The sequence below is a fragment of the Pyrgilauda ruficollis genome, unplaced genomic scaffold, assembly GCF_017590135.1.
Source record: "Pyrgilauda ruficollis isolate IOZ18807 unplaced genomic scaffold, ASM1759013v1 scaffold9, whole genome shotgun sequence".
Lineage (NCBI taxonomy): Eukaryota > Metazoa > Chordata > Aves > Passeriformes > Passeridae > Pyrgilauda > Pyrgilauda ruficollis.
In genome coordinates, this window is record NW_024531043.1 from 9714867 (window position 1) to 9850804 (window position 135938).

At 50.6% G+C, this 135938-nt stretch overlaps 9 protein-coding genes across 17 annotated transcripts; 4 read left to right on the forward strand and 5 right to left on the reverse strand.

The window, feature by feature from the left end:
* Positions 1-16520: 16520 nt before the first annotated feature.
* FOXN4 (forkhead box N4) lies at positions 16521-23278 on the forward strand (the record flags this gene model as incomplete). The annotated part of the gene is made up of 8 exons (XM_041489162.1): positions 16521-16701; positions 17477-17586; positions 17675-17812; positions 17962-18089; positions 18829-18925; positions 19006-19213; positions 20215-20574; positions 21238-23278. Coding segments are annotated over 8 exons (1473 nt in total), but the record flags the coding sequence as incomplete, so codon positions are not given.
* A 145-nt stretch (positions 23279-23423) lies between these two features.
* On the reverse strand, positions 23424-45377 carry ACACB (acetyl-CoA carboxylase beta). Of its 2 annotated transcripts, XM_041488403.1 has the most exons (53): positions 45223-45377; positions 44326-44777; positions 43515-43641; positions 42984-43122; positions 42638-42747; positions 42396-42477; positions 41882-41980; positions 41502-41611; positions 41140-41250; positions 40788-40997; positions 40299-40469; positions 39903-40064; positions 39559-39722; positions 38873-39023; positions 38693-38796; positions 38032-38113; positions 37344-37489; positions 37116-37266; positions 36905-37039; positions 36356-36502; positions 36091-36279; positions 35667-35767; positions 35499-35587; positions 35296-35420; positions 34903-35016; positions 34707-34820; positions 34261-34350; positions 34058-34176; positions 33696-33833; positions 33191-33290; positions 32995-33102; positions 32748-32804; positions 32128-32169; positions 31844-32059; positions 31605-31760; positions 31096-31302; positions 30472-30627; positions 30087-30209; positions 29494-29763; positions 29079-29176; positions 28814-28934; positions 28541-28651; positions 28174-28317; positions 27973-28093; positions 27731-27827; positions 27468-27564; positions 27127-27262; positions 26638-26815; positions 26413-26525; positions 25738-25892; positions 25420-25590; positions 24801-24937; positions 23424-24678 (listed from the first exon to the last, which is right to left on the reverse strand). In XM_041488403.1, the coding sequence occupies exons 2-53, from the start codon at positions 44766-44768 to the stop codon at positions 24552-24554; spliced, it is 7164 nt and encodes a 2387-aa protein (XP_041344337.1). In that variant the 5' UTR covers positions 44769-44777; positions 45223-45377; the 3' UTR covers positions 23424-24551. The 2 variants fall into 2 exon arrangements, with proteins under 2 accessions (XP_041344337.1, XP_041344336.1); XM_041488402.1 differs by having other exon boundaries at positions 35296-35587.
* A 266-nt stretch (positions 45378-45643) lies between these two features.
* On the reverse strand, positions 45644-50932 carry UNG (uracil DNA glycosylase). 2 transcript variants are annotated; one of them, XM_041488409.1, is made up of 7 exons: positions 50787-50932; positions 49921-50115; positions 49752-49847; positions 48915-49012; positions 48477-48565; positions 47990-48168; positions 45644-46915 (listed from the first exon to the last, which is right to left on the reverse strand). In XM_041488409.1, exons 1-7 carry the CDS (start codon positions 50874-50876, stop codon positions 46775-46777), a joined length of 888 nt encoding a protein of 295 aa, XP_041344343.1. In that variant the 5' UTR covers positions 50877-50932; the 3' UTR covers positions 45644-46774. The 2 variants fall into 2 exon arrangements, with proteins under 2 accessions (XP_041344343.1, XP_041344342.1); XM_041488408.1 differs by lacking the exon at positions 50787-50932 and having other exon boundaries at positions 49921-50341.
* A 68-nt stretch (positions 50933-51000) lies between these two features.
* On the forward strand, positions 51001-54963 carry ALKBH2 (alkB homolog 2, alpha-ketoglutarate dependent dioxygenase). 2 transcript variants are annotated; one of them, XM_041488413.1, is made up of 3 exons: positions 51001-51289; positions 52250-52448; positions 54219-54963. In XM_041488413.1, exons 1-3 carry the CDS (start codon positions 51076-51078, stop codon positions 54640-54642), a joined length of 837 nt encoding a protein of 278 aa, XP_041344347.1. In that variant the 5' UTR covers positions 51001-51075; the 3' UTR covers positions 54643-54963. The 2 variants fall into 2 exon arrangements, with proteins under 2 accessions (XP_041344347.1, XP_041344348.1); XM_041488414.1 differs by having other exon boundaries at positions 54247-54963.
* A 1838-nt stretch (positions 54964-56801) lies between these two features.
* Positions 56802-59920, reverse strand: LOC121364820 (tetra-peptide repeat homeobox protein 1-like). The gene is made up of 2 exons (XM_041488410.1): positions 59488-59920; positions 56802-58814 (listed from the first exon to the last, which is right to left on the reverse strand). The coding sequence occupies exons 1-2, from the start codon at positions 59918-59920 to the stop codon at positions 58273-58275; spliced, it is 975 nt and encodes a 324-aa protein (XP_041344344.1). The 3' UTR covers positions 56802-58272.
* A 15-nt stretch (positions 59921-59935) lies between these two features.
* On the reverse strand, positions 59936-69041 carry USP30 (ubiquitin specific peptidase 30). The gene is made up of 11 exons (XM_041488407.1): positions 68847-69041; positions 67603-67706; positions 66533-66631; positions 65806-65848; positions 65458-65552; positions 64318-64377; positions 63256-63342; positions 62696-62776; positions 61711-61930; positions 61038-61161; positions 59936-60173 (listed from the first exon to the last, which is right to left on the reverse strand). Exons 1-11 carry the CDS (start codon positions 68977-68979, stop codon positions 59936-59938), a joined length of 1284 nt encoding a protein of 427 aa, XP_041344341.1. The 5' UTR covers positions 68980-69041.
* A 2484-nt stretch (positions 69042-71525) lies between these two features.
* LOC121364816 (SV2 related protein) lies at positions 71526-90178 on the forward strand. Of its 3 annotated transcripts, none has more exons than XM_041488406.1 (16): positions 71526-71752; positions 73887-74047; positions 75244-75329; positions 76262-76360; positions 77644-77715; positions 78068-78192; positions 79962-80025; positions 80568-80693; positions 81673-81801; positions 82134-82207; positions 82492-82568; positions 83759-83866; positions 85159-85270; positions 85516-85597; positions 85826-85915; positions 86366-90178. In XM_041488406.1, the coding sequence occupies exons 1-16, from the start codon at positions 71718-71720 to the stop codon at positions 86552-86554; spliced, it is 1629 nt and encodes a 542-aa protein (XP_041344340.1). In that variant the 5' UTR covers positions 71526-71717; the 3' UTR covers positions 86555-90178. The 3 variants fall into 3 exon arrangements, with proteins under 3 accessions (XP_041344340.1, XP_041344339.1, XP_041344338.1); XM_041488405.1 differs by having other exon boundaries at positions 71644-71752; positions 75244-75333; XM_041488404.1 differs by lacking the exon at positions 71526-71752 and having other exon boundaries at positions 73666-74047.
* A 2148-nt stretch (positions 90179-92326) lies between these two features.
* Positions 92327-96863, reverse strand: DAO (D-amino acid oxidase). The gene is made up of 10 exons (XM_041488411.1): positions 96662-96863; positions 96430-96544; positions 96009-96085; positions 95536-95601; positions 95140-95194; positions 94580-94684; positions 94019-94101; positions 93385-93502; positions 92793-92891; positions 92327-92461 (listed from the first exon to the last, which is right to left on the reverse strand). Exons 1-10 carry the CDS (start codon positions 96853-96855, stop codon positions 92327-92329), a joined length of 1047 nt encoding a protein of 348 aa, XP_041344345.1. The 5' UTR covers positions 96856-96863.
* A 2542-nt stretch (positions 96864-99405) lies between these two features.
* On the forward strand, positions 99406-133246 carry SSH1 (slingshot protein phosphatase 1). Of its 4 annotated transcripts, XM_041488518.1 has the most exons (15): positions 99406-99522; positions 103895-103935; positions 116729-116832; positions 118533-118597; positions 119328-119449; positions 120747-120815; positions 121205-121270; positions 122463-122657; positions 122950-123043; positions 124086-124214; positions 124844-124890; positions 126090-126236; positions 126831-127031; positions 127765-128359; positions 128791-133246. In XM_041488518.1, exons 1-15 carry the CDS (start codon positions 99457-99459, stop codon positions 130060-130062), a joined length of 3213 nt encoding a protein of 1070 aa, XP_041344452.1. In that variant the 5' UTR covers positions 99406-99456; the 3' UTR covers positions 130063-133246. The 4 variants fall into 4 exon arrangements, with proteins under 4 accessions (XP_041344452.1, XP_041344453.1, XP_041344454.1 ...); XM_041488519.1 differs by lacking the exons at positions 99406-99522; positions 103895-103935 and adding an exon at positions 113916-114236; XM_041488520.1 differs by lacking the exons at positions 99406-99522; positions 103895-103935; positions 116729-116832; positions 118533-118597 and having other exon boundaries at positions 119449-119913.
* The last annotated feature ends 2692 nt before the right edge of the window (positions 133247-135938 follow it).

Here is a 135938-nt window from a genome sequence, read left to right on the forward strand (position 1 = left end):
GACTGAGATGTTGCTATCACTTAAATCTGAAGACTGTCACCACCACAAGAATCAGACGTTTATCTTACGCCACCAGTTTGCAGAGAATTCCAAATACAAAGAAACCCAGCAGGCAGCCAAGGAATCCCCACCCCCGGGGCTGCTCTGATTAAAAAAGAACCTTATGGGGAGGAAGAGAAAGAGACACACAATTCATCCTGAAGATGCCAGGGGTTTTTTTTTCCTGCTAAGTGGCCCTGGTTTTGCCCAGGAGCCCAGGGAAGCACCAAGGTCGTTCAGCCGCCCCTTGGTCACTTGTTACTGTAGCAGAAAAATCAGTTTATTCTCTTGTGACAGTAACCCAGGGAACAAATCCATGATGACACCCTTCCATGCATTGGTGAACTTCGTGGCCTCGTAGGTCACTGGACAAATCTCTCTAAACTGAACTGTTGACAGTTCTTTGCAGGGTTCCCCCCAGGAAACTGAAGGTTAATTGACCATTCTTTCAAACCATGAAATGCTTTTGAAAATGTTAGTTTTAAGTCTCGTAGCCTAAAAGCTGATGAAGCAGCGTGTTCTGTACTGGGGTGTCTTCTAATTACTGGAACGAAGAGTTGTGGCCAGGGAAGGTGCAGAAATGGTTTAATTAGACTTGTGTGCCATGGAAGCAGGAAAGAATATTCACTAAATCATGGGCTTGGTGAGGGCAGAGCTGCTGAGGGAGCAGGAGAGGCTGCTCATAATGGAGCTGATGATTCCTTGGGTATGTTGATTTGGTGATGGCCTCATTAAGAGAAGGGATCTTAACTTTTCACTCTTTAAAAAGCTTAGGAAAATACTCACAGGCTTCTGTTGGCTCACTGGCTCCAAAGGAATGGTCACTGCTGGATTTTGATGGATGCTTCCACCCAGGAATAGTTACACAAATCCTCAGAAACTGGAATCCCTGGAAGCACCCAACACTCTGGAGCACCTGGCAGGGAAGTAGGGCTGATATCCCTCATTTCTGAGGGATGATGCATGGGTAGAATCAATATTCACCAAAGATTTTACAGACACCAGGAAGAAAATAGAAATCAAACCTTCTGTGCCTTCTGAAAGGATTGATCAGACTGAATTCGGGCTGTGCACACTTGGATGTTACTCTGACATCCTGTGGGTTCTATTTTTCATTTGAGATGAAATGCGTCTGTGATACACTGAAAACATTGAAGAAATAAAAACAAAGGAACAAAAAAAAAAAAAAAAAAAATGCTCTACTTGAGCATCTCCAGTCGTGGCTGATAAACCTGATGCCATCAGGAGTTTTCAGCTCTGCAACATTTCCAGTCCCAAACCAGACTTTGGCATTCTCTGTGGTTTTGTGCAAGAAATATCAATTTAACCGTGGCCAGAGTGGGATGCTCAGACCCTCCCTGTCCCTGTGCCAGTGGAATTCCCTGGCTGGGAAGCAGAATGGGCTCTCTGAGAGCTGGGCTCCAGCTCTGGCTGCAGCTGCTGGTCGGGTTTTCCATGAGCTGTGCCTGAGCCCTCAGGGATGAATTTCCCAAAATATTCCTGTAGCCACTCAATATTCATTGCTCCTACAACCAAAAGTTGTGTGTTTGCCCAAAGATGGAAGCAAAGAGCTCCAAAATCTCATTTCTTTCTTCTTTCCTTTTCACCTACCAAGACAAAAAACTTCATGTGAGCACAGAGAACAGAAAAAACACTGATTGCCATTATCTGCATGACACAAGCCATGGGGATTTGCTGAAAAAATGAGGGATATTAATTAAGGAAAAGTTAATTACTATGATGAAGGAATAGGTGAGACCTACACAGGATTCTCTGCACGGTTCCTCAGCTGTAAATAAACCACAGGCTACAAAAGAGCAATAAAGGGATCAAAAGAGACAATTTTGTGTGCTCTGGGGCTGAAGTTGTCTCTTCCAATGACAAACTAAATTAGAAATTACATCCATCAGCCAACAGCATATTGATAGCCCTCTGGTTTTGGTAAAAAATATAATTTCAGAAGTATTTCTTTTCATCCCCTAAACGCAAAATAAAAGTGCTAACTCTAACAGATTTGTTCTAATTTCATTGCTTCATATCATTGTACACAATAACCACTGCATAATTACAGCACCTATAAACTCATTTTGCCCCAGACTAGACATAAATCAGTGCAAAATATTCTTGTAGAGCACTCACAGATGTAAAAATTGCGCTAAGCTTAGGTTTAACTGGCGAAATAATAAATATATTGTCAGGCTTTGTGTGTCTTTGTGGGTTGGGTTTGGGGTTCTGCCAGCTCTTAAAACACAAACAACCCTGCCTCTGCAGGATTTCTGTTGCAGGGGCATTTAGAAGCCCATTTTTCCAGGCAAATCATGGAATGCCAGAGAGGTTTGTGTTGGAAGAGACTTAAATCTCCTCTTGTTCCACTCCTGCCATGGGCAGGGACACTTTCCACCATCCCAGGCTGCTGAGAGCCCCACCCAGCCTGGCCTTGGGCACTGCCAGGGATCCAGGGGCATTGCACTCACACCTGAATTCCCACCAGGAACAAGCAGCACAACGGATTCTGTTCCTAAATTTCACATTAAAATCAGAGAGCAGCTCAGCTGGCAGTTGGAATTTCAGGGCTGTGCAGGGCAGCAATGTCATTTCACAAGGATAAAGATTAATTTCTACCAGGCCAGACTTCCAGCACTTCACAATCAGGACATTTTCCCTGTGGGATAGACAGAATTAATTTTGGGAACAAGAAGCTGCCAGCCTCTGAAAGGAATCCCCATTTGTTGGTGTTTGCCACACAAAGATGCAATAAAACCAAACAACAAGGTAAAAAAAAAAAGGAATAAGAAAAGGAGCAACAGCATTAGGAAGTAAAAATGGAATTTTAAAGGGAATCAGAGCAGGCTTCCCTTTGTTTGGGAGACACTGCAAAACTTTTCCAGGGCAGATTTTCCAGGACAGCTCTCCCAGCAGGAGCCAGGCTCCAGGACCTCCGGTGCTTTCCTCACCTTGGCCACGAGGAAAAGCTTTCTGTCCGTTACATCCATGCATCTAATCAGGGATTGTGCCTTTTGTCACACTCCCAGCCACCATCTGTGTGCTCCCAAGTGGCCAGACTTGAGGGCTAAACCCCCAGCCCGGTGGGATTAATCTGCAATTTCACACCAAATGATTTTTAAGGATAATTTGTTAGGATACAGTATCCCGAAATAAAACAAACGGTCGGTGCTTTCGCGGGGGGATAAAAGGAGGGAGCTTGTAGAGTTTCCTGTTTCCAGTGGCTTGGACAGAATCCATTTGCACGTTTTTATTCCCATATGAATGCACAAATCCTGGGAAAAGAGCCTGTGGGTAATGGGAAGAGCTGCTTCTGATTTCTGGGGGTGAGGATACCACCCCAAATCTGGGCACTGGAAAGGGGATGGAATGTCACCAAATTCCCATCTCCATCAGGGGCTGACAATCTGAGTGATGGAGCTGCAGTTTAAAATGTGAATAGAATATTTCACTTCTGTAGGGAGGGGGCTGGAGGGATAAATTCAATTTGGTAAATAAAGGAGGAGCTCAAAAATGCAATCTTTCTCTTAAAACAAAGCTGGCTTGAAGTGTGCAAGGAAATTATTCCTAAGAAACACTAAATGCTTTCAGAGCTGAATTCACATCAGTATTTCTCCCACATGTTTTAGGTACTCAGGAGGAGAGGGATGAAAACCACAATCAGAAAAAAAAAAGCCAAGTGAGGAGCAGGAAGATCCAGGGTCAGGACACCCCGATGTCCTTTCACAAAAAACAACAAGGAATAAACATGAAGTTGCTTTTCAGCCATTCTGGGTTCACCACAAAAACCACAGGTCCCAGTCCAAACTGCCTGAGGTGGGGGAAATATTTTGATTTTCCAGCCTGGTCACCAAAATCTTCACAGAGTTCTCATCAGTCTCTGCTTTTGAAGGTTTCTCAGCTCTCTCTTGCTTTTTTAATTTTTTTTTTCCCCCCCTACTTTTCTCCTAAAGCAGTGGAGAGTGTGGAAAATAAACCAAACTTGTTTTATGATGACCTCAGCTGGTAGCAAAATGTATTCAGTTTGTCATCCAAAAATTTAAAAGAAACAGTTTAAAAGAAAATCAATAGAAATTAAAGATATTTCAGGAGAAATTCATACAAAAGAAAGTGAATGCCTTTGAAAAACAAATCCAAATTTTACTTCTGTTTTTGTATGGCATTATTTGTTTACTACAAAGATGTTAGTCCAAAGAAAGGAAGAAGTTAATTGCTGAACAATGTTAATTTAAAGGCTATATGTGATTTTTCATGCCACCAAATAAGTCAGCCAGAAATCGGATCAATAGAAAAACCTTACACATTTCTCTGCTAATATTCACTGTAAAATAAGTTCAATTGTGAGAGGTGAATTTGAACCCTTCCTTAACTGAGATAAGGATAAATACAAATACAACCAGAAATTATCCATATCTTGTGTTCTTGCATTTTAAATCACAGAAAGAAACAGAGCTGCTGGATACCAGGAGAAAATACACCCCAATATTCCTTTCCATGCCATTCCCATGGACAGCATCACTTCCCCAGCCTGACAGGCACTGGTGAGAAAACCCCAAAAACAAGGGGGAAAACACTTTTTTTTTAAAGTCCAACCACCAGCCTGCAGTTCTGCAGCTCCAGCTTGGAGCTGACCTGATGGAACATGGAACAGCTGGAGCTCCCTGGGCTGTGGAAGGGACTGAAACAAGATGAGTTTTTAAGGTCCCTCCCAACCCAAATTGTTCTGTGAACTCCTCAGAGTTTTGTCCTGTCCAATCCCAACAGCTCCAAGGGCAGGGACCCAAAAACCTCCCAGTGCCCATTGCACTGGACTTCCCCCATTGTGAAACAGCTCCTTGCACCAATAACTGGAATTTTCCTTGCTGGAACTTGCTCCTGCAGGTTTTGGAGAGCTAAGCCCTTGATCCCTCCCCGCTGCAGGTGAGCACACGGGGCAGGAGCCACCCCCTGCTCCTCGCCTGCTGCAGTCCTGCCCTCCCAAGGCTTGCAAATCACCTGAGAGGGGAAAGCAGCTCCGGCATGGAATGTGTTCCTGCAAGGAAAGCAGCCAGGGGGGAAGCTCAGCACAATGCCTTGAACAGGCTCCAAGGAGGTCTGGAAGGAACTTTTGTGTTTTATCCCCACCCCTCCTGCAAATATTCAGCCTCAGGAACTCATTCTTTAAAGTGTTTTTTGAGTTAGCAGGTAAGGATGGTAAGGACTCTTGAGACGACCTTTTAATAATTACAGCCCAACATTAATTAATGCAGCCTGTAATTAAGGGAACACTCACAACTGTGCAAACTCCATGCCTGAGGCTCTGCCAGTACTGGGACTGTTCCTCTTATTTCAGTTCTCCAGAGGTGCCTGATAAAGGCATTGATTCATAGAAGTATTGATTAATCTCCAGTTCTATTGACAGCAATTAACAGAGAGAGATTTGATGCTCATCAAAGTGAACAGATTCTCATTAAGAGCAGAAAAAAAGATCTGTCTTCACATTTCATCCCCTCCGTACTCTCTGGTAAACTGGCAAGCACAAGGAAATACATTTATCATGGATCTTGTGGGTTTTCATTGTGCAAGGATAATGGGAGCATTTCCACAGTTCAGCTTTGCTGTGCTGAGCCCAAAGGACCCAGTGTCCTCACAGACTTCAAACTCTGTCCTGACAGAGAAGGTTGGTCCCTCTTTTCATGATGGGTTTATAGGAAATAAAATCTGGTCTCAAGAAAAGACCTGGACAGTCCGAGCCAATATTTTCTGGGGCTGGATCTCTGCTGGTGTGGGATTTGACCTTGGCTCAGATGTTTCATCCATGTCTTTCTCATACTTGGAGGTAACATTGTCCCAAATTTCACCCTCTGATGGCTGAACCACGCTTTGAAAGCGTCTGGTGAAAGAGGAGGCGGAATTACAGAGCTCAGAATGAATGATTCTCTTTCCAGATTGCTCCAAACCCTGTCCAGCCTGGCCTTGGACACTTCCAGGGATCCAGGAGCAGCCAGAGCTTCTCCAGGCACCCTGTGCCAGGGCCTCACCACCTTCCCATCCTCATCCTTCCATCCTCATCCCTCTCATCCTCTCCATCCTCATCCCTCCCATCCTCATCCCCTCCATCCTCATCCTCATCCTCTCCATCCTCATCCTCATCCCCTCAATCCTCATCCCTCCATCCTCATCCTCATCCTCATCCCTCCCATCCTCATCCCCTCCATCCTCATCCCTCTCATCTTCATCCTCATCCCTCCATCCTCATCCTCTCCATCCTCATCCCTCACCTCCCGCAGCGTGAGGCTCAGGCCGGGCGCTGCCCCGGCTCCGTTCCCGTTCCCGCGCCCTTTCCCGCGGCCATCCCGGCACCGGCGGCGGGGACAAGCGGGGACAAGCGGGGACAAGCGGGGACAGCCGGGGACAGCCGGGGACAGGCGGCTCCGGCCGCTGCCTCCGCTCCGCTTCCCGCAGCGCCGAGCGGGGCACCGAGCACCGAGCATGGGCTGAGCATCGGGCACCGAGCACCGGTACCGAGCATCGTGTACCGGGCACCGAGCACCGGTACCGAGCACCGGGCGTTGAGCACCGGCTCCCCCGAGCCGCCCCCGCCCCGCTCCGCTCTCCTCCCGCCGCTGCCCGTTTGAGCGGGCGGATCCCTCCCCCTCCTCCCTGCGGAAAGTTGCACAAAGTTGGGTCAATCTGGGCTTTCCCCCCGTTTTTATTCGCCGCTCTCCGCCGGGACGCGCTGCCCGCTCGCGCTGCCCGGGCCGGAGCGGCGGGGCGGGGGCACCGGGGGCACCGGGGCCCGGGGCAGCGGGGATGGGGACCCCCGGGCTTCCTTCATCCCGGAGCAGCGGGGATGGGGACCCCCGGGCTCCCTCCGTGCCAGGGCAGCGGGGATGGGGACCCCCCCGGCTCGCTGCATCCATCCATCCCCGAGGCAGTGGGGCTGGGAATGCCGGGGCTCGCTCCATGCCAGGGCTGGGGACCCCCGGGCTCTTCCATCCCCGGGGGCAGCGGGTTTGGGGAGCTGCTCTCCCCCTGAGCCCCCGAGGCAGCAGGGCTGGGGTTTTTCCGGGCTCGCTCCATCCCCGCGGGTGCGGGACTGGGGATTCTCCCGGATTTGGGATTCCCCTTCCATCCGCGGTGCTGGGGACCACCAGGCTCCCTCCATCCCGGGGGCAGCGGTGCTGGGATTCCCCCGGGTTCCCCTTCCATTTCTGGGCGTCCAGGGCTGGGGTCTCCCGGTTCCCCTCATCCCCGCGCTCGGGCCGCTGCAGCTCCCGCAGCTTTTTCACCCAAAATGCGACGGATGCTGCTTGGGGGTAAGAGCAGCCCAAGGCTGGAGCGCCGGTGCTCCCGGTGCCCTCAGCCCTGCCGGTAGCTGTCCCTCCCTCAGGGGTCCCTCTCTGGGATGGGATCATCCCCCGTGAAGTGTTTTCCTGCCTTTCCCGGTGCCACCGGCGCACCTGGCGGTGCCCGGGCCGGGCTGTGCCGTGCCCCGGTGCCGGGGCTCGGGCGGGGTCGGTGGCTCCCGCCGCTGCTGAAGTGCTGGATAGCTACTGCTGCTGACCGCTGCCTTCTGCTGCTTCCCCAGGAGATGATAGAGAGCGATATCCCGTCCATAATGTCAGGGATCATTAGGAATTCAGGGCAAAGCCACCACCCCTCGCAGGAGTACAGGTGAGGTTTTATCCGTCTCAAAAACGTGCACTGCGCTGGCACAGCTGCCAACTCCTGCTGCTTCCTCCTTGCTTCCTAAAAAATCCTTTTAGCATGTAGAAATCCACTTTTCTTCTTCTGTATTTTTTTTAAGCTATCTGAATTATTCCTCCACTCTAAATAAGATTTCTAAGGCTGATGACCTGTTACAATGCATTCCTCATTTAGAAACATTCCTGTTTAAAGTATTCACAATGGTGGCATTTGGATGGAGGCTGGACTTGATAATCTTGGGGGTCTTTTACATCCATAATCATTCTGTAATTCTGTGGCTCTCTGATTTTGATACTAACCTGTATTTGATAAATACACCTCCAAAACTTTGGGCTGACCTCTCTGTAAGCTCTCTGTCTTGTGCAAGCGTTGCCACAGAAGGATATTCTCGTTAAAATATAATAATTCAAAAGTTCCCTTGCAGATCACTTTTTGCATTGTTATGGAGCAGTCATGGAGAGACTAAACAAGAGACACTGGAGGAGTTTTTAGCTGCAGAAAAAAAAAAAAAAGGCTTTTTGGGGGAGAAAGATAGGATTTCTCTTACTGCAGCAAAAAAAATCATAACTTTCTTCTTTTCCTCTTTTTAAAAACCTTTGGGCCCTCTGTGAAATGTTTTGAACTCAGTTCTCTAAAGTTTTTCACCCACTTGTGATTTCTTTACCACGGCTTTAAAACAAATTATTTGACCTCGTTTAATAGTGGCAAATTCTGATAAAAATGCATAAAATCTGAACTGCACCATAAATGCAGAGCAGTATTTGTCCTACTTCATGAGAAAACACTTTGGATTATGTAAAAGAAAATCTTTTAGACTGAATGATTTTAAGAAAAGAATAGACCTGTCAAATTCTATCAGCTCTGTTTACTCTCCTGCTGTCACCACAGTCCAAGACTGGAACCCACAGTCCTGAGTTCTCCATGGGGGAGCATCAAGGCTCCACAAAATGGGGAATGGCCTCCAATTAGCGAGTGGGAGGCTGGGGCTGTGCTGAGAATACTCCTCTGTCTCATTTGGAATCTTTCAATGGGACAGTTGGACTTGGAGGAGGAAAGGCTGGGAAGGGAGGGGATCAAACCCCCAGACACCCATCAGCTTGCAGGCAGATTATGCTTACAGCTGGAAAACTTGGGATTTTGGAATTTTTTTAAATTTTTTTTTTTTATTTTTTGGTAAAAGGGATGTGGGAAAAATCTGATTTTAACAGACCTTTGAATTGTGCGGCTCCAAAGCACCTGCAGTAAATTTGCTGTGGCTCGGGGTGGTGATGAGCTTTGGGCTGCTGTGTGAAATCCCGGGACTTTCTGCACCCCAGTAAAATGATTTTAGGCAAATATTTCTCCCAGCCGTGCAGCTGTGGGATATAAAACAGCACAGGGATGGTTAAGGGCCATCAGATCTCCTCCACTGCCTGTTTTTGTGGCGCTGTCACTGCCTGGCTGCAATGCAAAGAAATTCTTTATTTTAGGAGCTGCCTCTCTCAGTTTCCTACAGAAAATACCCCCATATTCAATATATTCACCCTTGTAGGGCTGACAAATATTTCTAATCATTCCATATCACATTTAAGGGAATGAAAGTAGAGAATTTTAGCACACCGAGATTTTTTAACCCTTAGCACTTCCTCCTTGTTAATCATAATTAATAATTTAACATGTCTTAGTGCCACTATTTTGATTTTAAATCACAGCACAGGCAGACCACACGTTTTCTATGCAGTGGTGGCTCGTGGTGGTTCAAGCACAAAGCTGTGCAAATTATAAGAGCCAGCTCCAGGCTTTTCCCATGGAATTTTTGGGCTGATTCCTGGGAATCCAGCTTCTTCAGCTCCTGGGTGCTGCAGCCTCCAAGCAATATTTTGAATTGAAATATGAAATCTGTCATTTTGATTTTAAGATCCGATTCAACAATATTTGGTGTAAGGACCACATTTCTATTTTTTGATGCTGTTATGGATTTCCAGTTGACAGAAGCCTTGTGGAGAACTTTGAAGGCCTTGCAATGCATTTCCTGTATGTTAAACAGGAATTAAGCTTTAAATTACCTATTTTTGATCAAAAAGTGTTAATCATTAATAATTCAATATATTAGTAGATTATATTGTCCTTTACCCCATTTTAATTATCTCTTTGATTCTTAAAAAAATTGTCTCATCAATTTTTTCCTTAATTATTTTATTTTGCCATGGTTTAGTGTAAAATCATATTAAGAAGCACAGGACTGCTGTACTCCCTAAATTCCAGACGTGACAGCATTCCAGCGTGGAAAAAGATGACAAATCTCTAATTTGAGCACATTTGTTGTGCTCTCACATCTGGGGTTTTTTTGCCCTGGGGTTGCTGGAGAGGAAGTGACACCTCTGTCCCCTGGGATGGATGGATGGATGGATGGATGGATGGATGGATGGATGGATGGATGGATGGGAGTGTGCACACAAAAGGTTACAAATGCATCACTAACAACACCCTAATTGTTCCTGGAGAAAATGCCAGTGTCCATTCCCGTGACATTCCCGTGCGTGTCTGACAGGCAGTGAGATAATGACTCCCAGTGCCCCAGGAATTCCAGCACCGGAGTGGCTTCATTCTTTCCCCAAAAAAAGAAAAAAAAAAAAAAAAAAAAGTGAGAAACCTCCAAGGAATCAGTCAAACTGGATTGATTTAAGTGGATTAGCACAACTGTTTCCTCGGCACTCCTGAAATGTGCTGATCTGGAGGAATAAATAAATTTGTGGCCTTTTGCTTCTCCCCAGGTCCCGCGGTGATGGCAGAGCTGGAGGGGCAGCACCTCAGGGTCCTGGGAGAGCAGAAGGGGCTCATCCCTCACCTCAGAAAGGCCAAAACAGGGAAAGAGAAAGGGAATTGGGGTTTTTCCAGCATTCCTGGGGATCTCAGGAAGCGGAGCTGCTGCAGGCCCAGAGACTGAGAGGGTTCTGAGAGCCCTGCCCAGGGACAGGTTGTAGAGCTGATGTTCCCTCTACACTGCTCTGACACCTACACAAGGCTCCAGTGCTAATGAACAGCAATTCCCAAAGAAAAAGTAGCTTCCCAGTCAGACCATGGTCCTGGTTTTAATATAAAGCATTCCTGGCGCTACGACACGTTCTGCTTGTTCTGACGTCGGTCAAAGGGCTGATTTTTGAGTTGTTTGGCTTGGGATTTTTTACCAAACAGGTTCCAGAGTCAGATCCCAGCTGTATTTGGCAAATCCCAGCCTGGGGATGGTTAGGGCAGAGCAGGGAATGAGTGGCTGAGGGTGCAGTGCTGCCATCACCTCTTGTTTCCTCTTGGGTTTAAGCAATACACATTTCACTGTGATCCAGTGTCCACTGATCCCACAGCAAAGTGCTGTAAGGGGGGTTGTGAAATGGGGAGCTGGGGTGGATAAAAGGCTCCAGGAGTGCAGCTGTGGCCTGTTCTTAGTGCCAAGTACCTCTGCAGGTGATTTTCAGAGTCCAGCATGGTGCAAGGAAAGGAGACCATCACCACCCGGCAGGTTAATGACGTTATTTTATTTTTCCTCACTAGTTTTTGTTCTGATAATGCAATGTTCCTTGAGTTGTAGATAAAGAGGGACCCTCTTTATCCCTGGAAAGATGCTTAATTTTTGTTCTGATTTCCAGCAAGGCCAGAAATAACTCAGAGATCTTGAAGACAGAGAGAGGGGTGGGATGATGGCTTGGGACTGGGTGTGTGTTGTGCCTTCAGGGAGGAATCACAGACCAAAGACTCTGGGAGCTGCTGAGTAAAGCAGGAGAGGAGCTGGGGCAGAAACAAGTTGGAAGGGACAGCTGGTTATGAGTGTGGAAACCAGAAAATAGTGGGGGAAAAGCACCTGGGAGGCAGGAAAATGGGAGGGGAAGGGCATAAAGGGAAGGAGCAGAGCAGCTGGAATGAGGAGCTGAAGGACATGAAATTAAATCCTTCAGTAAAACAGAGGACACTTCTCACCACGGACACAGCTGGAGGGTCACAATACAAATCTTTTCCTTGTCTTGCACATAAGAACTCTCTGTGCTTGGCCTGAGGATTTTGTGTAATCCCAGACAAAGAAAAACACCAGTTCTAGAAGAGGTTTTCTTTGGACTCTTCCTGTCCAATTGTCTGACTGGATAAAACATTGACCTGAGGATTTTCAGAGTCCAGCATGGTGCAAGGAAAGGAGACCATCACCACCCGGCAGGTTAATGACGTTATTTTATTTGACGTAATCCCAGACAAAGAAAAACACCAGTTCTAGAAGAGGTTTTCTTTGGACTCTTCCTGTCCAATTGTCTGACTGGATAAAACATTGCAAACAGCTAATTAAGAACCTATCACCCAATTGCTCCTGCCTGTTGAGCAGTTGTGTCACCTAAACCTGGGCTAAAAACTCAGGTGGCAGTGCTGAAAATGGGGAAAAACCCTGTCCATTGAGTGAGACTCAAACCTCTGGAATATCCCGAATGCAGCTGTGGGGTTTTGGCCTGGCTCTGTTTCAGGTGGAGGTTGATGAGATGAATCCTCGCAGTCTCCAGCCATGAGTTCACCATCCCATGCAATCTGGAGGTGGATAATTCATGGATAGTTCCCCTGGCAGTGGTTCCCAAGGTGAGGAACCACCTTGAGCTCAGCCTGAGGGAAGGGGGCAAAGCCCCACTGGTGAGTTCAGCTCAGATCCAGCTCTGGTGCTAAACTCCTGCAAGGCCAGGCCAGGAATGACTCCAATTCCACTTTGTGCCAGCAGGATGCTTTTGATGGTGGGGAGAAACAGGTAAAGATACCTTTAGGTAGCTGTGAGTGAGAATTTTGTGCTGCTGGCAGGCTGGCAGGCTCTGGTGAGCTTTGCCAGGATCACATCTGGAAAGGGGTCTCATGCCAAGGTGTTCCTGATCCAGTTACCCTGATGGGATAGATATTTTGGGCAGATAACTCCAGAGCAGATTGTAAAAACTAACAGTGCCAAGGAGCATTTCTGTATCAAACCCAGTTTTCCAGGCACTTTTCACAGGATCAGCATACACAGGAGAGAACTGAGCTCTAAACCCTCAGCACCCTCTGGATTCTCATCCTTGCAGGAGAGAAACAGAAACAGGGGGTGTTTTCCTGCAGAGAGTTGAAAGCAGGAGGGGTAAAAGTGGAGTTGCAGCATTTTACCTCACCCTGAAGAGCAACACCACGTTTGCAACACACCTGGTGGGACTGCAGCCTCCCCTCGCTGGGCTCAGTGGCTCCGTGGCTGTTCCAGGAGCCCTGGGAATGAGCAGGGGAGGCTCAGCAGAGCATTAATTACAGCCTATCACTATTTATCTCATTTACATGCACTGAAAGGCTGCTTTTACCACAGTGCCCCATTGTGCCAGGGGCTGTGAACCCCTAGCCAAAGGCAGGAGCTCTGACTCCTGGAGTTTGTCCTCCTGGAATTTATTCTCCTGGAGTTTGTCCTCCTGGAATTTATTCTCCTGGAGTTTGTCCTCCTGGAGTTTATTCTCCTGGAATTTATCCTCCTGGAGTTTGTCCTCCTGGAGTTTATCCTCCAAACTGAGATGAGCAGGGTGGTGGTGGGGAACTGAATGCAATCCCACCTGCTATTCCAACATGTATTTATGGATCTGTAGCTGTCTTGGCACAGGCAATTTTCAGGTCAGGAAGATTGAAGCCCAGGAGATGACAGTGTTGGTTATTCCTGTGCTTGGCTCTCTCTTTTTTTGCAGTTAAATTAGAATTTCTTCACTGGAAGCAGGGCACACATTGAGCCTGTGGCCTGGGAGATGTGCTGGGCTTATGCTACAGAATTATCCCCAGACTTTTAAAACTCCTCAGCCAGGCAGCAATGGGAATTCTTTAAAATGTCACCTTCTTTAAGACATGAGATATCTCAACATTGGTTTTGAAGGCAGCCTGAAGAATAATTTTTAAATTTGAAATCATAGAATCATAGTATTGTCAAATTATGGAAACACAGAATCATAAAATCATGGAAACAGAATCCCAGAATGGTTTGGGTTGGAAGGGACCTTAAATATCTTGTTTCAAGCTGCCACGGGCAAGGATGTAATTCTGATTGAATTTGCTTTTTCCTTCATTTTTTAACAGAACATTAATCTGATAACTGGCAAATCCATTTTAAAAAGAAGTGTAGTGAACAGGCTTAGGTGGTTTTAAAAGAACTGTAAACTCAAATTTAAACTGTGAAAGAACTGTAAACTCAAATAGGGAAGGGAAGGGAAGGGAAGGGAAGGGAAGGGAAGGGAAGGGAAGGGAAGACCATTGACTTGGAGAAAGAGCCCTTTTGCACACTTCTCTAGTTATTAAATACTATTGCATCTTCATATCCATTTAAAACAGAGCCTCATACAGTGACAGCAATTTCCCAGTCAATACCAGACCCTTTCCTCGCCCATATCCCTGTCCCTGGAGCGGATGCTGAGTGGGACACGCAGTCCCACCTTCCCACGGGCTGCCGGGGGCTGGGTGCATCCCGGGTGAGAGCGAGACGGGAGCCGCGGCTGGCCGGGAATGCGGCCCGGGAATGCTGATCCGGGCCGGGAATGCTGACCCGGGCCGGGAATACTGATCCGGGCCGGGATGGCTGATCCGGACCGGGAATACTGACCCGGGCCGGGAATACTGACCCGGGCCGGGAATACTGATCCGGGCCGGGAATACTGATCCGGGCCGGGAATACTGACCCGGGCCCAGAATACTGATCCGGGCCGGGAATGCCGATCCGGGCCGGGGAATACTGATCCGGGCCGGGAATACTGATCCGGGCCGGGAATGCTGACCCGGGCCGGGAATGCCGATCCGGGCCCTTAATGCCGATCCGGGCCGGGAATGCCGATCCGGGCCGGGAATGTTATCCGGGCCGGGAATGCCGACCCGGGCCGGGAATGCCGCTCCCCCAGGATGGTGATGCCGTGTTGCCGTGCCGCGGGCGCTGACCCCGTTCGTGCCGCCGGGGCGGGCAGCGCTGGCAGGGCGCGGGGTGCCAGATGGCGAGGGGACGTGTGTTGTGTGTCGCCTGTCACTCGGGGCAGATTAATGGGAGGTTTGTAAAAAGGAGCGGGTAAATTAAGCGGGGTCCCCAAAGACAAAGGGGCCACGTGCCGCGGGCGGCGGGCGTTGGGCGCACAAAGGGCCCGCGGCCCCCCCCCATGAACCAACTGTTGCAAACGACCCCCAGCCTGCCCAGTTTTCAAATCATTTCATGCCCCTGTTTTCTTCCAATCCAGCCAATCTCAGCGCCGGGAGAGCCGTCACCTGATGGTTTGGGTTTTTAAGTCCCCAAGCCTCGCGAAATAACGGCGTAACCATGGCAATGCTAATTATTGCCCTATAACTACAGTAGGAGAGAGAACACTGCGAGGGAGATTTGAAGAGGGTTTTTTTTTTTTTCCCTTTGGCTCTTGGTCCCGTGTTGATTTCTTCCCCCCCCTTTCTCCTTTACAAAATCTTTTTGCAAACAAGTGGCGTTTTGCCTTAAAGATCTCCCCGATAGTGGTTCAGGGAGCTTTGACAGGTGTTTCTGGAATTCCTGAATAGAGGAGCTGAAAGCTCCAGGGCAGGCAGGCACTGGAGTTCTGCCTTGCTCTTTTAAGCTGATTTAGAGTCGTGTAAAACATAAAAGATGCTTCAGCAAGAGACCAGATTTATTTAAGGTTTCTGCAGCATCACTTGGCAGCAAACACACATCAGCAGCCGACACCACTTTAACACATCTCCGAGAGCTCTTGAAAGCAAAAGGGTTTGAAAGCAAAATCAACTGCATCCAACTAAATTATGTTCTTCTGAGAGATAAAGATGTTTTCCTGGATCTGAATCCCTTTAGGTTTGCCCTGGGTGTCGAGTGACAACTTCCTGACATAATTACTGCTTTACTCCTCAAGGTACCAGTGACTCCTGTAATACTGTTGCACACAAATTAATTAATTTAGCCTTTCATTTGCAAGAGTTCTTTTATCAACTTTAACAGGGAGTTTGGACCACACAGGAATTTTTGAGTACTGAAAATACATTCCAATATTCCCGTTTTGTACCACATGCTCTGTCAGAAGCAAAGCAAAACAGGTGATCTGGAGCATGTAAAAGGTGTCAAAAGCAGAGCTTTAAACCAAAAGCAGCCTGTCACAGCTGTGCCTGATGTTGTTGCTGGTGCCTGGCAGATACGGTGCCTCCAGTCTCAAACCTTTCATTCTGGTCCTTTATTCTGTCAAAAACTGCCTAAAAATTGGTTCTTAAAGTATCAATAACTTCATGTATCTGAATGGAAGATATCAGCAGTTCAGTCTGTGAAGTTCTTTTTATGCAGCCGCTGATCTGTCACCACTGACAGGATCCAGGGGCTGGGAAAAGTTTTCCCAGGTGTTCCAGCAGCAGCAGCAGCACACATTCCCCAGGAGCTGAGCACAGAGCTCCTTCCAAGGCTCTGGATTGCAGGGTTAATACCAGGTTCTAAGTCCTGGTTCCTCCCCCATCAAAGCCAAACAAGTGCAAATTTCTGACAGATGTGACAACAAGGAATCAGTTTGGGTTTGTTTCCAGGAAGTTTCTCTGCTGGGTTCCTGGCCCTCCTTCCCCTACTTTTAAGAAAACCACAAGAGGTTTTCTTAACCAAAATGTTTCAGACTGGACAAAGGAACACAAAACCAGGTAAAGGGTGTCAGTACCAGCTGTGAAACCACAGGGCACATCTGGATTTGGATACAGAATTCCAGCCTGGTGGTTCTTTCCCCTGAGCTGCAGGAGCTCTGGCAGCCCATCCATCTCTTTCCAGGGACAATGCAGCAATTCCTGCTCCCTGTTAACTTTCCCTGCTGCTTTGCAGACTCCTGGCCTCAGACCCATCCCAGCTGAGTGAGGATGAGCTCCCAGGGGATTTGCAGTCCCTGTCCTGGCTGACATCCGTGGATGTGCCTCGGCTCCAACAGATGGCCAGTGGGAGAATGGATTTCAGCCTGGGGGCCCAGAATGCCATGCTCCAGCAGACAGGTACTGTGGGATGGGAAATGGGAATAGGGAATAACTGCTCCCTAAACAGCACAGCCTGCCCCTGCCACTCCCCCTCAGGCTCCCTTTCCCTATCTTTTTACATTTTGCTTCCTGTCCAAAGACCTGGAGCCTGTTGGCTTCTCATGAGGGCTCTGTTGGTGTCTTCCCCCCATTCCAAGAGGGAGAGAGCTTCAGCACTGAAAACACTCAGATCCCATGGGAATTTCTGCTCAGTCTGCTCAGTTCTGCAGCTGCTGGTGACTTGTTGGGCTGAGGTATTTTAAGTCCTGGGTCTCGGAGGTTTTCAACAGCTCTGAAATGAGATCATTAATCTTTCTGCTTTGTTTCAACACTGATAAAACAAAGGGCACCTCATTTACCTCACACCTCTCTGCTTCTTGCAGCCTTGCAGCGTGTGTTGCTTGAACTCCTTTCTTTCCCTTGTGAACATCCTTTAGGTAAACACACATCACAGAGCTCAGAGTGTCACCCTGCCTGCCTGAGAGCCCAAATCCAGCTAATGCTGAATGTGCTGTTTCTCTTTTGTAAGACACAGTGTCTGTGTCACCACCGTGGGCTGTTAAACAGCAGCTGCCTCTCATTCCCTGTCTAACGAGTTTTGGGAGCAGCTGATGTCATCTGGGCAAGCTGTGAAAAGCCAGAGAGGTTGGATTCTCCACTCCAGAGCTTCCCTGTGCTCAGCTGCATCTATTAACCCCCTTCCCTGAGCTGTGCTTCCATGGGAGCATCCCTTGCCTTCCTCTCTCCGCGCCAGGTGCTGTGGGGAACGCGATGCACTCGACGCCCGGAGCGATGATCCACGTCCAGGCCAGCCTCCCACAGGGAATCCTGGGCCTCAACTCCATTTCAGCACATGGAGCCAATGTAAGAGCAGGCCTTGGTGGCTTGTTATTGCCCCAGCTCCTGCGACAAGGTGGTGGGAATTCCTTGACTGTTGTGTTTCTCTCAGCAGATGAGCCCCTACGCCGTGGGTGGGCAGCTGTCCCCTGGTTTGCAAACACAGCAACAGCTCTTCCCTCCTCCTCATCCTCCTCATCCTCCTCCTCCTCACTCCCAGCAGGTGTTTGCCCTGGCCCAGAACCCCCAGCAGGTACTGGTATGTGCTTGTTGTCTGTCTTGAAGTACCTGCCAAGATCAAATCTAGATATCTTTTAAAAGAAAACCAAAATATCCCTAAACCCACACACCCACTGGACATTTTGCCATCTGTCATTTCCCTTCTTTTCCCTCTGCACGCAGTGTAACCCAGCAGCAATCTACAACACATCCTATGGGGCACAGCCACACTATTCCCAGCCACGCCTGGCTCCCCACTCTGCCCAGGAACTGCACCCAAAGCATTATCCCAAGCCCATCTATTCCTACAGGTGAGTGGGGAGCAGGAAGCACATTGCCTACAGCCTGTCCTGGGATGGCTGTGACACTGCAGGGGTGTCTGAGTCCTTTGGAAGGGAACAAAAATCCCCTCATCCATGCAGGAGTTCTGTGGAAGCTGCCTCTGAGGGGTAGCAGGAGTGAAAAAGGAAAGTAATTCCTGGAGAGCAGCACAGTGGGGAGAAACAACACAGAGGAGTAAAATCTTGAGGATCACAGGGAAATGGTCACAGCACCAGGCCTGGCAGAGCCCAAGAAGAAGGGTTTGGACAATCCTTTTGGGAATGTGGTGTGACTCTTGGGGATGGTGCTGTGCAGGGCCAGGAGCTGGACTCAGTGATCTTTGTGGGTCCCTTCTAAACCAGCTTATCCTGTGATTCTGAGACTTCTGAGCCCTTGGGAACAGAAACCCCAGGATCCCAGCTGTCTGTGTCTGAAGAGGTTGCTAGACCAGAAGAAGGTATGGAATGACAGGACAAGAGGAGTGATTTCCACTGCCAGAGGCAGGGTTAGATGGGATATTGGGAAGGAATTCCTCCCTGTGAGGGTGGCGAGGCCCTGGCACTGGCTGCCCAGAGAAGCTGTGGAAGTGCCCAAGGCCAGGTTGGACGTGGCTTGGAGCAACCTGGGCTGGTGGAAGGTGGCAGGGGGTGGAATTGGATGAGCTTTAAGGTCCCTTCCCACCCAAGCCATTCCATGATTCCAAGCCATTCCCGGGTTTCCTGCCCGCAGCTGTTTGATCGCCATGGCGCTGAAGAACAGCAAGACCGGGAGCCTGCCCGTGAGCGAGATCTACAGCTTCATGAAGGAGCACTTCCCCTACTTCAAGGTACCTGAGCATTCCCCAGCTTGGAAGCGCCACATCCCAGCGCCCTTTTCCCCCCGTTAACCCCTTCCTGCCCCCGGCAGACTGCCCCTGATGGGTGGAAGAATTCCGTGCGCCACAACCTGTCCCTGAACAAGTGCTTTGAGAAGGTGGAGAACAAACTGAGCGGGACCTCCCGCAAGGGCTGCCTGTGGGCCCTCAACCCCGCCAAGATCGACAAGATGGAGGAGGAGATGCAGAAGTGGAAGAGGAAGGATTTGGCTGCTATTCACAGGAGCATGGCTAACCCAGGTAGGGCTGGTGGCCCACATCCCCATCCTGCACATCCATGGCATTCCCTGCTGCCTCTGGGGTTACTGTTTGGGGGAATATTTTAATATCGAGTCATATTTAATGCACTTTTCATAGAGAAGCATTTTAATGCTGTTTCTTGCCTGTTCTTCTGTAAAACTCTCCCTTTCCTAAGACATTTTCTTATTTATAAAATAGAATGTAATGTTATTTATACTATAATTGGTACAACTATAATTGATATTTAATGTTATTTATACTATAATTGATAGTATATTTATACTAAAATAGATAGAACATTATAAATATTATGTAGCTATATCTACTATCTATATAATAGAATATATATCTATATAGATATATATACTATTATATCTATATATATCTATATAGACATATATCTATAATATTATATCTATATCTATACATATATAATATATATATTATAATATATAATATAATATTATCTATAATATATTTATTCTTTATATCTTATTTATTTATAATTTCCCCCCTTATTTATAAAATTTCTTATTTACAAAGAAACACGTTTTCAAAACTTTCAGGAGCTCGGTATTGACAAAACCAACTGGAATTTTTTTGCTACAAAATCAGTAACATGCAGTCAGAGACACATTATTTGTTTAAAAGCAAAAGGGCCACTACAACAGTCAGGAATTTTTTGTAGTGATTTGAGAGATAAGCAGAATTCTGAGTGTTTCTCTGACCACAGAGTTCTGCAGCTGGGGGTGAGCTGCCATCAGGGGTGGCTGGGCTGCTCTGCAGTTTCATGATAACTTCTTTAGCTCAGTCAGGGATAACCATGGAAGTGGGTTTGGGGAAGGAATTAAGTGGCATTTCTTTGCTCCCTGCACAGTCACAATCTGTGCTGGGTCACACACTGTGACAATCAGTTCATGCCATAAATGCAGTTGTGCTTTGGCCAGTCCCTGCTTGAACAAACGGGTTAAAGCATCTCTTTTCCTCCTTGGGGTGGGCAGAGGAGCTGGACAAGCTGATCACTGACAGACCCGAGAGCTGCAGGCGGCCCAACAAGCAGGCAGAGCCCGAGGGGCCCCCCCTGGGCCGCATCTCCGTGTCCCAGCTGCAGCCCCAGCCCATCATGACGCTGTCCCTGCAGTCCCTCCCGCTGCACCACCAGCTCCAGACCCAGGCTCGCCTCGCCCCCAACTCGCCAGCACCCGCACAAACTCCTCCTCTGCACACCCTGCCTGACATGAGCCACAGCCCCCTGCCCCACCATGCCATGGGACGTGCCCCAGACTTCCCAAATGTGGTGGTGGACATGAGCACGGAGGTGGATGCTCTGGATCCAAGCATTATGGATTTCGCACTGCAAGGTACGGGGGAAGGCACTGGGGGAGGGCTCAGCTGGGGTTTGTGGATGTGTTAACACTGAATATCCAACCAGGATCCTCAGTGGGATGTTCTGCGTGTTGGCATCTGCAGGGTGACTTCCCAGGTTACCCTCAGAAATGTCCCTGTGCCAGGTGGGACAGCAAAGCACCTTCCTGGCTCCAGTGCAGGCACTGCAGGGGGTGGAAGCAGGGGTGTCCAACCAGCTGGATCTGGGACACCACATCTCCCTGCCCCTGGGAAAACAGAGCTCTGCTCGTGCTTTGGGGCTCTCCTTCTGTGCAAGTAGAACTTCTCTGGTTTGTAGCAATGCCTGACATGGTCCTGGGTAGAGCACAGGTAGAGAGGCGCTGTCTGGAAAGGTCTGGAAGCAGAGGATTTGGGAGATAGACACTCTTGCTTCCCAGAAAGACCTGGAATCACAGGATTTGGGGGATCAGACTTGCTGCCCAGAAAGTCTGGAATCACATGATTTGGGGGATCAGACTTGCTGCCCAGAAAGTCTGGAATCACATGATTTGGGGGATCAGACTTGCTGCCCCTTGCACTGTGGTGCCACCCTCAAGCAGCAAATGAAGCCCTGTAGTCCCAGCCCCGGGGACCTGGGGATGGATGTGCTGCTGTGAGCAGGATTCCATCTTTTCCAGGGAACATTTGGGAGGAGATGAAGGACGACAGCTTCAGCCTGGACACCCTGGGTGCCTTCAGCAACTCCCCCCTGCATCTCTCCGACTGCGAGCTGGGCACGCCCGGCCTCACGCCCGTGTCCAGCGGCAGCGACCGCTCCTTCTCCGACCTGCAGGTCACTGGCCTTTACACCACCTACACCACCCTGGACAATGTGGCAGCTGCTCAGTACATGAACCCCCAAGGGAACAAACCCATCCCTCTGCTCTGAGCTTGGCACCGTTCCACGGATCCCAAGGGACGGTTCTTCCCCGTGGTTAAAATCCGACCGGGAAGCTCCAAGGGCTCGTCCTGCTTTGGGATGTGTTGGCTGCTTCCAGCGTGTGAGGCCAAAATAAATCAAGCTGGGACTTGTAAAACCACTTTCCCCCATGGCAAGGGCATGGACACTTGTGTTGTGGGACTGGGGAGCTCTCCAGAAGGACCTGGAAGGCAGCAGGAACTTTCACTGGAATGTAACTGAACTAAAAATCACCCAGTTAAGGGAATTAAATTTATTCCACGCTGTGGTGGAGCTGCTGTGTCATCACTGTCACAGAAGCCACCACAAGCCAAGGGGCTGGCCAGCCCCAAGTTGGTTGATTGTGCCCCTGGTGTGTCATTTTTTCTTATTTTGCCAAATCGGACAAAGACCTTCCCCAGTTCCTGGAGATATTTGCACCACTAACACTTTTCTGATGTAACTGTTGTTAATTTATTGTTAGGAGGTAGAAAAAAAGGAGCAAAACCACTAAAAAAGGAAAACTCACCTCCCTAGCAGACCACTGTTATATCTAGATTTGTAAAAGTCCAAACCCCTGAAGGAAGTGGTACTACTGAACTATTAAACTGATCACTGGCTAGAGGATTTTAGGAATTATGCCTATTTTTAGGATTTTTAAAAAAAAAATAGATTTATAGTCTTGTGTATTGTGCTTCTGTCCATTCTTGTGCTAGGCAGTATTACTATTTGTAAATTTATTTATATTTATTGTTATGAAAAGAAATTATGTGAACTGAGCACTGTTCAATTTGTATAATGCTGCAGTAACCTGTTTTACAGCCACTAAATTATTCATCATCAGAACCACAACCATCTTATCAGTTTTTACACTACATTTCTTTAATAAGCACTTTTGATACTGTGAAACTCATGCTTTTTAAAAAATTCAGAGACCAAATATTGTCACTGTACCTTTCATAATAGTCTTTGCTAATTAACTAAAAAACCTGATTCTAATGTAGCTTTTTTTAAAAAAAAAATTTCAAACCCTGCTTTGTACTTGTTAACATACATTGCAAATAATGTGATGAAACATCTGAAATATGTTGGAATTTAGCATTTAGTCTACTTATACCTCTGTGAGCAAAAAGTGATATTTATATCTTGGGTTTTGTCTGTTCCTGTGCATTCAGAGAATTTCCCGGTGCCGTATCCAGGTGCTCCCAGGCTTTTCTCTCCCACACCCATCCATGGATTAAAGCTGGAGGGTGCAGGATGCTGGAGTGGCCCCACAGGGCACTTTCTTCCTTGAAAATATGAAGATCAGGGGCTTGGAAACATCTGTGCCTGTATCCTCCCAGTGCATCCCTCCCTGGCAACCTCTTCCAAAGGGCACCATGATGCTCCACGTCATAATTTATTGTCCAAGGACAAATGTGATAAATGATCCTTTGCTGTGACTGGTGTCACCTATGATGTCTTTGCTTTTTTTAAATAAACATTTCTTAGCACTACACCTGGGGCATTCTGGATGTGCTGTGTGCTCTGGTGTCACTGTGGTGCCTGCTCTGGTGTCATGCTGGGCTTTCCAAGGCTTCATTCCCCGTACAGACCCTATGGCCAAGCTGAAGGTGGATCCTTGGCTCAAATCCTCCAGGAGAGTAAGAGTTTACAGGTATTTACTGTAAGAGTTCATAGATATTTACTGTAAAAGTTTATAGGTATTTACTCTAAGAGTTCTTCCTCTGTGGTGCCACCCTGTTCCTGAAACCCTCTGAAATGCCTGGAAAAGCTCTGGAACAGAGTGGGAACAGGAGATGAAAGGAGGGATGCTCAGAGCTGCCCCACCCCAAACAGGTCCTGTGCCACAGAAAAGAGACTGCCCAGTGCCAGACACACCAGGCCCTGCTCAGGACAATGACAGAAGACACAGAGGTCAGGGAGTTCCCTAGGAGCTGAGCTCACTTTATTGCCTGTCAGCAGTGACACCTTCCAGCCAGGAATTGACTCACAAGACCCTTCCCATCCCCACCCCAGGACAGGGAGACCTCCTACAGACTCTGTGGGATCCCCCAGCCCAGCCCCAGGAGGTGTCCAACACCTTCACCCCGGGGCAATACCAGCACTGCACTTGAGCCAGGTGTCCCACCTTCCATTGCCATCCCACCTCCTCCTTTTGAGCCCAAGGTAAATCTGTGCTCGGGAAATGACACAGCCAGAGGCACTGGAAAACTTCAAATTTCCCCTCCACGATGAAGATGATCAAAGGCTACCTGAGCAGCAGGTACAGGTCCCAGCAGGTGACAGCTTCCCCTGGCTCTGCTGCTTCCAAGGAGGAATTAGGTCACTGGGGCAGGAGAAGCTGGAGCCATCCTCCCTCCTCTCCATGCTCTTCAGGAGCCAGAAAAGACACAAGATGGGTGAGAGGCACAGCCAGGTCAGCCAAAGCCTGGTGGATCCTTGGACATTCCCACAGGAGTAGCTCCCAGATTAGCTCACTTAGGTCTTTCCTGGACCATCAGCTGCTCCTAGCCACATCTACTCTTTGCCCCACAGCAAGGGGAAGGATGACAGAAATTGCTCCTCACAGTTTATAAAGCATCACTTGGAGGCTGCTTCTCATTTCCTGGTCTTGGTGCCTGGTCAGCTTGAACCCAGCCAGCTGGACACTGGCCCTGACCAGGGGTCTGTGCCTCCAGCTCTGTTCCAGTCTCATGAGATGTGTCTGACCTGGTGCTTGTTTGAAAGACCAAGGGCTGGCAATTAAAACAGGAAAATATTTTGGATTCTTTTAAAAACCAAATTCTGCACCAGGTCCAGATTCCAGGCTTGGCTTGGGACAAGTTCATCTTCTGCCAAGCTGCCCCTCTGGCAGCACCCCCAGTGCCAGAGGGAATTCTGCATGGATGGCAAGACCATCTCCACAGCTTAAAATACTTAAAAGCACTGGTGTCCTTTATTTAGGCACATGAGCAAGAGTCCAAGGCTTCAGTTCAAGGGCTGAGGAACCAGGTGGCAGGTGAGGTCTGGCTGTGTCCTGGAGCTTCTCCTACCCCATGGTGATTGCCCAGCTCAGGAGGGGTCATCAGTGTCCACCCTGGACAGGAGATGGGCGACCTGGGCCTTCTGTGGCCCAGTGATGTGCTGAGCCATCTGCACGATGCAGTCCATGGTCAGCTCGGGGTTGGCCTGGAGCAAGCTGCAAAGCACAGGGCAGAGAGAGGTTTCCTGAGAGGCTAAAGTGAGAATTGCCTGGTCTCCACCACCTGCTGTTCCCATCCCAGGGACCTCCTTCTCATCCCAGCTCCCACAGGCACTCACCTCCGGATGTGCTTGAGGATGTAGTCCCGCTTCAGGTACTTGATGTTCTCCCTGATGGCTGACTGGGTGCCATCCTCCTCCTGCATGTGCTTCTCCAGCCACTCCACCACCACCTGGTTGTTGTCCCAGAGGTAGCCCTGAAGAAAGCAGCACTGTGAGCAAGGGGGTCCTGCTGCCTGCAGAGCCTGAGCCCCCCCTTCCTCCTGGAGCCTCAAATCCAGGCCATGGGATTTTTCTTCCCTGTTCTGCACCTATTTGCAAACAATTTAAAAATCAAAAAGGTAAAACATGCTTCCTTTGCATGTCCTGCTTCCTGAGGCAGGCACAGCAACACCTGTGTCATTTGAGAGCACCCCAAATGCTAAAAACCCCACTTTTGCCCCGGGAAGCCCTGTCATGGTAAAAAATGTTTATTTGGGGACCATTTTGCCATCGCTGAGCATGAGTACCCAACTGGAGTCAGCTGACTTGAAGAGCCAGCCCCAGCCCAGGGCTTTTTCACTGCCCATCCTCACACACTGCCATCACACACTGAAACACAACTGAAACCTCTGAATGGTGGGAGACCGAGGTGAGATCCCTCGGGATGCCCTCTCCAGGAAGCCGGGGCTGGGGGTACCTTCTCAGCTCCTTCCGTCTCCATGAACCAGCGCCGCAGCATGGACTGGATGTGGATGTGGCTGAGCTCGCTGTTGGCCTTCAGCACCTCCCCCTTCACCATCTCCTCCAGCAGCAGCCGCCGCAGCCTCCAGTAGAGGAAGGAGCGGGCGCTCTTCCACTCCAGGATGTCCTGCGGAAACCGGAGCACAGCCCGGGTTTGCCGGCGGCTGCTCGCTCCCAGCTCCGACGGGATGGAGGGCAGGGATGTCACAGGGAAGGGATTTCCCCCCCAGCCTTTGCCTGTCACCTCGGAGCCCCTCCCCGGTGCCCGGCTCACCGTGATGACCCCTTTCTCCTGCATGCGGCCCGGGGTGTCGTGCAGGTCTGCGAAGCGCACGGCCACCTGGTGGTACACGGGCAGCAGCAGCTCCTCCCGCGCCTTCTGCTGCTTCTCCAGCTGCTTGCGCTGCGCCTCCGACAGCTCGGGGGACCCTGCGGGACACAGCGGGCTGAGCAGCCCCCCGGTGGTGCCACCAGGGCGTCCTCTCTGTGCTCCCACATCAGCCATCACGCCCAGTGCCACAGCTCTTTCCTTGGCACACTGACACCAGAGCCACACATGACCACAAAGAGGTCACACCACACTCAGTGCCTGCTGCATGACAGGGGAGATGGCATTTGCAAGGACTTTGTGGGACCATGTTGTAGCAGGCTGGAGGGACATGGGGGAAAGGAACTCCCAATCCATCAGGAACCAATTCAATGTGGCCATGGCCATCCTTCATCTCAAAGCATGGGAGAAGACCCCAGCCCCATTTAACCCATTGACAGAGCCCCCAGGAGATACCAGGTGTTCTAAAGTACCACCACATCCTCTCAGCTCCACTAACAGAAAAGACATAAAAGTCTTCCCAGGACACTAAAGGACTCCTGGTGGTTGCCACCAAAGTGCTTGAGCTTCATGTTTAACTTACCACCAGCAATGTCCACAACCCAAACTCCCTTTCCTTACCCAACTGTTCAACAATCCCAGCATAAACTGTATCGATCCTTCTCATGGTCTTCACCAAATCCTTCTTTCTGAACTTAATCTCCACTGTTCCTCCAGGCTCCAAAATGCCTCCCCTGGAAAGGAAGTTTGGTGAAGCAAGGACTGGTGTTCAGGGGAGAATAAGTCCTAGGCAGCTGACACACCCAGGTATTTTGGATGACACACACAGGTGTTCAGGATGCTGACCTGCTCTCCTTGTCAGCGTAGAGCTCCACGTGCAGGGGGTTGATGGTGGAGTCGATGACCACCCAGGAGCCGCCGCGCAGCTCGGCGTGAGGGGGGATGTACACCAGGACAGGCTGCTTGAAGTCCCGCAGGCTGTCCACGATAAAGGCACCGAACTTCAGCATCTGGTCGTACATGTCTGAAAGCCAAAGGGACTCAGGGGCTGCGTGTCCCAATTGTCACTGCCCCAGCCTCCTCCCAGCTGCCCAAAGACACCTTCTCTTACTGGAGAGACAAAGCACCCTGCAAAACCAGCCAGCAGGAAGCCACCAACCCCTGGGATCTCTGCCCTGCGATGCCCCGTGACCTCGACAGCCCAACCCAACCCCACATCCCAGAGTGGTGCATACCCTGGTAGCCTGGGCCATCCCAGGACCCTGTGGGGTGGCAGGGGTGACAGAAGTTTGTCCCACCACGTTCCCATCGTGTGTGCATCCCAAGCACAGGTACCTTTCATGCCGCTGGAGAAGCCTCTCCAGTTGGCAAAGATCATCAGTGGGAGGTGTTCCCGGTTGAAGTCCCGAATGGCCTGGGCTGTTTTAAAAGCAGAGTCTGGGAACCAGACCTGTCCAGCCTGCTGGATTATCTGGAAAAGACAGTGAGCAGCTGAGACTGTGCCAGTTCTTCCTGGCATGCCGCATGAAACAGCTGGAAGAAAACAAACTACCCTGGCACCCTTGATTTCACCTGAATTAAGGAAAATTATGCCCAAGGATCATGCTGAACTATTGTTCCTCCCTTCCCTCCAGCTCCTCTCAGATGCCACCTGGCCCCAGCTGTACCCCACTCACCTTTGCCTCTGAGTCCAGGTTGGCAGGGTCAGCGGGTATTGTCACCTCCACAGTGCGGGTCTCAACAGCAATGACGCCCACGGGGAGACCTCCCAGCCTGTGGCAGGGCAGGCTGGGCTCAGCAAGGCCAGTTCTCCTCCACCCCAGCTCCACCAGAGAGCTGCTCCCTCCCCACCATCCCAAAAGCAGTGACACAGCCAGGGCTTGAAAGTGAGAGGCCACACATGCAGGATCCCAGCTCCATCCCCTGCTCCTGGCAGTACCTCGCTCTGCCGACCACCACGGTCTGAGCCCACGGCTTCATGATCTCCATGAAGCTGCCCTGGTCGAAGAAGCCACTCTGCCAGGTCCCTTTGAGAGCTGCAGAGCACAGGAAAACATGGAGTGGTGCACGGGCAAGCACTGAAGGGTTCCTGAGCACCAACCCACAGCCAAGAGCATCTTCTGCACCTACAGGATGCATTTGGGAGCAGAGCTGCACAGGCCTTAGGCTGTTCTCACTTACTTGGATGGGGTCTCCCTGCCAGCATCCACCTGGGGTCATAGGGGACTTTGGAAGGAACAAAATCAATTTCTCTTTCAACGGGGTCACTTATGGCAGTGACAGGTACTGGGCTCTGGTTATCCTGTAAGGCAGACCCCAAGGGCAGGTCACCAGCCAGGTATGGATGACATCCCCCACCTCCACCCTGCAGCACCCTCCTACCTTGGGTATGTATGAGAGCCACTGCAGGATGGTGTAGACCCCCTCAAAGTCATCTGGGACAGTGACATGGGAAACGCCATTGTTGTGCATGATCTGCACTCCTCCCAGCTGGTTGTTGGATGTGTAAACCTCCCGTCCCAGCACCTAGACAGAGTTCCCAAGGAAAACACACGGGGCTCTGCTGACACAGGAGCTGCTCCCTTGCTCTGTTTGTCAGCCCAAACCTCTGCACGGGCAAATTCCCTCTGGGCTTTGGCTGAATCTCCACCTCTGTCCAGGCTGATGTTCCACGGGACAGGGAAGGAGCCCACACAGGTAGTGGTGAGAAGGACAGTGCCATGGAGGACATGCAGCCAGAGCTTGGTACCTTGTTGAGAGCCGTGACACCCGTGAGGATGATGTGGGAGTTCTCCACCTGGATGACACGCTGGCCCAGCCTCACCAGGTAGGCACCGATCCCGATGGCACGACAGGTCACCTGGGCACACACAAAGGGACACGTGGGGTCACTGGGGCTGCAGCACAGACCTGGAGAAGGATGCTGTGAAGGGCTTGTTGCATCCTGTTACCCCTCCCATGGTGACTTTAAGAGTCAGCAGGAGAGAGGGAAGGAGCAGAGAGGGGAAGGGCCCCACTGTACCATGCTGATGGTCACTATTTCATCATAGGCACGGGAGGACTCCCCAGCAATGGTACCAGCAGCTCTCAGGTTTTCCACCCCAAATCCATTGTCCTTCCCAATGATGTCCAGCAGGACATACCTGCAGGGAAAGTGCAGCCGTGGTTTGGGAAGCACTCACCTGCATGATGTGCCTGGCAGGATGCTGAGGTGGGAGGTGCACCCTAGTGGGGTGTAGGGCAGAGCTTGGGGTGTCTCCATGTGTCTCATGGGATATGGGACTCACCTGGACTCTCCACCTTCCTCCACATGCTCACAGCGCACCGAGTTCATGGCGCTGATCCTCGTGTAGTCCTGGGGAGTCAGGTACAGGTACCTGAACCCCTGCAAGGAAAGAGGAGAAGGATGAGTTGTGGAGCGCCCCACACATATGCTCATGTGGGACATGGCCCTTTCCCAAACCATGCTGTGCAGCAGCTCAGGGACCAGAGCTGGACAGAACAGCCATGCCAGCACTGGAATCTTCACCTCCACCACCTGGGAGAAGCCAAAGGAACCAAACCCATGGTGCTGGGTGCAGGCACGGCCTCAATCCCTGCTCTAATCCTACAACTTGACATTCCAGTTTAGCTCTGCTCATCCCTTCCCCAGCTAGACCCTCTGCTGTTTCCTATGCTGCAGGAGGGGAGGTGCCCACACACCTTGTAGGGCTCAGCTGGGTCCAACCAGGCCACCTGGAACATGTGCTTGATCTCGTCAGCGAAGCCGATGCGGGCACCGCTGTTGGCAGCGATGTAGATGCGGGGGATGCCCTCAGCCCGTGCCAGCTCCGAGGCCCTCAGGAACACCAGGTCCTCCTCAGGCCCAAAGGAGCCAATCTTGTGTGTGATGTCGTTGCAGATGAGCACAATGTCCCGGCCTTTGGGGTACTCGGGGGTCTTCAGCTTCATTTTGAAAGCAACCATCCCCACCTGCCTCGAAACAGCACAAGGTTACAGGGAAGAATCTTCAGAGAATCACAGAGTCACAGAATCATTTACAGAATCACAGAATTAACCAGTTTGGAAAAGACCTCCAAGATCATTGAGTCCAATGCTTGACCGATCACCACCTTGTCAACTAGAACAAAGCACTGAGTGCCACATCCAAGAGACACCGGGGCTGAGCTGCCGGTGGCATTTAGCAACAGACAAAATGGTTGAGGAGCATCTTCCAAGCTTTAAACACAGCCAGACTAAGCCACCAGCCATTCCCACCTGCTTCCTCTGCCCAATTCTGAATCATTCCCTGCTACCTCATTCCCTCCAGGGACCCTGTTCATCTGCACAAGGTGCCCCTGAGAGTCCAGGACCAGCTCAGTGTAGGTCAAGATGTCCTTGGGATACAGGTCCGAGGAGCCCCACAGCTTGAAGAGAGCCTGTGGAGACACAGCACGTTGGTTGGAAGGGTTTGGCTTGGAAGAGACCTTAAAGACCATCTAATTTCAGGAATTCCAAGAGCTAGGAATTGATTTAGAAATGTCTCATATAACCAAAAATGTGGGAGCTTGGGCTCTTTTTGTTTTCTCATTTGACAACCCAAGGAGAGGGACCTTTTCCTTAGGTGGGAATATTTGGGGAGGGTGGGGGCGAAGACCAAATGTAGTAATTTGGAGCCTCTTTCTGCTCAGCCAGACTCACCTGCCTGATCATCTCTGGGAAGTCATATACGTAGGTGGTGCCCAAGGACTGTGCCTGGAACCGCTTGGCCTGAAGCAGGTCCTTGGTGACATAGGGGGTGTTGATGAGCATCCCATGCTGCGGCCCCTGCTTGTCCCCATACGACTGGAACATGATCTAGAAAGGAGAGCAGAGCATTGGTTGCCTTCCCTGGATGTCATGGTGACTTTTTCCAGAGCTCTGCTGAGCCCTGCTTGGTCAAGGTGATTTTCCACCAATTTTTTTACTATTGAGGGGACTGTCATACTGATGTGCTGCCAGTACTAGTGACACCCTAACACTGACCTTCACCTCCAGCGTTCAAAATTGCCCAGTTCCACACCAGCATCAACCCAAGGAACCCAGCTGGGATGCAGCTGAGCACATTTTGAATAAAGCACCACCCCAAGGAACCCAACTGGATACAGACAGATAGGATGAAAGCAACCCAGCTGTGGAATGCTGTTGGAAGTCTGGGGGCTCTGAGCAGACCAGCACTGCAGGTTCACAAGGAGTTTTGCAGAAGCCCCCACAAAGGTCTTCTGGAGCTGGCAGCACTCAGGCAGCCATGGCTGGGTTCCTGCAGTCACCACTGAGGTTACTCACGCTGCCAGTGCTGGGGTCCCTCACTTCCTTGTAGAGGCTGATGTCCAGGTAATATCCAGACTCATTGGTGAGGAAGAGGCGGATGGGGATGGCGGTGGTGGTAGTGGGTGTCAGGCGGATGTTGATCTTCACCTCAGCCTGCAGCACCCGCAGCTTCCAGAGGCGGCTGCCGTAGCGCATCACCATGGAGCGCACCGACTCCTCGATCTGCACAGGGGATGGCACACAGGAGAGCTGGTGACCCCAGGGACAACACTGAGCACAGGATGCCAAGGCTGGAGCAGCCCTATTGCATGTCCACCCCAAACAGCCATTTTGGATTTGCATTGGGTGAGCCCCTTCTGTCTCTCCATGCCTCCTGGCTGGGCCTGGTGCTGATATCCACCCTCTGCACTGGGGACAGGGAGGGACAGTGAGGGGTGGCTGCCCATCTGTGCAGTGGTCATGAGCATAGGAGATGACAGAGGAACTTTTCCAGGACAGAGGAAGCAGGACTCCAAGCAACACACCTTGGACGGGTCCATGATGACAGTGGGCACAAAGTTGAGGAAGATGTGGTTGCAGTCAGTGCGCACGATGGTGTTGTTGAAGGCCACCTCCAGCTCATCCATGGCCTCCAGGAGCAGCCGCTCGCCCTCGTTCTGCAGGTACTCGAAGGAAGCCTCCTGTGATGGAGCAAGTGGCTCAGCAGGGGCCAGGCCACCCCTGCACCCTCACTGTGCCCCAGGGCGCCCCGGCGCCACCGTGCCTTGGTGATGAGGTCGGAGTGGCGCACGATGGCGCGGATGAAGAAGCGGTAGTCGGTGGCCTCGGTGCCCGCCTGAACCTTGGCAGCCCCCAGGTACAGGTGCATCTTGTGGTTGGCACAGGGGATGGCCATCAGGTCGAAGTTGCGCATGCGGCTCAGCTCCAGCTGGAAGGCGAGCGCCGGCTCCAGGTGCCGGTAGATCCGATCCTCTGCGAACTGCCAGGCACAGCCGTGAGCCTCCGGATGGAAGGCACCGCACCAGCACTGCTCCCACGGGATCTTACCTCGTCCCTGGCTCTGAAGGTGAAGAACTTTGGGAATTCTCTCTGCAGCAAAAGGGAGAGAGAAGACAACATGAATAGACTTGGTCCACAGAGGATTGTTCTGATTCTCCATTAAAAAGAAAAAAAACTTGTAGACTTTGTTCTCCCCCAAAGAGAAAAGGGCTGGGAGGAATTGATTAGATTGGATTTTAGGAAGAAATTGTTCCCTGTGAGGGAGGTGAGCCCTTGGCACAGGCTGCTCAGAGAAGCTGCAGCTACCTCATCCCTGGAAATGTCCAAGACCACGTTGGAAAGGGCTTGGAGAAACCTGGGACAGTGGAGAGTTCCACCCCATAGCAGGGAGTGGAACAGGGAGGATGAACTTTAAGATCCCTTCCCATGCAAACCACTCTGGCCTTTACTCTGTGATGGCTTCTAAAGGCAGCTTAAAGCTATGGAGTGGCTCTGCAGGAACCACGTTACTGGAAACATGAGCAGGATAAAGGATGACACAGGAGATGAATCACTCATTGAATTGCTCATTAATTAATTGCCAGCTCCTAAAGCACAGTGGGTCCATCCATCACTCAGTGCTGTGTCTGTAAGCTATTTATAGATGTCAGAATCTCAGTTGCACTCACCTGCTGGGCAATGAGGAATGTGATTCTCCGGAGACCACGTTCAACGAGGATATTTTTCTACACAGAAACAGAAGATGCCACCAGTTAAGAGAGCTTAAACATCTTCACCAAGGCAGCAAAGGAAACCTGAACTGCAGCATTTTGGGGGGCACTGCATGGAGAGGAGGCAGTGTCTTGGGGTACAGTGCTCTTGGGTTTACAGTGCTTGCAGGGTTTACAAAAAGGGGGTCCAGCCCCAGTGACAGACCTTGGACTGGGCAAAGGCTCTGAAGATGGGCACCAGCTTCTCATCTTCCATGTGGTCAGCTGAGCAGAGCGCGATGTTGAGGATGTGGATTGGCTCCTCACGGATGTTCTAGCAACAAAACCCCACAGTCAACCCTGGCCAGCAGCATCAGTGCTGTCCCAGCACCACCTGGGGGTATCAGCAGGTTCATGCCCACCTTGGTGTCCTCCTCATCGTAGGTGGTGGCCTGTGCATCACTGAGGAGCCCGCTGTCCGACGAGGAGTTGGCAAAGCACGAGATCACTTCATCGAAGTTCCTGCCCAAACAGCAGGGATGGGGTCACAAGCCAGCACATTGTGCCCACCCCCTGCCTGAAGGGACAGTGCCAGGAACCCACTGTGACAGTCTGACAGGGACACAGGTACCAGCACAATGGCCCCACCATCCCATGGCAAACCCACAGCTGATGAAATGCAGCTCTGAGCTCTGCTGCGTTAATGTTCAGAGGGGTTTAACCTGCGCCATGTGAGCTTCTTCATGTCCCCACAAAGTAAGTGTCATACTGAGAATACCCAGTCTGCAGCTATGGTGGGAACTGGAGCTGCCTCTAGCACTGCCCAGCTGCCCCCAGCTGTGGCTCTTCCACCCCATTTTGCTCTCCAATGACTGCAGTGGCACCAAAATGCACAAACACTGGCCAGGCATGTCCCTGCACCCCCACCTTGTGAAGTCCTCAAATCTGCGGAAGGCCACCATGACTCCCATCCTCTGGCTCGTGGGGGAGAAGCCGCTGTCCATGAAGAGCTCAGTGCTGTGCCGGGCCAGGTCAGGGTTGGAGATGCTGATAGGGACGGACACCCTGCCATGGGGAGCAAGTGTCAGCCCTGTGGGAGGCACCATGTAGGACCACACAGCTCCCACAGGGGACCTTGACCTGCAGAGGGCTCATCCTGCTCCACTGGCAACAGGACAGCATGATGGCAGCTCCTGCTTTGCACAGAGAGGATGATACAAACCCCATAGCTTTGTGAAAAGAACCATGTCCAGGGGAGTGGGACAGGTGTGTGGGAGGGACCCCTGTACCTGTTGGGGTGGGAGGAGGGCAGCATGAACTGGAACTCCACGAGGCAGGTGCCATCAGAGAGCTGCTGGTGCTGCAGGCTGTGCAGCTCATAGGCGATGTACCCCCGCCGCACGTACACCTGTGAGGGGACACAGGAGGTACCACCTTGCCCCTGCCACCCCTGAGCCACCCTCAGGCCCCCTCTGTGCCCCCCAGGCCTCACCTCCAGCGCTGCCATGCGCACCACCTTGTTGGTGTGGTAGAAGAACACAGGAAGCACATCAAAAATGGAGGTTTCTGACAGGATCAGTTTCTGTGGGAAGAAAGCAAAATTTAGGGCAAGGATGAAGTGAGACCTCCCTGCTCCATTTAGGGGGTACCTCAATGTGGAGCTGTGCAGGACTGGTCACCAGGGTGCCATGGAACACTAAGCCCACCATGGGGAAACCACTAGAGCCAGACATGAGTCCACACATCTGTTCTCTGCTAAATGGAACATGGAGCAATAGACAGGAACTGGCAGCACTGGAGCGCACCCCCTCCCCTATTCCACACAGCCACTACAGCAGAGCTTTGAGTGATTTTTAGCTGTTTTAAGACTAAATCCCTTGCAGACCCCCCTCTCCAAAGCCACCCAAACTCCCTTTGGAAAAATGTGCAATTCCCAACCTTCAGGTTCTCAGGGCAGTACTCATGTCCATACATGTCAATAGCAGAGATGAAGATGGACTCAACCTGGTTGTGCCGCAGCTCATAGGAGGGCATGTGAGAGGCAATTAGCACCTGCCAGGGGAGAGAGGAGATGGGAGCATGGGGGACAGGGATGGGGACAGGAATGGGATGGCACTGCATGGTGCTGGCTGACCTGCCGGGCTCTCAGTGCCACTTTGGAGTGCTCGGTCTTGCTGAGCTGTGTCAGCTCATGGAGGATGGTCGTCAGCTCATCTGTCAGCGTGGGGTCACGGCTACACAGCTGGTCCTGCAATGTCACAACCACCATGGCTCAGCTCAGGCTCCTCACTCTGTGGGATGGCTTCATCCTGCACCCCAGCCCTATGCAGCCAAAGGGGACAAGACCCAAGGCACTAAAATGGGCTCTCTTTGACCCAAGCATAGTCACACAACACCACAGAGGGGAGATAATTAAAATAAAGCAATAATGAGGCAGGAATGGACACTTCAAGTGATGTGGAGCTGCCTTGACTCTTCCCTGCCACCAGCCTTTGCTCCTGGAGTCTCAGGCACAGGCTGTACTCACAATTAACATGATCACCAGCTGGTTCTTCTTGGCCACCTGGGCATGGGAGAAGATGCTCTCCAGCACGGGGGTCATGTTGGGTTTGCATTGCTCCCGCAGGCTGATGACACACTTGTCGTAGTGAGCTGTGGGGCAGGGTCTGGTGAGCCCTGCAGCTCCTCCAGAGAGCCCTGCAGCTCCCCCAGAGAGCCCCAAGCCCTCACCATGCTGGAACTGTGTCTCCACTTGCAGGTAGCGCCTGAGCAGGTCCAGCACCACTGCCTTCATGTAGCCCCGGATGCCGCTGCGGTACCTGGGGAGCAAAGAGGCCATCATGCTGTGAGGAGGTGGCTGTGGAGGAACAGGGGGGTGACAGACAGCACAGGACTCACCTCTGTACCAGCTGCACCAGGCTCTGTGTGTTCATGAAGAAGACCTCCCGCTCAGCCTTCCTCTGCAGCGTGGCTGCGTGGGTGTCCAGCACATTGGCAATCTGTGGGGAGAGGGGACAGGGTTCAGGGTGGCTCAGGGGCACCAGGCTGCCAGCTCCCCCTTTGCTTACTCCACCCAGAGCTTTTCCCTTGTTTGTTTTTTTTTTTTCCCAAAGTGAAAAATGCAAAGTGACAAGTGAATATCAAAAAGACAGGCACACATAGAAGCAAATACATGTATAAAACCAAGCACACAGAGAAAATATAAACCTCCACATATTTCCCTCACTCATTTCATTTGTTATAAAATCTTGGCAGCACAAATTGAGGCAGGAGCTCCGAGCTGGCTCCAGTGAAGAGGATGTGAGCCCCCTCTGCCACTCACCTGTTGGCTGGGGAAGCGGCAGAGCACGGAGGTGATGTTGCTGGCGTACTGCGCCATCACCTTCCGGATGGACTTCTCCACAGCCAGCGGGATTCGTCCCGAAATGCTCGTCATGATCTCCTGCAGCTCCAGCAGGGGAAGGGCAGGGTCCCGCAGGGTCTTCATCAGCTGTGCCACCCATTCCTTCACCTGCAGGAGCAGAAGGTGTTGCTGCTGGATTTTCCCTCATGGCAACTGGGTGGAACACCTGGTGCCTGGCACCCACCTTGGTCTTGAAGTAGGGCTCTGGCAGGCAGTAGCCGTTCATGACATTGGTCAGGTTGTCCAGAACGTTGCGTAGAACCTGGTGCTGCTTCTCACCAGTGATGGGGAGGGTCTGCTGGGCTGGGAGCTGCCCTGTGAATGGCTGTGCCTGGAGAGGGCAGAGGGAGGAGGGCTGAACTGTTGTTGACAGGGACAAAGCTCCTGAGAGCTGAAGGTGCCCCAGAGGAACCAGCACAACCCCTGCTTTGGGTCAGATACAGAGGAAGCACCTGACATTGAGCATAGTGGATCTGCCAGTGTCTCATCATGAAAATAACATGGAAAAACTGTGCTATAAATGCACTTTTTTAGTGCATGTGAGCTCCTGCACACCGAGGAAGCAGAGCAATCCATGTGGAGCAGTACTTGAACCCAGACAGCCCAAGGACATGGCATGACCTTCACTGTGCCGCCACATCAGGGCAGCTCCTCCATTTTGTGCCCTAGGGAGCATTCCTAGGATGCCAACTGGGAGCTGGCAGGAGGGGATGGCAGCCCCTAGGAGACTCACAGGCTTCACTTTGGAGGGATCATCGAGTTCGAGGCGGGCAATGACACAGCCGGCCTCCAGCAGCGCTCCCGGCCGCTTGACGTAGTGCAGCTGGCCCGCCTCCTCCACCGCCAGCGTCATGATGATCTTCATCACCTGGCGAGGAAGGGACACGGTCACTGAGCCAGCAGCACCAAAAATGTTGCTCCTTCAGCTCTTCTGCAAAGCTCACCTCGATCTCTGCATAAACCTTCCCCTCGTCCACGTGGCCACCATCCTCCACCATGTACTGCAGCAGCTTCCCCGCGCAGGGCGAGCGCAACACTGTTGGGTCCTTCTCCTTCTCGAAGGTGCACGTTTTGTTGCCGATGGTGATCCGGTACCTACGGGAGAGGGAAAGGTGTAACCAGCCAGCTGGTGGCCATTGCGGAAGGGGGATGGGGGCCCTGGCAGAGGGCACCTGTCGATCTCCTCTTTCATGTAGGTGGTGTAGCTGCAGCCATCGTAGGAGAGCAGCAGGCCCCCATCGTTGAGCCGGTGCACGTCGATCTCGATGTGCGTGCGGTTCATGATGACCACGTAGGTGGTCAGTGACTGGCGGGCCACCTGTGAGCAGGAGACACCCTCATTGCAACCCCAAAATACACTGAACAGCCAGGCTGGGGGCTGGGGGGGCACCTCCCCACGCTCAGTGCAATGGCTGCTGCCACGGGATGGGGCTGTGATGGGAAGGCAGGAGGCACAACCTCAGGCTGCACCAAGGAGCTGTTCAACTCTGCCCAGAGCTGGTTTAACTCACAGCCCAGAACTGGTTTAACTTAACTCACAGCCCAGAGCTGGTGCAACACATAGCTCACCTGCCACTTTCATCGTGAGTAAGGACTTTTGCATGAAGTCCAACTAATTTGGTTTAAAAGCAAGAAAATGAAGTCCCCTAATAAACTCAGAGCAACAGGGTGTATGAAAATGTCTGTCAGGTTAAAACAAGGTTATTAAGGTTATGAGGTTATTGACCTCATTTTTGTGTTGCCCATTTTTAAAGGACAGCTTTGTATCTATTTCAGTTTTCTCCCCTGGGACAGAAGCACGTCCCTGACCCCTTGAGAAGCACTGTGGCTGGTTTGGGGGGAGCACAGCCCTGCCCTCACCTGGAGAATGTACTTCACTCCCTCATAGAGGAGCTCCACATCGACAATGTTCAGCAAAGAGGCTGCTGGCAGCACCTGGCCCCTGAAACACAATGGAGGGATCAGGCCCCAGAGCATTCCCTGCCTCTCCAAGCATGTGGGATGTCAGCAGTGCTCCCAGTCCTGGTGGGAGGGCACGATGGTGACCAGAGGGGACAAGTGTCAGCTTTAAGTGACCCACATGAGTACCATGCACAGCCAGATCTGGAGGGAGGCCAGGCACTGGGAAAACACTCAGATAAGGCACATGGGAGAGCCCTGGGAGTCCTCCAACGCTGGAGGAATAACCTTGATATTCAACAACAAAAGCAAACTGCACAGCCAAGCCACTTCCCCTTGAAAGCTGTTTTCCCAGCCATGGGAAGCCTTTCCTGTCCAGACAAAGTGATAGCTGAGGATCCAGATACCCCTGTCCCTGCCTGTCACAGTATTACTGTCACTAAATTTGTAAAGCAAAACTGGGAGGAAGATGTCCCAGAAAAACAACACTCAGGTCTCCATTGTGGTTGCCCCAATCCTGGAACTGCTCAAGGCCAGGTTGGATGAGGCTTGGAGCAACCTGATCTGGTGGAAGGTGCCTCCCACATGACTGAACCCATCCTGGGCAGCCCCCACTCCGCACCTCTCCAGCGTGTGCAGGAAGTCAGTCATGCATGTTCTGAAAGCAGCATCTGCCACGTTCAGGGCACCACAGACAACCCCCAGCATCGTGTCTGGCTTCTCTGCCTGTGGGGGCAAAAATAACAGAGTTTGGGTCTTACCCCAAGGGAGGGGAGTGGTGACCCCAGGGCATCACCCCCACCTGCATTTTCTCAGCAATCAGGTCGTCCAGCCAGCCCGTGTGTATCTCGTTGTTCTGGAAGCTCTCTGTCTCCAGCAGCTTGATCAGGTACTCCACCGTGGTCCGGAAATCCCCACGGATAGACAGCTCCTTCAGGGCCACCACCATGTTCCTTTTAAGGAGAAAAGCCCTTCATTAATGACTGAGAAGATGGCACTTGGCTCCCAGCAGAGGGAACTGGGGAGCTTCAGGGCGTAGGGCAATGAGCTCCTGAGATGATTAGGTCCTGAGCCCCCAGCAACTTAATAGAGTAGAATCACTGCATGGTTTGGGTTGGAAGTGACCTTAAAAATTCTCTTGTTTCACCCCCTGCCATGGGCAGGGACACCTTCCACTAGATCAAGTTACTCCAAGCCCCATCTGCCTGTCCATGAAACTGCTGCTCAGCTCCTGATGGACACTGCTGCTCACGGGCACTAAGCAATGCTCAGCAGATGACTTCAACATGTCCTTGAGGATCAGGTGGGTGAACTGGAGCCACAGCACCACCACAGTCCAAAAAATTCTGGCTTTGTCCAAACAGCCAGGTGCTTAGCACAGCAGCACCTTTCTGGTCCTGTCAGATAAAAACCACTTTCCCCAGCTCACACACCAATTGTGACTCTTCCCAAGGACACACGCCCTCCAACTCATCCCGCCACACTCACGAGGTGGCCTCCTCCCGGTTCTCTCCCCATGAGAAGCAGTGTCCAAACTGGGAATCAGCAAATTCATGCAGTCCCCCAGCTGCTGCCACGCTGAAGTACCCCCAGACATTCTTGCTGCTGCGGAAGTTCAGCTCCTGCACCGTCCCCGAGCTGGGCTTGAAACCCTGAGCCAAAACAGAGCAGAGATGGAGGAACCAGGATTGAGACTCATGCAGCAAGACAGGGAAGGGGACCCCCCATGGATTGCACCGATCCCATGAACATTGTCTGGCTGGGGAGGACCATGCCCAGTTCAACGCCACAGGTGGCAGAGTCCCCTTGTCCCCACCCTGACCCCAGCTCACCTCCTCGGGGTTCTCGCTGGTGATCCGGGCAGCAATGACATGGCCCCTGGGCACGGGGGGGTTGGAGGGGCTGTGGAAGCAGATGGGGGTGTCCCCCCAGGGGCTCTCCCCATACAGCACCCGGATGTCTTTTATCCTGTGCAAGGGGATGCCCATTGCAATCTGCAGGAGAGACAAAAGGCCTGAGCTGCCAGGCAGACACCGACAGAGAGTCTGAACAGAGAGCTCCCAGTGGGAAACCAGAGTAGAAGGAAAGCTGCCACACCTCTGTCACCTGCACCCTCCATGCTGGGATATGGGGCAGCTTCCCTCTGCCAGGCTCCAGCCCAGTGCTCCTCCCTAAATGCCCAAACTGCCTCCTCTAACACCCCTGGAGTGAGCCGTGCGTGCAGGTACCTGCAGCTGGGCAGCTGGGAGGTTCACGTCCGCCACCATCTCCGTGCACGGGTGCTCCACCTGCAGCCGGGGGTTCAGCTCCAGGAAGTGGAAGCTCCCGTCCTCCCCGTACAGATACTCCACGGTGCCTGCGCTGACGTACCCAACCATCTGGGCCAGGCGGACAGCGCACTGCGGGAGAGGGAAACACCTGGGTCATGGAAGGACGGGGTATCCTGCCTTGGAAGGGACTCGCAGGATCGGCATCCAGCTCCTGCTTGTGCAGAGGACATCCCCAAAACTCCACCGTGTGCCTGAAAGTCCAAACGCTCCCTGGACTCTGGCACACTTAGAGCTGTGATTGCTTCCATGGGGAGGCTGTTCCTGTGCCCTACCACCCTGGACAGGGAGTCCTGCTCAGCTCAGGGGTCTCTCCCCTCCTTAAAACCCCAGTAAACCCAGCCCAGTTTTCCACTAAAACCTCGTGCTGTCCTAGATTAGGCCACCCACCTTCTCCATCATCTCGGTGACAGTGGGGGCAGCGATGGTGGCGGGTGCCTCCTCGATGATCTTCTGGTGGCGGCGCTGGATGGAGCAGTCCCGGCTGAAGAGGGAGATGGCGTTGCCGTACTCATCTGCCAGGACCTGCACCTCCATGTGCCTCGCATGCTGCGCCAGCTGCATCAGGAAAATGGGGGATCCGGGCGCCTCCGCCTGCACCTGCGGCGGGGGAGAGGGTCATGCTCTGGCATCGCCCCCCGAAATTCATCCCAGGATGGAGGAAGTGGGAGGTGCCCCGGGTGGGAGCAGGACCCTGCCGGGATGGGACGGAACAGGGATAGGGGTTCCAGGCACCTCTCACCTGCCGGAAACAGGCACTAAATTCCTCTGCTGTCTCCACTTTTCGGATGCCTTTTCCCCCGCCACCTTCTGCTGCCTTGATCATCAGGGGGTAGCCGATCCTTATGGCCACCTGAGAGGGTCAGGGCTGGGGTGACTGTAGTGTTTTGGACCCCAGCACACCACCTGACAGCCCACACAATTCCAGGCATCCCTGAGCAGGATTATCCCAAGTGACATTCATTCAGTGGGACAAACTGCTGCTGGCACAGCCTTGTGTGTGTGTGGTGTGTGCTGGGAGGCCAGAAGGGCCAGGGCAGGCAGGCTCTGAGGAGGAATCATGGTGGGCAGGAGATAAGCAGCTGCCTACAGGCTCAGCTTTACCTCCAGGCCTTCCTCCACGTCCTTCACGCAGCCCTGTGCATACGTCTCCAGGGGGATGCTGATGGCCTGCTGATGATTCTGGTCTTCCTCAGACCACTGAGCCACCAGACCTGCAGATATGGCCAGGGCTGTGGTCACCACCAGGGTGGCACAGCTGGGGTGGCATGCTGGGTGTGCCTAGGGAGCTGAGGATTCCATAATTTCCCTTGTTTCCAGGCACTCCATCTCCAAAATCCCCCTGCCCAAATCAGCTGCTGCAATGGAGTCCCCAATGTGTGTGGCCAGATGGACCAAGGACCCAATCCTGGTGCTTGTTTGGGGGGAAGGGGAGGCAGGAAGGAGGGAAGAGGAGAGCAGGGAGCATGTGAGGAGGCACTCACCACTCCCACTCCATGGCAATGTGGGGATCTCCAGGGTCTGAGCCACGATGGTGGAGGCGACTTTGTCCCCCAGCGCCCACATGGCATCACTGGGGGGACCTTTGGAGAGGGAGAGAAGGGCTGAGGGGGTGCCCAACCCACCAGCCCATCCCTACATCACTGAGTCAGCCCCATCAGCCTTCTCCAAAGACTGGGGATGCAGGAAAGAAACCTCCTCAAACCCAGTGCTCAGCTCAGGACTCCTCCAAGGGGAGCTCAGGCTGAGAATCCCACAAGGTCTGCTCCCACACAGTGTTCCTCTGTGAACACTGCATCAGCCTGAACATTACAGGGAAAACCCAAAAAACAGCAGGATTCACGGGAATGCCCCAGGAAACCAGCCTGAGGACTGCCATTCCATGGGCCAGGCATGCCAGAGGCACCAAAGGAGAATTCCCATTGCAGTGTCCCTGGAAGTGACTGTGAGTGCACACACCAGCCCAACACCCAGCATGGAGAAGCAGTGAGACCTTACCTAGGAAAGCTATCCCATTTTTCTGCAGCAGCTCTGGCAACTTGTGGTTCTCTGAGGCGTGTCCCCAGCCAGCCCACACCGCCTGGCACAAGGAGAAGGAGCAGTGGGAATGTTACCCCTATGCTGGCATCTCCCACCACGCCCAGCTCCTCAGCACACAGGGACATCACCCCCTTTTGGGGTGTCCCCTCTGCCCAGGAACTGCCCTTGGCAAGGAGGTGGGACACACAAATGGCCACTACCTGGACTGGGATCCGTTTGGAAATGTCCACGATCAGCTCCACGTTGGCGTAGTTGTTGTTGTTTGTCCCTCCAGGGACTGGCACGTAGTGATCTGCCATCTTGATGTACTCTGCAAGAGAGCACGGGGAGTGCTGGGAGCCAGATCCCTGAGTGGCACCCCTTCCCAAATCCTCCATCCCGGGGAAGTTGGAGCAGGGAAAAAATATTTACTTCTGGATTTGGCTGCACGGGAGTGAAGTGTGTTACTCCAGGCTGTGCAGAGCCCACACATGCCAGGCAGGAAAGGGCTGCCCCAGCTCATCCCCAGGTCAGGAACTTCCTTTTTTGGATATTTTCAGGAATTACCTGCGTTAGCCTTGAGGTCCTCGGGGGTGACCATGACCACGAAGCGAATGGCGCGCTCGTTGCGGAACATCTCGTAGGCCCAGCGGCGGATGGAGCGCATGCACTTCACAGCAGCAATGCCATTGTTGGCAATGAGGACCTGGGGGGACAGGGACAGGGGGTGGCAGGGTGAACCCTGTCCTTGCTACCCCGAGGGATGGCAGCGCAGGGGCGAGGGATGGGTGTGGAGAAAGGAGGGAGGATGAAGCTGGTTGTACATCCCAGCAGAGCATGAGACTCCTCAACAACATCGCCAATGTCTGGCACTGGGGATAACCAAGGATGGGATTTTGGCCATCGTTTGAGCAAAGCTGCTGCATGGGGTTCCCTCTCCCAGCCCATGAGAGCAAGTGAAGCCACGAAATGAACAGCTCTGGGCTGCTATTGCTCCAAGCCTGGCAGACACAGGACATTTGGGCAGCGCTCAAAGATGTCCCTGCAAAAAGCAGTGACCCCCTTGCCAGGCACAAGCAGAGGCGTGTGGGGACAGACCTTCTCGATGACACGGTTGCCCCCAAAGCGGGTGACGAACTCGGCTGGGGAGGCAACGGAAAAATCCCGCTGCAAGTCCATCTTCCTGTGGCTCCTCTTTGCCAGGCTCAGCCCCGACATGCTGGGCCTGTGGTGGGAATGTGGTGGCTGTCACTGAGCCCAGGGCCACCCAGAGAGCCCAGAGCCACTCCAATGAGCCCACCCCCAGCCCCAAACCCCCTGCAAAGCCTGTCCTGCAAAGGTCACCAACCATATCTACAATGTGACTCAGGCAGGACATAAGGAAATTCCTTATGGAAGGATGGAAGAGCAACAGGGATACTGCTGGCAGCACCACCTCAAACCCAGCGTGGCAAGAGCCACCGTCGGGCTGTCGAGTGTCACAACACGTCCCTGCAGCCAAAGGTTTGTTATTTTTAGCCAGAGCAGAGCAGCTGGAGGAGGCAGGCAGCAGCATTTGGCTTCCAAGTTGTTTCTTCTGGATATCAGCTGTGCTCCCATGGGAGCTGCCCGGTGCAGCCAGCAGGGAGTGAGCTGCCCCACATCCAAACTAGGGATTTTGGGGGGCACCCCCTGCCCTGGTTCTTGCCACTCTCATGCAGGTGGCACTGCTGTCACACAGCCAAGGACACTGGTTCTGCCCCTTCAAAGGGAGCACGACTGGGGGCATCACCTTGTGGTTCCGAGGAGCACCAGCACGTGTGCCCCCCAATTTTACCACCAGCAATGCACCCACCACAAGCACCCGCCCTCCCTAACCGGGACATCCCTTCCCCACCACGCTCCGGCCATCGGGGGTTGCCATCCCTACCTGATGCCGGCGCTGGGCTCCAGAAGGGCGCTCACGGTGGGGGGCTCGGGGACGGTACCCGCCACCCCGGCCAGGCTGCTGCGCCGCCGGCCCACCCTGAAGGCCGTGGCCATCAGCTCATCATCGGAGGAGTTGTCGTCGAAGGAGCCCAGCACGAACTTGGCGAGGGCCGGGCGGCGCAGCGCCGCGGGGTTGTACACGGCGAGCTGCTCCTGCTCCGCGCCCGCCCGCCCGGCCCGCGGCGGCGGCTGCCGGCCCGGGGGGCTCTGCCGGCCCGGGGGGCTCTGCCGGCCCGCGGGGCTCGGCTGAGCCGAGGGCCCGGCTGCGGGGGGCAGCCCCGCGGGGCTCTCCTCCGGCTCCTTCTCCTGCTCGCACCGAGAGTTGGACATTTTAGCCCAAACGAGCAGCAGCACAGCGAGCAGGAGCAGCGCAGCCGGCAGCATTCACGGGCCCTGGGGGACACGGAGCACCCACCCCGGTTACGGCTGTGCCGCTGAAACCACGGCCCCGTCCCCAGAGCTGCAGCACCGCAGCGCCCGGTGCCGGCCGCCCTCAGCCGGAGCTGTTTTCCCTGCTCCGCGAGGAGCCGGGGGGGTGACACGGCCTCGCCTGCCCGGCCCTCACAGCACCCTCAGGATGGCGGCCCCCAGCCCGGCCCTCATACCGCGGGGGGTTGAACGGGACCCCCGAACCGCGGTCGTTTATCCCCGACAGAGATGGGCATGGGGGTGAGGGAAAAGAGGCACGGCCTCCTCAGCTCCTCACCTTCCCCTCAGCCCCCGACTCTCCCCTCAGCTCCTCACCTTCCCCTCGGCCCTCGCCCCCTCAGCCCCTGACCCTCCCCTCGGCCCTCGCCCCCTCAGCCCCTGACCCTCCCCTCGGCCCTCGCCCCCTCACCATGGCTACCAGCCCCGTGCCCGACCCCGCCGGTCACGCCGGGCTCCCAGGTCACTCCGGTGTCAGCGGTCCCTCCGTGTGTCCATCTGTCCCTCCCCGCTCCCCGGGCCGGAGCCCGGGCGGTGCCAGGGCCGCCCCCAAGGGAAGCACGGGCCCCCCCCGGGCTGTTCCAGTCGGGTCTCACACGTGATGGTCACAAATATTTCTCTGCTAACGTGTCTGGAAAACTTCTGCGGGAGATGAGGGTGGAAGGAGGGAGGGGGACACCCGATCCTTGCGGGACAAAGGTGCCCTGGCCCTGTGCCTGGTCACAGGGACGAGGACAAGGACATGCTGCTGGGTTTGGCTCCCTGGGGGGAACAGGGACTCCCCATTCCACCCCCCCTCCCTCCCTGTGTTAAAATATCAATGCAAGAGCATGTAAACAAAGTAATTTTTATTTTAAAAAACAGACTGGGGAAAAAAAAAACCCAAGCAAACAACATATACAGCAAGGGCACAGACAGTGTAAACTCACTGGTGATAGTGTTAGCTCAGAGAGAACACCAGAGGAAGGGTTACAAGGATATTCTATAAAAACTGGTGTAATTTCAAAACAAAAAAAGGCATTTCCATTAAAGAAATTACAATGTCAAAGATGGGCTGGAAACCCAGGAGTATGAAGTCAACACCTCTTCCTCCTGGAAATCCTAACAGTTATTGCCAACAGTAAGTGGAAACTTTAATTTGCTCCCAAGGTGGCAAAGCACAAAGTTCCCTCTTTTAAGATCTTAAAAAGACCTGAAGTAATTTGCAACTATCAGTCCCTTATTTGAGAGGTGTCAATGAACAAACCTTCGCTGCTGCCATCAGCAAGTACCCCCAGATCCTTGGTCAGCACAGCTCACCTGTCATCCAGGTGATTTGCACACCCAGGAAGAACCCAAAACCTTTTGACTTTCCCGTCTAAATGCCAACAAAAAATTCAAAAGCGTTACCAAGGGTCTTGGCCACAGCCTCCCTGTGGCTGAAGGGAGGATTTATCCCAAAATCTTGCGATCATGGATACACCAAGCGACACTCCTGACCCTGTATTTTCTTTACAGCCTTGAGAAGCCATTTTTGTAATAAATCTGTAGCAAAAAGCTAAAACCAAAAGCCTTTTCCTCCCACGGAGACAGCTCCATTCCCCCCTAAATAGGCAAACTGGATTTTTTGGGAAGGAGGCAGCAGAGCATGCACAAAAGCTGAGCAGCTCGTAAGAACTGACATCCCTTCACCAGCGTCTGAAAATAAATTCCCACTGCCACAACAAGCACAAATTAATACAGAACTCTGGTGGTTGGGGTCTTTTTTTTTTGCTTCAAACCAGGCTAAGATCTGTTCCAGCAGCAGAGCTGTCCATCAAACATGCTGTCGAAAAAGAAACATTTAAAACAAAAATATAACCACCTCTGAAAGTTTGGTCATTTGTTCATTATCAACAACCAAAGAACAACTCTCAGGTCAGCAGGAGTTTCTCAGAAATGCCCCAAGCCCTGGCCCAGGGCTGCTCCCAAGCCTCAGCCCCAGCTCAGAGTGCTTTCCAGTCGATGGGCTTCTTCCCAGACTTCTTGAGGAACTCATTAGTCTTGGAGAAGTGCCGGCAGCCAAAAAACCCTCTGTTGACAGAGAGGGGTGAGGGATGAACCGTCTGCAGGACGTGGTGACGCTTCTGGGGACAGCAGAGGAAACCACTTGTTAGATTTGGAGGGTTTGGGCACCTCCTGCTCCAGGGCAGGTGGGATTTACCTCCAATTCCTGCTCCAGGGCAGGTGTGATTTACCTCCAATTCCTGCTCCAGGGCAGGTGTGATTTACCTCCAATTCCTGCTCCAGGGCATCCTCCTGCTCCAGGGCAGGTGTCATTTACCCCCAATTCCTGCTCCAGGGCAGGTGTGATTTACCCCCATTCCTCCTCCTTCTGCTCCAGGGCAGGTGATTTACCCCAACTCCTACCCCAGGGCAGGTGATTTACCCCCATTCCTCCTCCTCCTGCTCCAGGGCAGGTGATTTACCCCCGTTCTTCCTCCTCCTGCTCCACGGCAGGTGATTTGTTCCCATTCCTGCTCCTCCTGCTCCAGGGCAGGTGATTTGCCTCCATTCCTGCTCCAGGGCAGGTGATTTACCCCCGTTCTTCCTCCTCCTGCTCCACGGCAGGTGATTTGTTCCCATTCCTGCTCCTCCTGCTCCAGGGCAGGTGATTTACCCCCATTCCTGCTCCCCCTGCCCCAGGGCAGGTGTGATTTACCCCCATTCCTGCTCCTCCTGCTCCAGAGAAGGTTATTTACCCCCATTCTTTCTCCTCCTGCTCCAGGGCAGGTGATTTACCCCCGTTCTAGCTCCTCCTGCTCCAGGGCAGGTGTGATCTCCCCTTACACCCCCTCCTGCACCAGCCTGAGACCCAAAGAACCAGCCACAAGGACCAAGACTTCTGTCCCACTAAGCAAAGGCATAAATGCCCTGGCATTTCCCAATTGCTGTCATGCCACCAGCAGATTTCATATTGATTCATGAGCCCTCAGCTAGGAGAAACAGCTCTGTCCTTGCGAGACACTGCTGACAACAGGAGCTTACACTTGCTCCACTTTTCTTGCTTAATTCTGGCAAAGGCTAAGCTGGAGCAGAACTCAATCTGACAGAGTTCAGGCAGGGAAAATTCCCAATTCTGTAAGGGAAGTGCCCTCTAGTGTCCACCAGAACGAGGGAAAAACCAGGGAGAGGGAAGGGCTGAGGAGAAGGAGGTGTACCCTGTCGATGGAGCTGCCTTTCCTCTGGGCATAGGCTCCCCAGAGCATGAAGACAAGCCCGTGCAGGTTCTTGTTGAGCCAGGACACCACAGCATCTGTGAACTGCTCCCAGCCCCTCTCCTTGTGGGACGTGGCCTGGTGAGCCCGAACCGTCAGCACCGCGTTGAGCAGGAGCACCCCTGGCAAACAAAGCACATCCAGAGGGTGAAACAAGGGTTAATCCAGCCCGGGACTGCTCCTGGATGGAGCTCTGAGCAACCTGGGATAGTGGAAGGTGTCCCTTGGATAAGCTTTAAGCTCCTTTCCAACCCAAACCATTCTGGGATTTAAACTTCTTTTTTCGCTGTTGAAGCAGATTTTCATTTTAAGGCGCTCAGAAGTGATTTTCTCTCCTACAGGTGGATTATTTCCAACCACGGGGCTGGTTTTTACATCAGATTCTTTCCTGCTCCACGGGGGGCACATCACTGAGTGTCTCTGAGCTCACCTTGCTTGGCCCAGCCTGTCAGGTCCCCATGGCCAGGGTGGGTGAAGCCCTCAATGTCCTCAGAGAGCTCCTTGTAAATATTCTCCAAGCTGCAAACCAAACCAGCAGAAGGTTTTTAATACGACAAGAGCAAGCAGCACCACTTATTGCTCAAAGCAGACAAGAAAAGCATTGATTTTAATCTCATTATTTAAGACAATAAAGCCATTTGCAGAGGCGGGGCAGCAGGGACTCTGTGTCTGCCTGGCAGCTTTAATGAGACTGGAAATTAAAATTTACATCCAGAGTATCACCCAAACTGCACAGAATTATCCTTCCAGGTGATGCACAACTCAAATTTAAGTAGTTGCAAACCACTTCACATAAATTTTCCCAGCCCTGAGCACCACAGAACTGCAAATAATTAAGGAACAAAAGGGATTTTGCAAATTTTCATACCTGGGGGGAGGTGGAACAGGTTTCTGGACACTGAAACAGAGCCCGTGAGCTTGCTTAGGTCCATGGTATGGATCTTGTCCCAAAATAACAACCTTTACCTGAAAGCAGACCTTGGTTAGCACTGAATTGTAATCAGTATTATTCCCCCGAGTGAGGGGAAAAAAGGCTTATAAATTATCTTAATCCTAAAATAGAGACAAGAAAATGCCACAAACCAACCCCTCCAAGAAACTGAAGTTAAATCCAAGATATCTCATTGCTAAAGAGCACAGAGCCCACCTAACATTAAGGATTACTATCCCTATGGCTTTGCTGCCAAAATAATGAATTTAACTAATATAATTTGACAAACATTTTCACAGTCACAAAAAACCACCTTGTCATTTTCCAAGTAAGTTTCATCCCATTTCAGGTTTATGCCACACTTGCTGTGATATTTTTGACAGGTTTTATCGGAAATAACATTACCTTGTGCTGTCTTATTTTCTTTTAATAACAGTCCTTTACTGATCAATTAAAAGAACAAGAGATGTACAAGACCAAAAAACCATGAACTCGGTTAAGCTGTTAACACCAGAAAAAAGATCAAAAGGATCAGAGGAAGTTCTGTGGCTTGTGAGAGTAATAAAAGAATAAAATCACAGTTTGTTATCAGACATGAAAGGGAAGGCTGGATTTATGAGGTAAGTGAACGAAACAACAGCATCCAAACCCTGTGGGATCCAAGTTTAAGGGACCACACACTAAAGGAACGTGTCTGTGCACCCACCCCGCACCTTCAGGGTTTCAGACTCCCGGGAGCAGCTCAGAGACCCCCACACCACACACTCTACTCACATCCCAGATGTCGCACATCTGCGTCCAGGTGAAGACCTGCTCGGGGGGCGGATACACCGTGCAGCGCTTCCTCTCCTCGGCCACGAACGCCATCAGCTGCGGGGGCAGCGGGGACTCAGCGAGGGCTCAGCGAGGGCTCGGGGCGGGGGGATCGGGGCATGCTGCTCACCTCCACGAAGTAGGGCTTGGAGAACTCCCCGGCCAGCTGCCGCCGCCAGCTGTCGCCGAAGCCCGGGGGCACGTTCCGCTCGGCCAGCAGCTGCCGCGCCGCCTCCTTGTTCCTGCGGATGCGCTCCTGCTGCTCCGCGCTCAGCGCCGGGCTCGCTTTCTCGCCGGCTTCCTTCGCCTTCTTGGCGGCGCTCGCCTGGAAGCAGCGGGCAGGGGGGTGGCTGCGGAGGGTGCGGGAGGGCAGCGGGCGCAGCCTGGGGCGGGGGAGCAGCGCGGAGCGGGAATGCAGCCCGGAGCGGGGGAGCAGCCCGAGGCGGGAGCGCAGTCTGGGGCGGAGCAGCACCGCGGCCACGGCGGCACCGGCCGTGGATAAACAACGTGCGGCCATGCCTGCACAAGGTCCGGCCATGGCTGCACAAGGTCCCGCCCAAGGGGCGGCCCCGCCGCACGCGGTTGTTCCGCGGCAAAACACAAAGCGCGCCCCCATTGGCCGCCCACAGCGGCGAGCACAAACGCCCGCTCGCTATTGGTCAGCGGGAAAAACGCTCGCTTTTCCTCATTGGCTCGCCGCGGATGGAGGGGAGGTTTTCACCTAGCAACAGTGACGTCACGGAGGGGACCAGCGCTCATTGGGCGGCAGCGGAGCGTGGCCGCTTGATTGGCAGCTCAGCCACGCGTGGAGCCGCGCGGGAGTTTAGAAATTGTGTTCCCCCCCCCACAACTCCCCTCAGAAAAGGCCGGCAGCGCCCCCAGGCCCCCTCCCACACACACAGAGCCGGGCAGGCCCGTGCCGCCGGCAGACCCCTCTCGTCCCTCCCCTCTCCCCTCCTCCGGAGCCGCGGGCTCCCTCAGCCCCCCGATCGCTACCTCAGAATCGCCGCCCGGCTCCGGGGAGCGGGGGCGCTTCTTGGCCGGCGCGGGGCTGAAGAAGGAGTGCAGCGTCCTCTGCCCGATCATGGCTGCGGCGGGCCGGGGGTGAGTGAGGGGCGGCAGCGGCGCGGAATGGGGCGGGACTCGGGTTTGGCGCCAAAACCGCGCGCGTGCGCCGGGGGGGCGTGGTCAGCTGGAGAGGGGGCGGGGCTTCGCGTGCTCCCGTTTCCCGCGGGATCGCGGCTCCCGCTCCTCCCGGGCAGCGCTCCCGGTGCCGGGGCCGCCCATGGACAGGTTCGTGGTTAAACTGCCCCGCGGGCAGCCGGGGGATGGCGGTGGCGGCGGGAAGAGGCCGCGGCTGGAGAAGGCCGGCCCGGAGCGGCCGCCGCCGCGGGAGATCCGCGCCGAGGGGCTCAGCTGTGATTACCGCATCCTCTTCGACAAGGCCGAGGCGGACGAGATCTTCCAGGAGCTGGAGAAGGAGGTGGAGTATTTCGAAGGTATATTCCTGCCCTGGGAGGCTTTGCTGAGCTGGAAGTGTTTGTTAAGGGATAATCCTGGAGCGGTGGTGGAATTCGTTGGAGATGCAGCGTGTGAGGGATGTGATCGGGGTGCTGCTCATCCCCTTGGAGGGGGAGGACAAGAGGGACACAAACCCTGGGAACAGGGATGGCAGCTTTTGGGTTGACACGAGCACCCTCATTCCTGTTGGACATTGCCAGGAGCTGCAGATCCAGGAGAATATTGGACTGTGCAGAGACAATACTGTGAAATACTTTTCACAATACTGTGAAAAACGCCAATCATTTGTTTGTAAAATTTTTCAAAGTTTAATCGTAATAAAATGGTTATAACAATAGTAATGTAATTAGAGTAATAAAATTTGAACAGTTGAGATTAGGACAATACGAGACAATAAAAACAAACAGTTACAGATGTCCAGGTACCTTTTTCTGGGCAACACAAGCCCGAAAAAGAACACCCATTAACAGAGGATTAACCCTTAAAAATGATAGCCTGTAACATATTCATACACCTCATACATGATGCATAAATTCCATTCAAATAAAGGATTTTGTCTGTTCATCATCAACTTATTCTCTTAATCCTAACAGCATCTTTTTGACTGAACCAGGTGGGAACAAGTTTGTTTCTCCTGATGAAAGAGATAAATTCCTGATAAAAAAAGATAAATTCTCTTCCTGTGAAAGATTTAGGTGTCCTGCACCCGAGCACCTCATTCCTTTCTAAAAAGAAAACATTCCACATACATAGTTCCTATTTTAACAACAAAAATTACCTTTCAACTATGAAACTACATTTCCCATACTATTAAAGTGTTACTACAGCATAACTTTCTAGCACAGCACATATAACATTCATTTTAATATTTGCCAAAAGCCAATCACAAAACACGCGGTTTTTTCACAAATAAACCCGGGTTTGCTCCTTCCCCGCAGATGACGCGACAAAGCTGCAGGTGTTTGGCAAGTGGCACAAGATTCCCAGGAAGAAGGTGACCTACGGAGACCCTGGCTTGTCCTACACCTACTCGGGGGTCACGTTCCACCCCAAGCCCTGGATCCCGGTGCTGACCCGGATCCGGGAGCGCGTCACCTCGGAGACGGGACACTCCTTCAACTTCGTCCTCATCAACAGGTACAGCCCCTTCCCAGCCAGCAGCTTGTGCTTCAAATGAAAGGAAAAAAAAAAAAACAATTTATATGTTGGAATCTGAAATGCAGGCAGCTCTCAGGACTTTAGGGCTGTGAGCTAAAGCTTAGAATTAAACACGGGATTTAAGACCTTAGAAAAGGCTTCCAAACTTAAGTGCTAGGAGCAAGAATGTGGATTTGTGGTTTAAAGCAGAGACACTAAGGGTCAACTAGGTAAAACTAAGTGTAAACCAAGTGTAGACTAGGTAAAACCAAGTGTAGACTAGGTAAAACCAAGTGTAAACTAGGTAAAACTAAGGGTCAACTAGGTAAAATTAAGTGTAAACTAAGTTTAAACTAAGTGTAAACTAGGTAAAACCATGTGTAAACTAAGTTTAAACTACATGTAGACTAAGTGTAGACTAAGTGTAAACTAAGTGTAAAGCTAAGTGTAAACTAAGTGTAAAGCTAAGTGTAAACTAGGTAAAACTAAGTGTAAACTAGGTAAAACTAAGTGTAGCCTAGGTTAAACTAAGGAAAAGAAAGTTTAGAATTTTAGAGTTTAAAACTATAGAAAATATAAAAGTAGTTACAAAGGTAAACAAGAAGTTTAGAATGCAGCACTATAAGTTTGTGTCTCATAATTAGCTAAGAAAGCTTACACTGTAACATAAGTCTATAGGAAAAAATATTTGAAGTTAAGAATATAAATATCTTTGATAGCAGTGTTTTATTAATCAATAAATCTTTAAGTCTTATAACTAGAAGTTTTGTAGCTTTCTGAACTATAAAAACGTGAGCTGAACTCTCCTGCTTACATAAAAGATAAGAAAAATAAACTGCATCATTAAAAATAATTCAGAGGTCCCATCTTAAATTAATTAAAAAATTCTTCACGCTTGTGCAGCATTTGAGTTGTTTGGTTTGATTAAATTGGGAAATAATTATTATTTTGGTAAGTAATTGATGGTAGGTGTGGGAAATGGATTTGTAGAGAATTCTCAAAGCTTGACAGAAGGCACACATAGTGTGTATCCGTGTGTAATAAACGAAATCTGTTGAAAGAAATGTTTACTTAGAAATGCCATGGAACAGGACAGACATTGGTGAGAGAGAAATGGAGCTAAAGCAAGTTTTAAAGGATGGCTTTGCAAATAAGACTAAATACTTTGGAGAAACAGCACAGTGAAAGATGCATTGTAGTGGGACCCACCAGGGGTAATTTTAGATAATTGGTTTTCAGGCATTTACAGCACGGTGTGACAAAAGCTGATAGGCCAATAAACACTTACAATGTAATTAGGAGATAATTAGCTTCTGATTGTGGTGGTGTGAATTATAACACCTGTGTTGTCTCACCCTTCACATGAGACTGAAAATGGAATAAAAGTTTTTAAAATGCTTCTCAGTTGCCCCAACTCTGGGTCAGAAAAAGGCTTAATCTGACAGGTGGGAATTAACAGAGTTAATTAACAGAGCTAGTTATTATTAAATTAATTAATTATCTTTATAGTCATTAATTTAATAATGTAACAATCAAATTATTAAATTAATTATATATAAAATATCTATTGACTAGTAAATAATCTATATACTAGTGAAAAATTAATTCAATAATATGTAATGTATTTATCTATTTTATAGAATTAAATATAAAATTAATATATATTAATAATATGTGACTATATAATATATATAAAAATATAAAAATATGAAATGTAAATATATACCATTATTAAATTAATAACAATTAAATCAACATTGAAAATGCAAGGAATACCAAGCGCAGAGTTCATCACCAGGTACAAAGACGGCCTGGACCACATCGGGGAGCACCGGGACGACGAGAAGGAGCTGGTTCCGCGCAGCCCCATCGCCTCGGTGTCCTTCGGAGCCTGCCGGGATTTCGTGTTCCGCCGCCGGGGCCGGGCAGGGCCGCGGGGCCCGGGCAGGATCAGCCTGGCCCTGGCCCACGGCAGCCTGCTGCTCATGGAGCACCCCACCAACGTGCACTGGCACCACAGCCTGCCCCCGCGCAGGAGGGTGCTGGCCCCCAGGGTCAACCTCACCTTCAGGAACGTCCTGCCCACGGCCACGCGGGGAAATGTGCCGCCTCTGGGCTCTGGGAAGGGAATTTAGCTCCTGCTGGAAGCGTGGCGGGTGAATTGTGGATTCACCTCCTGGACAAAATTTGGTAATTTTGCTGCTGAAGCCTGTGACCACTGATCTGAATTTTTCCTCTGGGAAATGTTGCTCTGGTCCTGCTGATCCCTGTTTTTGCTGATTCTTCCTCTTGTTTTGCTGGGGAAGAAGTTTGTTCTCAGCTGATCTTTATCTAAGCAGTGTTCCAAGAAGATGGAAATGCTCCATAGCCTGGAGGCAGCAGTTTATAAACACTGTGAGCCACAAGCTGTGATGATCGTGTAAAGCTGATATTCTGCAGGTGGCACTTTCTGTCAAAGAGCTCTGGTTTGCTTGGGTTTGTTTTTTTAGATTAAAATAAAGCAAAATGAGCCTGAGATGGAGAAGGGGAGTGCTGAGGTGTGAGGACAGGGTGTGGCTGGATAAGTGTTTGACTCCTGTCTGCTTGAATTGCTCTGCTCCTGAGGAAGGCTGCTCTTGCAGGAGGAAGCACAAGGTTTTTCCTCCCTCAGGCACTTTGTACAAAAACCAGGCAGCAAAAAATGCCCTTGTGGGGAAGAACTGGGTTGTCCCATCTCCACTGGAAGGCTGTCACTCTGAGAGTGTATTTCCCTAAATAATTATCCCTAGGGATCCCCTCCTGACTGCCTGAAAGCCACCACCTCCCACACCCGCAGGGAATCCTGCTGAAAATGAGGGAATTCTGTCCCCAAGAGATCTTAAACCATCAAGGAATGTTAAATTCTGGGTGAGAATGGGAACCAAATCCTGTGTAACCTGGGTGCAGCCACTGGAATTAGTGCTGGGCTCTGGCCTTCAGTGGTGGGTCCATTATTCCTGTGGAATTAAGGCCTGTGCAGAGAATTGGGAATTGTTACTTCCCACCTTCTGCCACTCTGAGATCTGTGGAGCTTGAAAATCTTTCTTATCCAGGGCTTGTGAAGTGTTGTTTCAACCCCTTTGGCTCCCAGCTTGGTGTTTGTTTCAAGACATTCCCACACTGATTTTTCTACCAAGTTTGTTCTTTTATTGCTACTGTACAGTTACAAAAATACCCTGAAGTGGAAAAAAAAGCAACTTCAAACAGCAGTGCAGTGCTTGGACTGGAACAGACATTTTTAAATTAACACACAAAATAAGACAAGAATAATCCAAACACAGAAATGTCATCTTGGAGCTCTTAATTCTTTACAATTTATTAACATCTTCTCCACCATGGCAGCTTGGGAGGGACGAGTATCAGCGCTGGAGCCTTGTGGCTGCACAGAGCCCTGCCAGAGGGGAGGTTTGGCTGGAAAACAGATCCCAGTGACCTCCAGAGGGGAGGTTTGGCTGGAAAACAGATCCCAGTGACCTCCAGAGGGGAGACTTGGCTGGAAAACAGATCCCAGTGACTTCCAGAGGGGAGATTTGGCTGGAAAACACAGAGCTCTGTGACCTCTGGAAAGACAGATCCCAGTGACCTCCAAAGGGAGGCTGGGCTGGCAAACACAGAGCCCTGGGACCTGCAGATGGGAGGGTTGGTTCCCAAACACCTGCACAAATTCCAGTGATCTCCATGGGTGTGGTTGGCTGGAAAACAGATCCCAGTGACCTCCAGAGGGGAGGATGAGCTCCCAAAGCCCTGCACAGCTCACAGGGGACGGGCAGGATCTGGCACAGCTCAGGGCCAGGACTGAGGTGCTGGGCTTTGCTCCCTTCCTCAGCTGAGGGTTAAGCCAAGCCCATCCACTCCTCCCCAAGCAAAGCCAGAAAAAAGGCTCAACCCTTCCCCTGATAGCCCTTGAGGGAGATCCAGAATCAATCCACAGCCCAGGGAAACAGCTCTTGGCAAAGAAAACCTGCTGCTCCCAGCTGCCACATTTCAGTGCACACTGTGCGTGTCCTCTGCCCCTCCTCCAGCACAACTAAGCCAAGAGGCTGCTCAGCTGAACCCCCAAATCCAGGAAAAAGCCCCAGGCAGAGCACTGAGCCTGGAGAATGCAGGACACCCACTGCTGGCACTGGAAATGGTTTCAGTTCAGAGGTGCAGGGGCAGATCTGCTGGAGGGAGATGTTGGGGTGATGGTTTTAGAGGGCTCCCAGTAGGGAGGGCTGGCTCCTCCTCCAGCTCTGTCAGCTCTCCCTTCAATGGCCAGAGCAAATTTTTGGCATTTTGTATCCTTCAAGGGTTTTTTTTTTGTTGTTGTTTTTTGTTTTTTGGTTTTTTTTTTGGTTGGTTTCTTGGTTTTCTGTAAATTCAAACAGATTAAAACCAAGCTACTGCTCGTGCAGCACAGCCAGGACCCAGGTCCCAGTCCAGCAGTGGATTTATCAATATTTCTGTACCATGAGCATTACCTGGGCCAGGAATTGTGCTCCAGACTCTGGAATGATGAGTTGTGTAAATAATTTTGCATATCCACCCATTTTACCACTCCTGCTTTGGCTGGTTTGGAGCCTCTCCTGAGGAAGTGTGAACACCCCCGAGCTTTGGGCAGCACTATGAATTCATGAGGTACAAAGTTGCCCTAAAAAAACTACTTAAGACAGTTGTTATTTGAAAACTTCACACTGAAAAAAGCTTGTCTGATGAGGGATTTTTTTTCTCCTCCAAGCTTATAAGGACAGAAAAGAGCTAAAAACAACCTCCATATTTTATTCCTGGTCACTTAAAAGCAGGTTTTTAAAAGAGGATTTTTGCTGCTTTTCCCTCTGTGCTTTGGGACTTTTAGATTTTTTTTTTTTTTTTTTTGCACATCAACCAATCCAGAGCAGCAGAATTCCCCTTATTTCTATTTACAGGGCAGCCTGGAGCTGATGCAGGATTCCCAGATTTCTTCATGAGACCAGTAAGTGCCCACCAGTCCTGGCCCTCTTATTTATATTCCATTTAACAAGGCCAGGGGCTGCTCTACAGCTCAGCTGCAAGCCAGGAGCGTGGATCCCAGTGCTGGGAATAGCAGATTCCAGCAATAAAATGGGAAGGGCAAGTCTAGAACAGTTACAGCAGCTTGAAAATCACAGCATTAAAAGTTGTAGTTGATGCTACAAAACAACTGGATTCAACAGTGCTGAAGGAAATGACAACACTGAGCACTAGCAAACACTTCCATGTGCTAATTCCAGCTAGATTCCAAAGGTATGGAGCAATAAATTAAGGTTTCAGCTCTTAATAGATACAAAATTATCTCCTGGATAAAGCAATTTAAATCAGGAGAAGGATTTTATAATATAAAGAAGTAAAGTAGGAGGAAAATTGTGTGAACAGGGAAATCTTTTGGATGGGGGCAGTTTGTGGAGATGCCTTGACTTGATGGGTCAGGAGAAATGGGATTCCATGGGTTCATCCCGTGGGTGTGAGGCATTCCCAGGACACAGTGGGCATGCAGAGGGCTGGGGCAGTGGCAGTGCAGCTGTTCAGGGAAGCTCAAGGCACTTTGTGTCTTAAATCATTGCCAACAGCAGCTTCCCATCACCCCCTCCCAGGGCTCCCCACTGGGAAACACCTTGGGATAAAATCCCTGCCTGACAGACAAAGGCTGCTCAACACACACTTGGGGCTGGAACAGCTCTGGGAATTTTGGTACAAAACACAATTCCCAGCCATTGCCACAGGGAAGGGAACCTGGAGGGGCTGGTGGATCATGGAGAGGTGCCAGGGGAGGGATTGGGATGGGGAGGGGCTCTTCAACAGCAGTGTGACATCAACCCTTTCCAGGGCTCCCCCTTGGGAAGTGAAATGTGTGGGATAAAGCATCTCCCTGGGAAAAGTGCTGTGTCAGGACATGGAACAGAGCCTTGGGACAGGCAGAAAAACACTTCTCAACACACACCCGGGGCTGCACGGTGCCAGAACAGCAGGATTTGGGCACAAACCACAACTCCCAGCTGCTCCCACAGGGAAGGGAGCCTGGAGAGGGGGAGGTTTGCATAATGGAGAGGCTCCATCCGAGGGCTGAGGCCATCCCAGGGGCTGGGACCATCCTGAGGGCTGGAACCATCCCAGGGGCTGGGACCATCCCGGGAGAGGGAACCATTCCAGGGGAGGGAACCATCCCAGGGGCTGAGACCATCCCAAGGGCTGGGATCATCCCACGGGCTGGGACCATCCCGAGGGCTGGAACCGTCCCAGGGGCTGGGACCATCCCGGGAGAGGGAACCATTCCAGGGGAGGGAACCATCCCAAGGGCTGGGGCCATCCCAGGGGCTGGGACAGTCCCAAGGGCTGGGATGAGGATGACCCCAAGGGCTGGGACCATCCCAGGGGCTGAGACCATCCCGAGGGCTGGGACAGTCCCAAGGGCTGGGATGAGTATGACACCAAGGGCTGGGACGGTTCCAGGGGCTGGGATGACCCCAAGGGCTGGGATGACCCTGAGAGCTGGGACAGTCCCAGGGGCTGGGATGACCCTGAGGGCTGGGATGAGGATAACCTCAAGGGCTGGGACGATCCCGAGGGCTGGGACAATCCCAGGGGCTGGGATGACCCTGAGGGCTGGGATGACCCCGAGGGCTGGGATGACCCCGAGGGCTGGGATGAGGATAACCCCGAGGGCTGGGACGATGCCGAGGGCTGGGATGACCCCAAGGGCTGGGATGGTTCCAGGGGCTGGGATGACCCCAAGGGCTGGGACCATCCCAGCACCGCGGACCATCCTGAGGGCTGGAACCATCCCAGGGGCTGGGACCATCCCGGGAGAGGGAACCATTCCAGTGGAGGGAACCATCCCAGGGGCTGAGACCATCCCAAGGGCTGGGATCATCTCACGGGCTGGGACCATCCCGGGAGAGGGAACCATTCCAGGGGAGGGAACCATCCCAAGGGCTGGGGCCATCCCGAGGGCTGGAACCACCCCAAGGGGCTGGGACAGTCCCAAGGGCTGGGATGAGGATCACCCCAAGGGCTGGGACTGTTCCAGGGGCTGGGACCATCCCAGGGGCTGAGACCATCCCGAGGGCTGGGACAGTCCCAAGGGCTGGGATGAGGATGACACCAAGGGCTGGGACGGTTCCAGGGGCTGGGATGACCCCAAGGGCTGGGACGATCCCGAGGGCTGGGACGGTCTCAAGGGCTGGGATGAGGATAACCCCAAGGGCTGGGACGATCCCGAGGGCTGGGACAATCCCAGGGGCTGGGACAATCCCAGGGGCTGGGATGAGGATAACCTCAAGGGCTGGGACGATCCCGAGGGCTGGGACAATCCCAGGGGCTGGGATGACCCCGAGGGCTGGGATGGTCCCAGGGGCTGGGATGAGGATAACCCCGAGGGCTGGGACGATGCCGAGGGCTGGGATGACCCCAAGGGCTGGGATGGTTCCAGGGGCTGGGATGACCCCAAGGGCTGGGACCATCCCAGCACCGCTGGCTCAGCTCTGGGCCGGGCTCTGGGGCTGGGCCCGGCCGTGCACGCGCTCGTAGAACAGCAGGTAGGCGCTGGCAGCCAGCACCTCGTGCAGGCTGGCCCTGCGCACGGACTCGTCCGAGATCCAGAGCCACTGGCTGCCGCGGGCGCCCGGCGCGCGCCGGAAGGTGACGAAGTGTCCCGAGTGCATGTCCCCGTGGTGCACCACCACGGCCATCAGGCGGTACAGGTACAGCGGGGCCCTGTGGGGACACGGGTCAGCCTGGCCACACACACACACACAGCAGAGCAGCCACAATTCCTGCCTGGAGCAAGGACGTGGCGCCCTGTGTGGCTGCTCCGTGCCTGGTCTGGTGGGAGGTGTCCCTGCCGCCCATGGTAAGTGGTGGGATGGGATGATCTCCAAGTTCCCTTCCAACCCAAACCATTCTGTGATCCAAACTGCTTTTTCCTGTTGCTCCATCCCTGGAAGTGTCTAAGGCCAGGCTGGATGGGGTTTGGAGCAACTGGGATAGTGGAAGGTGTCCCTGCCCATGGCATCTCCAAGTCTCCTTTCAACCCAAACCATTGTGGGATTATGGGATTCAAACCTGCTGCTCCATCCCTGGAAGTACTCAAGGACAGGCGGGATGGGGTTTGGAGTGACCTGGGATAGTGGAAGGTGTCCCTGCCCATGGGAAGAGGGCTGCACTGAATGGTCCCTAAGTTCCCTATTAACCTAAACCATTCTGGAATTCTATGGAAAAGGATTATCAGCAGAAGCCCCAGGGGTGATTTATCAAGTGGAATCATGGCAGGTGCAACTGAAATAAAAAACATCTGAGAAAAAAAACTATGGATTTCTTACAACCACTTGAAAATGAAGGAAAATAAGAGCTAGGGGAAACCACCAGCAATGAGGTTATGGCTGTTCAGAAGCACCATGAACCAAAGAAAATTTTGAGTTTTGCTTGTAACTTGCCCTACTCCCTTTCCCAGGACTAAAATCACAGGAGCTGGGACAAAGATCACATTCTGTGACTGGGCAGCCTCAGGACAAGGACAGAAGAAAGGGAGACAATTTGAAGGAAAGAAATGAAGAGAGAGGGTACAAATCTCTAACTTACCTGCACTCAGGGAATGCAGCAAGTGGGAAAGTTCCTGGGGACATTAAAAATGAGGGAGAGGAGGAGGAGGAAGAGGAGGCACCATTCATGAAGAGAGGTTTGGTACCAGCTGGTTGTTCTGCATCTGCCAGAGGAAGGAGAAATTCAGGGATTTAACTTGAATGCTGTTGCTAAGATCAACATCCCTGCTCCTCATCATGGGATATGAAGGTATTTTATTGATTTTCATATCAGAAATGGATATTTTATTCAAATTCATTTTACATTAAAAATATGGAAATACCCATGTATCCAAAATCCCAGCTAAAGGAATATTGAGGTGCCTAAGGACAGACCTCCTATAGCTGCATTTTCCAACTGTTTTTGAAGAATCCACCATTCCCAGCATTCCCTCTCTGCTTGTCCTGAAGCCTTGGAAGAGATCCCTAACAAGAAAAACTCTGGGATATCCCAGGTTCCACATCTCTTTGGACATTTTTTTTTAAGTATATATATTTAATACGATCAAAATTAAATTATCCAAACTGAACTGTAAATTTGGGAATGGCAAAGGGATTTCTGTCCTCTTTGCAGAGCCTCACATCAAAATGCTGCTCATGGCTTGATCCTGCAGAGAACTTTTGATCCCTGACATGCAGAAAGAGCTGAACCATTTTATTGGCAAAAGAGGTACCTGAAGGTTTCCCTGCTCTCCCATCCTTTATTCCAGGGGTTGTCTCCTCAGAGTTTTTCTGGCTGAGCTGCTCCTGGCAGGATTTGGGACCAGGAACCCGATATTTGTAGATGTCCATGACCAGGAACTCGTTGAACTGCACGTGTTCGTGTCTCTTCAGGGGAGTGCCTTGGTTTGACCAGCTCAGCCTTTGCAGGTGGATGCACAAACACTGGGGCAGCTTCAGGAAAGGAAAATCCACATTTTTCATGGAAAGAAACAGCTGGTAAGTCCAGGGAATAAGGAAATGCATTTCCATTATCTCTGTGTAAGCTTAGTGGCAACAGTGTCCCTAAAGTGTGACAATAATTCTTGTGAGATTCCTGATATCTCCTAATCCCCAAAAATTAATGGTTTTGCACAGGGGAAAACAAAAAACATTAAGTGTTATAAAGAGCTGAAATTCAAAACCATTGTTGTAGCAAGAAGTACAGAATTATTATAATAATTATTATTATTATTGGCACCTGAGGTTCCTAATTACCCACTAGTGCCCTGCTGGCCTCTGCATGACAGGATTGATCACAGAGCAAAAAAAAAAAAAGAGTTTTCTCTTAGAAATCACACCTGATGTTTACTCACCAGCTGCATTCAGAATATTTAAATTTCTCTGAAATGAGGAATTGCTAAAGATGCTACAAACCCTGTAAATATAAATCAATTTGCTCACTGAAGAATTAATGTAAAATCTAAGAAATGACACTGAGCCAAACTCACATTTAAATGTGTTTTGCTAAATAACAGGAGAATATTCACATCCTGTTAATATTTAGTGTTTGATGTTTTGCTGAGTTGAAGCCTCAATGCCCACAGATATTTGCCAGGTGAGTTTACTTTGAAAAATAAAACATTTGTGGTCTGACAGCAAGAAATGGACACAACCAGCTCCAAGAGGGAAGTTACTGTGACAGGATTTAGGAGATTTGGAAGGGTTTTTTTGCCTCACCTTTCCTAACTTTAATTGCTTAACAAATGTTGTTCTCTGGTTTTCTATGCTCTGTCCATTCAGAATTCCTGCTGCCTGGATCTGGAATGAAAAGGGGAAAAAAATGAAGGCACCTGCAGACAGGAGGAATTTATTGTCTGGTTTATGCTCAGTCCATTAATCACACCTAGGAATGCTCTTCAGAATTCCTAAAGGGTCAAAATTCTAAACCAAAATCAAGCAGAAATGAGCATTTAGAGAACTCCATTCACTCAGCACTGCACTCATTTGCCTCTTCTGTTGATTTTTAAACAATACCAGAGCAAAAAAAAAATATCCCCGGTGATACCTGGCAACTACAGAATAAAATATTTGTAGATTTTTGTAACAGCAGTAGTAAGTAATAAACCTCTAATTCTTCATGAGGTAAGAACTCCTTGTTAAATTTCTGAAACCCCAGAGGCTTTCCCCAAGTCCTGAAGAAAAAGGAGGTGTAAAGTAAAGCCAGGATTGTGTCAGCAGGCTCAAAACTGAGCAGGGAGGTGACAGGAATTAAGGTGACAGGAATCAAAGGGACCTACTTTGGTGCAGTTGTCACACACAACATCCTTGACAGACTCTGAGGAGATGAAATGATGGAGGCAATGGTCCAGTGTCATGGGACGACCCTGAGTGCCAAGAAAAGCCAGAATTATTTGCAGGAATTTTAGGGTGCATTCCACTGGATTTTGGGAAAGGATTTTTAATAAATCCTTCCACAGAAGAACTACAGAACTGCAGGTTTACTGACTAAATGGCTTTGGGTGATTATGGAACTGTGGGGATTCTCCTTCAGCCTGGATTCAACATAGAAAAGTTTGCAGCCTTTTGATAACAGCAGCAGTGATTCCCTGTGTGAGCTCTTCAGTGGGGTTTCAAACCACAGACTCTTTTCCTACTCCTATTTATCTCCCATTCCAGCACTTCAGGGGTCACTTCATGCTCTCTGACCCACTCCACAGGAGAAATACAGCTTTTAATGGAATTTAGGCCTCCTTCCTGCCCTTCCTCATGTCCTGCCCTGCCAAGGATTGGATAAAACAAAACAAAAAGAGCAGAAGATGTGTCCAAATCCCAATCCTGCCTGGCCAGGAGGGCACTCTGCAAACAGGAATCACAATTTCCATCAGTTGTGGAAAGAAATCACTACCAGACATGAAGTAACAAATTCTTACAGTCCAAAAAATATCCTGCAGATGTTGCCCCAAAAATCCATAATGTTTTGTCATTCTGAAGTTTTTCAGAGCCAGAAATGAAAAGAAATGGAAACAATTCCCAGTTGGAAAAGCCTGGGTGGGGTAAGGTGTGAGCTGCCAGCTGAAGGTCACCTTCCCAGGATGGGAAGCAGCCCTTGGAGTATGATCTGGGCTCTTGAAATTCCACAGAAAAGACAAATCCTCCACCAGGAGAAACAGAAAACTCTGGTGGCATCACCAAGTTCGGCTTGTTGGGCTCATCAGAACCTCGCACCACCCCTTAAGGGAGAAGGTCCTGCAGCAGCACAGGATTATAACAGAGCAGGAAAATCAAGTCCTGAAGTAGCCCTGAATGTCTTCTGCAGCCCTGGGAAGGGCAGGGAGGATCAGGAGCACAGGGATACGTACCCACACAGCTGCTGGAATGCTCAGGGAGAGGCTGTCGAAGGTGTCGAACCTCACAGGGCTCTGCAAGAGAACATTCCAGAACATGCCAGCATTTATGTCAGTGATGCCTTCAGTTTTAGCTCTCATATTTTCCACATTCTGCACTGCATTAGGATGTAACTCTGAACTTCACATAAAGTGTCAGCAAGTTCTCCTCACAGTTCACTCAGACAAAACAATTCTTCTCCAGCCCCAGAACCAAGGACACCGCTGCAGCTTTTAAAAAGTGTAAACAACAAAAAGGCCCAAAAAGTGTAAATTGAGGAGAGCAAACTGGGAGGATGGGACTGCATAACCTGAAGCTGTAATTGGACAATTAACCCCAATATGGAAATGGACCAAAACTTATAACAGAGTGTGAAAACTCGTGCCCATCTTGGGTGTAGCCCTGGCCAGGCTCTTGCGCTGCCCAAGGTGTACCCTGTGAAGGCCTTTTTAATAAATATCTACTTTATTCTTTAACACTGTGTGGCCTCTGTTCTAGGTAGCCTTCAAGGCATCATCAGTCCCCAAAAATTCCAACCCAGCTCTCCCAAGGTGAGCCTGTGCCCTGTGCTGTCCATAATTCCCTGCTGGAACAGGATCCAACCCCCTCAGTTTCCCAGCTGGGCCAGGGAACATCAGGAATGTTCTGCTTGGCCTCCTCCTCCTCACTCCAATTTGTTTGCAAGGTTTGGGGAAATAAAATACAAATGTTTCCTTGGTTTGGGCTATAAATTAGGTTTATTTTCTGTATTTTTTTCCATTGTTCAGGTTATCTTCATCTCCTTATTTGGAATAATTGTGGACTTTAAGTGCCATTGCAAAATGTGCTGGGTGAGCAGTGAGTGCTAAACTCACCCATGTGAATGGATTTTCAGGTAATATTATTAATTAATTGTTAATTTATTAATAGAATAAAACATCCATTATTCTGGTCGATGAGGCAGCTGTTACCCCCACAAGGTGCATCACATGGATTGTTTTTTTTAGTTTATTTAGGGATAAATCCTTGTTCATGACCAAGGGATGATGCTTCCAGGAAGCACTCTGAGTGTTGGCAATCCCTCCTCACATGGCACAGATATTAATAACAATATAAAATATTATCTCTTTCCATACCTGGTGCTCACAGTGTTTGCAGACCATGTTGCTGGTCAGCCTTCCATGGAAAGGGTGCTGAGATTTCCAGTGGTTGGACACAGGGGGAAGAGATCCTGCAACACAAAAATTGTCCTTGGATTTTCCACCCATCCACTTTCACCACTCCAATCCCACACTTTTGCCCTGCAGTAACAAAATTAATGCCTCCAAAGCACATTTTTGTCTCAGTGATTAATAATAAATTGAGGTTTATTTATATTTTTGATTTCTGTTTCAGTTCAGTACAAAGATCAATTAATATTATCCCTTTAATAAACAAAGCTACCCTATGAATATTCAGAATATCCAGAATGGATAAAATCCTACCTCTTGTTCTGCAGCTTATTTGCTTTTGGATTATTTCTGGTTGCTACAGAGGGAGATAAAAACATTTCATTAACCCTACCTCAGCAACATAGAAAACACTTAGAAATTTAATACATGAAGTATTAAATGTTTTCCTATTTCATCCCTAATTGGCTTTTCTGGCATTAGAAAAGATGTGGCTCTTTATATTTGTAAGAACAAAAAAGACCTGGTACAAAACAAATTTATAATTGACAATTGCTTGTAAAAGGAATAATTAATCTGCAGAACTCTCTGCCTCAGAACACTAAAATAGGATATTTTGTCTTTTTTTGTTTTTTGTCTATATTTTAGGCAAAACCAGGTATTTCCCATCTGCAACAAGTTTATCAGCAAGCTGGAGGATAGGATCAATTTTACCTCCATAAAACTCTTCCAGAAATATCCTTTTTGCAGTTTTCAACCCTTTTTCAGGTGGGAACTATAGATCAGAGTAAATGCTTGGAGGGACTAAATTAAATCCCTACATCCCACGGATTTAGGAAAAGGAAAGCAGGAACACTGGAAATTCAAAGATATTTTCTTTGGAAAACGTGAGAATTCTTTAAATTTGACTTATTGATGGGTCCCTATCAAAGGACTAAAGAACAGCTTTGGGAAGCGAATGAAAATATCCTAAATATACAATTTCTACTTGGGAATCTGGGCAGATTGCAGGAATTTCTGCTGTGGAAATAAGGGGGATCACCTCCAGGGAATGCACATCAAACAGATGGGTGACACGGGGCTGCCGATCCCGCTCGTCCTCCAGGGAAGAGGTCAGGACATGGAACAGCTCGTGGGCATCCTGGAAATGGAGTCAGAAGCAAGAGACATCAAAAAAACACCCCAGGAGGGCTGGAATTCCACAGGAAATGCAGGAAAAATGACAGCTCAGAGCCTGGATTGATATTTGTATTTATATATGTATAATTTTATAGGTGTATTTCTATTTTATATCTATATTTTATGTTTTATATTTTATATTTAAGCACATATAAAATGTATCTAAATGCATATATATACATCAATTATATATAATATATATTATATAAACATCTATTATATACATATATAAATATGGATAAATATATATGTATATTGTATCATATATAAATATAAATTATGTAAGTACATGCTAAATATAAATAATAATTAAGTTTCTAAATAACTAAATTAAATATATTTATTCAATTATATATTAAATATACATATTATATTCTATAAATTATATATAATTACTATCATATATAACTTTTATACAGATATATATTATTATATTATAATGATTTTATATTGATGATGATGATTATTCTTATTATTACTCTTATTACTATATTTGTTAATATTGAATACAATTAATTTGTTAATATTGAATACATTTTGCTGTGCCCAAAAGATCCTAACAGCACAAGGTACTAAACACATTCTGGGCCATATAAACTCATAAAAAACTAAAACTTGGGAGGAAAAAATACCCCCAGATGAATTCCCAGATCCCTGTTTTTATGGATTTTGAAGGAAGTATAATCGAAATCTATTCTTGGAAATCAGGAGTGCATTGGAAATCCTGACAAGAATTGCAAATAATTATTATTACTGAAAAGATGGGAACAGATCCATATCCCAGAGGGAAATCAGGGACCTGCTCTGCTTTAACATTCCTGGCCCTGTTGGCAAGGACAAGGTTTGGGGTTCCCTGAGGAATCCCCAGCCCCATTCCCAAGGTGGGGAGTTCCCATCAGTCTGTGAGCAGGATCCAGGGCTCGCTGCGCTCACCTGCTCCTCAAAGGAGGAGATCTGCCACCTGTTCATCCTCAGCACCTCCAGCAGGCAGCTGGCATCCAGCACGTCGTCCTCGGGCACCTCCTGGCAGGACAGAGCTGGAAAAGGGAACGCAGCAGCGTCAGGAGCAGCCAAAAATGGGTAAAAACCAGGGGTTTATGGGGTTAAAGCACCACCAGCCCCACAGCACTTGCACAGGAATGTCCCAAGGGAGAACTTTGCTTTGAAAACAACCTGTGAGGGAAGCCAGGGCGTCACTTGAGGGTGTCAGAGATGAATTTAGGCCAAAAATGAATCACCTTGAGCTTAAAATCTCAAATATTTTATATTTTATATAATATTTATTATATAAATTTATTTATATAGTTATTTATTTATTAGTTTATTTATTTATATAATTTATTTACTACATAAATATATATAAAATTATATTATTTCTTTTATAAGGATATTCTATACTTATATAATATTTTATAGTTTATATTTTATAATATTTTGTATCTCATATAATATATATTATATTAATTTATTGAGATAGTTTATGTACTTATTAATTTATCTATTAGTATAATTTATTTCTTATATAAATTTATTATATTTATGTTATTTATTTTATTATAATATTCTATATATAATATTTTATATTTAATATTTTAGTTTATATTTTATAGTAATATTTTGTATGTTATATAATATCTATTATATAAACAAGTATTAATATAATAAAAATAATAATTATATATAATTAATACATATAAATGTATTTCTATAGTAATACAATAATTTATTTATTAATTTATCTCTTTATATAATTTATTTCTTATATAAATTTATTATATAAAGGCATATTATTATATAATGATATTTTATATTTATATAAAATTTTATATTTTATCTTTTATAATACTATTTTAATTTTTAATACTCAAAACCTTGCAAAGTGAGGTTGAATAGTCCCAGGTTTTTAGGACAATAGTAAGCTTGGGGAAAAAAAAAAGCTTAAATTATTTGCTAATAATTTTTAATAGAATTCTAAATTTCTTGAATCCTATGGAATCCAACCCTCCTGTGAAAGGTGGCTGAGCTTTGCCCAAGGCATTTCAATTAATCTTAAAATTAGAGAGGCAAATAAAACAGGGAATAGGAGCTCGTGGGGGTTTATTTCTTTGGGAAAAAGAGTCTAAAAACGACAACACCTCTCCTTCAGCATTTTTCCCTTGGTTTAGAAGTGCCAGTACCTCTGAGGAGCTGCAGCAGAGTCACTGAGAGCTGCTGGGGCTGCTCCTGCTCCGTGCTGTACTGGGCTGTGAACTCCTCCAGCCACCTGATGAACGAGGGGCACGAGGACAAGCCCTGCAGCAGGGAGTTCATGAAACACGTGTTGCCCAGGTTCAGCAGGCCTGGCACGAGCCCTGCCAAGAGAATTGCAGGAGTTTACACCACCAAACCCAGGGCAAGCATCCTGGGTTTCAGCAGGAATGCTGTGTAATTACAGAAAAAAAAAACCCAAAAAACAGATTGCAGTTAGTTCAGTTTTCAGGTTGTGGTGTTTCAGTTGAATTTCGGTCTTTCAAAAATTTCAATTTCACTGATTTTTTTTCAGTATCCATCCCAATTTTTTTTTTCAAGCGCATTTCATTTGATCATATCTCATTTCCAGAGTGTCTGTAAGTCCTTCTTTTCTGTTTCCAGCACTTCAGTGAGGATCAGTTTTGGCAAGCTGTGGTCCATGTCCCTGCACTTCATGGCATCCCATGCCTTTGGATGGCTTTCACTTAGGCACAGATTTTTAATTTTTTTTTTTCAGTATCCATGCCATGTCACTCATATCTTCCCCTCAATGTTCTGTTTTCCTCCTTGATTTTTTCCCCTGATTTTGTAACATCTCTGAGGTTAGTTTTGGCATGTTTTGGTCCTTTTCACTGCACCTCATCTCCTCCCAGACCATTTTCTTGTAGTCACTAAATTTCCCAATTTTTTTTTTCCAGTGCATTTCATTTGATCACATCTCCTTTCCAGAGTGTTTATAAGTCTTTATTTTCTGCTCCAATATTTCATTTCCTTTCCTGAAAGGAAATTTCACTTCCTTGAGTGAATCTTCTCTTGTGAAACACCAAAAACCAACTGGAACAAAAAATGGGAATAGGCTCAGGAGCTGGGGGAAAAGGGTCAGGAGCTACGGGAAAGAGGGAATAGGGTGAGGAGCTGCGGGAAAAAAGGGAAAAGGGTCAGGAGGTGCGGGGAAAGAGGGAATAGGGTCACGAGGTGAGGGATAGGGTCAGGAGCTGCGGGGAAAACGGGAATAGGGTCAGGAGCTGGGGAAAATAGGGAATAAAGTCAGGAGCTGGGGAAAATAGGGAATAGGATCAGGAGGTGCGGGGAAAGAGGGAACAGGGTGAGGAGCTGCAGGAATAGGGTCAGGAGCTGGGGAAAATAGGGAATAAAGTCAGGAGCTGGGGAAAATAGGGAATAGGATCAGGAGGTGCGGGGAAAGAGGGAACAGGGTGAGGAGCTACAGGAATAGGGTCAGGAGCTGAGGGAAAAACGGGAATAGGGTCAGGAGCTGGGGAAGACAGGAATAAGGTCAGGAGCTGGGGAAAAAGAGGGAATAGGATCAGGAGCTGCGGGAAAGAGGGAATAGGGTGAGAAGCTGCAGGAATAGGGTCAGGAGCTGGGGGGGGAAAATGGAATAGGGTCAGGAGGTGCGGGGAAAGAGGGAACAGGGTGAGGAGCTGCGGGAAGCCGGCGGGCCCTGAGCGCCCCGGCCTGCCCCGGGAACCGGAGCGCTAAGGGAACGGGGATATGGGAGAGGGGAAATGGACCAGGAAAAGGGCAGGGGAGAAGGGAAGAAAGAAAGGGAAGGGAGAAAAGAAAGGGAAAAGGGAAATGAAGAAGGCGAGGGAAGAAAGGAAGCGCTCGGCCGAGGGCTCGCCCCGACCAAGCCGAGCCCCCCCCGCCAGCCCTCCCCTCACACCCGGCCTCCTCCCGGCTTATTCCGAGCCTCTTCCCGCTCCATCCCGACCCCCTCCGGTGACAGCCACCCCCTCCCCTCGGACCTGGCCCCCTCCCCCGCCCGCAGCAGCCGCCGCACCGGCCCGTCCGCCAGCATGGCCGCGCCGGAACGCGGGCGCGCGGCCGGGCGGAGCCGGGGGGACGGCAGGAGCGCGCGGACCGGCCGGGCGGCGGTGCCGGAAGTGGTGCGGGGGGGGCCGGTTATGGCGGGGACCGGGCATGGCGGCGGGCGGGCCCGGGGGCGGCACCGGGGGCGGGCCCGGAGCGGTGTGGGCGGCCCGGAGCGAGGCTGACAGGCCTGTTCCCGGTGTAATACCGGCTGGGCTGGAGAGCCTCGCGGGTCACAGGCCGGTCCCGGTGTGACGGGCCGGATCCCCGCGCTGCCCGAGCCTCACGGCCCGCCCGGGGTGTCCCGGAGCCGCGGCTCGGAGCTCCGGGAGAGCAGCGGGACAGCCCCGCCGCTGCCGTGGCGCTCTGCTCGGGATATTGAGGGCAAACCCGCTCGGAAAGGTTGTCCAGCCCTGGCAGCGCTGCCCGGGGCGGGGCCGGGTCCGGTGCCCGGGGATCCCGGGTGCCGCGGGTGTGACCCCCGGGGACACGGCCCGGGCCCGGGGGTTCGCCCGGCGGAGCCGTCCAGCCCCGCTCGGGGCAATGGGGGAACCGCGGCTGAGCCGAGCTCAGCCAAACCGTGCGGGCCGAGCCGAGCTGTGCTGAGCCGAGCCCGGCCGTGCCAAACCCCGCTGAGCTGAGCTAAGCCCGGCCCAGCCGTGGCCGCTCCGGGTGAACCGATCCGAGCCACGCTGAGCTAAACCGAGCCGAGCTGAGAGGTGCCAAACCGAGCCCAGCTGAGCTGAACCGTGCCAAACCGAGCCACGCTGAGCTAAACCAAGCCCACTTGAGCCGAGCCGTGCCGAGCCAAACCATGCCGAGCTGAGCCGAGCCGTGCCAAACCACCCGATCCGTGCCGCGCCGGGCCGAGCCCAGCTAAGCCGAGCCTAGGCGCGGCGGTTCCTGCGGAGCTGTCCAGCCTCCCCAGCCGCTCCATCCCGCCGCCGAGCCCGCCGTGCGGGAGCGATGAGCGCAGCCGCCGCCCGGCCATGGAGGAGGATTTGTTCCAGCTGAAGCAGCTGCCGTGAGTAGCTCCGGGGGGGCTCCTGCCCCTCCGGCCGCGGGATTCCCGCCGGGCAGCGGCCAAATCTACCGGGAAGCCGCTGACAGCCCGGCGGGCAGGGCCTTTTCCCCGCTGGAGCTGCCCCGGGTGGAGCATCCCGAGGGATGCAGGAGCTGTTCGTTACATAAATTCACTCATCTCCTTTGGGTTTTTGGTTTATTTGGGGGGGTTTTTTTGGGTTTTTTTTTTTTTTTTTTTTTTTGGTTGTTGGGTTTTTTTTTGTTTGTTTGTTTGTTTTGGGTTTTTTTTGGTTTTTTTTGATGGCTGTAAAAAAAAACCAGCAGGGCTTGGGATAAAACCGTGGGGATTTTGGGAGAGGAAACGCTGGGATCGCCTTTGCAGGGGGGCTTGGCTGTAAATAACGTTGTGCTTCCTCGCCATCCTCCTCCTCCTCCTCCTCGCCAGGGAGGGATCGCAGAGCAGAACCTGCCCTGCCAAGGCGGGGTTGGGGGGACCCCAAAATCCCCATCGGCGTTGGCAGCGTTTCTGGAAAGCCAAACGCTGCTGCTGCACAAGGAAAATGCTGATTTTGGGGATGTGGGTGCTGGATCTGTGCAGAAAAAAAGCAAAAAAAAAAAATTTAAAAAAGGCAAAAACCCAGCCCCAAACGTGATAAAATCTTTGGTGCCTTTAACCCCAGGAATTCCTCCCTCCCTTTCCCCTCAATTCCAAATGCTTCCTTTAAAACCAACCTGCTTTTTCCTCATGCTCCATTCTCAGGTGTTTTGCAACATATTTCCTATTTATAAATCATGGGCTCTGTCTGGCAGCGAAGGAATGTTTCAAGCTGGTGTTAAATATTCATGAGCTCGTGTCAATGACAGAGCACCCTGTCCCAAAACATTCCTGCTAAGTTGGACAGGAACTCCAGCTCTTTCCCAGTCCTTGGTTAGGATTGAGCTTGTCAGGGATCTGAGGTTATTTTATCAGAAGTTGTTGTTTTATCAAGCTTTTTCCCCCCCCATTTTTAAGACCAAAACATGGGGATACATTCCAAAGTACCTTCCAGTGCAGGTGTTTTGCTGCTGTGAGATTTTGCAAATAAATGCAGCAGCTCCTTGAGATGTCCCAGATGTGAAAAATCTGGCAAATATGGAACAGAAATTATCCCTGTGGAGTTTTTTCCTTTGTTTGTATCAGTTTGTTTCATCTATCCTTAAATTATACACCTATGTTTTTATTTTCTGTGCTGAGGAATGTGGCAATCTGGGTTTGTGATCCTCAGATTTTGTAGGATCCATCACCTCCAAATCTGGGATGATCTTTAAGGTCCCTCCCTGTGATTCTGTGATAATTTAATTTATTTCCAAAACTATTTCACTTAAATCCAAGGGATTTTCACTTTCCAAAGGGAAAAAGTTCTGCTGTGTTGCAGATAAAGTGAAGGAGCTTTGAGGATCTGTTCCCAAATCTTTGGCCACTGAAAACTTCATAAATTGGAAAAGAACCTTCTCTGTGGGAAGGGAGCAAATCCCTCTGACCAAAACATCAAAGCTGTGTCAGTTTAGCAAATTCTGGTCTTAAAATACAGATGTTTCATTAATTACATGATATTAAATCATTCTGTTTAAGATGCAAACAGAGTCACAGAATTAGCATCCTGATGGAAAAAAAAAAATCCATCCATTCAGCTCTTCCAATGAATGAGCTCAGTAATTATATTTCACTAAATAATATTTCAAATTCTGGTGCATTTCTGGAGTTTCTAATCACAAAAACAACTCAGGAAATGGAATTTGGGCTCTTCCTGCCTGGACAAAACCCCTGAAATTCAATGACACAGCAATGCCTGATTCCAATTAAATCCAGGCCCACCAAACATGCATCTCATTAAATATGCATCATTCCATCATAGTTTTATGACCTCAGTGGTTTTGTAACTTTGTGCATGGCACAGTAACAACCTCTGTGTCCAACCCCAAGGATGAGATCCCATCCCAGGGTGGAACACCTCAAACCAAACCCAAATCCCAGAGTTCCCAGTGGAGAATGGAGACCGGGAATGAGGAGAAACCTGGATGGAAAAGGGGTTTCAAACCTCCCCAGCTGGAAAATCCTCCTGGAAGGATCCATCCCGGTTTTTTTGTGCTTTCAGGGTGGTGAAGTTCCGCCGCACGGGGGAGAGCTCGAGGTCGGAGGAGGATGGAATTTCGGGAGAGCACGAGGTGCAGATCGAGGGGGTGAGGACGGAGCTGGAGCCCGTGGAGCTGGGGGATGGAGCTGCAGTGCCCAAAGAATTCGCCAACCCCACGGATGGTGAGCAGGGCTCTTGTTTTCCTGCCTTGTGGGATCTCTTCATCTCAGTCAGGTTGGGTGCAGGACGTTTGGAGAAGATAAGGATGCCCAGATAAAAATAATAACTCAGGGAAGTTGTGTTAGACCTGAAAATGGTGGCTTGATCAGCCCATTCCTTGTGGGATGCTCTCTGTGCTCCTTTTTGTGCTGGATACTCCTGTCAGGCCGTTGTGGATCCAGCTGCCACACTGGAGTTTGAATTCTGAATTCCCTCTGGAGCTGCTCAGAGCTCCTGGAGCAGCTACACCTGGCTGTCCTTCAAGGCTGAGATGAATCTGCAGAGTTCCTGGCTCCTCTTTTCCTAGAGGACATCAGGAATGTCCATCTCAGCCTCTGCTTCCTGCCTGGAGGCATCACTGCTTTAGGAGGGAGGAGAAATTTTGGGTTTGTCTTAGCACAGTGTGAAAATTTGGTGTTAGTCTTGTTTTTGTGTTTTATCCTTTGGATTTTGTTTGATTTCCTCCTGATTTGTGTTGTTGTGGGGATCTCACAGCCAAAGTTTTTCCTGAGGAATGTCCTTTCCAAGCTGATGCAAGTGTTAGAACTGTGAGACTTAAATTGATTTAAACAACTCAAATATCAAATATCAAAATGTGCTTTTTTTGGTAATTTCATTTTGCATTTGAGCAAAGGAATTTGAGACTTCTCAGCACCTTCAGCTGGAACAAACTAAAGAGGTCATGGCAGTGGGTGGGGAAACAACCAGCAGCATTTTGAGCAGGAACTGGGTTTAAGATTTGTGTGTTTTGGAGAAATTCTTGATTTAAATAATGAGAGGTTGCACTGACATATTCCCTGCAGCTCCCAGCACTGCTGTGGGCTGGGGCAGAGCTGTTTCTCCCCACAGAAAGCTGCACTCCAGTGGCTGCAGGAGTCACTCCCAGGAGGAAGAGGCTGAACATGGGCTGGGTTTGTGGGTGCCATGCTGATTTACCTCCATGTGATTAAAATATTCTAGGAAAAATTCAAATTATTTTGGCTTTGGAGGAACACAGAGATTTTCCTGAGTAGAAATTGTATAATAACAACTAAGTAGCTCTGTTATAGATTTGAGATCTCAGCAGATTAGCCAATTAATTAGTAATTAAAACAGAAAATTCTCTCTCAAAGGCTGTCTTTTCTCGGAAAGGAACCCACTGGAATTGTTTTCTTTGCAGATACTTTCATGGTGGAGGATGCAGTGGAAGCCATTGGATTTGGGAAGTTCCAGTGGAAGCTCTCTGTCATTACTGGATTGGCATGGGCAAGTAATTGGGATCAGGATATATTCTTGATCATCACTTAGAGAATCTCAGGGATTTCAGATAATGGGGGCAGACAGTCTCCAAGCAGATAAATGTACAATAAAGCAGGAATTTCACTGGGAATTCTAAACCAACAGCAGCACTCAGCCTTGTTGTGAGGGGTAATGACGGATTTCTTTGTGTCTGAAGTTCTTAGAAATCAGGGTTTGGAAAACCATTTCAATTCTCCACTTCACTTTGGTTTCAAATGCAAGAGGTTTCAGGCTGCTCCTGCAGTGATTTTGCCACATTCCTCCCATCAGCTGCCACTTCAGTTGTCTGTATCAGTCAGGATTGCTGTAATCTCAGTTTCAGAAGAGCAGCAACCCAGCACTTCCACTTTTAACTTTGATATCAACAACAACAAAGTCTTGGTTTCCATTTTTCTGCTCTTTCTGAAGCTCTGTGTTCCACCTCCTGTGGTGTATTTCAGGATCCTGATACCTGGAGCTGTGTTTACTGGCTTTTATCCATGTAAAAAGCTGGAATCTGCCATAGTTTAGATCCTAATTCAGCTGTGGAATTTGGTTTTCAGGTGATCCATGCAAATCCAGGGGTGTTTAAGGGAAAAGTTACAAGGTATTAAACACTGCTGACTGAACCCGTGTGTGAAGGAGCTGAAAGCTGGAATTTGCACTGAGGAAGTGACTGAACCTGTGTCACTGACCAGCCAAACCTCCTCACAATCTTTGGATTCAGCTCTTTGAATCCTCTCTGCCAGAGTTACTAACAGTGCTGACAATCAGAAATGAGTTTAAATGTTTAATATTTAACATTTTATTTAACCACAGGTGGGTTACATCACGGAAACGTCACCAAGGCCTATTATTGACTCCTAAATCCACCTGATTTGCAGGCACTTGTTGATTTTTGCTTTCTCTTCCCCCTGCAGATGGCAGATGCCATGGAAATGATGATTTTAAGTATCCTTGCTCCTCAGCTGCACTGTGAGTGGCGCTTACCCAGCTGGCAGGTTGCATTGCTCACCTCGGTAGGAAAAATACCTGACAGCTCCTGTCTTCCCTGAGGTTTTGCCATCATTGTTATCCAGACATTTTGCTTTGTATCCCCAAAATTAAATCTCCTCGTGGCCTTTGCAGGTTGCCTTCAGCTTGGGAGTTTATAGGTGGTTTTAAAAACAGATTTATAGGAGTTTTTTTTTTGAAGATTGAAGTAATGAAATCCAGTGAGAACTAAGGGGATTTTGCAGGTTTCAGGCTCAAAGTTTCATGTGATTTCCAGGAAAACCTATGAATTCACTCAGATTCATCCTAAAATTCAAGCCATTTTTTAAAAAATTGATAAATTTTTATTATCTTGCTTGCAAATCTTTCTCTCTCCCCACATCTAAGCTCTCTGACATGCTGAGAGCTCCGAGAGAGAACAAACAGTTGATTTTTTGAGGTTGGACTCAATGATATCAGAAGTCTTTTCCAGCCTAAATAATTCTGGGATTATCCAGTGATCTTTGGAAGCAGAGATCTTACAACACCACCTCCAAGGATGGTGCTGTGGTGTTGGAATCCTGCAATGCTTTTAGAGATAAGAAAACAAATTGGGAACCCTTCTCTCAGCATAGGCCACTGCTGAATGCAGGGACATTTTCCCCTGAATTTCTCTCTCCTTTAGTTGTTCATGCCCTTTGTTTGATTGTGTAAAATAGTTCACATGCTCAGCAGATGGAAATGGTGTCCTTGAATCCCATGAATGTCCCAGCCCTGAGTGCAGCTCAGCACGAGAGTGTCACCTCTGAAAAGGCTTCAGGGGTATTTTCTTTCACACTTCAGACTTTTCTAAACTTTTAAGGTGTAATTTTATCTCCATTCAGACCTGGGAGCTGCTGAGGATGGTGGTAGGAGGCTGGAGGAGAGCTCTGTCCTGGAGATCTCAGCCAACAGCTCCTCAGCTTTTATTCAGGAATATTCTCCGTGGAGCTGGAGAGCTCTGTGTCTTCCAGGGCTGGGCTCACAATGGGACAATACCAGTGTGCCCAGTCCAGGCCAGACTGGGATTGTCTGGGTTGTCTCTGATGGATCTTTTAATGCAAAGCTGACTTGAGGAGGGACCTTGTTGCTTCCCTGCTCCAGCCCAGAGAGAACTCAATGATCTTTAAGGCTCTTTCCAACCCACCCCATTCTCTGACCCCCTGCACATCTCACTCTGTTTTGGGCTGAAATGTTCTGGTTTCACTGGAAGTTTGTGTTCTGTGTTTGTCACACTGCAATTTTCACTTGCTAAGGGAAAGATTTTTTTTTTTTCCCTGCTGTTCCACAGGTGGTGTTTGTGGGAATGATGTCCAGCTCCACACTCTGGGGAAACATTTCAGACCAGTATGGGAGGAAAACAGTAAGTCTGCAGCTCCTGCTGGGATATATCCCAATATTTCTGCAGCATGGACATTTCAGTGCAACTGGCATGAGGTGCCCAGAGAAGCTGTGGCTGCCTCATCCCTGGAAGTGTTTGAGGCCAGGTTGGAGCACCCTGGGATAGTGGAAGGTGTCCCTGCATCTGGAATGGGATGAGCTTTAAGTTCCCTTCCAACCCAAACCCTTCCAGGATTCCATATTCCCAAATGTCCACGTGTACCAAGCAGCACTAAGCACATCCAGAACTGAGCTCCTAGAAAGAGAAGGCATCTGAAGCTCTGTTTTACACTTTCATTTCTGTTACAGTGATTTTTAACTCTTGCTGCACACAGGGCCTGAAGATCAGTGTGTTGTGGACCCTCTACTATGGGATCCTCAGTGGATTTGCTCCCATTTACAGCTGGATCCTGGTGCTGAGGGGCCTGGTGGGCTTTGGGATTGGAGGAGTGCCTCAGTCGTAAGTAAATATTCACAACTCCAAACTTCCTCATTTCTCTTTCTTTCTTATGAGATTCTCCTGTAAGACTGAAGTCTTGTTTCTGTGCAGCCACCCCAAACCTTGGTCTTGTTGCAAGGCAGGTCATGCCTTAAACAGCAGGGTTTAGAGGCCCTGACTCTGATTGTAAAACCCCAGATTATTCTTCAGTCAGAGCCTGAACTTCCCATCTCACCCTGAGCTGGAATTTCAAACCCACACAGCCCAGACCTGAGCACTGGAGATGCTGGGATGGCTCAGAAGGAAAAGGAAGTCTCAGGATATTTCTCTGTCATTGTGTGGTTCCTTTCACTGAAGAGAGGGATCCATAAATTTCCCACCTGCAATAAATAACCCTGTTCTAGGCTTTTAATTATGGATGTAAAGGGAAGGGTACAGCCATTCTCTCTCTCTGTAGTCTTTTATCCTTACCAATAATTGATTTTTTTGCCTTCTGGAGGTGCTGTTTTGGAGCCTGGCTTGGATTGGTGGCTCACAGATTCCTTCCCAGTGGCTTTTCCATGGCCACTCCCAGACAAAAACCCAGAGCTGCAGGTGCAGCCCAGCCAGGGCCACTGGACTTGGCTCACTGAGGTTCTGTGGCTTCATGAGAGAAAAACCAGAGCCAGTTACAGATCTCCAAGTGCATCCCATCCTCCCTGAATCTGTTTCCTGTTCTGACTATAACAGGGGTTTATTTGACAGAGGGGTAAACATGGATGAAGCAGGAAAAGTAGCTCCTTTCCAATATCCTTAAGCTGTGTTATTTTGGAGGTGAGTGCCTGGATCTCCATGGAGTGAGTGTCATTTCCTCCTCTGGATTGGCTCCAACAATTCCATGTCCTTCTTTTGCTGGGGTCATTCACCAGCTCCTGTTTTCTCTGCACTGCAGAGGGACCTGAGCTACACTTTAAGATGTGATTTGAGTTCTCTACATCTCTGCTTGAATGAAATATTGTGTGAAACTTCCTGCTCTCCACAAACTGGGCAGCTCCTCAGAGATCAATCCATTCTTTAAGTTAGTAGGAATTTTGTCCCAAACCTCAAAGGAAGCCTGAGGAGTTTGAAGACTGAGTCAATGGAATGCAAACAGAGCAAAGCCAAACCTTTCCAGTTTGAAAGAGATGACAGGGACTGGACTGCCTGCTGCCTGAATTCCTCCTCAGGAATTCCTCCTGGAGAAGCTTTGCCATCACTCTTTGGCACAAGCATGAAGCAAAGCCTCAGTGGTTGCTCTTTGAATTCCACAATAAAAGAATGCAAATTATTTTATATCAGTGACATGAAAGTATTCCCCTCTTGGAGAATTGAACCCTGGCACAGGAGACGGATGGGAATTCTCTGAGCCAGTTGTAAAGCCCTGAAGAAATTCTTTATCCAGCAAGAGTTTGTGTTGAGTTCTGATGGACCACACTGAAAATACCAGATAAAATGGTATTTCCAATGGTGCTCTGGCTCAGAGCAGGGCTATGACAACATGAGCACCAAGATCTGCATTTAACTGATGACCATGGGGTCACAAAAACCACACAAAAAGAGCAAATTGTGTCCTCTCTTGCAATGTTGAAGGGTTTGTTCTGGGGTGGAAGGGGGAGGGACCCAGTGTCACAGCCTGGCTGGTTCTGGGGATAGGGAGAGCTTTGAGTTGCTCCTCTGTGTTTGGCAGTTTTATTAAAAGGCAAAAGGGATGTTTGAACCTGTGGCATTTAGCTCTCTGTGCTGACATTTTCCTCTCTGTTTCCTCTTTTTAGGGTAACTTTATATGCTGAGTTCCTTCCAATGAAAGCCAGAGCAAAATGCATTTTATTAATAGAGGTGAGTGGGTGCATTTTCATCCTTGAGGAACAAATCCTCTGGTGGTCACATCCCTTCCATCCTCCTGCCTGGAAATCCCCTCAGAGCTGCAGCCAGGCCTGGCCTGTCCACCCTGGTGTGGAGCTGAGTCACTCCTGAGCTCTGCTACCAGCCCAGCTCCAAAAATAGCAGAAACTTTTCCAGTCACACTCCACTCTTGGTGTTGAATTTGCCTTTTTCCAAATTATTTTGCACCCAGGGCTGCAGAGTGAACACAAGAGGAGTGTTAGATGTCCATGATTTTGTGGTGAAATGCATCTCAGTGATGGATTTGGAGAGCTGACAGCTCCACAAATTCGTTGCTAAGTTCAGCTCCACAACTTCATCCAAACCTGTCAAAGTCACTCAGGGCAGAATTTTGACCTTGGAATATTTTAAGGCAGAATTCGCACTGGAATTTCTCTCTCCAGCCATCCCTGGTGAGCACAGCCTGGAATGTTCCAAAGAAGAGGCCTTGAGAGCACTCTATTCCTCATTTTTTCTGTTGGTTTTACCTTTTCCAGGTGTTCTGGGCCCTTGGGACTGTGTTTGAAGTGCTCCTGGCAGTGGTGGTGATGCCCACGCTCGGCTGGCGCTGGCTCCTCATCCTCTCTGCCCTCCCACTCCTGCTCTTTGCTGGCCTGTGTTTTGTAGGTATTCCTCATGGATTCATGTGAATTCCTGCAATTCCCGTTCCTCTACCCCATTCTGTGACTCAGCTGAAGGAAATCAGGACAGTTTTGAGCTCTCTGGTGGTGTCTTCTGTGAAATAACTGAAATAATGACCAAAAAATGCAGTTTCAACAGGGTGCTGGGAAAAACATTCCAGGGAGAGTTGGGTTGATGTGACTGTAATTGCTGGAGGACAATGGAGGGCTGGAATTTGGTGAAATCAGGCCTGGAACCCTCTCCAATTCAATTACTTTGTTTCAACTAAGCTCAGTGGAATCAACATTTTATCAAAAGCTGTTGCTATTTCCCTAAATTCTCTTTAGATTTTGTCACTTCTAGAATCAATTTCCACTTAAGAATCCTCCCAAATCAGGGATGGGATTTGCAGAGTTCAGGCCAGATTCTAAAATAAGTTAAACCTGAGCTTCAGTGATATATTTTATTATTTATTAGGTGATACCTTTGCCAAGCACTCAGTCTCCTCAAAGATAAATGTCCTTGTCAGGTGGGTTTAGCAGCCCTTTTTATTCCTTAGTTTTTCAAGAATACCTGCAGTTATCCAGGTGATCACAAGCTTGTTCTAAATTAAAAGGAGCTTAAACCCATACATTTTGGAATGCCAGGAGCATCTTGTTATCTGCCCTGGATGCTTTGCCATTCCTGCAGAGAAGGGATAATGTAAAAAACCTGCAAAAATTCCCAACAGCTCTCAGGGATAAACCCAAAGGAATGGAAAAGAAAGGATTCTGAGTTGATGGGGAAAGTGGGGGGTTGCAATTTTTAAAGCCTGATGAGATTATTATTGCAACTCTTCCTTGGAATTCTTCCAGCTTAGTTCTGTAATCCTTTTTTATGTGAGAATCTGCTGGAGTCACTGAGATTCCCCCAAGGAAACTCCCAGAGTTTATTGCTGGTTGTGACACCCTCCTGTATGTGTGACCTGCTCTGCTCCCTTAGTGGCTGCCAGAAAGTGCCAGGTATGATGTGTTATCTGGGAACCAGGAGAAGGCTCTGGCCACTTTGAAGAGGATTGCCACAGAAAATGGAGCTCCAATGCCCTTGGGAAAACTGGTGGTTTCCAGGCAGGTATGTACAGCTCACAGAACAGTGAAACTGAGGTGGTTTGTAAGCAAATCATCCATGTTCTGTTCATTTTAATGTCTCAGCTAGGCAGAAAAAATGAGGTTTGATCATTTAGGCCTCTTTTCCACTGAGGAAGAGTTAATTTCTCATTTGGAAGTGAAAAGCAGCTTTAAAATGGGCATTTAATGTGATTTAACCTCCCTTATTAAAGAAAACCAAACCTTGAGGCTGTTGAAGAGCTCAGGTCAGAATTCCTGGATCTGAATGCAAGAGACAAGATGAAATTTGACACTTTAGCTGTCCCTCATCACCCAAATTCTGCTTGTTCCCAACAGGAGGACCGAGGCAAAATGAGGGATCTTTTCACCCCCCATTTCCGCTGGACCACGTTGTTGCTCTGGTTTATTTGGTAAGAAAAAACCTAAAGGTTCAGTGCCAGCACAGCTCTAAATGGGTTTTACTGGAGGGATTTTACACAAATACAGCAACTTCCTCCTCAGAAAAAAAAACCCCAACCAAAAAACCCACCAACCCATATTGATTTGTAATTTATTCAACCACCCAAGCATTCCAAATCAAAATGCCCTTTAATTTTCTGGATGCTGTAATAGCTTTGAGGTAGGACTTTTGATTGGTGGTGTTTCTTTTAAGTTGGACCAGCTAAAACTTCCTCTCTCATTTGCTTCCTTGCAGGTTTTCCAATGCTTTTTCATATTATGGGTTAGTTTTATTAACTACAGAGCTCTTCCAAGCAGGAGATGTTTGCAGCAGTGAGTATTGCTCCATCTTTTATTTTTAAATATGTCCTGTTAAAACTGCTGGAATATCTTTTATTAGATCACCTTCTGCTGGTGGTTTGGAAAAGGAACGTGGCTGAGTTTTACATTTTTATTTTATTTTATTTTAAATTTTTCCTAATTTCTGCACAGTGCAGAGAGGTCCTGCAGTGGTTTTGAGCCCAAAATGTCAAACAGGAAGACAACCTTCAAGGCAGACCTGTTATCTGTTCCTCTTGATAAAAAAAAAAAAAAAAAGTGATTGAATAAATACAAGTTTGCAGATTTGACAGGTCTAATTAGTTCTGAGAGAGAGAAACTGCTGCTGTGGAGCTCCTGGGTTCTCAGGATGGGAAAACCTGCTGAGAAAAAAGATAATGGTGGGAAATCAACATCCTTTGTGTTGCAGAATTTTTTGGAGGGGAAAAAGAAGGTGCTTTGACTGAATTAAGAAGAGGCTTGAACAGTTTGATTCCCCAGGGGAGGAATGATTGCATTCAGAACATTTGTAATTAGGGAAAACTGCCTGGAATTTGGGAAATTATAAAAGGCGGATGGGGAGTGTTGGAGCAGCCTCAGATTCCAGCGTTGAGCAGCAGTGATGAGCTCTGAGAGCTCTGACTCAGGTTTCCCTCCCCAGAGGAGGATGCAGCCCTTAAAAACCCTTGTTTTTATAAGGACATGGGGTTTTTCAGTATTCTCAGAGTGTAGGAAGTGTTGGGATCCCAATTTGTGTTGGGAGAAACTGAATTATTGGAGTTAATTCTGTCCTGAGCCCTGGACTGGAAAATAATTCAGGCTGTACAGCTGATAAGGAGGTGGAATTTTCACTGAGCTGAGACATCCTGTCACAGAAAATATAAATGTTCACTGTTTTCAGGCAAAATCACCAAGCATTGCTCTTCAATGCCCCTCTGACTTTGAGTTCCATCCCAGCAGCACTGCAGGCATTCAGAGGAGGAATAGCAATTAAATCAAAGGAGCAGAATCACTTGAATTTCTATCCCTAAACAACTTCCCAGAAGTATTTTAAAGGATGGTGGGTGCAGTGAATCCATACCAGTCCTTCCAGCCCATCCCTTCCTCAATTTCAGCAGTAAAAATGAGAGACCCAGCAGGAAGGGTAAACAAGGAAGAGTTTGCATAAAATATATTGAATATTTGTGCTTTTTTTTTCCCTGCAGTATCCAGCAGAAGGCAGGAGGTGAAAGCCAAGTGCAGTCTGACCTGTGAGTACCTGACAGAGGAAGATTACACTGACCTGCTCTGGACAACCCTGTCAGAATTCCCTGGTAAGGAGCAATGGGAAGCTCCAGTTTTTCCTTGGAATGGCTCAGGGTGTGGCAATGGGCTCTGGCAGCAGCAGTGGGATTGGGATTCTGTCCTGATGCTTTCCCAAAGCACTCAGAGCTCCTTGCTGTAGCTGGGGATTCTCCCTGCCCTGGGATCACTCCAGAAAAAAAATCATTCATTGCTCTGGAATGGCCCCTCTGTTCCAGCCCAGCAACACTTCAGGAGGAGGAAAACCTAAATCAAAGGGGCAGAAACACTGGAATTTCTATCCATAAGTGACTTTCCAGAGGTATTTTCAGAGGATGATGGATACAGTGAATCCATGGAGAACTTGCTCCCTAAATCCCTGTGTCCAGCCTCAGTCCTGAACCTGTGATTTTCAGGCAATTCCAGCAAATTTCAATGGCACAGGACAAGAAAAATAGTGTGAAACAGCCATTGATCCTTCAGATGGAGGGGACTTCCCAATGTTAATCTGATTGAAACAACACCAGAGACAGGGATCAGGATATTTTCACTCTCCTTGATCATCATTTCAGGGCTAAAAGCTCAAGGAGAAGCCATTAAATGAATGATAATTTGCAAGTATGACTGAGAAATATGCACAGTCATTCCTAAGAGGAGTGTGCTGCCAAACAGGCATTTTGGGAAGGATACCCAGAAAAAAAAGAGTGGGTGCCTGGAGTGGTGCTGTGGCTGCAAGGTCTGGTTTGATCCTCACACACACTGAGGTGGGAAATATTGACAGGGTGCCTCTGGATGTGACACTGATGCTGGAATAATCCCCACTCCTGCTGTGCATCAGCTTTCAAAAGGATCTGGGAAAATTGCTTTGGAGGGAAGACTTAATAGTGAGATTTACTGAGCTTGATCTATTTCCTATCAAAAAGCAGGAGAGAAATAATTTGGTGAAACATCTAAATAACAGAACAGAAAGAAAATACCACATTCTAAAGAGCCCTTAAATCCAGCAGGGAACAATGGCCAGAAGTTCAGTAGAAGTTCTTCCAGTGAGCCATGAGCAGGTGTTTTAGGCATTCCCATCAGTAATCCCTGGATGGGAGTGTGGATTTGTGGATTTCTGGAGCATGTAGCAGGGCTCAGCAGCTGGGACACAGAATTCCTGTTGTCACATGGCACCAGCAGCAATCCATCCCACAGCCCTTCCTGGGGCCAGTAAAGGATTGGAAAGAGAGGCAAAAATTTCCAACCTAAACTACCCAGGCTGTGTTAAATCTGCTGCAGCCCCTCTTTGCTAGATTTCCAAGGGTCTCCTGGTCTCTTCCCACAGGTGTGCTGGTGACCCTGTGGATCATCGACCGCATCGGCCGCAAGAAAACCATGGCCCTGTCCTTCCTTGTCTTCTCCTTTTGCAGCCTCCTGCTCTTTCTCTGTGTTGGAAGGTGAGTCCAGCACGGGGAACAACTGGAGTAAAGGATTTCTCCATGTCCTCTCTTGGTTATGGTGGGAGAACTGGGAGTGGTGGTTTGAAAAGCTGTGGGATGGTCGTGCTCAGCTGGGGAAGGATTTAAGGCTGGGGTTGGGTTTTCTCACCAGAGTTTGGGAGGGAAGTAAAAGTGAATTCCAAGTGAACCCAGCTGATGGTACTTAACATTCCCAAACTCTGCTCTCCTCTTTCCTCTCACAGAAATGTTCTTACTGTGCTGCTCTTCATTGCAAGAGCTTTTATTTCAGGAGGATTTCAGGCTGCCTATGTTTACACTCCTGAGGTAAGGGGGTTGTTGTGGGGATGAGAATATTCAAGGGGTGTGAGAACAGGGTGGGAAAGTAATTTTGATGACCTGTTCCCTATGGACCTCACTCCAGACTGGAGCTGTAGATCCCATTGTCATTGTCTGGCAGAATGTGCTGTGGCACCACTTATTAATTCCTATTGATTTAAGAGTGGAAGGAGGAAAACTTCTCACTGTGATTGATGAGATGATTTTTTTCCACAGGTTTATCCCACAGCCACACGTGCTTTGGGCCTGGGGACGTGCAGTGGAATGGCCAGAGTGGGAGCCCTCATAACCCCATTCATTGCACAGGTAAATCCCTTCTCCTCTGAGACTGGACACACAGGAAGCTTGGTTTGATGATCTTGTAGGAAGCTTGGATTGATGATCTTGGAGGTCTTTTCCAGCTTTAGCAATTCCATGATCCTATGAAGGTGATGTGGAACCTGCTTTTCTTCCACTATCCCAGGTTGCTCCAAGCTCTGTCCTTGGACATTTCCAGGGGTGGGGCAGCCACAGCTTCTCTGGGCAACCTGTGCCAAGACCTCCCACCCTCACAGGGAAGGATTCCTTCCTAAAATCCAGTCTAATCCTATCCTCTGGGGATTTAAAACCACTGTCCCTTGTCCTGGCACAACCTATAAAATCTCCCTCCTTTCCAGAAGCTTCAAGTTAGACTTTATTCCCAATACTACAATTAAAATTTCTGTTGCTCCATCAATATTTCCATGCTGATTTGCATTCCCTGCCTTTGTCCTGCAGGTGATGTTGGAATCTTCAGTCTATCTGACTCTGCTGGTTTACAGTGGCTGCTGCCTGCTGGCTGCCCTGGCCTCCTGCTTCCTGCCCATCGAGACCAAGGGCCGTGGCCTGCAGGAGTCCAGCCACAAGGAATGGGGCCAGGAGATGGTGGGCAGAGGATCTCATTCCCCAGGGGAATCACAGGAATGATGGGACATGGAAACCTGCTGAAAGAATGAAGGATAGGAGCAAGATGTCTCACAAAACCTCCGAGCCTGAAGCATGGAAAGCTGACCACCATCACTGCCATCCTCACGTGTCAAACTGCAGGATTTGGGGTTGAACCTCAGCAAATTGTGTTTCTGCTGCTCTTTGCTCACACTCATAAAAACTTTTTTGGATGGAGAGGCTTTTGATGCAGATATCCTTGGAAGTTTAGCAGGAGGGGTTTCTCTTCAGTCTGTCGTGCTTGCATGGTCAGCTCTTCAGCTTAAAATGTCCTGTGCCAAGCAAATGCCAAGTGACTGCAGCCCAGCATAAGCTGTCATTAAAACACTGAGCTCTTGATGCCTAAAACCAAGAGGTTCATCTTTAGTGTGGCCCTGGCCTGGCACAGGGTGGATTCCATGCCTACCACTATGGATTAAATGCCTGCCTTGCACTTTTAGCCATCAAAACCATCACCAAAATGTGATTCTGTCAAACCAACCCAGGCTTTCCAGTTGGGTTTTGTTCCTGGAGATTGAATTGCTTGGAAACTGATTCCTGACTGTTTCTCCCATCCCAGGTGGGTAGTTGGAGCAGGGAGGGTGGTGTTGCTGCAGAGCTGGGACCTTGTAGCAGAAATGTAAATCACAGAATCATTAAGGTTGGAAAAGACCTCCAAGCTCATCGAGTCCAATGCGTAAATCCTCATTTTTTGGAGCAGAATTGGACTTCTCTGGCATTGCCAGGGACCTTGAGCTCTCTGTCTGTTGCTTGGAGTGAGGAGGTTCTCACTCCTGGGGTTCTCTGTGTGGATCCAGGTGTGTCCCTGCTCCATTACCTGGGCACATCCTCATGGTGGGGTAGCCCCAGCCGGAGTCAGGAGCTGCTGTTGGGATGGAGCCACTCCCTGACAGCTGGGCAGGACCTTTCCTGCTGATTGTACATTGACTGGTGACAAAGGAGTGTAGCTGGAATAAATGAACAAAAGCATGGGAAGAGCCCATCTGCAGAGCCCTTGGATGAGGAACATCCCTCCTTCAGGTGTGGCTCCTCAAGGGATGATCCCGCTCTTGTCAGGGAATGTAACAGAGCTCAGGGGAAGATGAGCTCGTCTGGTTTGTCACAAACCTGTCCCTGGGCACAAGTCAGGTGGCAGAGTCTGTGGGAATGTGTAGAGATCTGAGATGTGCCTCATCCAGGTCTCAGTGGATGTTCAGGATTCCAGACCTTGGGACACACAACCAAATGTGGGTGAGATGGACTTGGTGAGGCTGTGGGAGCAGTGGGGGTTTGTGGTCTGTCTGAGCAAGTGACTCACCTGAGCACAGGTAAATGTGCAACACATTTTTACACTTGAACATTTTAAGTATTCTGGGAAGCAAGTCCCATTCCTGGGGTCAGGAATAGGTCTCCAAGTCCATGTTTGGTGCAGTACAAGTGAGCACTGTGGGGCACGGCTGTCACTGAGGGTCACAGCTCTGAGGTCACTCAGTGCTCCACCACGTGCTAGGCTGCTCCTTTGGAGACTGAGGGGAAAACAGGAGTGGAAAATTCCCTAAAGAAAGCCAGGAAACTCAGGCTGATGGAAAAGGCCAAAGAGGTTGAAATTGTGTGAGGGGGGATTTCTGCTGAGAACTGAGTTTGCCAAGGCACTGAGTGTCCATGCAGTCCCACTGGAGGATGGTGACTCAGTGAAGGATTACAGAAATGGTTGGTGGAAACAGGCAAACTTGGCTTTTCCCAGCGAGATGAAAATGAATTCAGCTCCCAAGGGATCCCTGGGATCCCTGGGCTCAGCTGTGGGTGATGGCACAGAACCCTCTGTCCCTTCCAGCTGGGTTGGTTCTTTTTGTGTCCCCTGTCCCTGTGTCCTCACACTCCACCTAAATCAAGCTCCATTTGATCCTAGTAAACAGACAGGGCTCTCATGGCACTGGCACCAACCACAGCTCATCTGTCCACCTCCCTCTGCCTGGCTGGAGTTGGGTCCTGCTCCCTGTGTGCCTAGGGCAGCCTGGAGCAGAGGGACTTGTTCCATGGAATGCCAGAATTCCAAAGTGATTTGGCTTGGGAGGCACCTTAAAGCTCATCCAGGCAGGGACAATTTCCACCAGACCAGGTTGCTGCAAGCCCCATCCACACCTGACCTTGAACACTTCCAGGGATGGGGAACCTCTCTGCTTTCACTTGGAGTGGCCTCTGATGTGCTGGATATGGGACACAGCGGTGAGGAAGCAGATCCTGGATGGGTTTAATCAGATGTTACCCCACACATGTGGCCAGTGAGCTGGAAAAGCTGCTGGGCTGGAATCTCCTGGAGCTGGGTTTGCCTGTGCACAGTCAGGCTCTCACCCCTCAGTGACAGCTCTGGCATTCCATCCTCATCCTGCTGCTGCTGGAGGCCCTCGAGGCCATTCCAGTCCCCCAGGTGTTTCCATGCTTCCTTCCTTGGGCTTGCCATGAGCTGTGTTTTCATCCCAACACTCTGGAATTGAGCCTGGGTAGAGGTGACAAAGAATCCAAAGTGCAGGACAGGCCATGGCCCAGTTTGTTACTCAATGAGTTCAAATTCTGCTTTCCCGGGGTAATGTTCACATCTCACTCCATTATTTTTTTAGGTGAATATTCAGCAGTTTTAAAGAATTGCATTCAACAGCCTTTAGAGAGTTTTAGGTGAAGTTTATCTGTTCATGCACACCTGGATCCTACAGATAAGCCTCTTCCCAGGTAAAGATTTATAGGGGAATGCAACATTTTCCATGCTGTTGAATAGATCAGTTTTAACCTGTGACATTTACAGTGTTAACCAAAAAATGGAAGGCGTTTTTGCTTTTCACTTTTTATGAATTCTGCACTAAAAAAATCTGTTTAATGATAGAAATACCAAGATTGGTGTTACTGGATCTTTGATTTTGTTAAAGCTTGATCCAAAGCTCACTGAAATCTGGGAAAATCTGTGGATGTCCATGGGCTTTGGATCAGCTGAATGAGAGGGAGAGGTAGGAGCCCACCACAGCTGATCTCACCTGGCTGAATTCAGCAGGAGCCCATTGGGCACTGCAGAAACAGAGCTGGAATTGAGGATTTGCAGGAATTTGCGTAAAATTAATAAGATAAGGCCATTTTAGTTTGTTCACTGAGAACACTGGGGTTGACACACACCAGTTCTAAATCACCACCTCTAGATTTTATCAGTAGGGCAGCACCATTTAGGTACAAAATAAACTTCCAAAGAATCCTTTTCCACACTGGGTATTTCTCACTGGTAAAGGAATCACTGCAACTGCTTTGTTTCAAAAAAGAAAGTGAGATCCTTTGGAATTCAAACAGAATTGGGGGATTTGGTTTTGCCAAGTGTCCAAGATAGCCAAGCTGTGGGAATGTAATTCCCCAAGTGTGCTTGGATGGGATGATTTGTTATTCCCAAATACTTGCTGAAAGAGCAGTGAATGTTTCCATGTCTGAATGTACAGTTTCTAAGCTGGATTTACATTTTAATGTTGAAAAACTTGGTGTATCTCAAGCTTGTTGTAAAATACTCCTCTGGTTCCTGTTCCTGACGTGGCATTGGAGAGTTGAAGTCCACATTAGATATTTTATGTTAAACAAATAAATAGTTTTTTCAGGAAATAAGTTTTTGCCTCTTCTGGGGGATGTTTAGGAGGGGTCATAACATTGCTTTTTTTTTTGTCTTGGTGTTCAGAGGTTTGAGCTACAGGGCTCAGCACTCTGCAGGTCTGACTCATTTTCTGTCTGTTTTGTGTATTTAGATGTAAAGAAAAGTCAGAGGATTCCTGTTCCCATTGTAAGTAACCTCACTACAGCAAAATATTGTGGATACTGCATGCCTGGAAGTGTTCCAGGCAAGGTTGGACAGGGCTTGGAGCAGCCTGGGATAGTGGAAGTCGTCCCTGCCATGGCAGGGGTGGGACTGGATGAGTTTCAAGGTCCTTCCCATCCAAATCCACAATTCTGTGATTTCTGTCAGTTCTCAATGCCCTGGGGACTGTCAGCAACCACAGATCTTCACAGGATATTCCAGGGTCCCTGGTCTGCTTGGAATCTGGAGTGATGACTCCTGCTCCTCCAGGATGAAATGTGTGTGGACACATGGAATGATGATGTCCTGGGACATTTCTGAATCAGCACTTGAGGCCCTTCCCCTGCCATCACTAAGAAGAAGAACCATCATGCACAAGAGGTTTGAACATTCCCTTTATTGGTCACACAGATTAAATTGAGGCCTTTAGAAAACAGTTAACCTGCAAATAAAATTACAGATCAGCTCATTCCTGTTTGCCAAGAGGCCATGTGAGATCACAGGCTCCTGCAGGCTCTGAGATCACAAGAATCAGCTGCTTGTTGTCAGGAGTACAGTGATTTCCTACACCCCTGTTTGTCCAATGGAATTTTCCCAAAATCACCAAAGTGGGATTGGATTTACAGCAGAGAATGTGCTCCTGAATGTCTCATATTTGGAATAAGTGAAACCAAGGGGATCCAGTTCCCCTGAATGGCTTTTCCTGAGGTGGGATCACAGACCCTTGAGTTCAGCATTAATCAGCAGGGAATTTTCTCCAGCCTTTGTTTTCCTTTTCCTGACTTTACCTAGTGACTGCAACATTTCCAGGGAAGCTGGAAATTCTTTGGACAGCCTGGGCATGGCAGTGGCTCCCAGTTTCCCCTGCCCAGCTGTGTTTGCTAAGCCCAGCAGGGAGATGCCCACGCTGCTGAGCTATTCCTGGCACACAGAGTCAGCAGGAGAGAGGAGCTGCACCATGGATGAGTAAGGAACACTTGGCTTATCCACACAGGAGAGGCACTGTGCTGGCTCACAACAGCCTTTGGATCTGAGGCTTCCTCACCATCCAGTGCCCTGTCTGGGATGGTTTGTAAAGAGAAAAGACACATGGCATGGGAAGATCTGCCAGGCTGTATCTTCAGAACAGTGTGTTGGGTCCCCAACAGCGTCCCTGAACACCCCAAAAGGTCCTGCTCCTCCTCTGAGAAGCACAACCTTGCCCAAGCCAGGCCCTCTCTCCAAGCTGTGTCCCACAGCTGGGAGAAATGGGAAGCTGAGGGGCCCGTGGGAGTTTTAGGGACAAGAAGAGCTATTTTTTTATGCTCTCTGCTATATATAGAGTCTGGCAAGCCCACAGGGCTGGAACAAGTTGCTTTTGTTGCTAAAACATCGTTTGGAAAGGCCATTTTAGGTAAGTGCTGCTGTCTGGTGCCAGCTACACTAAGCAGGTGCTGCAGCCCGAGCTTTGTCCTGGCAGGAATGTGAGGAAAAGTGGAGTAAGCCAGGCACGTGCTCCCAGAGCTGCTGTTACTTCCCTGGGAGCCTCAGAGCTTCTTCCTACTAAGGAGCTTTTGCCTCCTGGCGGGGAGCCTGTAAATCTAATTACACACTGGGTGTTGGAGCAGCCAGCAGGGACCTCAGGTGTCCCCAGCTCCGTTTCAGATCCTGTCCCCTGGTGCAGATGAACTGCAGGACTGTGCAGGGTTCAGCTGAACCCAGCCTGCCCTTTGCAGCCTGATCCCAGACAGCACTTGGTGCACTTTGCCACGGATGATTAGTCCATATTTGAAAGTCCTTCCTCCAGGCAGGTTGTGGAGAGAGTGGAGCCATCTGGAAAACGGCAGCAACCTGGAAATGAGACGCTGAGAGCCAGAGTGGGGTGGAGCAGCCCGTGAGTGTATCCCTGTGCTGTTCCCATCCTTCTGCTGTGATTCCTAAGCCACTGTTGTCACATATTCCAGGGGAGCAGGTGCTCACAAGCGGGGCCCTGGGAGGGTGCCCAGCTGCTTCTTCTCCTGCAGGATGCTCCCAAAGAGCCGAGCTGCTGCCATGGCACAGCCCCAGTGGATGGTGATCCCAAAGCCGCCGTGGCCGTAGTTGTGAATCACCTGGGGGAGAAGCACAGAATCCCAGCATGGGCTGGGGGGATCTCAAAGCCCTTCTTGTTCCATCCCCTGCTTTGGGCAGGGACATCTCCTACCAGCCCAGGTTGCTCCAAGTCCTGTCCAACAGATCTCTGAGCACTTACAGGGATGGGGCAGCCACATCAATAATTTGTTTCAGTATCTCTGACATTTATCCCTGGGCTCAGAGATTCCCTCGCTGTTGGTGAGGCGATGGAAAGAGGGATGATCACAGGAACAGGGCTTGTTTATCACTGCCCCAGGCACAATTAACACGGTGATTAATCACACTCAGCCCCCAGGGCTGTGCGAGTACCTCTGCCTGGAGATTCCCGAGGCGGATGCTCTCCCGCTCCAGGCGGACCGAGGGCCGGGCTGGTCTCAGGCCGCTCCACTCCCCGACGATCTTCACCTTCTGGAAGCAAAACCAGCATTCCTTGGAATCCCACCAGCCAAACCTCACAGCACCAGGTGAGCCTTGAGATGAGCAGGGACAGGGGCTCCCCATCCTGCAGCAGCTCCAGGCAGAGTGATTTGGGATGGCAGTGCCAGCCTGGAGCTGAGGCAAATCCCTGTGCCAAAGCCCCACACCGCCTTTCCTGCTAATCCAGGGAATAACAGCAGCACTGGGAGTGGACACAACCCTTCTCTGGAGACAGAGGGCTGGAACCTCCCAGAGCTCTGGTTCTGTACATGAGTAATTATTATCCCTGCAAACCTTGTCTCAGTGCCAGCCCCAGCCCTGCCTGTCCCTCAGCCAGGTGGAAGAACCCCAGGTATCCATGATGGACACACAGAAACCCTGACTCACGGAAACACCGAGCTCCTGTGGTTTGTCCCAGCACTCATTCCTCCATCCTGAGCACCCCCAGCTCCCCGTGCCCCTTGCTGGCAGTCAGGTCACCCACCTGGAGAGCCGGGAGCAGCCGGCAGCAGCTGTCCCAGATGGATTTGTGATCCTTGGCACTGTTCTCCTCACTCCAGTTTCCATGCTGGTAAACCCCTCCCAGGACTGTGAACTCGCTCCTGTACCAGGAGCCAAAGGAGACAGACGGTGGTGGCTTGTCCCCAGCTGTCCCCTGTGGGGCCACCACATGGAGGGACACTGTGTGAGTGTGATGTTGGATCCTGCTACACCCTGAGCCTCCAAAATATTCCTGTGGGAGAAACTCCCACATGGAGCAGGCAGAGAGAGGTGCCTGCACGTCTGCTCGTGAGCAAGTCACTCATTAAATCCTGTCAGCCCTTCCTTGTCTGGGCAAAGCAGACAGATAATTCCACCCTTATCAAACAGATCTGCTCCTGCCTGGCTCAGAAAAGGCTGGAAGGAAAGGGATGGCTCTGGAGAGGAACACAGAGATTGGTGCTGCTGCTGCCCCAAACTCTGTGGATTAATAAAGGACAAGAGGCAGGTTAAGGCTGAGGGGGGCCTGGAGGAGTCTGTGCTGGCTGGACCCTTCCAAAACCTTGCTTGATCATTGGGAAGCACAAAAGTAAAAGGAGGACCCTCCAGGGCTGAGCTCTCCAGCCACTGTCACCTACCCTGGGATGATGTAGGGTGAGTTGTAGATCCCGGATTTCAGGTCGTGAGTGATAATGAAATGCTTCACCCACGGGGCCAGGACCTGGGAGATGAAGGGGAGGAATTCAGAGCTGGAGAGTGGGTGCCAGGCTCAGGGGACAGTGGGAGGGACACGAGGGTCCAGATATGGGACCCTCCCTTAGCTCAGTGTTCCCTGTGCTGGCTTCCCTGGGAAGATGGGAAAACAGGCGTGCAGGTAGGGAGGAGCTTCCTACTCGCCTGAGCTTCTCCAAATAATCAAAGTCTTCCCCCAAAGATTTTGTCTTTTTATTATCAGCATTGTGCCTCTGACCTCCCCCAGCCCTCACCCAATGGAGAAACAGGCTGGAGGCTGAGGGCATTCCCACAGCTGAACCAGGAATGGGATCTGGTTGGTTCCACATGAGCAGTGTTTGCTGGGAATCAGGACCTGATCCCAGTGTGGATCCAGCCACAAGCCCATGGTTTTCCCCAGAGGGCACAGACACTCCTCGTGGTAACAGATGGGTTTTTGGGAAGCCCCCAGGCCTGCCCCAGCTCACCTTGATGATCTGGCCCCGGCCAGGCTGCAGCTCTGGGTCGGGCTGCAGGTCCCCTGAGCGCATCCCACTGCAGTTCAGGACCACATCCACACCCTGGGAAAACAGCTGAGGAGAGAGGGACACGGCTGGGAGCAGCACACAGGGATGTTGCCACAGAGACACAACATTCCTGCTTCCAAATGAGCCAAGTGCTCTTTCCAACAGTCAGGAAATGGATAAAGCATAAGGGCCAGATCCAGGGCACAGCTTCTTCCCCAGCCAGCTCCTGCTGACATCCCATGTGTGCCACCAAGCCATTCCAGGGAAAGCAGCCAATCCATGCTGGATAAATGCTCTACCCCATCCTCTGTCAGCCATCCCTCAATACCCAAGACCCTTTATCTTTCTTGGTAGAATTTATTTCCTGCATCTTGGCATAGTCTTGCTGCTGTTCCCTGGCCCATCACTCATGCCAAGGAATATCCAGAGCAGCACCTGGATATCCAGCAGCCTGCTGGATGCTGTTTCTCCACTCTGGGATGGGGCTGTGCCCTCTGCCCTGGCTCCACATCCCCACTCACCTCCTGGAAAGACTCAACCTTCTTATGGAAAAACTTCACTCCCCTCTGCGTCAGCCTGGGAAGCACAAGTTCGTTTGTTACTGGCAAATTAAAAGCAAATGTTCCATGCCAGGACACCTGCTCAGCATTAGAAATTACAGGAATAAAACCAAGCCCAAATTCTTCCAAAGCCAAAAGCCATTGGATGCAACTCCAAGTATCTCATTGCTTTCATTTTTGTCATGCAAAAAATGCACTCCTGGACCCACTGTTAGAGTGTTACCCCACTGGGGCATTGAACAGGATTCCAGAGCCTCTTCCCTGCTTCCCAGGGATGCATCTCTGCCCACCCTATCCTGATGTGCAGGATGAAAATCCACACCTGCAGCCAGAGGGAACAGGAGCAGCTGCACTCACCTGTTGGTGAGCCAGGGCAGGTAACTCCTGCCCTCCAGCATCAGCGCCGTGTTGAACCAGCCATAGCTGAAACAGGAGGAGAGGAGGCTGGGAGGACCTGCAGGAGCCTCCTGCCCCAACATTCCTGACAGCCACTGTGCATCTGGGACCCCAATTCCCCCTGGGATCCTCCTCACATCAATGCATGATTTTTCTTCCCTTTTTACAGCATAAAACACCTTCTGGTTTTCCTCCCCTAATTGGACATTGAGGCAAGGTGAGGTAAGAGAGGAGCTGGAATGGTTTCTGTGCTTGGTTGCTGCTTTTTTTGCCATTTGAACTGTTTCCTACTTATTTGAAGGGAAGCAGTTTTAAAGAAGTGAGGACATTTCTACACCGGCAGTTCCTTTTCCCACTGCCTCATGCCAGGGCTGTATTCAGGAGATATCCAGGACTGTCCTACCCGAGTCTCCAAAAAACAAACTGAAAAATACCTGTAGCCAGGGAAGAGTTCGAGTTCTTTTGGTGTCAAGTTCCTGAATCCCAGGACAATGTTCTTCCAGGATGGGTCCTGAAGAAAAAGAGCTCTGAGATCATTAATGGGCTGGGATCACCGTGGGACAGGAGCTGTGGGGGGATCATGGGACACATCCCATGGGACACAGCCCATCCCAGAGGGACACAGCTGGATGTGCAGCTGCCAGCACAGCTGGACAGGCTCTGTCACTCCCACTCTCCTGTTGGATCCTCACACCAATACTGTCTCGGGAGCACAGAAAACACCATGTCCCAGGCACCGTCACAGGGAAAACTTGGAAATATTGGGAAGCCCTGGCTGGAAGAAGCACAGCCCTGCCCAAGCAGGCAGCTGCTGAGCTGAAACCATTCCCAGCCTGCCTGTGACCTGCTCCTTACCGGCGCCGGCTCCGTGAACAGGTTGTAGCCAGAAATGAGGAAAAGTCCCATTTCCTTGGCTGCTGGGGAGTGCAGCTGCCCGAGGAGGTAATCGAACGTCTCTTTATTCCAGAGCCTGGGATGAGAATGGGACAGTGGTGGCTCTGCCAGCCCCACGGAGCTGTGCCAGGGCAGCTGATGGCACACAGGGAGAGGGACAGGCACCATCCTCCTCCTCCTCCTCGTGCCTTACGTCTCCTGCAGGTTGCCGTGGTCACTCAGGTAGGGCTGCCACAGCCCGGCTGCCCCATCGCTGGTGGTGTGGGGGGTGAAGTGGTCGGCGTAGACCTCCAGCTCCAGGGAGGGCAGCAGGCTGTGGAACTGCTCATGGATGCACAGGGCGCTGGAGAGCCCGATCACCCCGGCCCCGATGATGGCTACACGCATGGCTCCGGCTCCTGCGGGGGATGAGGGCTCCCAGGGCAGAGCTGGGGCTGCTGGACAAGCTGGGGACACCACGGGGGAGCTTCAGCTCCTGCAGGAGCCTCAGCTCCGCTGCCAGAGCAGCAGGGAAGCGCTGAGATCCTCATGAGTGCTTTTCGTTTAAAGCCTCCCAGCCCTCCTCAAGCTCTTGATCCAGGAACCATGCGTGGGGGGTTGTGGTTCCTCACACTGGCTGGGGAATGTGTCTCCACCCCTGGCTGTGCCAGCAGAAAAGCTGCAGCTCGGCTGGTATGGCTGCACTGCTCACCTGGCACAAGGAGCTCAGGTGTGTCCTGCCCCAGGGATCCTCCTCTGCGTCCCTGAGCAGCCAGGGAGGTGCTGGAGCTCCCACCGCAGAGGGACACTGTGAACCCCCCACTCCCAGTGACCCAGCCCTGCTCTGAGCAGCTCACAATCCTTCCCAGCCACTGGCATGGGCTGGGGCAAGAGGTGGGCATGGATAAAAAAGGTGGGAAGCAGCAGGCTTTTCCCAGGGAGCAATGCCAGGTGTGATGAGTGCAAGGTTGGAGCCTCACACCATTGTCACCCACAGGGCTGCACGTGAGGGTGCACCCCAAACCCTTCCAGGCACAGCTGGGAGAATGGCTGTGGGTAAATTCTGGCTGCAAATCACAGAATCACAGAATCACCAGGTTGGAAGAGACCTTCAAGATCGAGTCCAACCCAGCCTCAACATCTCAACTGAACCCTGGCACCCAGTGCCACATCCAGGCTTTGTTAAACACACCCAGGGATGGTGACTGCACCACCTCCCCGGGCAGCCATTCCAGAACTTTATCACTCTTTTCATAAAAAACTTTTTCCTAATATCCAACCTGTATTTCCCTTGGCACAGCTGAAGACTGAGTCCTCTGGTTCTGTCAGTTCCTGGAGACAGAGCCCAGCCCCAGCTGAGCACAGCCACCTTTCAGGAGCTGTGCAGAGTGATGAGGGCACCCCTGAGTCTCCTTTTCTCCAGGCTGAGCACCCCCAGCTCCCTCAGTCATTCCTCACAGGGTTTGTGTTCCAGGCCCCTCACCAGTCCAGTTGCCCTCTGGATGTGCTCAAGAGCCCCAGTGCCCTTCCCAAACTGAGGGGCCAGAACTGGGCACAGCCGCAGCCCCTCTCCATCCTCTGGCTCCCTCCTGACAGCACTTTCCTGCCTTGGAAAAGCCCTGTGGTCACTGCCTGTGCAGGGAGTGGACAAACACCAGTTTGGGGAAGGGCTGGGGGTGCAGATCCTTGCCTGGTTCTGGGAGCAGGAATAAATTCCAGCCTGCAGGGTTTTTTTTGGACAAGGTGAAGTCCAGCATCTCTGCTGTGACAACAGGGGGATGGCATTTGCCAGGATGGAGGGATGAGTCATTGGAATGGCACAGTGGGAGCTGCTTCCCATCTGCCATGGTTTTATAACCCTCAGGAACCCGGGTCACCTCCTCCACCAAGGACTCGCCCCAGCTGCCCCTGCAGCACCAGCTGAGGAGGATCTGCCAAAAAATAATGGGAATACACATTTTCCACCAGTTTACCTGTGGAGTGTGGGGTCCCCGGAGCAGTCGCTGCCGTGTCCAGAGGCTTCAGAGTCAGAATTGTTGTTACAGCCCAGCAGGACAAGGTCTGAGTGTCCAGGGCAGCAGGGCCAAAGTCTGCTCTCGCTCTGGGAGGTGGAGTTCCCACGTGATGCCACTGGCAGGAGGCCCCAGAGTCATGGAAAACGGGGTCACCACCATCAGTGGCAAAAAGCCACCCCTGCCTCTTGTCTCCATGGTGACCACTGGCAGACCAGGACACAGGGATGTGTTTAGTGGACATGGTCCTGGAGGTCTTTTCCAGCAGCATTGACTCTATGACTTCCCAGGGTCTGGATTTGCAGAATTCCTTAGATTGGAAAAGACAATTGAGGTCAACCTTTGACTGATCACCATCTTGTCAACTAGACCATCGCACTAATGTCACATCCAGTTGCTTCTTGAACACAAGATTCCTGTGGGATCTGGAAAAATTGAGTGCTTCTGGCTCAGTTTTCCAATAGGAAGAGAGGCTGAGGGCATCGGGATTGTTCAGCCTGGAAAAGAGAAAGCTTCGGAGGCACCTAATTGTGGCCTTCCAGTACCTGAAGCAGCCTGATAGGAAAATACAGAGTGACTATTTACAAGGGCCTGGAGTGACAGGACAAGGGGGAATGGCTTCCCACTGCCAGAGAGCAGTGTTAGATGGGATATTGGGAAGAAATTCCTCCCTGCGAGGCTGGGCAGGCCCTGGCTCAGGCTGCCCAGAGAAGCTGTGGCTGCCCCATCCCGGGAAGTGTCCCAGGCCAGGTCGGACAGGGTTTGGAGCAACCTCACCTAGTGGAAGGCGTCCCGGCCATGGAATGGGATTTGGGGGTGGGATGGGCTGGGAAGCCCCGCCCACCATAACAAACCACGCCTACTACGGCAAGAGAACCACGCCCACACACCGAAGTCCCTCCCCTTTCAAGCCCCGCCCTTTCCCTCCTAGGCCCCGCCCCGGCCCCGCCCCTTCCCGGCGTGAGGGGGAGGCGGCCGCAGCCCCGCAGCTGCAGCCATGGCGCTGGTCACCCTGCAGCGCTCGCCGACCCCCAGCGCCGCCTCCTCGGCCAGCACGAGCGAGGTGAGCGGTGACGGGATGGGCAGGGACGGGGAGGGAAGGGGACAGTGAGCCCCGGGGCCGGCGGCGGCGGATGGGGAGTGGGGAGGGGCGGGGTGAGGCCCCGCTCGGGGACAGGCCCCTGCAGCCCCCCCAGCATCCCGTAACCCAGAGCTGCTGGCTCCATCACCCTCACAGACCAAGGTTCCTCATGGTCCCGGTCTCACGGCTCTGGCCCTTCACAGCTTTCCCCCTCCAGCCCCTGGTTCCACCCCCTCGCGGCCCCTTGGCCCTCCACAGCCACTTGTTCCCTGTCTTCATCCCCTCACAGTCTCCCCAGTCCCTGGTTTCATGCCCTTCACAGGCTCTGGTCCCTCATGGCTCCCAGCCCTACAGTCCCCTGGTCCCTCATATCCACTTCCCCCCAGCCTTCCTCCCATTACAGCCCCCGTGGCCCTGAGCCCCACAACCCCCACCACTCCCCGGCCCAGCTCAGCCCCTCACAGCCCTCAGCCAGCCCATCCCTTCCTCTAGCCCCCGATGCTGCCCAGCCCCATTGATGCTGCCAGGCTGAGCCAGGCCTGGGTCTGTCCTGCCATCCCCCCCAGACACAGCCCCATTCCCCTGTGGCTGTCCCTCATTCCAGTCCTCAGCTGAGCTGACAGGGAGCCTGAGCTCCCTAAACCCTGGGGCAGCCTTCTTCATCTCTCTCTTGCCAGGTAAATCTCTGGGCAGAGTGCTGGGCCTGTCTTTGTAGAGCAGCTGTGCTGGCCCTTGGCAACAGAGTGTGCCTGCTTGTCATCCCAGAGCTGCCACCACTCCTGCCCCAGGGATGCTCTGCTTTTCCCTGTGTTATCCCTCTGTCCCTGCCATGGCACCGCCTTTCCCCACATCTGCTGCAGCTCCTGCCCCTCAGGGAGCTCACAGCAGCCCTTCCCCAAGGTGACCATTGTCAGCTCTCCAGGAGCAGCTGCCACCCCATACCTGTGCCACTCCTCACACCTCCACCATGCTGCTGCCCTCTCCTTCCCCCAGCTCTGCTGCTCCAGGACCTGGACCTGCCACTTCACCTGCCCCATGGTGCCATCCGTGTCCTGCTGGCCTGGCATTCTGCATGTGCCAGCTCTGCTGCACACCCCCTCCACTCCTGTGCCCCAGAAATGCCCTCTCCTGCCTCTGCCCAGTCTTGGGCTTCTGCTTTCCCCCACACAGCTCCCACGTGCCATCCAAACACAGCTGCACCTCCAGTTTCTCTTTCTTCTCCCTTTTTCCCTCCCAACCCATCTCCTCTGTGACCCTCAAAGACAGGCCTGCTGTTTCCCTGCACATCCTCCCCGTGCATCCCTCTCCCCCCACACTTCTTTCCTTTGATGTTCACTGCCCTTGGCTTCGCTTTGTCCCCACTCCTGCCAGGTAAACAATCCTATTTGTCACCTGTCAGCTCCCTGTGACTCCCCCGATTAGCTGGTCTGAGGGGGGAGCAGGAGGGGGAGCCACAAAGCTCCCGGGTTCTCCCTGGCCCCAGGGGCTGCGGGGGGTCCCTGGCTGCAGGGACACAGTTTGGGCCACGCTGTGCCAGCTGAGGAACTTGGAGATGGGACTTGCACTTTTCTAAGGAGTTTTCAGAAGGAATTTTGTGGGATCTGGTTTAGACAGAGTCTTAAACAAGACCTAGCGGCCACCCAATCTAGAGAGATGAAAATGAGCTGTAACCCAGAGCAGGCAGTGGAATTAGACTGGATTTAACTGGTGCAGGTGGGAGAGGAGTCAAAGCAGGCCTTGCCATGTACATCTGTCCGAGGCATTGCTTTGTGTCAGAGCTGCTGCTAGTGATTGTGTTTTCTGTGGGGTGACTAAAATTCTCATTTTTCCTCCCAAAAATGCTGCCCCAAATTTGCCACCAGGTGTTGTCCATGGCATTTCTGCCACCAGCACCCACAGCTCAGCTGTGCTGTGGTGGCTCCCAAAGGAAGACATTGAGTCCTGTTAGAATGGTCTCTTCTGGCATGAAATAACATAAAATTATGATTTCCAGATTCAGCATGTTGTTTTTTGAAAACTTAATTTAAAGAAAGATCCTATCAAAAGCTGCCAGCCTGGCCCTGTTCTTTTAGGATCTTTCTTGCAAGGGAAAACCAGGGTTCATTTGGGCTTTTAGCTGAATAATTACTGGAAGATATTTTAATGGGAAATGATGACCACACATCCTTGCTAATTGTGACTGTGCTACTGTGGCCTCTCCTAACTCAAGAGCCCAAAGGAATTTATAAAATGGATGCTGCTGCCTTGACATAGTAAGCCATAAATTCTTAGGTGAGAGTGGTTCACACACACTTGCAAACTTGCACTGCTTGTGCATCTCCCTTCCACACACCTCCCTCTCCCCGTGCTCCTTCAGAGTGGCCACGCTCAGCACAGTCCCCAGGGAGGGACGGGCAGTGCCTGGTGGGGTCTGGCCATGGTGGGATGAGCAGCTGCAGCTCCACAGCATCCCCACAGTGTGTGGTGCACCCCAAACCCTGCCAGCTCCCAGGGGTGCTCTGAGCAGGACAGGGTGGGAGGGCTCAGCGTGGCAGCCTTCTGCTGCCTTCCTTTGGTTTGTCTGCAGTTTTTTGTAGAAAATACAGGAAAAGTCAGCTTTGGGAACAGCTCAGCTCCTGCAGAAGAGGAGCCCACAGCAGCTCCAGGCCCAGCCCTGCTGCTGAGCCCCAGCTGACGACATCCAAGAGTCGTCATCCTCACAGTCACGTTTGTTTAAAAAGGAAAAAAGTTTTTCTCCCTTTTGTTGCTACGTGACGGCCCCAAACAAACAGGAGGGTGACCCTGCAAAGGTCCCAAACCTGCCAGACCTCCAGACCTTCCCAGGGCTGGGGGATCTGCCAGTGGGGGCACTGGAACTCGGGGTGCTCTGGGGCCCTGCCTGCAGCCCAGCTCTGCACTGTAAACAGACTAAAAATAGCCATGGTATGCTCCTCACCCTCTGCTGGGTCAGTCGGGACAGCCTTGTGCATCTCCCTTCCTCCAAGTGGCCACAGTTCCAATATCCGGCCTCTGCTGTTGCGTTTGCAGGATTTTTTTCCCCCTGGCTTTAGTTGGTTCTCACAGATTGTCAGCAGAGCAGCTCCTGTGCCCTGCAGCCCCCCAAATCCTAAATGAGAGGATGGGGAGTAATCCAGGTCCCCTCATCCCTCCAAAGCTCCAGTCTTGAACATTTGAAATGATGCAATTTGCTTATTTTTATCTTGTACAAAACCACCTAGAAACAAATAACTCTTACCGGGACCCTTATTTCATGTGAGTTCTGAGCAATGCTGTAGGAAATACCAGGATGTTCCCCAAGTGTCAGCACTGATGGAGCCTGATTCCTGCAAGGCTTGCGTCCCTCCAGCTTTGTCAGGATTGAGTGTGTTGTGAGTGTGAAGGATTTTATGTAACATCCCTGCTTTGCTTTTTTGTCCAAATCTTCTCCCCAGCACAGCCCTGCTCTCCAAGGGGATGTTCCCAGCCCTTTCTCCTCCGTACTCACGCAGGACCAAAGAAGAACTATCTCAGAGCCTGTTGTTTTGGTTTCTTTTTTTTGTCAGCTCTGGATGCAATTAGCCCCAACTTTGCTTTTCTCTAATAAGGAATTTTGTCTAGAAGCTACTAGGGAAGTTGAAGGGGATGACTGGAAAGTGTGATTCTGTGAAAATGCTTGGGTTTGGAAGCAGGCTGAGGTCACACTTCTCTTTCAAGGAGACTCAATAAAGTGTAGTATCACCTGAGCAGCCAGATTTGCTTCCAGGGGGGCTTTCCCCAATTGTCTGGTATAAAAGTGCCCATTTTAATCCACACCTGCCACCAAAGCAGCGTGTTCCCCAGGAAGGCAATAGGCAGAGGACGTTCATTGTCCCAGCCTGGGGACATGTGTGCCAGCACCAGCTGGAGGTGGCCTCCTTGTCCTGCCGGTGTGATCCCTGGAGCTGCACATCAGGTGCTGGAGCTGGGACAGTCCCAGGGAGCACTTTTGGCTGTGTCCTGGTGCTTGGGACACCCCGAGTGCCAGTTATTTGTGCCCATCCGTGGCTGCCAGCTGCTGCCCTCACGTGTGTGTGCAGTGGGAGCGAGGTGTGCGCGCCGTGACGTCGGGGCTGGCGCCCTTCAAAGCGCTCTGTGCTCCAGGACCAGCTTGCAGGATTAGGACCTAATAGCTTTAAAATCCCCGTGAGCCCCTTTGTCACCCGGCGCCGGGTGCTGGTGCCATACAGGACTAGGGAGTCTCATTTATCCCTGGCCCAGGGAAGAAAAGCCCCATGGAAAAGAGCCCCTCGCACCCTGTTGGTGCAGGGATTTTATTTAAAGGTGTCATGTGCAAACAACCAACATGTAACTCTCTGGTATCCTTTCCTCCCCTCAGGCGGAGGTCGGCAGTGATGAAGAGCGTAGACTAAATGTGAGGTAAGCTGAACTTTTGGGCTCTAAGTTTCCACTGTTGTTAATTGTCTGCCAAGCATCTGAGTCCTGATCCCACAGAGGTCCCCTTGCCTGGAGGGGATGGCCTTGTCTGCAGAGAGCTGAACCTGGGGATGCTCTCTTCCTCATCAGTTTTGAGATGAGCATTGAATGAGATGAAAGAATAAAAGAGAGTTTGTGATCCTCTTTCCATTCCTGAGAAGACACTGGAAAATTACTGGTCAGCTCTGGCCACAGCACTTTAGAGTTATCATAGCATCTCTGGCTCTGCTGCTGCTCCCTGAGCCTGGGGCTCCACTCAGGAAGGGGACTCTGCTCCCAGGGTGGGGAGAGGAGAGCTCTGCTCATTCCTGGGTATTATTTACCAGGAATTTGCCTCCTTGGGGTCGTGCAGAGCCGCTGTGTTCATGTGAGGGTAAGAAAGGGCTGAGCCATCGTGCCAGAGAAGAGAGAGGCTCCTCTTGCTGACATTGTGCAGATCTAAAGTGGTGACACAAGCTCATGTGCTGGGGCCCTGGCTAATGGGCTCTGAGTAATGCTGTGGCTGGTTCACTCTAAGCCTGGCTCTTGCAGGCAGCTCTTACCCTATAACCTGTAAACCACAGCCCAGGGGAGCAGTGTAAAGGCACAGCAGTGGCTCAGCACTCAGTCTCTGCTCCTTGTCCCTCCTTCCTGCTTTCCTTATCCTGGCTTCAGGAAAAGAAAAGCTGCTCGTGCTGCTGCTTGGACTGTGTTTGCCCTGCAAGTGAAGTCACAGACCACAAAGCAAGGCTGCTCATGGACAGAGAAGGAAGTTGTTGGACTTTTTTGTTTCTGAATTCTGGGATGGTGTCTCCTGGCTGCAGCCTGCCTGGGAGGCCTGGAATTCCATGGCTGTCCTGTGTGCACGCACATGAGTTGCAGACAGATGTGCTGTGTGTCTGCTCTCCTGTGTGTATGGGCATTTCTTGGCTGTCTGTAATGCCATTTGAGAGCTGACTGTGTGGGGAATGGATTTTGTATTGATGAAATCAAAATTCAGGATTCCTTGTTCCGCTCCTTGTACAATGCAAGGCCCCAACAGGAACCTGCTGAAGCTGTGAACAGCCACAGAACCCTAATTCTTGTGCTTTTCCCCATGTGGTATTAAACAGCAACATGTAACCAAGCGGGATAGTAGCCTCCTCTTTTGGATATACAGTTCTTTGCTGAAAGAGAAAATACAGCTTTATCCTCTTCACTGCAAATGTTCTCACTGTACAAATAAATATTTGGATTTTTGTCCACCTTTGGTCTGTCTGGCCTCTTTGCAAGCCAGGCATGTGCATCCACCACTGACCAGAGCCACCAGGAGTGTAGATGCACTTAGACCAGGCTTAAAGGTTGATGCTTTTCTCCTGGCTGTTGAAAAAATGCTGCAGCACTGACGTTGGACACTGAGATCCCATGAGCTTCCTCTGTCCTTCAGTCTCCTGGGGCTGCTCTTCCGTATACGATTGTCAGGATAAGAATCTGGTAATTAAATAGCCAGACAGACCTCGAGAATCAGATGGCTCTCACGCACAGCCTCTGCTGTCCTCAGGGGGAAACACTGCCAAGAGCTGCAGGAAATATGCAGACATAACACAGATGATGAATGGAGCTCCTCTTGGTTTGGTGGGTCGATCCTGTCCCCTTCCCACTGGCTGCTGTCCCCTTCCCTGCTCTGGCTCAATCTGCTGAGACTCTGCCCGGTGCCCAGGGGGTGGCAGAATTGTTCAACTTCATTGTGCTATTGCTTCTCTAAAAAATCCCTGCAGGATGGCCTGTGCTGGTGTTTGTGCCTCGTTCAGTCCTGGTCTAGCCTTGGTGACAGCTGGGCTTTGTCACATGCACTCTGAGCACAGGGGTCAGCAGTCCAGCCCCTGGCTCTGCAGACTTTGGAGATCTAAGGGTGAAGGAAAAGGAAGAATTGTTGGAAACATGTCCCCAGCATGCTGCCAGCTCAAGCTGTGTTTCATCAATACAGGATGGCTGTGCTAGTACACATTTATGACATAATGTATTCATCTGCCTGGTGAACAGTTATTTTTGTTCATTCCAAAACATGCTGGGATTTTCATTTGAGGTTGCATAGTTGGATGTGGTTCCATGAGCCATCTGATTGTTTTCTTGGAGGAACAGGTCTGTATAATGGTTTTGCACCCAGCCACGTCTTGCTGCTCCCTGATCATCCTTCCTTATGGTTTCTGTCATTCCAAAATGCTTTTCTTTCTCCCTGGAACAGCTTCTACCCCAGAACAGACCAAGGGGACATGCTCTAGGTTCAAAGATATTGCTGCTATCTGCATTTTCTTAGACATTAATCTGCTTTAAGTCATCTTGTTCTCTGTTACCAAAAATTTTGTGGAAGCTTTGACAATGTAATATCCACACTGCTCCCAGCAGGCAGCCAGGAGTTTGTATTGCTCCCTGAGGGTAAAGACTCAGAGCAGAAGGAAAAGTAAGAGATCTGAGAGCCCTGTTGGGCCCAGTGCAGCCAGAAGCTGCACGTCTGAGTTGTGTTATCAGTGTCTGCTCAACCTTCCCGCTTGGATAACAGTCAGGGAGATGCTGTGGCTTGATCTCTTTTTTCCCCTGCTGGTGCAGTGTACCCACAGCTCACCCAAATCTTTGTAAAACTGCTGTCAGGGCTAGGCCAAGCTCATGGGAGGATGTGTTAGCCTGGACTTAAGCACAGCCTTAAGGTATCTGAGATCGAGTTCCGTGCGAGCCTCATGCGTGCAGTGCCTGTGGCCTTATCTCAGCCCCAGATCCTGCTGCTCCAGCTCTGAGCAAACTCTGAGGAGATGCTATCAAGGAGGAGGCAGAGCAGAGCCCAGCTCTTTCCCAGCTGCCTGCTCTGGCACAGGGCTGGATGTGCAGTTTTTCCTTTTTGGTGTGACCGAGTTGATTCTCACTCCTGGCCGTGTGCTGGCTCTGTCACACCGAGGCAGAGGAGATGTTGTACAACCCAGATCGCTCTGTGAGTGTTGGCTGATTCTCAGATGTGGTTGGCAAACAGAGCAAGATAATCACTGGTTTTAATTACAAATATAAATAGGTTTGTTTAGCCAGTCATTCTGTAATCTTTGCCATTATTGGCTTTCCAATCACAGCCTGAATGCAGCGCCGGGTGAGTGTTTTCAGGCACCTTCTGCAGAGATAGAGGTTGAACCACTGTGGAAGGGCCTGGAAGTCAGTTATCTCCAGGCTCTGATCAAGCCTGAAGATGGCTATGGAAAGAATTGTTCTTGTTTGGCTCCTCTAAACCGAATTTTAAGAGCTGGCAAGAGGAGCTGTGGGAGGTAGAGGTTTTCAGGGTTGGGCTTGTGTATATTTGCAGATCAGTGATCAACAGGAGGAGTCATTGGTGCAGACAGACTCTTAACAGAGCAACTGCAGGTTTAGATTGCATATCAGGGAAAACTCCTTCATGGAAAGAGTTGTCAAGTGTTGGAACAGGGTTCTCAGGGCAGTGATGGACTCCTCATCCCTAGAGGAATTGAAAAGCTGCGTGGATGTGGCACTTGGGGACATGGTTTAGTGGTGGCCTTGGCAAAGCTGAGGAACAGCAGGACTTGATCTTGGAAGTCTTTTCCAACCTAAATAATTCCATGATCATCCCTCTGGCACACACCACAGGACACCATTGTATCTTATATCACATATGTATATATTTTATACACTTGATTTACATTTCACGTCTATTATATTTTAGTGCACCAAAATGATCTTTTAGCACCTTGATCCTTAATTTCTTTAGGGATTTAGGAGCATTTTTTTGCTCCTAAATCCCTAAGAGTTTTGCTGTAGCAGCACTGAGTGAACGCCTTGTACCCACAGCCGTGTCCACAGTGCCGGGCAGGCACTCAGGGCAGGAGGAACATGGGGGCAGCTGCCTTGAGGATTTATTTGTGGGGACAGCAGCTCATTACAGCCTTGACAAGTCCTGCTGGCTGCAGATTAATTGTGTCCTGGGGAGCTGGTGGGAGATCTCGGGGCAGAAGTTGCTGACTTCATGAAGTGTTCAAAACAGGACGCTGAATCACATCCTGGCCGGCGGCAGCATCCTGCCTTAGCGTGCTCCGTACAATGGGGAGGCACCGGCCCAGCCCCCGGCCCTCGGGAGCTCTCAGCCCGGAGGTGTGGCCCTGGAAGCTCAGGAAGGTGTAATTAGACCTTTACATTTTGTGGTGGGCTGCGTGTGGATGTTCAAAGGCCACAGAGCTGAGGACACGTTCACTTATTTGACACTTATTTAAGATCTGGCCTTTCCAGGAAACCATTGCTGACTTGAAGTTGAGCAATATGAGGAGTTTACTTGGATGTAGGTATAGCAACAGCAGGAGAGCTGCCAATTTAAGGTTGTGATGATCAGAATCTTTTGGAATTGTATCCAAATCTTTTTGGGTTTTTTTTTTCTTCCATGAAACCTCAGCAGTTTGGCAGAACCCAAACCATGAGGCCCTATTATCAGAGGTGCTGGCTGTGCACTGAACACTTGTTCCTGTAAAAGGCCTGTGTGGTCACTGTTTATTTAGGTGTTAGAGCTGGGTCAGAACAATATTTTGGTTTCAAATGCCTCTAGATTTTAAATATCTTAATCTTTGATAATTGTCTGCCAAGATCTGTGAGTCAGGCATTTCTCATACAAATCAGAGCTGTGCTCTGCCTGGCAAGTGTTCCTAAGATGTTTTTGGAATGGGCAATGGACAGAACACCTTCCTAGGCCTGGTTTTACTTCTAATGAAGAGTGTTGAGATTATTCCTGAGAGCACTGATTTTTTCCCAAACATTTACACATCCCTTTGCAGCATTTAAATCCCTGATACAGAATCACTTTATCACTGCACAAAAATAAGCCCAGATTCAAACAGATTAGGGTGCACATCATATCCCTTAGTTGTTTAGAGTTGTCTGGGATCTGGACTCTCCTCTGCAGGGCTCGTCTTCCTCCTCTGAAAATTTTAGTTTCTTGAAGAAATGCTTGCTGCAAGAACTGCTGGTGAAGGAAACCTTCATATCAGAGACCAAGTCAGCCAGAAATGCAGGGAATGGGACAAAACGTCCCGTTCAGATTTCCCAAAAAGCTGCCAGGTTCCTTGTTTGTTCTGTCTGCCATCCAAATGGTCACATCCAACCGTGTCCAACACTTGCATCCCAGTGGAGACTGCTGCCCATGGCTTGGCATCTCCCTCCCAGCCCTGCAAAACATCCTGAACTCCAGCTGTCTGCTTCCCTCTGCAACACCATCCTGCTTGGAAAAGATGGCTTTGGAGTGGAGGGGGAAAAGAAGGATGATCCTGGGGTTTTTACCACCACTTCTCCATTGTGAGTGAGCCTTGCCGCTGCCTGGCACTCTCCTGATTTTGGGAATGCTGGCTGTGTACCCTCAGGGAGCAGGGAAGGCAGGCTGCAGTCTAGTCAAGCACTCGAGGTGTCAGGGCTGAGCCAGAACTTTTCTCACTCTGCTCTCACCGCGCGTGATCCGCCTGGATTTATTTTGTTTTGTTCTTCCACATTACCGATGTGTCAAGTACTCCCTGGTCTCTGCTGCCTTTTTTGGAGCCGTTCTGAAACCTGGCAGCTCAGCTGGTTTTTGGGTTGCTGTGCCACCAAGATTCCCAGCCATGCTTCCGATGCCATTGTCTGTGTCCTGGCTGACCTTCGCTCACACCGCTTGGGAGCTGCTCCCTTAATCCTTCAGGCTGTTATTCACCTTCCTTTTCTTTTCCAGCGGCGCCGTTGGAGAGTTTCCACTTGTTTCTCTGGGAGACACTGCTGAGTGGGTGAAGTGGGGTGACTTAATAAAATAGTTCCAAGGATTAAAACAATGGGCTGACAGGAGGAATGCAGGAGGATGGGGCAATGTGCTGACAGCTCGGCTGGGGAGGAGGACAGGAGCAGGATCAGCTCTGCCAGGAGCGTGGGTGGAGGCTCTGCCTCTGGTGTGCCCTCCATGGTGGGCATCATCCCACCTCTCCTTCAGCTTGGATGCTGCTCTGGGACAGCTCCAGGGCTGGTGGCCTGGTTCCCCCCTTACTGTGGTCATGGAACAGCAATGGCAGGAACATGGCAGCACCCACCCAGAACAGTCACTTGTAGGAAAACATAGGGAGACAGTGTTTTGGGAATAGCCGGCTTCCCTCAGACCACCAGGGAAATCCGTGTTGTTGCTGATGCTGGGATCTCTGTGTGCTCCCCTGTGCCAGCTGCTGCTTTCCCAAGCCTTGTCCTCCAAGTCCATGACTCCAGGTGAGGGTGAGTTGCAGTGTGGAGCAGCTCTGCTCAGCCCCCACAGCAGGGTGCTGGCCCCGGGGTGGGCACAGCGGGCTGGGGACAGTCCAGGGCATGCACTGGGGACACCAGTAGGGTTAATACTCCTCTTCCTAGCAGCTCGTGCAGGCTGAGGTTTGGAGAGGATCTGGCCTGGCCTCCTGAGACAGTGACTGTCACCAAGATGACATCGTGTTTCAGTGGGAATCTCAGAAATGCTCCTTGGGATTCAGACCGAGTTCCAAGCCCATGGCGTAGCTGGGTGATGCTGGGATCAGCCTCATGCCTTTTTGAACTCTGCGATTAATGGGATGAGCAGAAAGGATTTCTTTTTCCTTGTGAAACAATCTCTTATTTTATTTGGCTTTTCACCATCCAAGTACTAGGGATTCCTAGAATTTTCTCATTCCTGGCTGTTTGGGAGCAGTTCTGTCAATTTACTTTGCGCAAGTCTGCTGGAATGGGGAATGATCCTGCTAATTTGTTTGTTTCCCTCTTCCTGCCCTTTCTCTTGGAGGGTTTATCTCAGCTGCTCCTGGCTTGTCTGCAGGCACAGCCTGGATCCTGGGGTTGCCTCCAGGGTGGGATACTCAGTATTCCAGGGCTGAGCTGGTTCTGCTCTGTGCAGATCTGGATCTGTGCTGATCGCTGCTCCAGCTCAATGCATCCCAGGAGTGGCTGGAGGGACATCATCAGCAGTCTATTTCTGTTGGGAAATTGGCTTTTGTGGGCTTCATGATTGATTTAATTTTTCTCTTTTTGCCCTTTGTGCCAGAGGAGCGTTTGTGTGTGAATGGCCTGCAGTGTCTGCAGCCCTGTCAGCATTCCTGCTGGGATGTGGCCCACAGTCCCCACGCCTCCGAGCCCAACAATGCACACTCACACTCCCCTTGGTCCCTGCTCTGCTGAGAACAGCAAATCCTGTTGAGTTTTTTGGTCTCCCCAGTATCTCACTTCCTTCAAAATAGATGGGAGAGATGTTTGCTCTTGCAGGGAAGTTTTATAAACTGCCCCCACCACAGCTGGAGCTGCTGCCTGGCCCCTTCCTGGCACAAAGATTGCCTGGCTGTGTCTGAGGAAGAGGAGATGTTCTTGTGAACCTGCAGCCCACATTTTGCTTTTCTTCTGAGGATGACTTGTCTTCAGCTCAGGAGGTCTGGAAATGATGCCTTTGGGTGTGGAAGTCACGGGTATGGAAAGAGCTTTCCTGCCTTGCATTTCTGGTAGTAAAAACATCTCTGTCCTGAGCAGATTTCTCTGACCTTGCCAGGTGTTTTGGACTCCTGCCCTCCTGACCACAGGTCAGTTTGTCAGCATTTCCCAAATCCTACACCTGTGCAATAACACTTTGTTCTCTGTGTTCTAAACCATCCTTGCACGTGTTGGAACTGGGCTTTTCCAGGTGCTGCTGCATAGGGAGCACACTGCTCCTGTGGCAGCCCTGCTCCATGTGGGGCTGAGCTGGGATGGCTGTGGTGATATTCCCACCTGTGTTTGCCCAGGTGATTCCCTTTAATCTTTGTGTGACACGGAGCAAAGGCCACTTGGACACGCTTCATTAAGAGCAGAAGGGACTTGCTGCTGCTGGAGTCCCTGGGGCTGTGCAGTGCCATGGGAAGGAGCAGCTCTGAAGTCCCTTTTTCCCTGGTGCTGTTTTGTGTTGCTCAGGCCCCTTCCAAAGGCCCCTCTCGTGGTCAGGAAGTGTTATCAGATGTGCCTCTATCAGGCCACAGCAAGCAATGCCTCCGCCTTAACCATCGGCTTTTTTGGGGAGCAGGAGCCACACAGCTGCTCTCAACTCTTCCTGTTTCTCTCATTTCTCTTTGATGTGCTCCTTCCCAGCTTGGATTGTGTTTTGCTGCTGTGGGACAATGCTAGTCCCCTCTGCTCACTGCAGTGTCCTGCCTAAAATCCACCCTCTGGAATATTGAGGGTCTGGCTGGGCTATGGGAGCATCCAGCAGGGCTGACCCACCCCCTCTCCGGGGCTCTTTTGTGTTCTTTCTCAATTGCCTTGAGGTGGTCAAGCTTGTTCCAGACCAAGCAGCAAAGGGGGGCAGAAAAAGGGGAAAAAAAATCAGTTCTCTTCCTCTTTATCAACAGGGCTGTAGAAAAGGGAAGTGTGTTCCATTCTGTGGTGCTCAGGAGGCCTGTTTTTCCCTCACCTTATCAGTTTGGAAATGTTTTGAGTAGAAGATGCCATGAAACCCAAAGAACTGGGAGGCATTGCCATGTTTGCCTTTGTAAAATCATGACCAATTTTGAGAGAAGTTTTCTCCTTTTCTTGTGCGGGTTTGGGGTTTTTTTCTTCCTTAAACACAGACCTGGTTGCAGGAGGCTGCTCACTCACCTCAGGCTTGCCTGGGTCTTCCCAGGAAAAGTGTTTTTTTTGTCCAGACTCTGTCAGTGGATCTTTATTTTGGATTAATTCTGTAGCTATAAGATGTGTTAATAGAGTGTTTTCTTGTGTCCTCCAAGACGATTATGGCTTATGTGAGATTCCCATTAAAACATGGAACTCAAGCACATGAGGCATGCAAGGATTTCCCCTGGGACACCTCACAGCTGGAGCCTCGATGGCAAAGCCAACTGCCTGGGGAAAACTGTTGTGGGACTGGCATCTGGCTGCCCAGGAGCATGAGCAGCTCCGTCTCTTTTCCCAAAATCCAGTGTTTTTAAGGGATTGCTTACTGGCATTCCTGGCCCCGGGGGGTGGCAGTTTGTACCGCCGAGAAGGCGCTGCCTATTGTGTTCTTCAGCAGCTCGAAATGGGGTTGATGTGTGCTGCAGCCACGCTCCTCTGGAGCTTTCCCAAAGGGGAAGAAATATTTCCTTTTCAAGTCGAGCAGCACGGAGCCAACGGATGGAGCAACAGCCTCTGGAGCCGGCTCTCAGCAGGGCTGTGGCCATGAGCACCCTGTCCTTGCCAGCCTCTGGGGGCAGGAGGGACTGTCACTGTCTGTACCCTCCTCCTGACACTCCTGGCATTTCCCAGGTGTTGGAAGTGTTGGTTTTTCCCTCTTTTAGGGTGATAATTTCCTGTATTTGGTGAGCTGAGGTCAAGGAGTGGGAGGAGAACTGGTCTGCAGCTGTATTGGAGCATCAGGGTCCTGGGGCTGTGAGTGGGCTCTGTGTTTATTCAAGAGCCTGAAGTGACTCCTTGTAGAGAAGTTGTGCTGGTCAGGATTCCTGGAAGGGCATCCAGGGATTGGGTGGTTTCTGTGGTGTGTGCCAGTCAAACTGGATGAAAACTGGCTGAGAATGCACAGAGAGCTCCTCATTCCCCTGGTCAGGCTGGTGGGAGCAGAGTGGCCTTATGGTGTGTGCCTGCAGAAAGAATTGGTGTTTGTAAGGAACAAATCTTCAGGGATTTCAGTGCCAGCAGCCCCTAACACACAAAAACCAAGCACCTGAGAGACTCCTTGTCCAGCAGGAACTCAGGAATGGCTCTGAAAATCTGAGGGAACCATTTAAATTTCCTGTATCTGTATTAAAGCATTGCTTTAACTGTAAAGGAATGAACAGGCAGCGGTCCATAGGATGCTTTTCCTCTTGTCCTGTCCCTCCCAGGGAATGTGAACTTCCCGCAGCCAGGGGCTGTGTGGGTGCTGATAGGAGCCTCTGGAGCACGAGGGGGAAGCAAACAAACAAACAAGTCTGGAGGAGGGAAACGATTAGCCGAGCCTCAGCTGGTTGTTTCCCCTCTTGAATGGCTCTCTTTCATCAGGATGTGTTGGGACAAGTGCTTTTTCAAGCCAGGATATCAGTGGAAGACACAGTGTTCCCTAAAAGCCATCCAGTTCCCGGGGAGCATCAGCAGCCGCGATTCCTCTGCTCCGCACAGAAAATACGCTTGACCTTTTCTTTGCCTTCTGGTGTTTTTTATGGGTTTAGAAGCAAAAGGATGTGAGTTTTCCAGCTGGTTATGAATCTTTTCGATTTCCCTGACTTCTGTCTGACGCTGGGGCCACCACGATGCTGCCGCTGTGCAAAGAAAACCAGCCCGAATTAGTATGTATGAGCCACGGGGTCGTGCTTGGGGCATCTGTCACCCCTGCCGAGGGGCAGAGGCTGGGGATGTTCTTTAATGCCAGGATTTGGGTGTTCTTTAGGAAAGGATTTTTTTTATTAAAAAAAAAACAAAACCTCGGAGTTTTAGTTGTTTACTGGGATTGCAGGATTTAAAAGGGAGTTGTGCCTTGCCTTTCTCACTGAGCTGTGTCCAGAGCAGTTGTGTGAAGTGGCAGAGCGCAGACAGTTCCCAGAGCAAGATAAGGGCTGGGCTTGGGTAACGTTGTTGTTACAATGTGGTGTAAACTCTGAGCAAAGAGGCGTTTGGGTGTGTTCCCTGTGTCCAGCACCGTGATGGGCACGTGGAAACCCGGGCTGGTGTGGAGATGGGGAATGCTGGGGGTACGGGAGGGTTTGAGCAGCGTAGGAACAGGGATTTCAATGGAAATGGAAACCTTGCTCTCAGCAGGCTCCTGGCTTTGCTTTCCGGTTCATTTCCACACACATGGAAACACGGGAACAAAGATTTTGCTCTGTGAGTTGTCCTTTTCCTGGACCACTTGCTGCTCCAGCAGCACAGCTTTCTCTTTTGCCTGCATCTGGGAAAATTCTGCTTTATTGTCACAGATTTCCTGACTGCAGGAGAGAGAACATCTGTCATGTTGTATCATCAGAGCAGGAGATCTTGATAACTTTGGGAAGGAGCTCTGTTTTTCCCAAGGTTTTTCCTGCTGCAGCAATCCTAGTCAGTACTTTGAGGTCAAAGATCCTTTGGGGTAAAACACTGGAGTAAAATACCTATTTCAGGACTTTTTTTGCTTTCCCAAAGAAATATTCCCCCAAATTCTCAGGGTGGGAATGCTGTGTATTATCTCCTGGTGCACGATGTAAGCATTCCCTGCCTCTTGTGAGTGCTGAATATCCCATACATTGTGTGGGGGTCGCTGCCTTTGTGTCACTTCTGGCCTTTTTTAACGCTTTCCTGTGAGGTCTGGGGTGAGAAGGAAACAAGGCTCTTCCTGGCTGGCTCCTGGAAGGAGCCACGTTCCCATTTGTTCCCATTTGCAGCCGTGGTTGCCGTTATCCCGAGCCAGGCTGAGCTCGGATCCTGCTCAGACCCAGCCAGTGAGGTGAGGGGGGAGTTCTGGAATCCTGTGGGAATGGAAGTGGAAAATTGTTGGAATTAGAGTGTGTTTCTCCTGCTGTGTTTTATTGATCTTGTGGAGCCTGAAATTCAGGCAAAATTTTAGTTCACTTTTTAAAAGCAACTGAAATCTCAAATTTAAACCTGATCCAGATTTTTCTGGGGAATTCTTGAAATTCAGTTGAAACAGGAGGAAGCTTTGCCTGGGAACTTGGGTTATGTTCTTAAGAGGTTAGAAAATCTGAAATTATGTGAATTTCATGTCTGTCCTCACAAAAATGCTGAGGTAGAACAGAGAATTGAGAGCATTACCACTCACTCCTGCCCCAAGGCAAAGACCATGGATGAAATATGGAATAGATGAGTTCTGGGAGTAGTAACTCCAGAGGGATCATTTGCTGGAGCATAAGGAACTCCTGTGTAGTGCAGTCTCATAACGCAGAATTCCTGTTTAGGAGATGCAGACAGTAATTAATGGTGATCTATGGTTCTATGGCTGTGAGTGTGGGGCGGCGGAAAATTAGGCTTTGGAGCAAGAAATGGCTCTTGTGCTGTTTGGGGAGCAGAGCAAACACATCCCAAGGAATTCCTGTGCAGCTGAAAGGTGCGTCAGGAGACAGGGATTTGGGATGTGGGAAATGCAACTTCACTGCTTCTGGCCAAAGCTGCTTCTGAAGGATTTCCGAGGTTCCCGTGCGTGTCCGGGAGTGGTGAAATCCAACTGTGCCGGTGCTGTTCTGCCTTCTCCTCCTTTGTGCTCCAGCCCTGGGTGTCATTTCCCTCTGGAAATGTCACTGTGTTTGCCCAGACTCTATCCCAGGATGCTGATCCAGCCACAGCAGAGCCAAACCTCTGCTCTTGTGCTGGTTATTTGTCCCTGAGGGTCCAGAGCTGTGTCCTTTCCCTTGGGATGTGCAGGTTCCATCTCCCTTCCCCTTTAAGTCTACATAGTTGCAGGTTCTTGTTTTTGCATTCCAGAGAAATGTCAAGAACTGCAATCAGCAGGAAGTGATGGGCTCAGAACCTGCTCTCCATGAGTCCATTGCAGGTCTCAGCCTGTAAAAAGTCCAACCCTTTGCTTCTTTTCAGTTGCAGAATTCTAGAATCAGGTGATAAAGTCATTTCCAGCCCATGACAGCTCAGGCAAGTATCTCCTGCAGGGGCCAAGTAATAAAACAGTGCTGGAAAATGACAGATGAATAATCCATGAATAATCCCAGAGTCATGCTGTGCAAGTGGCTGTGGCAAAATCCTACTATTTTAGTAAGGAAAGCACTTCCTTTCCCAGATGTGCACATTTTGCTGCTCTTTCCTTTCAGCTGACTCCTGTGTGTTTTTTTTTTACCAGCCTCAGCGAGAGCTTTTTCATGGTGAAAGGTGCAGCCCTTTTCTTACAGCAAGGAAACAGCTCCCAGGGCCAGCGAAGCCTCCAGCATCCCCACAAACATGCAGGTAATGATTCAATCCCCTCTGGAGATCCTTTTTCCCTCCCATCCAAAGGGACAGGCTGATGGCACAGGTGGGTGACACCCCAGATTGTCCTGGTGAGCCTTGTACAACCTGCTGAGCAAACCCAGGGTTTCAGCCCACATTCAAATTACTGAGTTTTTTATTGGGATCATTGAGTTTTGGTTTAAACTTCTATCATTCTCTTGGAACTGTGACTGGAATAGAAACTTATTCTCTGTGAAAATCATGGCATTTTGCATGGCTTTCTTTAGGCAGGGAAGCCTGTGCAGCCAGAAGGGCTGTGTGGAATCTTTCCCTGCTTTCCCCAGCCACAGAGGAGGAAATGTCACTTGTGCTTCAGTGAGTTAATCTTTGCCTCCCCTTTGGTTTGTGGCAGGGCTGAGTCACAGAGCTCAGCACCCCTTGGGCACTTGTGGATGTCCTGGACATTTCTCCAGGGGCTCTCCCAGCCTCCAGTAATCTGAAGCTTGGGACTTTTTGCTTTGGAACTTCCTGTTGCTGGTTTTGTTTGGATGTTGCTGGTCAGAGTAAGGGGTGTTTGATTTGGGTATCTGGAGAGATGGACATTTGTTAGCTCCTCATATCCTGGTTTCAGGAAAACCCCCTTTCCTGTCAGCTCACCACAATCTGTTGGAGTTTATCATGGTTTAAGAACAGACTGTCCTGCTTCCCCCAGTCCCTTCCAGTTGCCAGCTGGTGGGAAGAAATGGCAGGGAGTGGTGTGGTGAGTGTACACACAGATTTGGATGCAGATAAGGACATCCAGGGAAGTTGATTCTGCTTCCCTAGTGTTTATACCCTCTGCCTTTGACACTTTGGGAATAGGTGGGTACTGGGCAAGAAGAACTGGGATTTTGGGGCATTTTGAGAGCAGGAGCCTGTGGGAAAGGCACAGTGTGGTACTGTGTGGTGCTGCTTAGCAAACACTCCAGCACAAAGGGGGTGTTTGAGTGCCAAGCTTGGCTTTGGGTTTCTTTAACTGTCAGCAATTCCACATACCCAGCAAACAGCCCACGGAAGGAATTTTATCTCACATGGAAAGTTATGAGTGCATTACTCAGTTATTAGATGGGAACTTGGTTTGTTTTCCTGTAGATTCCTTGTTCCTTTCGTCTGCTTTCCCCAAACAGAAATGTACCTACAGGACTAGAGCTGAAGCAGAACGTGGAGACAGAAGGGCTCCATCACCCAAACCAGTCCATTCCTGCAGCCCTTCCCTCTGTAGGTCACTCATGCTCAGTCACACCCTCTCTAGGGCTGGTGGGGCTGATCCCACCACGCTGGGGGTGATTCACAGTTCAAAGTTGTTTTTTTCTCCTTTGTTCCTATTTTTTTAATCAGTTTTTCCTCCTCTTCTCCCTCACCTGTTCTCATGGCCACACCTTTCTGTCCTCTCTAGGGTGCTGTGACAGGAAGAGAATCCTCACTTGTGCCAGGCACAGGTGGTTTCCATTGATTTGGTGGCTTCCAAATACTGTAAGGTTGGGTTCTCACCCATCTGGGGAATGCTCATCCAAGAATCTCATTGCTCTTAGTGCTCTCTGGGACAGCAAAGTTAATTTATCTCCCTTAATTAGTATTTTTTTGACTTAAAAACATCCAATTTCTTTAAAGGTCAAGACTCTGCTGCTTCCTGGTGCAGCAAGAGCCCCTTTGTGATGATTGCTGTGCTTTCTGTGCAGGTGACTTGCCCCAGCACCTCCAGGTGATGATCAACCTCCTGCGCTGCGAGGACAGGATCAAACTGGTAAGGACAGGTGCATTTTCCTGCTCTCATTTCTCTTGGAAGTGTTTGCAACAGGCCTGTAGAGAAGCAGGAAAAGCATTGGCAAATCTTAGATTTCAGAGCTGCCTTAACTCTGTGCTGGTTTCCAGCCCTACTCCACTTTCCTGACCACTCCTTTTGCCCTGCTCCTTGTGTCCAGGTGTGAGTTGGGTCAGGGAACTGCTCTGTCTGAAATGGTTTGTTTTGTTAGATTTAATTTTCCATCCAGTTGACAAACAGTAATACAGGAGGAGACACAGGACCTTGCTGATTCTCTTGGACACTTAAGTCAGCCTTGAAATTGCATCAGCTGGGCTGGGCTTTCTTTTGAAGAAATCTGCAGATAAAAATCTGCTGTAAAAGTCACTTGTCTGCAAAGAAGTTGATGCCAGTTGTGCCTCCTGCAGGACTGAGCTATTTCATTGAAGGTTTGGGAGTGGGAGAATCCTCTGAGCCTGCCTGTTTTCTGCTCAGTGCATGACCAGTGTTTTAACACTTCTTGCTTGAAACTTCACAACAAGCCTTTGAGTTACATTTTGTAGTGCACCCCCAACCTAGAGCAGGTAACCTCAGCTCATCTTCCCCTCACCAAAACAGCAACAAGCCTTGCTGTACCTTCCATACTGCACTAAATAAAGCTTTTGGGGGTAGTCAGAACTTCCAAAGCCTTGTGCAGCAGTGGCAGCACTAACGAGGCAGAGGTGGTTTGCAGGCCGTGCGTTTGGAGAGCGTGTGGACCGACCGCGTGCGCTACATGGTGGTGGTGTACAGCAGCGGGCGGCAGGACACCGAGGAGAACATCCTGCTGGGAGTGGACTTCTCCAGCAAGGAGAGGTAGGTCTGAGCTGGCAGCCAGGCAGGATGGGCTCTCTGGCAGCACCAAACTGTCCCCAGGCAGTTGGGTTACCTGCATCTGCAGATTCCAGCAGGAGAAAGGACACGGGGATGAGTCTCTTTCAGTCTCTGTGGAATCAAAGGCCGTGGCATCCACCTCACCAGTGGGAGTTTGCTGCCTGCTCCCTGCAAAATGCTCTTGCAGACACATTTGCAAAACTGGAACTCATTCTCTCCCCCAGACTCCAGTGTGTTGATGGAATGATGCAATGGAGCTGCTTTTGTAGTAGCTTTGTTGCCAAATAACGTCAAAAAACAATACTGCAGAAGTGGCTCCAAAACCAACAAACAACTGTGTCAGCAACGCGCTGTTCCTTTTGTCTGACTGATAAGAGCACACAGTATTTGGAAAAGCAAGTGAAATACTTTGTTATTGCAGCCTCTCTCAGATTATTCCAGTTCTGGTGAGTAAACCGAGGCAGAAAAGCTCTTGGCTCAGGGAGAAGGGGCTGGTTTGGCAGAGCTGGAGTCAGAGGCTGGAGCTGCCAGGCTGTTGTGTGTGTTCTCCCAGGATTTAACAAGCTGCACTGTCCTTGTGGGGCAGCCTCTGTGAGTTTTGTTTCATTCTGGAAAACCTTAGTGGTGGTTTCCCCTGGAAGGTGGGAAGGGGAAGCTTTGCACAGCAGAGGGATCTGTAGGGAAGCTCCCAGCCGTGCCTTCCTGTCAGATTATTGTCATTGGCTTTGATGCTGCCTCTGTTTTGCTCTGAAATTCCCATGTGGCATTCCCTTGGTGTGCCACAGCAGGGGAGGTTTGCCATGTCACCTCCACTCTGAAAGAACTTTGCATTAATTTGCTCCTGGTGATTATTGATGTGAGGCAAGAGGAAGGACGGATTTCTGTTGCTGTCTGCATCCCAATTTCCTTTAAAACCTTAATATCTCAGTAGCTTAATTATTTATGGCTGGAAGTTCCTGGCCTTCATTATAGCAGGGTTTTCTTGCCAGATTGTCTGTCTGAACTGAAAGTGTTCTCTTGGGTCAGACAAACCCCTAAAATCCATTTTCATCTGTTCCACCTGTTAGAGTGACCCCATGGAGCAATCACCAAGAGTTATCACCTTGTCAGACCTTCAGACTCCAGCTTCCAGTTTTATTTCATGGCCTGAAATATTACAAGAGATTACTAGAGCAAGGCTTGAGGATTTTAAAAATTAAAGAGTATTAATAATTTAGGCTATTGGCATGACCACATCGTGGCCTATATTTAACTTCCTGTCTCACCATCTCTCTTCCAGTAAAAGCTGCACTATAGGAATGGTTCTTCGCCTGTGGAGTGATACTAAAATCCACCTGGATGGGGATGGGTAAGAAACCACATTGAAAGGATAAATGTGAATGTCCTTCCCTACCTGGGGGCTGCTCTAGGAGAGATTCTCCATCACCTTGCAAATGAAGTGCCCATTTTGGATTCGTGGCTGCAGAGTCCTCTTATTCAGACAGTGAGTTCTTGTCTTGCTGCCCTCACACTGCTCCCGTGGTTCCAGGGAATGCTCTGAAACCCCACTGAGGACTGGAGCTCCCATTCCTGGCAGCCTCTTGCCATTCATACTTGGGAGGTTGGAAAATCAGTGAGAGAAATTCTCATCCTGATTCTTTTGGCCTATGGGTGCCCCAGTGCAGTGGCTGTTTGTAGAGGGCAGGTTGGGGTGCAGAGAAAAGCAGTTTTTGACTCGATTTTCCCTCTCTCCATCAGTGGCTTCAGCGTGAGCACTGCAGGGAGGATGCACATCTTCAAACCTGTGTCAGTGCAAGCCATGTGGTACGTGAGGGGCTGGGCTCAGGGAGACACTCTCCTTACTGTCAGTAAATTTAAAATAAAAAATCAGCTGCATTTTAGCCTTCTCCACAATGGGTATTTAGTGAGCTGCAGCAGAGATCTGCTTCCCTGAGTCAGCAGAGGGGCTGTGGGAATCCTGCTCCCAAACCAGGATCTGCTGCTTCAGTTCAGAGCAGCTCTGTGCCCTTCAGCATGGGGGCAGTGGCACCAGGGAGATGAAAAAATATGAAAGATGAGCTCGAATTCCTGGAGCTCCAAACCAAGAATTTCCTCTCTCTGCATGTTTCTCTCTCTGGCTGACAGAGGAGGTTCAGGGCCCATTGCCAGCCTGTGGCATTCCCTGTGTCCTGCCCCATTCCTGGGGTTCCTGCAGCCCCAGGTGCCCAGTCTCCTTCCAGCTCCTGCCACCCCTCCCCTGTGCAGGGATTCCAAACCCCTGAAGCAGAGATGGCTGAGCCAGCAAATTCCTCCCTGAAGAGGCTGCTCCACATGGAACTGCATCTCCCTCTGCCTGGGCAATGCTGTCTCCCCTTGGAGCCTGGAGAGATCCCAGTCCCTGCAGCATCTCCTAGGGAGGAGATACAGCTGTGGAGAAGGATGTTGTGCTAGGGATGGTTTGGTGCAGAAACAAAACTCCTGTTCCTGTCAGTTTTGAATTTGGCCCCTCCTGTTGCCAGCCTTGGATGTGGTCGATGTGTTCAGTCCAAGAACTTCAGAGTAGAGCCTTAAAGAAAGGAAAAATTGAGGAGGGAAGGAAGGAAAAAGTAATGTTAGGATTTGCAAAAACAAATGACCCAATCTGGGCCTTGTCCCTGGAGCCTGTCAGGGGCCAGGAATGCTGGTAAATATGCATCAGGCTCCTTGCTGGAGGTGGTTGGAAAATTGTCCCTGTTCTTTATCTTCCTTTGGCTGTACAAGTTGGTTAATGATTAGATCCCAGAGCGACTTGTGCCTCCTTCTTCCCTGTTAATTAGGAGAAGATTTCAGCCCTTGCCTCAGCCCTGCTGTGAGAAGCCCCCAAGGTGCAGTTTGTGCCTCTTTGAGCTCTGACACCATAAATTTCCTGCTTTCAAAGAGCAAACTGCAACAACTAATACTGAAAACCACTTTTCCTCTGTGAAACTCTTAGCTTTATCTGCTCACAGCTGCCCAAATCTCTTCTCCCACCCTGCAGGTCTGCTCTACAGATCCTCCACAAAGCCTGTGAGGTTGCCAGGAGGTACAACTACTTCCCAGGAGGGGTGGCACTGGTGTGGGCCACCTACTACGAGAGCTGCATCAGCTCTGACCAGAGCTGCATCAACGAGTGGAACGCCATGCAGGACCTGGAGTCCACCCGCCCCGACTCCCCAGCCCTCTTTGTTGACAAGTCAGTGCAGCGTTTTATTTGGAAAAGTTTGATTGGCTCATGAAGGAAATCTCCCCTTCTCCCTGTTCTTCCTGGTCTGATTCATTTCTGGGGCTGCAAAAGCAACAAGAAAGAATTTGTGTGAAATGATCAGACATGAAACTTTAACTTGTGATATAGTGTATAAGCACCAACAAGCTGCCTTTTTTCTTTTTTTTCCCCTATTATTCCCATAAAAATTCCCTTTACCACAAGCCTTTCCCCTCAGTGCTGTGCACTGGAATCATCCTCTCCTCTTCCTGCTCCTTCCCAGGCCGACGGAAAGGGAACGAACGGAGCGGCTCATTAAAGCCAAGCTCCGGAGCATCATGACCAGCAAGGACCTGGAAAATGTGACTTCCAAGGAGGTAAATATAAAAAATTCTCACTCTTGTTCTTCCTGCCAGACTCCCTCTCTAGAGAGTGGGGAGCAGGCACCATATGCCTGGATGTCCCTGGCTTTGGAATGTGCATTTCAGCCGTCCTGTAAAGGCTCTGCTCTGGCTTTGCTGAACCTCCGTCCTGAAAATCAGGATAATCCCAGCATCACAACTGTCTTTCAGGACCTCAGTAACAGCTGTGTGACTTTTGAATTAGATTTTAAGGTTTTATTTTCTTTTTTTTCCCTGGACAAATGTCAGAGGACCTTGCAGACAGCATTTTGCTGGTGAGTTTATGGATGGAAAATCACAAACCAAGGCTAGAGCTCGTTTGGATCCATCCCCCAGGCTGGTGTAATCCATCCACCCACAGTGCAGACGTGATTGGAGTGGGAATGGTTCTTTTTGGGGTGGGTTTTTGATTTTTAAGGGAGGTTATTAACATGCAAGTGGTAGGAGGAAGCTGAGAACGTGTCTGTCTGTGGTCGTGTTCCTCACTCCTCCTGCAGACAAACTCTTGTTTTTTATCTCTCAAATTACTATTTTTAAGGACCAGGTACCCCAAAATACTTTTTTTCCCTCTTCAGATGTTATCTGAAGCTTTATTTACAGCTCCTTAATTTGGGAATTTAGGATACCAGGATGCCAGGGCAAGGGACAGTGGTTTTAAACTGCCAGAGGGGAGGGATAGATGGGATATTGGGAAGGAATCCTTCCTGGTGAGGGGCTGAGATGGAATTCCCAGAGAAGCTGGAATCCCTGGAATTGTCCAAGGCCAGGTTGGATGGGGCTTGGAGCAACCTGGGATAGTGGAAGGTGTGGAACAAGAGGAGCTTTAAGCTCCTTTCCCACACAAACCATTCTGGGATAATTGGAGAGATGCCACATACTGAAATTCCTGGTCTCCAGAAGGCTGAGTCCCTGTTGCTGTTTTTAATGAAAAAGTGGAAAGTGTTCTGCAGGGAAGTGCCCTCAGATGTTTCTGTTGGGCACCAAGATTCCAATGCCATCGTTTGTGTTTGCTCTGCAGATCCGAAACGAGCTGGAGAAACACATGAACTGCAACTTGAAGGAATTCAAGGAATTTATAGACAATGAAATGCTGCTGATCCTGGGCCAGATGGACAAACCATCCCTGATTTTTGATCATTTGTACCTGGTGAGTGTCAGGAGCTCCAGGAGAGCTCTGCTGTGCTGTGTCCAATGCTTTGCCACTAGATGGTACTCCAGGCAAAACCAGGCTCTGCCTCTGGAACAAAGACTTCCCAGAGATGAACACTTTGTGCCCGTTGGGTCTTTTTGTTGTTGTTCTGGATAGAGTCAGAGGAATTGCTCGTGTTTCAGGGCAAAATCTGCTTTTTAACAGTTTAAAGCTTTCTCTTGTGAATGTCTGGGGGGAAATCCAAGGTGTAACTACCCCCCAGAGTTTCAGGATTTGCCTCACTTCTCATGTGTGGCATGTCTGGCATCACAGGTGCATTCACTTTGTTCTCCTGAACTATTTCTCCCTGTGTTTAAAACTCCAGAGTGGCCAGGGGCAGTGATTTGGGATGAGCTCAGTCACACCCTGGCCTAGAACCAACTCTGTGGGTGAGTCGTGCCCTGGTCCCTCCTTCAGCAGGTCCCTGCCTGCTCAGGACAGGACATCAGTGCCCTGTTTCTGTCTCAGAAGCTGTTCCCAACATTCCAGTCAGCTCAGGAGGATGGCTGGGGCTGGGGGGTTGCAGGACCTGAGGGGAAAGGGCTGGTTTGGGGCCCTTTGGAAACGTGTGTTTGTGGCTGTTGCAGGGCTCCGAGTGGAACGCGTCCAACCTGGAGGAGCTGCAGGGCTCGGGGTGAGTACTGCTCCTCCCAGCTCCAAACCTGCACTGTGTGCCTGCAATTCCCCCAGGACTCTGGAGAGGACATTTGCAGGCTTTAGGGATGATTTTGCCCCTCAGCCATGGGGTAACTTCCCACCAGCAGCTCTGTGGAGAAATCTCTCCAACCTCACTTTTATCATCAGCTCGGAGTGAAAATAACAAAACTTGTCATTGGTGAGATCCATCAGGATCTCCATCCCCCAGTGTTCCCAGTGCTGTGTCAGTGTGAATTCCTGCAGGCTGCAGAGGAGCAAAGGTTGCAGCACTAAGGAAAAATCTCTATTCAGATGGAGCAGAGCTACCTGTGGATGAGCAAACTCCTCCTCACCTGCCTGGACAGGAGCTCCAGGTGTCTCTCCCATCCCCATAGTGCTGCTTGGCTCCATTCCCTGCCACTTTTTGGATCAGGGAGAATTCTGCCTGTAAATATTTGCTGCTCACTCAAGGCCTGCACCCAACCTTGCTGTAAGGAACTGAAATTCTTCACAATTTCAGCACAGCTTAAAATGTTTCATTTGGAGTCCTTGGGAGCAGATGTCTGCACATCTTGGGACAAGGAAATCAAGCAGGGTGTTAATGATTATGTCTTGTGTTGGGATATGCAGTGTCCAAAGGCAAAGCTGGACAAATTCTGAGACAAATATCCTGTGTCCTTGATTTTTCTCAGTGATAGGAGATGATAAATCAATCTGGACATTCATTCTGGGGTACATTGTTATCCCTGCTGTGACGTTTGGCAGGAATCAAGAGATAACATGTGACTCTCATGGTTTTGGTCAGAAAGAAGGGGAAGGGATGGGATTCAGCTAAAACCTGCAGCTGGAGATGGTGACTGGAGCTGGGCTATGTTCCCAGATGATTCACTTTTTTCTGCATCCGCAGAGCTATGTGGCACATCAAGGAGTTCTTGGTTGGGTTACACAGATTCAGAAACAATAAATGAGATAAAGTAAATTTCTCCCTCCCGTGCCCAGGGTGTTTGGACACTTGGGATGTGCTGGCAGTGAGAGGTGGCAGAACAGCCCCTGTGTGCCCTGTGTACCAGGAGTTTAGGATTAGGGCTGTAGGCAAAACCTTACAGCTCCTGTTGGGTGGGATTGCATGGATTCACAGTGTCCCTCAGGGCTGTTTGGTGACCATGGCAGCTCAGGGTGTCTCTCCTGGTCCCACAGCATTGACTACATCCTGAACGTCACCCGGGAAATCGACAACTTCTTCCCAGGCCTGTTCGCGTACCACAACATCCGGGTGTACGACGAGGAGACCACGGACCTGCTGGCACACTGGAATGAGGCTTATCACTTCATCAACAAGGCCAAGTGAGTGCTGGGACACCTGGCCCTGGGGGAGGGCACATCCCAGCTCTCTGTGTCTCATCCTGGGCCCTCACAAAGCCACAGGACCTGCAGGGCCTTGGCATCATCATTGCTTGTTCCTGGAGCTTCCTCGTGCCCTGTCCCTTCCTGGACTGGCATTAACCTGTTCCTAGCCCAGCATTTTTGTTACTAATTTCTTTTGCTTCCGAAAGGAAATGAGGATGTTTCCTCTTCTGGAGACATTCTGGAGCTGCTCCAGCCGTGTCTGTGTTGGACCTGCCCCAGCTGTCTCTGCAGACAGAGCCCATCAAACCCTCCAGGCCTCTACACTCAGCCTTTTCCCAGTGATCCCAGTTTCCAAAGACTTGCATGGAGGCAGGAGGCTTCATGGTGGTCTCTGAAATGAATGAGGCCTCCCATCTCTAACTCCCAGCTTTTCTGGACAGGGATTCTTCTCCTGGCCCTCATCATCCCAAGCGTTCTCCAGATCGTTCTGCAGGGTGGGCAGAGCGGGGAGCGCTGCCCCTCCTCTGGTGAAGCCATAACAGATCCATAACCGGTGACATGGGATTTATTCTCCTGTTTGTCCCCCTGCAGGAAGAACCACTCCAAGTGCCTGGTGCACTGCAAGATGGGCGTGAGCCGCTCGGCATCCACCGTCATCGCCTACGCCATGAAGGAGTTCGGCTGGTCCCTGGAAAAGGCCTACAATTACGTCAAGCAGAAGCGCAGCATCACGCGGCCCAACGCCGGCTTCATGCGGCAGCTGCTGGAGTACGAGGGCATTTTGGATGCCAGGTAAGGCTCGGGATGAGTGGGAAGGAAAGGAGCTGATTGTGGAAGCATCACAAAGGATTGCTGGGTCTCTGTGGGGCTCTGTTGGTGTCATGCCCACAAATGGGTGAGGGGTCCCTTGAGAAGGGCACAGGCAGAATCCTGGGCCAATTGTGCTTTTCCTAAACCTTCCCTGTGCCAGGCTCCCTGCATGGAAATTAGCTGGGGGAGCTGCTCTGGTGTAATTCAGGGAGGGTTTCTCCGTGCTTGGGAAGCACGTTTGGATTTCTCAGCAGCCAGTGCTGCTCAGCACAGCATTGTTCTTGTTTTATGAGGCAGAACTGAGCTCAGGCCATTCTGGAGGCAAAGCGTTCGTGGTTCTGTGCCAACCCCAGGGCTCTGTCACTGCAAGGGCTGTAGTATTTATCTTCTAAGGACAGAGGAGAGAATTCTGTCCCCTGGGTCAGCAGGAGCTGTGCCATGGGACGTGCAGAGGGATCAGTTTGGTTTGTTGTGCTCTGAGGGGGCTTCTGTGTCCTGAGAGGTCACCCAAAGTTTGATCCCACCACGGCTGCACTCATGGAACTGCTCTGGAATGGGCAGGTGGGGGGGAAAATCCCAGTGCTGAAAGTGGTTTGTCCAAGTGGGATCTCAGGTCTGGGCCCAGCCCTTGAGTTCTGGGCTGTGGAGACAGAAGGAAGCTCCTGGCACTGGGCATCCTGCAGGGCAGTCACTCGTGTCCTTGTCCTCTCCCCAGCAAGCAGCGCCACAATAAACTGTGGAAGCAGCAGGCAGAGAGCAACCTGCCCCAGAACACCGACGGCACCACGGGGTCGGGAGATTTCTTACTGGAGAGCTTGGACATCGACCTGGAAAACCGCCTGGCTGACCTGGACATGCCTTCCCAGTCTGCCTACCTGGACAACCGAGCCGGCTCCGAGGGCTTCGGTTACTGCTTCCGCCGCCTGTCGGACACGCTGCTGGAGAACAAGATTCCCGGGGACAGGGAGGGCTTCTTCCACATGGAGCAGCTGGAGCGGGATGCCCTGGTGGGACAGCCTGCATCTGCACCATCCCAGGGGAGGCTGCTGGAGATGGAAAAGGCCTCGGAGAGAGCGGAGCCACTGGCAGAGCTGGGTGGCTTCTGTGAGAAAGAGGCAAAGAAGAAACTGGACTTCAGCCCCAGGAAGGGAAGGATGGTCCTTGGGGAGCCAGGGGAGGATGGTGTCAGGGAGGAAAATCCCATGGAAAAGTGGAAGCGGCGTTTGTCCATGCACAAGGAGGAGAGCAGGCTCAATAGGGAGAACTTGAATAACAACAACAGCAAAAGGAGTTGCCCAGAGGATTTTGAGGTGCGTATGGAGGTGAGATGGAGGTGATTGGCATGGCTGACTCTGCTGCAAGTGAAACTGCTCTTCTCATCCTCATAGCCCAGTTTCATTTGACTTGGATAAAGCCTTTCATTCCATGATGAGCTTCTCCCCTTTCGAGGCGCTTCTCACCAGGGCTTTGCTTGCCCGAGCTGTGGATGTAGATGCCAGAGAGTGCCCAGTGAGTGCCCTGTAAAGTGCTGTGGGCAGCTCGCTTGCATGACCCTCGCTTGGCACGGTAGGTATTCCTTGGAGACACTGTCTGCTGGGAAAGCACGTGGCTTTAGTTCCTGCTGCAGGGCCTGAGGTGGAAATGGGCTTTGTTCCAGATCTCTTTGGCTGTCCCACACCTTGTGGGCTGTGCCGGTGTCTGTTCTGTGCTCATTGATCTGTCCCTGTTTTCTCTCCTGCAGCACGATGCCGTGTTTGGGATCCTCAGCAAGGTGAAGCCTTCCTACCAGTCCTGCACTGACTGCATGTATTCCTCAGCGGGGTTGGCCCCCGACTCCTTCGGGGAGCAGTGCGAGAGGCTCGGCGCCGGCGCCGCGCGGCGCAGCAGCACCATCTGCACCCAGCCCCCCCTCCTGTCCCACCTGCACTCCCACCTGATGGAACACCTGCCCAGCAGGGCACCCCCCGAGGAGCCAGGCAGAACTAAACATAACGAGGCTCCGCTCCCTCTGGCACCAGGAGCCGGGGCTGTGGAGGTTGGCACGTGCAGGTCACTGGATCAGCACTGCGGCCTTTTGGAGAGAGGGAAAGATGCGCCAAAAACCCCCGAAAAAACTCTGCTGCCCAGGAGAAACTCCCACTGTGACAGGAGCCTCCTTCACGCAGAGATGGTGAGAGAAGAGTCTCTGGCCAGAAAGGACCCCAGACCTACCAAGGACCTGAAGTACCTGTTGTTCAGCAAAGACTTGGAAAAGCCAAGCGCCAACAGTTACTTGATGCAGCACCAGGAGTCGCTGCTCCAGCTGCAGAAAGCAGGGTTGGTCAGGAAGCACACCAAAGAGCTGGAGCGCCTCAAGAGCCTGCCCTCCGATGCCTCAGTGCTGCTCCGGGACAGCCCCCTGGGCAGGGTCGACTCCAGCATCGTGGAGGAAAGCGAGGACTTGATGTCCCATCCCGGCCTTGTGCCTCTCCTGGCACCGGCCCCACTGGTGCCCGGAGACACCGAGAACGACGTGGAGAAGCTGGGGGTGAAGCGTGTCCTGGAGGGAATCTCCCAGAAAACCTCCACGCTGGCCGGGTGCCGCCTGGAGCACACGAGCAGCTTCACCAAGGACTTCCTGAAGACCATCTGCTACACCCCCTCCTCCTCCCGCAGCTCCAACCTGACACGGAGCTCCAGCAGCGACAGCATCCACAGCGTGCGGGGCAAGCCCGGGCTGGTGAAGCAGCGCACGCAGGAGATCGAGACCAGGCTGCGCCTGGCCGGCCTCACCGTGTCCTCACCCCTGAAAAGGTCCAATTCCCTCGCCAAGCTGGGATGTCTTAACCTGTCCTCCGAGGACTTGTCGAGTGACGTGGACGTGGCCACCATCACGGACTCCAAGGAGGCCGTGTCCAGCGAGTGCTCCGTGCTCTGTGAGCCCCCGCTGAGGAGCGCGGACGGCACCTCCAAAGCAGGGGTGAAGCCTCTGGCTGGGAACTTGAAGAACACGCTTTGGATGGGCAAAAGTTGATGCCTTGCAGGGCGAGGAGGGGGCTGGAGCATTTTGGGGGTTTGCAGCATTTATTCATTGCACCAGTGCTGTTTTATCATCTGACTTGCAGCAGCTCATCTGGTGCCACCTCCTCGTCCCCTCTTTGTGCTCCGAGAGAGGAAGAAAGAACCACGATGGGTCCCAATGAAGGGCACAAGGGAAATAAAACGTGTTGCATGGCTTAGAGGAGGACTTGGTGTGTGACTTGCCTGTTGTCCTGCAGGATACTCTTCCTAGTACTGTTTGCCAAGTGTAATAATGTGGATGTGTGTGTTGTTATGGATAGATATTTGTATCTCTATCTATATCTAAAATGCTGAAATATTCTGTTTCAAAGATTCAAAATAATTATTCATTACTTTTTTTTACAGAACAAACACAAGTCTCTATTTAAACAGGGCACTTGTGGAAAATCCTTAAAATGGTGACACGCACACTACCTCTGTTCTCGCTGGCTTTTTGTCCTGGTTTATTGTTTGGAGCTTTTATCCAAAAGGCTTTTCCCAGAATTCTTGCTGTTGTTTGAAGGAATTCCCTTAGCTGTAAAGGCCTGGAGGAGTGTGAACACTGAGGCTTCCCCAGGCTGTGGCTGGGAGGTGACGGAGTGCTGAGGGGACACTGTGACCCGATGTCACCCTGGCTGTTGCTGTCACCGGTGTTGTGTTCTTGGGGTGTTTTGCTGTCGTTGTGGTCGGTGTTGTCCCAGTGCTGACAGAGCCTGGCCGGTGGTTGCCTGTGGACCCTCGTGATGTGAAGCTGTGTCAGTGTCGTGGGTGCTCTGGGGACCCTCTGTCACTGACCTGTGGGTGACGTGAGGTGGCCGAGGAGGGGTGGCTCTCCTGGACCCCAGTAGGTGACAGAGTGTCCTTTGTGGTTGTGCTGTTGGTTTTGTAGGATGGTCCAATTTGGGTGCCACAGCCAGGCCGGGCCTGTCCCAGAGCTCACAGGGCTGTGTGTGAGAGCCACTGAACCCTGCTGGGGGGAGCTGGACAGAAACACGGACACACTCTGAGAGGGGTGTTGGAGGAAGGGTGGGCAGCCAGGGACTGTCTGTTCTCTCAGTCCAGTGTTTCCCCCTCCTGCCAGGGCTGCTGCTTGGATTCTGTAGGGAATTCACATTTTCTGTGAGTATTTTTGGCAACCAGCCTGGTTGAGGGCTGCTCCATGCGAGCCCTCGCTGAGTCCAGGGGGAAGAGCTTGGGAAGTGAGCAGGGGATGTGCTCCAAACCTCGGTGCCCCCTGATCCCATCTGAGGCCTTGTGCCTTTGAGTGGTGTTTTGAAGTAGATTTGGCGGCTCAAAGAGGTGAATTTGCTCACCCTGGCTGTGGGTGGGAGTATTCCCACATTTTAAAATCTCCATGGAAAGGCTTTCTTGCAGCTCCCCTCTGAGGTGGGGCAAAGCCAGGCTGCAGCAGCTGCTCTGAACTGTATTGATTGAAAATCCAATGTCTTGAGGAAGGGAGCTGTGCATTTTCCTGCCCTAAATACCTGGAGTTCCCTTTTCCCCCTTTAGCATAAGATCCTGCATGTTTCATTTGTGTGAGGAATTGTAGGGACAGGCAATCAGTGAATAATTGTCCCTCCTAAAAGAGTCTGAATTTGATTTGCACTTGTTCCACCCAGGAGAGCTGGTGTGGAGCAAAAGCTGCTCTGGGAGGGAGGTTTTGCTGGAGCCTCTGTTTGTTTGGGCTGAGGCAGCGCTGGGTCATGCTCAGGGCAGGATGAAACCCCACAAGCCAGGGCCGGATCCATTCCCTGTGTTTGGATCATCTTTATCCTCCTTTGCAGCCAGATTCAGATTTGGAAGGGGCAGACGGGAGGCCCCGGGGCTGTTGGGTGCCGCAGGGTCGGAGCAGCACCTGGGAAACCTCCGTGTCCCCTGCCCGGGACAATTCCACCGTCACCCTCGGTTATTGTTACAACCCAGGTTATTGTTCTCTGTGTGCTGCCGACCCTTCCCATCACTGCCTGGCTCAGGGAAGAGGTACTGGGAACGGTTTTGAATGAATTTGGAAAATTCCGTGAACTGACACAAGCGAGCATCTGATTTCCTTCCTGTTTCTCGAGTGCCTGCCGAGTTCTGCCGCGTCCAGCCCGCCGCGTTCCGGGCTCAGCTCGGCACCCTCCGCCTTCCCCTGCTGCTGCTCCCGCCTGGCTCTGGCTGGATCAGCCCCAGGCTTCGCTGCGGGCTCGGGGCTCCCTCCCTGCGTGCTCGGGATACGGACACGGCTCGCTGGGAGCTGCTGCGGAAGCTCCGCTGTGCCATTCCCGGGGGCTGTAGCCAAACTCCCCCGTCCCGTCGGGTTTGTTGCATGACAAGGTTGATGTGCTTGTCCTCCCCACGTGTCGTACGTGTCCTTACGATGGAGTGCCTTACTCATAGTTTACAAACACTGTGTATCTGCTGAGCTGTTGGACTCTGCTGTTTGCTGTTCTCTAGGGAGTTTTTGGTGCTTTTGGTGTTTCCGGTGGCAGTGAGGCCATCCCTCCTCCTGTCCTGCCCTCCTGTCCCCGCCGAGCTCGGCACTGCTCACCTGCTACCGCTTCCCTCTGCTCTGGGCATGGCAGAACCAGAGGGCTCCGTGACAGCCGCGGTGCCTGCGGCTGCCCGGTGTCCCCAGTTATCCCATTTATCCCATTTATCCCATTTATCTATGCATCGCTGCCGGAACGCGGGCGGGGTGTGCAGGGACACATCCCATCACCGACCACGCTTTGCTCGGCAGACCCAGACCCTGTCCCGTCCTGCCAGAAATCCTGAAATGCGCAAGCCGGCACCTTATTCCCGGTCCGGGCGGTGTCGCTCCGTGTGGCAGCAGTGCCCGATCTCCCGGGGACCCTTCCCGTGCCGGGGGGTTTGTCCCGGCCGTGTCACCGACTCCCGGCAGGAGCGGTGGGGACAGTCCCGGTCAGTCCCTGAGGAGGGGGTGAGTGACGTGTAGCTGTTCTGTGCATTGCTGTACTCCATAACAACGTTCCTTTATTCCATGGTATTTCTTAGCCCAATTTTATATGGAAATCTGCAGGATTTTTGTACTGTATGCCCGCGGGAGGGATGCATCATGCACTTTTTTTTTTTTACTTTTGTTTGTAAAAATGTCCTGGATATTTTATGTTCATCTTGTGAGGAAAAACAAATAAACTTTTTTTTTTTTCCTTTTACAAATGAGTTTTGTAACTTTGTTGGGAGGTGGGGAAGGAACAGATGCTGAAGGGGTGGAAAGAAAAGGAGGGAATGGGATATATCCAGGAGCCACTGTGTTGTCATTGCCCATCTATCCTGGCTCTGTTTCCCTCATTTTTGGGTCCTGGCTGTTTTCTGATGCTCCTGAGGGCTGGATCCAGAGGAACAGGATGGAGATCAATCATTCTCCACCTGGTTTCTTCAGAGACCCCAGCCTGGGTTAAGGAGAAGCCTCTCACCTTCTAGAAGGGATGTCAGCAGTGGAGCAGTGGCACATGGAAAAGTGACACCTGCACCTTGCTGAGCCTGGAAAATCTTGCCTGGGTGAGGACCTTGATGCTGCCACAGCTGTGGGCTGTGGGATTCCACAGGCCTGTGCTGCTCTCCTCAGCAGAGCCACATGCCAGGTGTGCAAGCCCAGGAGTCCCTGGGACCTGCATGGACAGCAGCTCTCTAGCTGGGGAAATCATCTGCACAGGACCAAGGGCACTGCCCTGGGCTGCTGGGGATGGGTTTGGAGCATTTGTCTCCTTCACCTGAGGGTATCCCCAGGGGAGGGATGGGTCTCCAGGTGTGAGAGCAGCTCTGGCACGGCCTGGGCAGGTGAAGAGCAGCTTCCTGCTGCTGTTTGAGATCCTGGAGCACAGCCTGTCCCTCAGCCAGCTCCGTTTTGGGGGCAGTGTTTGCTGTTGACTCATTTACCTCACACATCCCTTGGCTGGGTCGACAGAGACATCTCTCCCTGCTCAGCTCAGCTTCCCAAAGATGGAGCCTCCCCACAGAGCCATTCCCAGCTCCAGAGGTGGGTGTGAGTTGGATATGAGGAACCACAAGATGAGACTGTGGAATGGCTGGAGCATGCCCAGGCTGCCGGTGAGTCCCTGGCTGTTTTTTTGTTCTTGTTAGGATTGGAAATTGGTCCTTTTCAGAGCGGTTCCTCACGGCTGAATGTTACATCCTGTTGTGATGTTGCCATGGCAAAACCAGGCAACATCTGGAGCAACACGAACTCTCTCCGGCGACCAGGGAGGGTTTATTTATAGCCTCGCTGACCAGAGGAGGTGCCTGAGCCTGGAGCTGCCGTGGGCAGGGGCAGCCTGGCACTGGGTGCCCGCCTGGCTGGGAACTGGGGTGGTGGGAAGGTGCAGGGTCCGGCTGTGCCCCTCGTCTCTCCCCTATGGAGGAGCTGCAGGTGCTCCAAAACTGATCTCCTCGAGGACCCTCTGATGGGAGGATGGTTCCCTGGCAGCATTTCCCAGTTCCATGTGGAGTTGGGGTGGTGAGCAGGTACTCTAATGGTGGTTTAGGTGAAAAATGAGGTTTGGCAGGAGGGCGAGGCTGGTTGCAGCACACAGGGGGCTGTGGCTGCATTTCCACGCTGGCAGAGGAGAAGCTGCTCCCTGGCAGTGGTTCTCCAGCTGCCTGCAGCCCCAGGATGATGCCGCTGCATCTATTCCTGCTGGGCCGTGGCTGAACATTGCTCTGGCCTCTGCAAAGGTGGAAATGTAAATATTTTTCTAAGCAGAAGCTGTGAGCTGGTGCTGCCAAGGCCAGAGGAGCCAGTTCCTGCAGCGGGCACAGGCCGAGCTGTGCTGCCAGTCAGGTTTGCTCCCGCCTCGGTGTGTATTCCCTAAAAGTCTCTTCCTCCCTCTGTTTGAAGGACAGGACAGCAGCAATGCTGCAGCAGCTGCCATTTCCTTTTATGCAGAGGGTTCAGGAGCAGAACCACGTTGGTGCCATGTCAGAGCTCCGAGCAGCTCCCTGGAACATGGGACACAATGCCCAGGGAAGGTCCCAGGACACAGTTGTGCCCCTTCCACACCAACCCTGGGCTCTGCAGTCCCCACACAGGACAAGCCCAAACCACCACGATATCCCCTAATTGTGAGGGTTTGTGAGAAGCATAGAAAGTATTTGGTTTTGTCACGAGGGCTTGAGGGAAGCACCCAGAATTATTGATGGGGTCACAGTGCAAATGTTGAGTGAGTTCATCCCATGGGAGAGGTGATTTGGCTGTGAAGTTCCTCACTCCTGCACCTGCCAGCACACCTTGCTCAGCATTTCTCTACCTGTCAGGACTGCTGCTGCCAGGTTCTCCTGCTGCTGGTGTTGGCAGGAGCAGCAGGAGCCCGGCCACCAGCCCTGATCCCACTGGGAGTTGGTTGTGTTTGCTCTGGGCAGCCTCGGTGGGGATTTAAGACTTCCAGTGGAAACAAACGGGATTTTGTCTGTGTAGAGCAGCTTTGCAATGTGAACTGATAAAGAACAGTCCCAGCGAGGGGCCTGGCTGGCTCCAGGCCGATAAGGGCTGGGATAACCCTCATCCCTCGCTCTTTCCCCTTGGCAGTGGCCAGGACTCACTCCTGACATGGGACACAGGATGAGGTAGTGGCATCGTGACCGTGGTCCAGGTGTCACCCACGCAGCTGCTGTGTGTCTGTGGTGCTCAGAGGTTGTCTGGGTCCTTGAGGTCTCTGGACGAGGCCCTGTGGGATTTTCCAGCCTCATGGAATATCAGGAGATGCCTTTGGGCTGGGGCCAGGTCCTGTTTGCCAGCTCCATAGGTGACACTGGGGTAGTTCAGCCCTGACACCGCAGAGGTGCCTGTGCAGGCACCTCTTTTGGGATGATCTAGGTGTTTTCCTGCATCCTGCCTCGGGATGCTTCCCG

Bases quoted from the DNA above. Each gene is read 5' to 3' on its own strand.
- ACACB (XM_041488402.1), bottom strand. From the start codon at position 44,768: ATGCTGCCGGCTGCGCTGCTCCTGCTCGCTGTGCTGCTGCTCGTTTGG. The intron at 28,935-29,078 runs GTGAGTCCCATA...CTTTCCCTGCAG, and splicing joins GAGGAAGGTGGAGAGTCCAG to GTATGTCCTGCTGGACATCA. The intron at 24,938-25,419 runs GTACCCCCAGCC...TGCTTTCTTCAG, and splicing joins AGACGGAAGGAGCTGAGAAG to GGCTACCTCTGGGACAACAA.
- UNG (XM_041488408.1), bottom strand. From the start codon at position 50,328: ATGGCCGGACCTTGTGCAGGCATGGCCGCACGTTGTTTATCCACGGCC. The intron at 49,013-49,751 runs GTGAGTAGAGTG...GTCTGCTTTCAG, and splicing joins AGATGTGCGACATCTGGGAT to GTAAAGGTTGTTATTTTGGG. The intron at 46,916-47,989 runs GTACACCTCCTT...TGCTGTCCCCAG, and splicing joins AAGGCAGCTCCATCGACAGG to AAGCGTCACCACGTCCTGCA.
- ALKBH2 (XM_041488413.1), top strand. From the start codon at position 51,076: ATGGACAGGTTCGTGGTTAAACTGCCCCGCGGGCAGCCGGGGGATGGC. The intron at 51,290-52,249 runs GTATATTCCTGC...CCTTCCCCGCAG, and splicing joins GGAGGTGGAGTATTTCGAAG to ATGACGCGACAAAGCTGCAG. The intron at 52,449-54,218 runs GTACAGCCCCTT...TGAAAATGCAAG, and splicing joins AACTTCGTCCTCATCAACAG to GAATACCAAGCGCAGAGTTC.
- LOC121364820 (XM_041488410.1), bottom strand. From the start codon at position 59,920: ATGGTCCCAGCCCTTGGGGTCATCCCAGCCCCTGGAACCATCCCAGCC. The intron at 58,815-59,487 runs CTGGAACAGTCC...TGGTCCCAGCCC, and splicing joins CCCTGGGATGGTCCCAGCCC to TTGGGGTCATCCTCATCCCA.
- USP30 (XM_041488407.1), bottom strand. From the start codon at position 68,979: ATGAACTCCCTGCTGCAGGGCTTGTCCTCGTGCCCCTCGTTCATCAGG. The intron at 66,632-67,602 runs GTGAGCGCAGCG...CTCCATTTCCAG, and splicing joins TCTCCTCCTTTGAGGAGCAG to GATGCCCACGAGCTGTTCCA. The intron at 65,553-65,805 runs GTAGGATTTTAT...TTTGTGTTGCAG, and splicing joins AATAAGCTGCAGAACAAGAG to GATCTCTTCCCCCTGTGTCC.
- LOC121364816 (XM_041488404.1), top strand. From the start codon at position 73,810: ATGGAAAAGGGGTTTCAAACCTCCCCAGCTGGAAAATCCTCCTGGAAG. The intron at 78,193-79,961 runs GTAAGTAAATAT...TCCTCTTTTTAG, and splicing joins ATTGGAGGAGTGCCTCAGTC to GGTAACTTTATATGCTGAGT. The intron at 82,569-83,758 runs GTGAGTATTGCT...TTTTCCCTGCAG, and splicing joins AGCAGGAGATGTTTGCAGCA to TATCCAGCAGAAGGCAGGAG.
- DAO (XM_041488411.1), bottom strand. From the start codon at position 96,855: ATGCGTGTAGCCATCATCGGGGCCGGGGTGATCGGGCTCTCCAGCGCC. The intron at 94,102-94,579 runs GTGAGCTGGGGC...TTCATCTCCCAG, and splicing joins GCCGGGGCCAGATCATCAAG to GTCCTGGCCCCGTGGGTGAA. The intron at 92,462-92,792 runs GTACTCGCACAG...CTTCTCCCCCAG, and splicing joins TCGGGAATCTCCAGGCAGAG to GTGATTCACAACTACGGCCA.
- SSH1 (XM_041488518.1), top strand. From the start codon at position 99,457: ATGGCGCTGGTCACCCTGCAGCGCTCGCCGACCCCCAGCGCCGCCTCC. The intron at 124,891-126,089 runs GTGAGTACTGCT...CTGGTCCCACAG, and splicing joins GAGGAGCTGCAGGGCTCGGG to CATTGACTACATCCTGAACG. The intron at 126,237-126,830 runs GTGAGTGCTGGG...GTCCCCCTGCAG, and splicing joins CACTTCATCAACAAGGCCAA to GAAGAACCACTCCAAGTGCC.